Below are 144,179 nucleotides of genomic sequence, written 5' to 3'. Positions count from 1 at the left end.
TTCAAAATCTGTGCTTCATCGTCAATAAGAAGGTCCAAGGGATACCGTAAAACTGAAGTGAGGAATCGGAAACTAAAACTGGACTCACAGGAGTGGTCCAAATCATAGAAAATTAGAGTGTCAGTCCTGTTGAACTTAAGTCGGCAATGTGCCTTTTGTATTAAATTCAGATGTAACTTCTGTGTTTCATCGTCAATATGAAGGGCCAAGGAATACAGTAAACCTGAAGTGAAGCATCGGAATCTAAAACTGGCTTCACAGGAGAGGATCAAATCATAGAATTTTAGAGTGTCAGTCCCCTTGTACTTAAGTCGGCATTGTGCCTTTTGTATGAAATGCGGATGCATTTTCTGTGTTTCATCGTCAATAAGAAGGTCCAAGGAATACAGTAGGCCTGAAGTGAAGCATCGGAATCTAAAAGTGGACCCACAGGAGAGGTTCAAATCATAGAAAGTTAGAGTCACAGTCCTCTTGTACTTAAGTCGGCATTGTGCTTTTTGTATTAAATTCGGATGCAATTTCTGTGTTCCATCGTCAATAAGAAGGTCCAAAAAATAGAATATACCTGAAGTGAAGCATCGGAATCTAAGACTGGACTCACAGGAGAAGTTCAAATCATAGAATGTAGGAGTGTCAGTCCTCTTGTACATAAGTCGGCATTGTGCCTTTTGTATTAAATTCGGATGCAATTTCTGTGTTTCATCGTCAATAAGAAGGTCCAAGGGATACAGTAAACCTGAAGTGAAGCATCGGAATCTAAAACTGGACTCATAGGAGAGGTTCGAATCATTGGAAGTTAGAGTGTCAGTCCTCCTGTACAGAAGTCTGCTTTGTACCTTTTGTATTAAATTCGGATGCAATTTCTGTGTTTCATCGTCAATTAGAAGGTCCAAGGGATACAGTAAACTTGATGTGAAGCATCAGAATCTAAAACTGGACTCATAGGAGTGGTTCAAATAATAGAAAGTTAGAGGGTCAGTCCTTTTGTTTGTAAGTCGGCATTGTGTCCTTTTGTATTAAATCCGGATGCAATTTCTGTGCTTCATCATCAATTAGAAGGTCCAAGGGATGCAGTAAACCTAAGGTGAAGCATCGGAATCTAAAACTTAACTCACAGGGGAGGTTCAAATCATAGAAAGTTAGAGAGTCAGTCCTCTTGCACTCAAGTCGGCATTGTGCCTTTTGTATTTAATTCGGATGCAATCTCTGTGCTTCATCGTCAGTAAAAATGTCCAAGGGTTACAGTTAACCTGAAGATAAACATCGTAATCAAAAACTGGAATCACAGAGTAGGTCCAAATCGTAGAAAGTTAGAGTCTCAGTCCTCTTGTACTTAAGTCGGCATTGTGCATTTTGTATGAGATTTGAATGCAATTCCTGTGTTTCATCGTCAATAAGAAGGTCCAAGGTATACAGTAAACCTGCAGTTAAGCATCGGAATCCAAAACTGGACTCACAGGAGAGGTTAAATTCGTAGCAAGTTAGAGTGTCAGTCCTCTTGTACTTAAGTCGGCATTGTGCCCTTTGTATTAAATTTGGATGCAATTTCAGTGTTTCATCGTCAATAAGAAGATCCAAGGTATACAGTAAACCTGAAGTGAAGCATCGGAGTCTAAAACTGGACTCACAGGGGAGTAACAAATCATAGAAAGTTGGAGTGTCAGTCCTCTTGTACTTATGTCGGCATTGTGCCTTTTGTATTAAATTCGTAAGCAATTTCTGTGTTTCATCGTCAATAAGAAGGTTCCAGGGATACAGTAAACCTGAAGTGAAGCATCGGAATCTAAAACTGGACTCACAGGAGAGGTTCAAATCATAGAAAGTTAGAGTGTCAGTCCTCTTGTACTTAAGTCGGCATTGTGCCTTTTGTATTATATTCGGATGCAATTTCTGTGTATCACCGTCAATAAGAAGGTCCATGGTGTACAGTAAACCTGAAGTGAAGAAATCGGAATCTAAAACTGGACTCACAGGAGAAGTTCAAATCATAGAAAGTTAGAGTGTCAGTCCTCTTGTACTTAAGTCGGCATTGTGCCTTTTGTATTAAATTCGGATGCAATTTCTGTGCTTCGTCGTCAATAAGAAGGTCCAAGGTATACAGTAAACCTGAAGTGAAGCATCGGAATCTAAAACTGGACTCACAGCAGAGGTTCAAATCAATGAAAGTTAGAGTGTCAGTCCTCTTGTACTTAAGACGGCATTTTGCCTTTTGTATTAAATTCAGATGCAATTTCTGTGTTTCATCGTCAATACGAAGATCCAAGGTATACAGTAATCCTGAAGTGAAGCATCAGAATCTAAATCTGGACTCACCGGAGAGGTACATATAATAGAAAATTAGAGTGTCAGTCCTCTTGTACTTAAGTCGGCATTGTGCCTTTTGTATGAAATGCGGATGCATTTTCTGTGTTTCATCGTCAATAAGAAGGTCCAAGGAATACAGTAAACCTGAAGTGAAGCATCGGAATCTAAAACTGGACTCACAGCAGAGGTTCAAATCATAGAATGTTAGAGTGTGAAACCTCTTGTACTCAATTCGGCATTGTGCCTTTTGTATTAAATTCGGCTGCAATTTCTTTGTTTCATCGTCAATAAGAATATCCAAGGGATACAGTAAACCTGAAGTGAGGCATCGGAAACTACAACTGGACTCACAGGAGAGGTTCAAATCATAGAAAATTGGAGTGTCAGTCCTGTTGTACCTAAGTCGGCAATGTGCCTTTTGTATTAAATTCGAATGCAATTTCTGTGTTCCATCGTCAATAAGGAGGTCCAAGGGATACAGTAAACCTGAAGTGAAGCATCGGAATCTAAAACTGGAATCACAGGAGAGGTTCAAATCGTAGAGAGTTAGAGTGTCAGTCCTCTTGCACTTAAGTCGGCATTGTGCCTTTTGTATTAAATTCGGATGCAATATCTGTGTTTCACCGTCAACAAGAAGGTCCAAGGTATACAGTAAACCTGAAGTGAAGCATTGGAATGTAAAACTGGACCCACAGGAGAGGTTCAAATCATAGAAAGTTAGAGTTTCAGTCCTCTTGTACTTAAGTCGGCATTGTGCCTTTTGTATTAAATTCGGATGCAATTTCTGTGCTTCATTGTCAATAAGAAGGTCCAAGGTATACAGTAAACCTGATGTGAAGCATCGGAATCTAAAAATGGACTCACAGGAGATGTTCAATTCATAGAAAGGTAGAGTGTCAGTCCTTTTTCATTTAAGTCGGCTTTTTGCCTTTTGTATTAAATCCGGATGCAATTTCTGTGCTTCATCATCAATAAGAAGGTCCAAGGGATGCAGTAAACCTGAAGTGTAGCATCGGAATCTAAAACTCAACTCACAGGGGAGGTTCAAATCATAGAAGGTTAGAGTGTCAGTCCTCTTGTACTCAAGTCGGCATTGTGCCTTTTGTATTTAATTCGGATGCAATTTCTGTGCTTCATCGTCAGTAAAAAGGTCCAAGGGTTACAGTTAACTTGAAGTGAAGCATCGGAATCAAAAACTGGACTCACAGGAGTGGTCCAAAACATAGAAAGTTTGAGTGTCAGTCCTCTTGTACTTAAGTCGGCATTGTGCATTTTGTATGAGATTTGGATGCAATGTTTGTGCTTCATCGTCAATAAGAAGGTCCAAGGTATACAGTAAACCTGAAGTGAAGCATCGGAATCTAATACTGTACACACAGGAGAGGTTCAATTCGTAGAAAGTTTGAGTGTCAGTCCTCTTGTACTTAAGTCGACATTGTGCCTTTTGTATTAAATTCGGATGCAATTTCAGTGTTTCATCGTCAATAAGAAGATCCAAGGTATACAGTAAACCTGAAGTGAAGCATCGGAGTCTAAAACTGGACTCACAGGGGAGGAACAAATCATAGAAAGTTGGAGTGTCAGTCCTATTGCACTTATGTCGGCATTGTGCCTTTTGTATTAAATTCGGATGCAATTTCTGTGTTTCATCGTCAATAACAAGGTCCCAGGGATACAGAAAACCTTAAGTGAAGCATCGGAATCTAAAACTGGACTCACAGGAGCGGTTCAAATCATATAAAGTTAGAGTGTCAGTCCTCTTCTACTTAAGTCGGCATTGTGCCTTTTGCATAAAATTCGGATGCAATTTCTGTGTTTCATCGTCAATAAGTAGGTACTAGGGATACAGTAAACCTGAAGTGAAGCATCGGAATCTAAAACTGGACTCACAGGAGAGGTTCAATTCATAGAAGATTAGAGTATCAGTCCGCTTGTACTTAAGTCGGCATTGTGAATTTTGTATTAAATTCGGATGCAATTTCTGTGCTTCATCGTCAATAAGAAGGTCCAAAGTATACAGTAAACGTGAAGTTAAGCATCGGAATCTAAAACTGGACTCACAGGAGAGGTTCAAATCGTAGAAAGTTAGAGTGTCAGTCCTCTTGTATTTAAGTCGGCATTGTGCTTTTTGTATGAAATCCGGATGCAATTTATGTGCTTCTTCGTCAATAAGAAGGTCCATGGTATACAGTAAACCTGAAGTGAAGCATCGGAATCTAAAACTGGACTCACAGGAGAGGTTCAAACCATAGAAATTTAGAGTGTCAGTCCTCTTGTACTTAAGACGGCATTGTGCCTTTTGTATTAAATTCGGATGCAATTTCTGTGCTTCATCGTCAATAAGAAGTTCCAAGGTATACAGTAAACCTGAAGTGAAGCATCGGAATCTAAAACTGGACTCACAGCAGAGGTTCAAATCATAGGAAGTTAGAGTGTCAGTCCTCTTGTACATAAGTCGTTATTGTGCCTTTTGTATTAAATTCGGATGCAATTTCTGTGTTCCATCGTCAATAAGAAGGGCCAAGGGATACAGTAAACTTGAAGTGAAGCATCGGAATCTAAAACTGGACTCACAGCAGAGGTTCAAATCATAGAAAGTTAGAGTGTCAGTCCTCTTGTACTTAAGACGGCATTGTGCCTTTTGTATTAAATTCAGATGCAATTTCTGTGTTTCATCGTCGATACGAAGATCCAAGGTACACAGTAATCCTGAAGTGAAGCATCAGAATCTAAATCTGGACTCACTGGAGAGGTACATATAATAGAAAATTAGAGTGTCAGTCCTCTTGTCCTTAAATCGGCATTGTGCCCTTTGTATTAAATTCGGATGCAATATCTGTGTTTCATCGTCAACAAGAAGGTCCAAGGTATACAGTAAACCTGAAGTGAAGCATCAGAATCTAAAACTCTACTCACAGGAGAGGTTCAAATCATAGAAAGTTAGAGTGTGAAACCTCTTGTACTCAATTCGGCATTGTGCCTTTTGTATTGAATTCGGCTGCAATTTCTGTGTTTCATCGTCAATAAGAATATCCAAGGGATACAGTAAACCTGAAGTGAAGCATCGGAAACTACAACTGGACTTACAGGAGAGGTTCAAATCATAGAAAATTGGAGTGTCAGTCCTGTTGTACTTAAGTCGGCAATGTGCCTTTTGTATTAAATTCGGATGCAATTTCTGTGTTCCATCGTCAATAAGGAGGTCCAAGGGATGCAGAATACCTGAAGTGAAGCATCGGAATCTAAAACTCAACTCACAGTGGAAGTTCAAATCATAGAAGGTTAGAGTGTCAGTCCTCTTGTACTCAAGTCGGCATTGTGCCTTTTGTATTTAATTTGGATGCAATTTCTGTGCTTCATCGTCAGTAAAAAGGTCCAAGGGTTACAGTTAACTTGAAGTGAAGCATCGGAATCAAAAACTGGACTCACAGGAGTGGTCCAAATCATAGAAAGTTTGAGTGTCAGTCCTCTTGTACTTAAGTCGGCATTGTGCATTTTGTATGAGATTTGGAAGCAATGTCTGTGCTTCATCGTCAATAAGAAGGTCCAAGGTATACAGTAAACCTGAAGTGAAGCATCGGAATCTAATACTGTACACACAGGAGAGGTTCAGTTCGTAGAAAGTTTGAGTGTCAGTCCTCTTGTACTTAAGTCGGCATTGTGCCTTTTGTATTAAATTCGGATGCAATTTCAGTGTTTCATCGTCAATAAGAAGATCCAAGGTATACAGTAAACCTGAAGTGAAGCATCGGAGTCTAAAACTGGACTCACAGGGGAGGAACAAATCATAGAAAGTTGGAGTGTCAGTCCTCTTGTACTTATGTCGGCATTGTGCCTTTTGTATTAAATTCGGATGCAATTTCTGTGTTTCATCGTCAATAACAAGGTCCCAGGGCTACAGAAAACCTTAAGTGAAGCATCGGAATCTAAAACTGGACTCACAGGAGAGGTTCATATCATAGAAAGTTATAGTATCAGTCCTCTTGTACTTAAGTCGGTATTGTGAATTTTGTATTAAATTCGGATGCAATTTCTGTGCTTCATCGTCAATAAGAAGGTCCAAAGTATACAGTAAACCTGAAGTTAAGCATCGGAATCTAAAACTAGACTCACAGGAGAGGTTCACATCGTAGAATGTTAGAGCGTCAGTCCTCTTGTATTTCAGTCGGCATTGTGCTTTTTGTATTAAATCCGGATGCAATTTATGTGCTTCTTCGTCAATAAGAAGGTCCATGGGATACAGTAAACCAGAAATGAAGCATCGGAATCTAAAACTGGACTCACAGGAGAGGTTCAAAAAATAGAAATTTAGAGTGTCAGTCCTCTTGTTCTTAAGTCGGCATTGTGCCTTTTGTATTAAATTCGGATGCAATTTCTGTGCTTCATCGTCAATAAGAAGGTCCAATGTATACAGTAAACCTGAAGTGAAGCATCGGAATCTAAAAGTGGACTCACAGGAGAGGTTCAAATTATAGAAAGTTAGAGTGTCAGTCCTCTTGTACTTAAGACGGCTTTGTGCCTTTTGTAATAAATTCGGATGCAATTTCTGTGTTTCATCGTCAATAAGAAGATCCAAGGTATACAGTAAACCTGAAGTGATGCATCGGAATCTAAAACTCTACTCACAGGAGAGGTTCCAATCAAAGAAAGTTAGAGTGTCAAACCTCTTGTACTCAAGACGGCATTGTGCATTTTGTATTAAATTCGGATGCAATTTCTGTGTTTCATCGTCAATAAGGAGGTCCTAGGGATACAGCAAACCTGAAGTGAAGCATCGGAATCAAAAACTGGACTCACATTAGAGGTTCAAATCATAGAAAGTTAGAGTTCAGACCTCTTGTACTTAAGTCGGCATTGTGCCTTTTGTATTAATTCGGATGCAATTTCTGTGTTTAATCGTCAATAAGAAGGTCCTAGGTATACTGTAAACCTGAAGTGAAGCATCGGAATCTAAAACTGGACACACAGGAGAGGTTCAAATCATAGAATGTTAGAATGTCAGTCCTCTTGTACTTAAGTCGGCATTGTGCCTTTTGTATTAAACTCGGATGCAATTTCTGTGATTCATCGTCAATAAGAAGGTCCAAGGTATACAGTAATCCTGAAGTTAAGCATCGGAATCTAAAACTGGACTAACAGGAGAGGTTCAAATCATTGAAAGTTAGAGTGTCAGTCGTCTTGGATTTAAGTCTGCTTTGTGATTTTTGTATTAAATCCGGATGCAATTTCTGTGCTTCATCGTCAATAAGAAGGTCCAAGGGATACAGTAAACCTGAAGTGAAGCATCGGAATCTAAAACTGGACTCACAGGAGAGGTTCAAATCACAGAAAGTTAAAGTATCAGTCCTCTTTTCCTTAAGTCGGCATTGTGCCTTTCGTATTAAATTCGGATGTAAGTTCTGTGTTTCATCGTCAATACGAAGGACCAAGGTATACAGTAAACCTGAAGTGAAGCATCGGAATCTAAAACTCTAGACACAGGACAGGTTCAAATCATTGAAAGATAGAGTGTCAAACCACTTGTACTTATGTCGGCATTGTGCCTTTTGTATCAAAGTCGGCTGCAATTTCTGTGTTTCATCGTCAATAAGAATGACCAAGGGATACAGTAAACCTGAGGTGAAGCATCAGCATCTAAAACTGAACTCACAGGGGTGGTTCAAATCATAGAAAATTAGAGTGTCAGTCCCGTTGAACTTAAGTCGGCAATGAGCCTTTTGTTTTAAATTCGGATGCAATTTCTGTGTTTCATCGTCAATATGAAGGTCCAAGGAATACAGTAAACCTGAAATGAAGCATTGGAATGTAAAACCGGATTCACAGGAGAGGTTCAAATCATAGAATGTTAGAGTGTCAGTCCTCTCGTACTTAAGTCGGCATTGTGCCTTTTTTATGACATTCGGATGCATTTTCTGTGTTTCATCGTCAATAAGAAGGTCCAAGGACTACAGTAAGCCTGAAGTGAAGCATCGGAATCTAAAACTGGATCCACAGGAGAGGTTCAAATCACAGAAATTTAGAGTCACAGTCCTCTTGTACTTAAGTCGGCATTGTGCTTTTTGTATTAAATTCGGATGCAATTTCTGTGTTTCATTGTCAATAAGAGGGTCCAAGGGATAGAGTAAACCTGAAGTGAAGCATCTGAATCTAAAACTGGACTCATAGGAGAGGTTCGAATCATTGGAAGTTAGAGTGTCAGTCCTCCAGTACATAAGTCTGCTTTGTGCCTTTTGTATTAAATTCGGATGCAATTTCTGTGTTTCATCGTCAATTAGAAGGTCCAAGGGATACAGTAAACCTGAAGTGAAGCATCGGAATCTAAAACTGGACTCATTGGAGAGGTTCAAATCATAGAATGTTAGAGTGTCAGTCGTTTTGCAATAAAGTCGGCATTGTGCCTTTTGTATTAAATTCGGACGCAAATTCTGTGTTTCATCGTCAATAAGAAGGTCCCAGGGATACAGTGAACCAGAAGTCAAGCATCGGAATCTAAAACTGGACTCACAGGAGAGGTTCAAATCACAGAAAGTTAGAGTGTCAGTCCTCTTGTACTGAAGTCGGCATTGTGCCTTTTGTATTAAATTCGGATGCAATTTCTGTGTTTCATCGTAAATAAGAAGTTCCAAGGGATACAGTAAACATGATGTGAAGCATCGGAAACCAAAACTGGACTCACAGGAGAGGTTCAAATAACAGAAAGTTAGAGTGTCAGTCCTCATGTACTTAAGTCGCCATAGTGCTTTTGTATTAAATTCGGATGCAATATCTGTGTGTCATCGTCAAAGAGAAGGTCCAAGGTATACAGTAAACCTGAAGTGAAGCGTCGGAATCTAAAACTGGACTCACAGGAGAGGTTAAAATCATAGAAAATTAGAGTGTCAGTCCTCTTGTACTTAAGTCGGCATTGTGCCTTTTGTATTAAATTCGGATGCAATTTCTGTGCTTCATCGTCAATAAGATGGTCCAAGGTATACAATAAACCTGAAGTGAAGCGTCGGAATCTAAAACTGGACTCCCAGGAGAGGTTCAAATCATAGAAAGTTAGAGTGTCAGTCCTCTTGTACTTCAGTCGGCATTGTGCATTTTGTATTAGATTTGGTTGCAATTTCTGTGCTTCATCGTCAATAAGAAATTCCAAGGTATACAGTAAACCTGAAGTGAAGCATCGGTATCTAAAACTAGACTCACAGGAGAGGATCAAATCATAGAAAGTTAGAGTGTCAGTCCTCTTGTACTTAAGTCGGCATTGTGCATTTTGTATGGGATTTGGATGCTTTTTGTGAGCTTCATCGTCAATAAGAACGTCCAATGTATGCAGTAAACCTGAAGTGAAGCATCGGAATCTAAAACTGGACTCATAGGAGAGGTTCAAATCATAGAAAGTTAGAGTGTCAGTCCTCTTGTACTTAAGTCAGCATTGTGCCTTTTGTATGAAATTCGGATGCATTTTCTGTGTTTCATCGTCAATAAGAAATTCCAAGGTATACAGTAAACCTGAAGTGAAGCATCGGTATCTAAAACTGGACTCACAGGAGAGGTTCAAATCATAGAAAGTTAGAGTGTCAGTTCTCTTGCATTTAAGTCGGCATTGTGCCTTTTGTATTAAATTCGGATGCAATTTCTGTGATTCATTGTCAATAAGGAGGTCCAAGGGATAGAGTAAACCTGAAGTGAAGCATCGGAATCTAAAACTGGACTCATTGGAGAGGTTCGAATCATTGGAAGTTAGAGTGTCAGTCCTCCAGTACATAAGTCTGTTTAGTGCCTTTTGTATTTAATTCGGATGCAATTTCTGTGTTTCATCGTCAGTTAGAAGGTCCAAGGGATGCAGTAAACTTGATGTGAAGCATCGGAATCTAAAACTGGACTCATTGGAGAGGTTCAAAACATAGAAAGTTAGAGTGTCAGTCGTTTTGTACATAAGTCGGCATTGTGCCTTTTGTATTAAATTCGGATGCAATTTCTGCGTTTCGTCGTCAATTAGAAGGTCTCAGGGGTGCAGTAAACCTGAAGTGAAGCATCGGAATCTAAAACTGGACTCACAGGAGAGGTTCAAACAATAGAAAGTTAGAGGGTCAGTCCTTTTGTACTTAAGTCGGCATTGTGCCTTTTGTATTAATTTCGGTTGCAAATTCTGTGTTTGATCGCCAATAAGAAGGTCCTAGGGATACAGTAAACCTGAAGTGAAGCATCGGAATCTAAAACTGGACTCACAGGACAGGTTCAAATCACAGAAAGTTAGAGTGTCAGTCCTCTTGTACTGAAGTCTGCATTGTGCCTTTTGTAATAAATTCGGATGCAATTTCTGTGTTTCATCGTAAATAAGAAGTTCCAAGGGATACAGTAAACACGATGTGAAGCATCGGAAACCAAAACTGGACTCACAGGAGAGGTTCAAATCACAGAAAGTTAGAGTGTCAGTCCTCTTGTACTTAAGTCGGCATAGTGCTTTTGTATTAAATTCGGATGCAATTTCTGTGTGTCATCGTCAAAAAGAAGGTCCAAGGTATACAGTAAACCTGAAGTGAAGCGTCGGAATCTAAAACTGGAATCACAGGAGAGGTTAAAATCACAGAAAGTTAGAGTGTCAGTCCTCTTGTACTTAAGTCGGCATTGTGCCTTTTGTATTAAATACGGATGCAATTTCTGTGCTTCATCGCCAATAAGAAATTCCAAGGTATACAGTAAACCTGAAGTGAAGCATCGGTATCTAAAACTGGACTCACATTAGAGGTCCAAATCATAGAAAGTTAGTGTGTCAGTCCTCTTGTACTTAAGTCGGCATTGTGCCTTTTGGATTAAATTCGGATGCAATTTCTGAGCTTCATCGTCAATAAGAACGTCCAATGTATACAGTAAACCTGAAGTGAAGCATCGGAATCATAAACTGGACTCATAGGACAGGATCATATCATAGAAAGTTACAGTGTCAGTCCTCTTGTACTTAAGTCGGCATTGTGCATTTTGTATTATATTCGGATGCAATTTCTGTGCTTCATCGACAATAAGATGGTCCAAGGTATACAGAAAACCTGAAGTGAAGCATCGGAATCTAAAACTGGACTCACAGGAGAGGAACAAATCATAGAAAATAAGAGTGTCAGTCCCCTCGTACTTAAGTCGGCATTGTGCCTTTTGTATTAAATTCGGATGCAATTTCTGTGCTTCATCGTCAATAAGAAGGTCCAAGGCATACAGTAAACCTGAAGTGTAGCATCGGAATCTGAAACTGGACTCACAGGAGTGGTTCAAATCATAGAAAGTTAGAGTGTCAGTCCTCTTGTACTTATGTCGGCATTGTGCCTTTTGTATTGAATTTGGATGCAAATTCTGTGCTTCATCGTCAATACGAAGGTCCAAGGTATACAGTAAACCTGAAATGAAGCATCGGAATCTAAAACTGGACTCACAGAAGAGGTTCAAATCATAGAAAGTTAGACTGTCAGTCCTCTTGTACTTAAGTCGGCATTGTGCCTTTTGTATTAAATTCGGATGCAATTTCTGTATTTCATCGTCAATAAATTTGTCCAAGGGATACAGTAAACCTGAAGTGAAGCATCGGTATCTAAAACTGGACTCACAGGAGAAGTTCAAATCATAGAAAGTTAGAGTGTCAGTCCTGTAGTACTTAAGTCGGCATTGTGATTTTTGTATTATATTCGGATGCAATTTCTGTGTTTCATCGTCAATAAGAAGGTCTAAGGATTACAGTAAACCTGAAGCGAACATCGGAATCTAAAACTGGACTCACAGGACGGTTTCAAATCATAGAAAGTTAGAGGGTCAGTCCTTTTGTACTTAAGTCGGCATTGTGCATTTTGTATTAAATTCGGATGCAATTTCTGTGTTTCATCGTCAATAAGCAGGTCTTAGGGATACAGTAAACCTGAAGTGAAGCATCGGAATCTAAAACTGGTCTCACAGGAGAGGTTCAAATCACAGAAAGTTAGAGTGTCAGTCCTCTTGAACTTAAGTCTGCATTGTGCCTTTTGTATTAAATTCGGATGCATTTTCTGTGTTTCATCGTAAATAAGAAGGACCAAGGGATACAGTAATCATGATGTGAAGCATCGGAATCCAAAACTGGACTCACAGGAGGGGTTCAAATAATAGAAAGTTAGAGTGTCAGTCCTCTTGTACTTAAGTCGGCATAGTGCTTTTGTATTAAATTCGCATGCAATTTCTGTGTTTCATCTTCAAAAAGAAGGTCCAAGGTATACAGTAAACCTGAAGTGAAGCATCGGAATCTAAAACTGGACTCACAGGAGAAGTTCAAATCATAGAAAGTTAGAGTGTCAGTCCTGTTGTACATAAGTCGGCATTGTGCCTTTTGTATTATATTCGGATGCAATTTCTGTGTTTCATCGTCAATAAGAAGGTCCAAGGAATACAGTAAACCTGAAGTGAAGCATCGGATTCTAAAACTGGCTTCACAGGAGAGGTTCAAATCATAGAAATTTAGAGTGTCAGTCCACTTGTACTTAAGTCGGCATTGTGACTTTTGTATTAAATTCGAATGAATTTTCTGTGTTTCATTGTCAATAAGAAGGTCCAAGGGATACAGTAAACCTGAAGTGATGCATCGGAATCTAAAACTGGACTCACAGGAGAGGTTCAAATCATAGAAAGTTAGAGTCTCAGTCCTCTTGTACTTCAGTCGGCACTGTGCCTTTTGTATTAAATTCGGATGTAATTTCCGTGTTTCATCGTCAATAAGAAGGTCCAATAGATACAGAAAACCTGAAGTGAATGATCGGAATCTAAAACTGGACTCACAGGAGAGGTGCACATCATAGAAAGTAGGAGGGTCAGTCCTCTTGTACTTAAGTCAGCATAGTGCCTTTTTTATTAAATTCGGATGCAATTTCGGTGTTTCATCGTCAATAAGAAGGTCCAAGGGATACAGTAAACCTAAAGTGAAGCATCGGCATCTTAAACTGGACTCACAGGAGAGGTTCAAATCATAGAATGTAGGAGTGTCAGTCCTCTTGTACTTAAGTCGGCATTGTGCTTTTGTGTTAAATACGGATGCAATTTCTGTGTTTCATCGTCAATAAGAAGTTCAAAGGGATACAGTAAACCTGAAGTGAAGCATCGGAATCTAAAACTGGACTCACAGGAGAGGTTCATATCATAGACAGTGAGAGTGTCAGTTCACTTGTACTTAAGTCGGCATTGTGCCTTTTGTATTAAATTCCGATGCAATTTCTGTCTCATCGTCAATATGAAGGTGCAAGGTATACAGCAAACCTGAAGTGAAGCACCGGAATCTAAAACTGGACTCACAGGAGAGGTTCAAATCATAGAAAGTGAGAGTGTCAGTCCTTTTGTACTTAAGTCGGCATTATGCTTTTTGTATTAAATTCGGATGCAATTTCTGTGTTTTATCGTCAATAAGAAGGTCCAAGGGATACAGTAAACCTGAAGTGAAGCATCGGAATCTAAAACTGGACTCACAGGAGAGGTTCAAATCATAGAAAGTTAGAGTGTCAGTCCTCTTGTACTTAAGTCGGCAATGTGCCTTTCGTATTATATTCGGATGCTATTTCCGTGCTTCATCGTCAATAAGAATGTACAAGGTATACAGTAAACCTGAAGTGAAGAATCGGAATCCAAAACTGGACTCGCAGGAGAGGTTCAAATCAAGGAAAGTTAGAGTGTCAGTCCTCTTGTACTTAAGTCGGCATTGTGCCTTTTGTATTAAATTCGGATGCAATATTTGTGCTTCATCGTCAATAAGAAGGTCCAAGGAATACAGCAAACCTGAAGTGAAACATCGGAATCTAAAACTGGACTCACAGGAGAGGTTCAAATCACAGAAATCTAGAGTGTCAGTCCTCTTGTACTAAAGTCGGCATTGTGCTTTTGTATTTAATTCAGATGCAATTTCTGTGTATCATCGTCAATACGAAGGTTGAAGGTATACATTGAACCTGAAGTAAAGCATCGGAATCTAAAACTGGACTCACAGGAGAGGTTCAAATCACAGAAAGTTAGAGTGTCAGTCCTCTTGTACTTAAGTCGGCATAGTGCTTTTGTATTAAATTCGGATGCAATTTCTGTGTGTCATCGTCAAAAAGAAGGTCCAAGGTATACAGTAAACCTGAAGTGAAGCGTCGGAATCTAAAACTGGAATCACAGGAGAGGTTAAAATCACAGAAAGTTAGAGTGTCAGTCCTCTTGTACTTAAGTCGGCATTGTGCCTTTTGTATTAAATACGGATGCAATTTCTGTGCTTCATCGCCAATAAGAAATTCCAAGGTATACAGTAAACCTGAAGTGAAGCATCGGTATCTAAAACTGGACTCACATTAGAGGTCCAAATCATAGAAAGTTAGTGTGTCAGTCCTCTTGTACTTAAGTCGGCATTGTGCCTTTTGGATTAAATTCGGATGCAATTTCTGAGCTTCATCGTCAATAAGAACGTCCAATGTATACAGTAAACCTGAAGTGAAGCATCGGAATCATAAACTGGACTCATAGGACAGGATCATATCATAGAAAGTTACAGTGTCAGTCCTCTTGTACTTAAGTCGGCATTGTGCATTTTGTATTATATTCGGATGCAATTTCTGTGCTTCATCGACAATAAGATGGTCCAAGGTATACAGAAAACCTGAAGTGAAGCATCGGAATCTAAAACTGGACTCACAGGAGAGGAACAAATCATAGAAAATAAGAGTGTCAGTCCCCTCGTACTTAAGTCGGCATTGTGCCTTTTGTATTAAATTCGGATGCAATTTCTGTGCTTCATCGTCAATAAGAAGGTCCAAGGCATACAGTAAACCTGAAGTGTAGCATCGGAATCTGAAACTGGACTCACAGGAGTGGTTCAAATCATAGAAAGTTAGAGTGTCAGTCCTCTTGTACTTATGTCGGCATTGTGCCTTTTGTATTGAATTTGGATGCAAATTCTGTGCTTCATCGTCAATACGAAGGTCCAAGGTATACAGTAAACCTGAAATGAAGCATCGGAATCTAAAACTGGACTCACAGAAGAGGTTCAAATCATAGAAAGTTAGACTGTCAGTCCTCTTGTACTTAAGTCGGCATTGTGCCTTTTGTATTAAATTCGGATGCAATTTCTGTATTTCATCGTCAATAAATTTGTCCAAGGGATACAGTAAACCTGAAGTGAAGCATCGGTATCTAAAACTGGACTCACAGGAGAAGTTCAAATCATAGAAAGTTAGAGTGTCAGTCCTGTAGTACTTAAGTCGGCATTGTGATTTTTGTATTATATTCGGATGCAATTTCTGTGTTTCATCGTCAATAAGAAGGTCTAAGGATTACAGTAAACCTGAAGCGAACATCGGAATCTAAAACTGGACTCACAGGACGGTTTCAAATCATAGAAAGTTAGAGGGTCAGTCCTTTTGTACTTAAGTCGGCATTGTGCATTTTGTATTAAATTCGGATGCAATTTCTGTGTTTCATCGTCAATAAGCAGGTCTTAGGGATACAGTAAACCTGAAGTGAAGCATCGGAATCTAAAACTGGTCTCACAGGAGAGGTTCAAATCACAGAAAGTTAGAGTGTCAGTCCTCTTGAACTTAAGTCTGCATTGTGCCTTTTGTATTAAATTCGGATGCATTTTCTGTGTTTCATCGTAAATAAGAAGGACCAAGGGATACAGTAATCATGATGTGAAGCATCGGAATCCAAAACTGGACTCACAGGAGGGGTTCAAATAATAGAAAGTTAGAGTGTCAGTCCTCTTGTACTTAAGTCGGCATAGTGCTTTTGTATTAAATTCGCATGCAATTTCTGTGTTTCATCTTCAAAAAGAAGGTCCAAGGTATACAGTAAACCTGAAGTGAAGCATCGGAATCTAAAACTGGACTCACAGGAGAAGTTCAAATCATAGAAAGTTAGAGTGTCAGTCCTGTTGTACATAAGTCGGCATTGTGCCTTTTGTATTATATTCGGATGCAATTTCTGTGTTTCATCGTCAATAAGAAGGTCCAAGGAATACAGTAAACCTGAAGTGAAGCATCGGATTCTAAAACTGGCTTCACAGGAGAGGTTCAAATCATAGAAATTTAGAGTGTCAGTCCACTTGTACTTAAGTCGGCATTGTGACTTTTGTATTAAATTCGAATGAATTTTCTGTGTTTCATTGTCAATAAGAAGGTCCAAGGGATACAGTAAACCTGAAGTGATGCATCGGAATCTAAAACTGGACTCACAGGAGAGGTTCAAATCATAGAAAGTTAGAGTCTCAGTCCTCTTGTACTTCAGTCGGCACTGTGCCTTTTGTATTAAATTCGGATGTAATTTCCGTGTTTCATCGTCAATAAGAAGGTCCAATAGATACAGAAAACCTGAAGTGAATGATCGGAATCTAAAACTGGACTCACAGGAGAGGTGCACATCATAGAAAGTAGGAGGGTCAGTCCTCTTGTACTTAAGTCAGCATAGTGCCTTTTTTATTAAATTCGGATGCAATTTCGGTGTTTCATCGTCAATAAGAAGGTCCAAGGGATACAGTAAACCTAAAGTGAAGCATCGGCATCTTAAACTGGACTCACAGGAGAGGTTCAAATCATAGAATGTAGGAGTGTCAGTCCTCTTGTACTTAAGTCGGCATTGTGCTTTTGTGTTAAATACGGATGCAATTTCTGTGTTTCATCGTCAATAAGAAGTTCAAAGGGATACAGTAAACCTGAAGTGAAGCATCGGAATCTAAAACTGGACTCACAGGAGAGGTTCATATCATAGACAGTGAGAGTGTCAGTTCACTTGTACTTAAGTCGGCATTGTGCCTTTTGTATTAAATTCCGATGCAATTTCTGTCTCATCGTCAATATGAAGGTGCAAGGTATACAGCAAACCTGAAGTGAAGCACCGGAATCTAAAACTGGACTCACAGGAGAGGTTCAAATCATAGAAAGTGAGAGTGTCAGTCCTTTTGTACTTAAGTCGGCATTATGCTTTTTGTATTAAATTCGGATGCAATTTCTGTGTTTTATCGTCAATAAGAAGGTCCAAGGGATACAGTAAACCTGAAGTGAAGCATCGGAATCTAAAACTGGACTCACAGGAGAGGTTCAAATCATAGAAAGTTAGAGTGTCAGTCCTCTTGTACTTAAGTCGGCAATGTGCCTTTCGTATTATATTCGGATGCTATTTCCGTGCTTCATCGTCAATAAGAATGTACAAGGTATACAGTAAACCTGAAGTGAAGAATCGGAATCCAAAACTGGACTCGCAGGAGAGGTTCAAATCAAGGAAAGTTAGAGTGTCAGTCCTCTTGTACTTAAGTCGGCATTGTGCCTTTTGTATTAAATTCGGATGCAATATTTGTGCTTCATCGTCAATAAGAAGGTCCAAGGAATACAGCAAACCTGAAGTGAAACATCGGAATCTAAAACTGGACTCACAGGAGAGGTTCAAATCACAGAAATCTAGAGTGTCAGTCCTCTTGTACTAAAGTCGGCATTGTGCTTTTGTATTTAATTCAGATGCAATTTCTGTGTATCATCGTCAATACGAAGGTTGAAGGTATACATTGAACCTGAAGTAAAGCATCGGAATCTAAAACTGGACTCACAGGAGAGGTTCAAATCATAGAAAGTTAGAGTGTCAGTCCACTTGTACTTAACTCGGCATTGTGCCTTTTGTATTAAATTCGGATGCAATTTCTGTGTTTCATCGGCAATAAGAAGGTCCCAGGGACACAGTCAACCTGAAGTGAAGTATCGGAATCAAAAAGTGGACTCACAGGAGGGGTTCAAATCATAGAAATTTGGAGTGTCAGTAATCTTGTACTTAAGTCGTCATTGTGCCTTTTGTATTAAATTCCAATGCAAACTCTTTTTTTCATTGTCAATAAGAAGTTCCAAGGGATACAGTAAACCTGAAGTGAAGCATCGGAATCTAAAACTGGACTCACAGCAGAGGTTCAAATAATAGAAAGTGAGAGTGTCACTTCTCTTGTACTTAAGTCGGCATTGTGCCTTTTGTATTAAATTCGGATGCAATTTCTGTGTATCATCGTCAATAAGAAGGATCAAGGTATACAGTAAACCTGAAGTGAAGCATCGGAATCTAAAACTGGACTCACAGGAGAGGTTCAAATCATAGAAAGTTAGAGTGTCAGTCCTCGTGTACTTAAGTCGGCATTGTGCCTTTCGTATTAAATTCGGATGCTATTTCTGTGCTTCATCGTCAGTAATAATGTCCAAGGTATACAGTAAACCTGAAGTAAAGCATCGGAATCTAAAACTGGACTCACAGGAGAGGTTCAAATCAAAGAAAGTTAGAGTGTCAGTCCTCTTGTACTTAAGTCGGCATTGTGCCTTTTGTATTAAATTCGTATGCAATTTCTGTGCTTCATCGTCAATAAGAAGGTCCAAGGTATACAGTTAATCTGAAGTAAAGCATCGCAATCTAAAACTGGACTCACAGGAGAGGTTCAAATCATAGGAAGTTAGAGTGTCAGTCCTCTTGTACTTAAGTCGGCATTGTGCATTTTGTATTAGATTTGTATGCAATTTCTGTGCTTCATCGTCATTAAGAAGGTCCCAGGGATACAGTAAACATGAAGTGAAGCATCGGAATCAAAAACTAGACCCACCGGAAAGGTCCAAATCATAGAAAGTTAGAGTGTCATTCCTCCTGTACTTATGTCGGCATTGTGACTTTTGTATTAAATTCGGATGCAATTTCTGTGTTTCATCGTCAATAAGAAGGTCCCAGAGATACAGTAAACCTGAAGTGAAGAATCGGAATCAAAAACTCGTCTCACAGGAGTGGTTCAAATCATAGAAATATGGAGTGTCAGTCCTCTTGTACTTAAGTCGGCATTGTGCCTTTTGTATTAAATTCGATTGCAATTTCTGTGTTTCATCGTCAATAAGAAGGTCCCAGGGACACAGTCAACCTGAAGTGAAGTATCGGAATCAAAATGTGGACTCACAGGAGGGGTTCAAATCATAGAAATTTGGAGTGTCAGTAATCTTGTACTTAAGTCGTCATTGTGCCTTTTGTATTAAATTCCAATGCAAACTCTTTTTTTCATTGTCAATAAGAAGTTCCAAGGGATACAGTAAAGCTGAAGTGAAGCATCGGAATCTAAAACTGGACTCACAGGAGAAGTTTAAATAATAGAAACTGAGAGTGTCACTTCTCTTGTACTTAAGTCGGCATTGTGCCTTTTGTATTAAATTCCGATGCTATTTCTGTGTTCCATCGTCAATAGGAAGGTGCAAGGTATACAGTAAACCTGAAGTGAAGCATCGGAATCTATAACCGGACTCACAGGAGAGGTTCAAATCATAGAAATTGAGAGTGTCAGTCCTCTTGTACTTAAGTCGCCATTGTGCCTTTTGTATTAAATTCGGATGCAAACGCTATGTTTCATCGTCAATAAGAAGGTCCAAGCGATACACTAATCCTGAAGTGAAGCATCGGAGTGTAAAACTGGACTCACTGGAGAGATTCAAATCATAGAGGGATAGAGTATCAGTCCTCTTGTACTTAAGTCGGCATTGTGCCTTTTGTATTAAATTCGGATGCAATTTCCGTGTTTCATCGTCAATAAGAAGGTCCAAGGGATACAGTAAACCTGATGTGAAGCATCGGAATCTAAAACTAGACCCACCGGAAAGGTCCAAATCATAGAAATTAGAGTGTCAGTCCTCTTGTACTTATGTCGGCATTGTGCTTTTGTATTAAATTCGGATGCAATTTCTGTGTTTCATCGTCAATAAGAAGGTCCCAGAGATACAGTAAACCTGAAGTGAAACATCGGAATCAAAAACTCGACTCACAGGACAGGTTCAAATCATAGAAATTTGCAGTGTCAGTCCTCTTGTACTTCAGTCGGCATTGTGCCATTTGTATTAATTCCGGATGCAATTTCTGTGTTCCATTGTCAATAAGAAGGTCCAAGCGATACAGTAAACCTGAAGTGAAGCATCGGAATCTAAAACTGGACTCACAGAAAAGGTCCAAATCATAGAAAGTGAGTGTGTCAGTCATCTTGTACTTAAGTCGGCATTCTGCCTTTTGTATTAAATTCGGATGCAATTTCTATGTTTCATCGTAAATTAGAAGGTCCAAGGTATACAGTAAACCTGAAGTGAAGCATTGGAATCTAAAACTGGCTTCACAGGAGAGGTTCAAATCATAGAAAGCTAGAGTGTCAGTCCTCTTGTATTTAAGTCGGCATTGTGCATTTTGTATTAAATTCGGATGCAATTTCTGTGTTTCATCGTCAATAAGAAGGTCCAAGGAATACAGTTAACTTGAAGTGAAGCATCGGAATCTAAAACTGGCTTCACAGGAGAGGTTCAAAACATATAAAGTTAGAGTGTCAGTCCTCTTGTACTTAAGTCGGCATTGTGCCTTTTGTATTAATTTCGAATGCATTTTCTGTGTTTCATCGTCAATAAGAAGGTCCAAGGGATACAGTAAACCTGACATGAAGCATCGGAATCTAAAACTGGACTCACAGGAGAGGTTCAAATCATAGAAAGTTAGAGTCTCAGTCCTCTTGTACTTATGTCGGCATCGTGCCTTTTGTATTAAATTCGGATGCAATTTCCGTGTTTCATCGTCAATAAGAAGGTCCAAGGGATACAGTAAACATGAAGTGAAGCATCGGAATCTAAAACTGGCCTCACTGGAGAGGTTCAAATCATAGAAAGTAGGAGTGTCACTCCTCTTGTACTTTAGTCAGCATAGTGCCTTTTTTAATTAATTCGGTTGCAATTTCTGTGTTTCATCGTTAATAAGAAGTTCCAAGGGATACAGTCAACCTGGAGTGTAGCATCGGAATCTAAAACTGAACTCACAGGAGAGGATTAAATCTTAGAAAGTTAGAGTGTCAGTCCTCTTGTACTTAAGTCGGCATTGTGCCTTTTGTATTAAATTCGGATGCAATTTCTGTATTTCAACGTCAATAAGAACGTCCAAGGGTTACAGTAAACCTGAAGTGAAGCATTTGAATCTAGAACTGGACTCACAGGAGAGGTTCAAATCATAGAATGTAAGAGTGTCAGTCCTCTTGTACTTAAATCGGCATTGTGCCTTTTGTATTAAATTCGGCTGCAATTTCCGTGTTTCATCGTCAACAAGAAGGTCCAATAGATACAGAAAACCTGAAGTGAATGATCGGAATCTAAAACTGGACTCACAGGAGAGGTGCACATCATAGAAAGTAGGAGGGTCAGTCCTCTTGTACTTAAGTCAGCATAGTGCCTTTTTTATTAAATTCGGATGCAATTTCGGTGTTTCATCGTCAATGAGAAGGTCCAAGGGATACAGTAAACCTAAAGTGAAGCATCGGCATCTTAAACTGGACTCACAGGAGAGGTTCAAATCATAGAATGTAGGAGTGTCAGTCCTCTTGTACTTAAGTCGGCATTGTGCTTTTGTGTTAAATACGGATGCAATTTCTGTGTTTCATCGTCAATAAGAAGTTCCAAGGGATACAGTAAACCTGAAGTGAAGCATCGGAATCTAAAACTGGACTCACAGGAGAGGTTCATATCATAGACAGTGAGAGTGTCAGTTCACTTGTACTTAAGTCGGCATTGTGCCTTTTGTATTAAATTCCGATGCAATTTCTGTCTCATCGTCAATATGAAGGTGCAAGGTATACAGCAAACCTGAAGTGAAGCACCGGAATCTAAAACTGGACTCACAGGAGAGGTTCAAATCATAGAAAGTGAGAGTGTCAGTCCTCTTGTACTTAAGTCTGCATTATGCTTTTTGTATTAAATTCGGATGCAATTTCTGTGTTTTATCGTCAATAAGAAGGCCAAGGGATACAGTAAACCTGAAGTGAAGCATCGGAATCTAAAACTGGACTCACAGGAGAGGTTCAAATCATAGAAAGTTAGAGTGTCAGTCCTCTTGTACTTAAGTCGGCAATGTGCCTTTCGTATTATATTCGGATGCTATTTCCGTGCTTCATCGTCAATAAGAATGTACAAGGTATACAGTAAACCTGAAGTGAAGAATCGGAATCCAAAACTGGACTCGCAGGAGAGGTTCAAATCAAGGAAAGTTAGAGTGTCAGTCCTCTTGTACTTAAGTCGGCATTGTGCCTTTTGTATTAAATTCGGATGCAATATTTGTGCTTCATCATCAATAAGAAGGTCCAAGGAATACAGCAAACCTGAAGTGAAGCATCGGAATCTAAAACTGGACTCACAGGAGAGGTTCAAATCATAGAAATCTAGAGTGTCAGTCCTCTTGTACTACAGTCGGCATTGTGCTTTTGTATTTAATTCGGATGCAATTTCTGTGTATCATCGTCAGTACGAAGGTTGAAGGTATACATTGAACCTGAAGTAAAGCATCGGAATCTAAAACTGGACTCACAGGAGAGGTTCAAATCATAGAAAGTTAGAGTGTCAGTCCACTTGTACTTAACTCGGCATTGTGCCTTTTGTATTAAATTCGGATGCAATTTCTGTGTTTCATCGTCAATAAGAAGGTCCCAGGGACACAGTAAACCTGAAGTGAAGTATCGGAATCAAAAACTGGACTCACAGGAGGGGTTCAAATCATAGAAATTTGGAGTGTCAGTAATCTTGTACTTAAGTCGTCATTGTGCCTTTTGTATTAAATTCCAATGCAAACTCTTTTTTTCATTGTCAATAAGAAGTTCCAAGGGATACAGTAAACCTGAAGTGAAGCATCGGAATCTAAAACTGGACTCACAGGAGAGGTTCAAATAATAGAAAGTGAGAGTGTCACTTCTCTTGTACTTAAGTCGGCATTGTGCCTTTTGTATTAAATTCGGATGCAATTTCTGTGTATCATCGTCAATAAGAAGGATCAAGGTATACAGTAAACCTGAAGTGAAGCATCGGAATCTAAAACTGGACTCACAGGAGAGGTTCAAATCATAGAAAGTTAGAGTGTCAGTCCTCGTGTACTTAAGTCGGCATTGTGCCTTTCGTATTAAATTCGGATGCTATTTCTGTGCTTCATCGTCAATAAGAATGTCCAAGGTATACAGTAAACCTGAAGTAAAGCATCGGAATCTAAAACTGGACTCACAGGAGAGGTTCAAATCAAAGAAAGTTAGAGTGTCAGTCCTCTTGTACTTAAGTCGGCATTGTGCCTTTTGTATTAAATTCGTATGCAATTTCTGTGCTTCATCGTCAATAAGAAGGTCCAAGGTATACAGTAAATCTGAAGTAAAGCATCGCAATCTAAAACTGGACTCACAGGAGAGGTTCAAATCATAGGAAGTTAGAGTGTCAGTCCTCTTGTACTTAAGTCGGCATTGTGCATTTTGTATTAGATTTGTATGCAATTTCTGTGCTTCATCGTCATTAAGAAGGTCCCAGGGATACAGTAAACATGAAGTGAAGCATCGGAATCAAAAACTAGACCCACCGGAAAGGTCCAAATCATAGAAAGTTAGAGTGTCAGTCCTCCTGTACTTATGTCGGCATTGTGACTTTTGTATTAAATTCGGATGCAATTTCTGTGTTTCATCGTCAATAAGAAGGTCCCAGAGATAAAGTAAACCTGAAGTGAAGAATCGGAAACAAAAACTCGTCTCACAGGAGTGGTTCAAATCATAGAAATATGGAGTGTCAGTCCTCTTGTACTTAAGTCGGCATTGTGCCTTTTGTATTAATTTCGGATGCAATTTCTGTGTTTCATCGTCAACAAGATGGTCCAAGCGATACAGTAAACCTGAAGTGAAGCATCGGAATCTAAAACTGGACTCACAGAAGAGGTCCAAATCATAGAAAGTTAGTGTGCCAGTCCTCTTGTACTTAAGTCGGCATTCTGCCTTTTGTATTAAATTCGGATGCAATTTCAGTGCTTCATCGTCAATAAGAAGGTCCAAGGTATACAGCAAACCTGAAGTGAAGCGATGGAATCTAAAACTGGACTCACTGGAGAGGTACATATCATAGAAATTTAGAGCGTCCGTCCTCTTGTACTTAAGTCGGTATTGTGCCTCTTGTATTACATTCGGATGCAATTTCTGTGTTTCATCGTCAATAAGAAGGTCCAAGGTATACAGTAAACCTGAAGTGAAGCATCGGAAACTAAAACTGGACTCACAGGAGAGGTTCAAATCATAGAAAGTTAGAGTGTCAAACCTCTTGTACTTAAGTCGGCATTGTGCCTTTTGTATTAAATTCGGACGCAATTTCTGTGCTTCATCGGCAATAAGAATGTCCAAGGGGTACAGTGAACCTGAAGTGAAGCATCGGAATCTAAAACTGGACTCACAGGAGAGGTTCAAATCGCAGAAAGTTAGAGTGTCAGTCCTGTTGTACTTAAGTCGGCATTGTGCTTTTGTATTAAATTCGGATGCAATTTCTGTGTTTCATCGTCAGTAAGAAGTTCCAAGGGATACAGTAAACCTGAAGTGAAACGTCGGATACTAAAACCGTAGTCACAGGAGAGGTTCAAATCATAGAAAGTGAAAGTGTCAGTCCTCTTGTACTTAAGTCGGCATTGTGCCTTTTGTATTAAATTCCAATGCAAACTCTTTTTTTCATTGTCAATAAGAAGTTCCAAGGATACAGTAAAGCTGAAGTAAAGCATCGGAATCTAAAACTGGACTCACAGGAGAAGTTTAAATAATAGAAACTGAGAGTGTCACTTCTCTTGTACTTAAGTCGGCATTGTGCCTTTTGTATTAAATTCCGATGCTATTTCTGTGTTTCATCGTCAATAGGAAGGTGCAAGGTATACAGTAAACCTGAAGTGAAGCATCGGAATCTATAACCGGACTCACAGGAGAGGTTCAAATCATAGAAATTGAGAGTGTCAGTCCTCTTGTACTTAAGTCGCCATTGTGCCTTTTGTATTAAATTCGGATGCAAACGCTATGTTTCATCGTCAATAAGAAGTTCCAAGGGATACAGTCAACCTGGAGTGAAGCATCGGAATCTAAAACTGAACTCACAGGAGAGGATTAAATCATAGAAAGTTAGAGTGTCAGTCCTCTTGTACTTAAGTCGGCATTGTGCCTTTTGTATTAAATTCGGATGCAATTTCTGTATTTCATCGTCAATAAGAACGTCCAAGGGTTACAGTAAACCTGAAGTGAAGCATTTGAATCTAGAACTGGACTCACAGGAGAGGTTCAAATCATAGAATGTAAGAGTGTCAGTCCTCTTGTACTTAAATCGGCATTGTGCCTTTTGTATTAAATTCGGCTGCAATTTCTGTGTTTCATCGTCAATAAGAAGTTCCAAGGGATACAGTAAACCTGAAGTGAAACGTCGGAATCTAAAACCGGAGTCACAGGAGAAGTTCAAATCATAGAAAGTGAGTTTGTCAGTCCTCTTGTACTTACGTCGGCATTGTGCCTTTTGCATTATATTCCAATGCAAACTCTTTGTTTCATCGTCAGTAAGAAATTCCAAGGGATACAGTAATCCTGAAGTGAAGCATCGAAATCTAAAACTGGACTCACACTAGAGGTTCAAATCTTTGAAAGTGAGAGTGACAGTTCTCTTGTACTTAAGTCGGCATTGTGCCTTTTGTATTAAATACCGATGCAATTTCTGTGTTTCATCGTCAATAAGAAGGTGCAAGGTATACAGTAAACCTGAAGTGAAGCATCGGAATCTAAAACTGGACTCACAGGAGAGGTTTAAATCATAGAAAGTGAGAGTGTCAGTCCCCTTGTACTTAAGTCGGCATTGTGCTTTTTGTATTAAATTCGGATGCAATTCTGTGTTTCATCGTCAATAAGAAGGTCCAAGGGATACAGTGAACCTGAAGTGAAGCATCGGAATCTAAAACTGGACTCACTGGAGAGGTTCAAATCATAGAATGTAGGAGTGTCAGTCCTCTTGTACTTAAGTCGGCATTGTGCCTTTTGTATTAAATTCGGATGCAATTTCTGTGTTTCATCGTCAATAAGAAGTTCCAAGGGATACAGTAAACCTGAAGTGAAACGTCGGAATCTAAAACCGGAGTCCCATGAGAGGTTTAAATCATAGAAAGTTTGTGTGTCAGTCCTCTTGTACTTAAGTCGGCATTGTGGCTTTTGTATTAAATTCCAATGCAAACACTTTGCTTCATCGTCAATAAGAATTTCCAAGGGATACAGTAAACCTGAAGTCAAGCATCGGAATCTAAAACTGGACTCACAGGAGAGGTTCAAATCATAGAAAGTGAGAGTGTCAGTTCTCTTGTACTTAAGTCGGCATTGTGTCTTCTGTATTAAATTCCGATGCAATTTCCGTGTTTCATCGTCAATAAGAAAGTTCAAGGGATACAGTAAACCTGAAGTGAAGCATCGGAATCTAAAACCAGACCAACCGGCAACGTCCAAATCTTGTAAAGTTAGAGTGTCAGTCCTCTTGTACTTATGTCGCCATTGTGCCTTTTGTATTAAATTCGGATGCAATTTCTGTGTATCATCGTCAATAAGAAGGTTCAAGGTATACAGTAAACCTGTAGTGAAGCATCGGAATCTAAAACTGGACTCACAGGAGAGGTTCAAAGCATAGGAAGTTAGAGTGTCAGTCCTCTTGTACTTAAGTTGGCATTGTGCTTTTTTTATTAAATTCGGATGCAATTTCTGTGTATCATCGTCAATAAGAAGGTCCAAGGAATACAGTTAACCTGAAGTGAAGCATCGGAATCTAAAACTGGCTTCACAGGAGAGGTTCAAATCATAGAAAGTTAGAGTGTCAGTCCTCTTGTACTTAAGTCGGCATTGTGCATTTTGTATTAGATTTGTATGCAATTTCTGTGCTTCATCGTCATTAAGAAGGTCCCAGGGATACAGTAAACATGAAGTGAAGCATCGGAATCAAAAACTAGACCCACCGGAAAGGTCCAAATCATAGAAAGTTAGAGTGTCAGTCCTCCTGTACTTATGTCGGCATTGTGACTTTTGTATTAAATTCGGATGCAATTTCTGTGTTTCATCGTCAATAAGAAGGTCCCAGAGATACAGTAAACCTGAAGTGAAGAGTCGGAATCAAAAACTCGACTCACAGGAGTGGTTCAAATCATAGAAATATGGAGTGTCAGTCCTCTTGTACTTAAGTCGGCATTGTGCCTTTTGTATTAATTTCGGATGCAATTTCTGTGTTTCATCGTCAACAAGATGGTCCAAGCGATACAGTAAACCTGAAGTGAAGCATCGGAATCTAAAACTGGACTCACAGAAGAGGTCCAAATCATAGAAAGTTAGTGTGCCAGTCCTCTTGTACTTAAGTCGGCATTCTGCCTTTTGTATTAAATTCGGATGCAATTTCAGTGCTTCATCGTCAATAAGAAGGTCCAAGGTATACAGCAAACCTGAAGTGAAGCAATGGAATCTAAAACTGGACTCACTGGAGAGGTACATATCATAGAAATTTAGAGCGTCCGTCCTCTTGTCCTTAAGTCGGCATTGTGCCTTTTGTATTACATTCGGATGCAATTTCTGTGTTTCATCGTCAATAAGAAGGTCCAAGGTATACAGTAAACCTGAAGTGAAGCATCGAAAACTAAAACTGGACTCACAGGAGTGGTTGAAATCATAGAAAGTTAGAGTGTCAAACCTCTTGTACTTAAGTCGGCATTGTGCCTTTTGTATTAAATTCGGATGCAATTTCTGTGTTTCATCGTCAATAAGAATGTCCAAGGGGTACAGTGAACCTGAAGTGAAGCATCGGAATCTAAAACTGGACTCACAGGAGAGGTTCAAATCGCAGAAAGTTAGAGTGTCAGTCCTGTTGTACTTAACTCGGCATTGTGCTTTTGTATTAAATTCGGATGCAATTTCTGTGTTTCATCGTCAATAAGAAGTTCCAAGGGATACAGTACACCTGAAGTGAAACGTCGGAATCTAAAACCGTAGTCACAGGAGAGGTTCAAATCATAGAAAGTGAAAGTGTCAGTCCTCTTGTACTTAACTCGGCATTGTGCCTTTTGTATTAAATTCCAATGCAAACTCTTTTTTTCATTGTCAATAAGAAGTTCCAAGGGATACAGTAAAGCTGAAGTGAAGCATCGGAATCTAAAACTGGACTCACAGGAGAAGTTTAAATAATAGAAACTGAGAGTGTCACTTCTCTTGTACTTAAGTCGGCATTGTGCCTTTTGTATTAAATTCCGATGCTATTTCTGTGTTTCATCGTCAATAGGAAGGTGCAAGGTATACAGTAAACCTGAAGTGAAGCATCGGAATCTAAAACCGGACTCACAGGAGAGGTTCAAATCATAGAAATTGAGAGTGTCAGTCCTCTTGTACTTAAGTCGCCATTGTGCCTTTTGTATTAAATTCGGATGCAAACGCTATGTTTCATCGTCAATAAGAAGGTCCAAGGGATACACTAATCCTGAAGTGAAGCATCGGAGTCTAAAACTGGACTCACTGGAGAGATTCAAATCATAGAAAGTTAGAGTATCAGTCCTCTTGTACTTAAGTCGGCATTGTGCCTTTTGTATTAAATTCGGATGCAATTTCCGTGTTTCATCGTCAATAAGAAGGTCCAAGGGATACAGTAAACCTGATGTGAAGCATCGGAATCTAAAACTAGACCCACCGGAAAGGTCCAAATCATAGAAATTAGAGTGTCAGTCCTCTTGTACTTATGTCGGCATTGTGCCTTTTGTATTAAATTCGGATGCAATTTCTGTGTTTCATCGTCAATAAGAAGGTCCCAGAGATACAGTTAACCTGAAGTGAAACATCGGAATCAAAAACTCGACTCACAGGAGAGGTTCAAATCATAGAAATTTGGAGTGTCAGTCCTCTTGTACTTCAGTCATCATTGTGCCATTTGTATTAATTCCGGATGCAATTTCTGTGTTTCATCGTCAATAAGAAGGTCCAAGCGATACAGTAAACCTGAAGTGAAGCATCGGAATCTAAAACTGGACTCACAGAAAAGGTCCAAATCATAGAAAGTGAGTGTGTCAGTCATCTTGTACTTAAGTCGGCATTCTGCCTTTTGTATTAAATTCGGATGCAATTTCTATGTTTCATCGTAAATTAGAAGGTCCAAGGTATACAGTAAACCTGAAGTGAAGCATCGGAATCTAAAACTGGCTTCACAGGAGAGGTTCAAATCAGAGAAAGCTAAAGTGTCAGTCCTCTTGTACTTAAGTCGGCATTGTGCATTTTGTATTAAATTCGGATGCAATTTCTGTGTTTCATCGTCAATAAGAAGGTCCAAGGAATACAGTTAACCTGAAGTGAAGCATCGGAATCTAAAACTGGCTTCACAGGAGAGGTTCAAAACATAGAAAGTTAGAGTGTCAGTCCTCTTGTACTTAAGTCGGCATTGTGTCTTTTGTATTAATTTCGAATGCATTTTCTGTGTTTCATCGTCAATAAGAAGGTCCAAGGGATACAGTAAACCTGACATGAAGCATCGGAATCTAAAACTGGACTCACAGGAGAGGTTCAAATCATAGAAAGTTAGAGTCTCAGTCCTCTTGTACTTAAGTCGGCATCGTGCCTTTTGTATTAATTTCGGATGCAATTTCCGTGTTTCATCGTCAATAAGAAGGTCCAAGGGATACAGTAAACATGAAGTGAAGCATCGGAATCTAAAACTGGCCTCACTGGAGAGGTTCAAATCATAGAAAGTAGGAGTGTCACTCCTCTTGTACTTTAGTCGGCATAGTGCCTTTTTTAATTAATTCGGTTGCAATTTCTGTGTTTCATCGTTAATAAGAAGTTCCAAGGGATACAGTCAACCTGGAGTGAAGCATCTTAATCTAAAACTGAACTCACAGGAGAGGATTAAATCATAGAAAGTTAGAGTGTCAGTCCTCTTGTACTTAAGTCGGCATTGTGCCTTTTGTATTAAATTCGGATGCAATTTCTGTATTTCATCGTCAATAAGAACGTCCAAGGGTTACAGTAAACCTGAAGTGAAGCATGGGAATCTAGAACTGGACTCACAGGAGAGGTTCAAATCATAGAATGTAAGAGTGTCAGTCCTCTTGTACTTAAATCGGCATTGTGCCTTTTGTATTAAATTCGGCTGCAATTTCTGTGTTTCATCGTCAATAAGAAGTTCCAAGGGATGCAGTAAACCTGAAGTGAAACGTCGGAATCTAAAACCGGAGCCACAGGAGAAGTTCAAATCATAGAAAGTGAGGGTGTCAGTCCTCTTGTACTTACGTCGGCATTGTGCCTTTTGCATTATATTCCAATGCAAACCCTTTGTTTCATCGTCAGTAAGAAGTTCCAAGGGATACAGTAATCCTGAAGTGAAGCATCGAAATCTAAAACTGGACTCACACTAGAGGTTCAAATCTTAGAAAGTGAGAGTGACAGTTCTCTTGTACTTAAGTCGGCATTGTGCTGTTTGTATTAAATTCGGATGCAATTCTGTGTTTCATCGTCAATAAGAAGGTCCAATGGATACAGTGAACCTGAAGTGAAGCATCGGAATCGAAAACTGGACTCACTGGAGAGGTTCAAATCATAGAATGTAGGAGTGTCAGTCCTCTTGTACTTAAGTCGGCATTGTGCCTTTTGTATTAAATTCGGATGCTATTTCTGTGTTTCATCGTCAATAAGAAGTTCCAAGGGATACAGTAAACCTGAAGTGAAGCATCGGATCTAAAACTGGACTCACAGAAGAGGTTCAAATCATAGAAAGTTAGAGTGTCAGTCCTCTTGTACTTATGTCGCCATTGTGCCTTTTGTATTAAATTCGGATGCAATTTCTGTGTATCATCGTCAATAAGAAGGTTCAAGGTATACAGTAAACCTGTAGTGAAGCATCGGAATCTAAAACTGGACTCACAGGAGAGGTTCAACGCATAGGAAGTTAGAGTGTGAGTCCTCTTGTACTTAAGTTGGCATTGTGCTTTTTTTATTAAATTCGGATGCAATTTCTGTGTATCATCGTCAATAAGAAGGTCCAAGGAATACAGTTAACCTGAAGTGAAGCATCGGAATCTAAAACTGGCTTCACAGGAGAGGTTCAAATCATAGAAAGTTAGAGTGTCAGTCCCCTTGTACTTAAGTCGGCATTGTGCCTTTTGTATTGAATTCGGATGCATTTTCTATGTTTCATCGTCAATAAGAAGGTCCAAGGGATACAGTAAACCTGACGTGAAGCATCGGAATCTAAAAGTGGACTCACAGGAGAGGTTCAAATCATAGAAAGTTAGAGTCTCAGTCCTCTTGTACTTAAGTCGGCATTGTGCCTTTTGTATAAAATTCGGATGGAATTTCCGTGTTTCATCGTCAATAAGAAGGTCCAAGGGATACAGTAAACATGAAGTGAAGCATCGGAATCTAAAAGTGGCCTCACTGGAGAGGTTCAAATCATAGAAAGTAGGAGTATCAGTCCTCTTGTACTTAAGTCAGCATAGTGCCTTTTTCATTAATTTCGGATGCAATTTCTGTGTTTCATCGTCAATAAGAAAATCCAAGGGATACAGTACACCTGGAGTGAAGCATCGGAATCTAAAACTGAACTCACAGGAGAGAATTAAATCATAGAAAGTTAGAGTGTCAGTCCTCTTGTACTTAAGTCGGCATTGTGCCTTTTGTATTAAATTCGGATGCAAATTCTGTATTTCATCGTCAATAAGAACGTCCACGGGATTCAGTAAACCTGAAGTGAAGCATGGGAATCTAAAACTGGACTCACAGGAGAGGTTCAAATCAAAGAATGCAAGAGTGTCAGTTCTCTTGCACTTAAGTCTGCATTGTGCCTTCTGTAATAAATTCCGATGCAGTTTCCGTGTTTCATCGTCAATAAGAAGGTTCAAGGGATACAGTAAACCTAATGTGAAGCATCGGAATCTAAAACTAGACCCACCGGAAGGGTCCAAATCATAGAAAGTTAGAGTGTCAGTCCTCTTGTACTTATGTCTGCATTGTGCCTTTTGTATTAAATTCGGATGCAATTTCTGTGTTTCATCGTCAATAAGAAGGTCCCAGGGATACAGTAAACGTGAAGTGAAGCATCGGAATCAAAAAACTGGACACACAGGAGAGGTTCAAATCATAGAAATTTGGAGTGTCAGTCCTCTTGTACTTAAGTCGGCATTGTGCCTTTTGTGTTAATTTCGGATGCATTTTCTGTGTTTCATCGTCAATACGAAGGGCCAAGGTATACAGTAAACCTGAAGTGAAGCATCGAAATCTAAAACTGGACTCACAGGAGGGGTTCAAATCATAGAAAGTTATAGTGTCAGTCCCTTGTACTTAAGTCGGCATTGTGCCTTTTGTATTAAATTCGGATGCAATTTCTGTGTATCATCCTCAATAAGAAGGTTCCAGGTATACAGTAAACCTGAAGTGAAGCATCGGAATCTAAAACTGGACTCACAGCAGAGGTTCAATACATAGGAAGTTAGAGTGTCAGTCCTCTTGTACTTAAGTCGGCATTGTGCTTTTTTTATTAAATTCGGATGCAATTTCTGTGTTTCATCGTCAATAAGAATGTCCAAGGAATACAGTTAACCTGAAGTGAAGTATCGGAATCTAAAACTAGCTTCACAGGAGAGGTTCAAATCATAGAAAGTTATAGTGTCAGTCCTCTTGTACTTAAGTCGGCATTGTGCCTTTTGTATTGAATTCGGATGCATTTTCTGTGTTTCATCGTCAATAAGAAGGTCCAAGGGATACAGTAAACCTGACGTGAAGCATCGGAATCTAAAACTGGACTCACAGGAGAGGTTCAAATCATAGAAAGAGTCTCAGTCCTCTTGTACTTTAGTCGGCATTGAGCCTTTTGTATTAAATTCGGATGGAATTTCCGTGTTTCATCGTCAATAAGAAGGTCCAAGGGATACAGAAAACATGAAGTGAAGCATCGGAATCTAAAACTGGCCTCACTGCAGAGGTTCAAATCATAGAAAGTAGGAGTGTCAGTCCTCTTGTACTTAAGTCAGCATAGTGCCTTTTTCATTAAATTCGGATGCAATTTCTGTGTTTCATCGTCAATAAGAAAATCCAAGGGATACAGTAAACCTGGAGTGAAGCATCGGAATCTAAAACTGAACTCACAGGAGAGGATTAAATCATAGAAAGTTAGAGTGTCAGTCCTCTTGTACTTAAGTCGGCATTGTGCCTTTTGTATTAAATTCCAATGCAAACTCTTTGTTTCGTCGTCAGTAAGAAGTTCCAAGCGATACAGTAATCCTGAAGTGAAGCATCGGAATCTGAAACTGGACTCACTGGAGAGGTTCAAATCATAGAATGTAGGAGTGTCAGACCTCTTGTACTTAAGTCGGCATTGTGCCTTTTGTATTAAATTCGGATGCAATTTCTGTACTTCATCGTCAATAAGAAGTTCCAAGGGATACAGTAAACCTGAAGTGAAACGTCGGAATCTAAAACCGGAGTCACAGGAGAGTTTCAAATCATAAAAAGTGGGAGTGTCAGTCCTCTTGTACTTAAGTCGGCATTGTGCCTTTTCTATTAAATTCCAATGCAAACTCTTTGCTTCATCGTCAATAAGAAGTTCTGAGGGATACAGTAAACCTGAAGTGAAGCATCGGAATCGAAAACTGGACTCACAGGAGAGGTTCAAATCATAGGAAGTTGGAGTGTCAGTCCTCTTGTACGTAAGTCGGCATTGTGCCTTCTGTATTAAATTCCGACGCAATTTCCGTGTTTCATCGTCAATAAGAAGGTCCCAGGGATACAGTAAACGTGAAGTGAAGCATCGGAATCAAAAAAGGACCCACAGGAGAGGTTCAAATCATAGAAATTTGGAGTGTCAGTCCTCTTGTACTTAAGTTGGCATTGTGCCTTTTGTATTAATTTCGGATGCAATTTCTGTGTTTCATCGTCAATACGAAGGTCCAAGCGATACAGTAAACCTGAAGTGAAGCATCGGAATCTAAAACTGGACTCACAGAAGAGGTTCAAATCATAGAAAGTTAGAGTGTCAGTCCTCTAGTACTTAAGTCGGCATTCTGCCTCTTGTATTAAATTTGGATGCAATATCTGTGTTTCATCGTCAATTAGAAGGTCCAAGGTATACAGTAAACCTGAAGTGAAGCATCGGAATCTAATACTGGACTCACATTAGGGGTTCAAATCATAGAAAGTTAGAGTGTCAGCCCCCTTGTACTTAAGTCGGCACTGTGCCTTTTGTATTAAATTCGGATGCAATTTCTGGGTATCATCGTCAATAAGAAGGTTCAAGGTATACAGTAAACCTGAAGTGAAGCATCGGAAACTAAAACTGGACTCAAAGGACAGGTTCAAATTATAGAAAGCTAGAGTGTCAGTCCACTTGTACTTAAGTCGGCATTGTGCTTTTGTATTAAATTCGGATGAAATTTCTGTGTATCAGCGTTCAAGGTATACAGTAAACCTGAAGTGAAGCATCGGAATCTAAAACTGGACTCACAGGAGAGGTTCAAATCATAAAAAGTTAGAGTGTCAGTCCACTTGTACTTACCTCGGCATTGTGCCTTTTGTATTAAATTCGGATGCATTTTCTGTGCTTCATCGTCAATAAGAAGGTCCAAGGTATACAGTAAACCTGAAGTGAAGCATCGGAATCTACAACTGGACTTACGGGAGAGGTTCAAATCATAGACAGTTAGAGTGTCAGTCCTCTTGTACTTAAGTCGTCATTGTGCCTTTCGTATGAATTCGGATGCATGTTCTGCGCTTCATCGTCAATAAGAAGGTCCAAGGTATACAGTAATACTGAAGTGAAGCATCGGAATCTAAAACTGGACTCACTGGAGAGATTCAAAACATAGAAAGTTAGAGTGTGAGACCTCTTGTACTTAAGTCGGCATTGTGCCTTTTGTATTAAATTCGAATGCAATTTCAGTGTTTCATCGTCAATAAGAAGGTCCAAGGTAAACAGTAAACCTGAAGTGAAGCATCGGAATCTAAAACTGGACTTATGGGAGAGGTTCAAATCATAGACAGTTAGAGTGTCAGTCCTCTTGTCCTTACGTCGGCATTGTGCCTATTGTATTAAATTCGGATGCAATTTCTGTGTTTCATCGTCTGTACGTATGCCCAAGGGATAAGGTAAACCTGAAGTGAAGCATCGGAATCTAAAACTGGACTCACAGTAGAAGTTCAAATCATAGAAAGTATGAGTGTCAGTCAACTTGTACTTAAGTCGGCATTGTGCTTTTTGTATTAAATTCGGATGCAATTTCTGTGTTTCATCGTCAATAAGAAGTTCCAGGGGATACAGTAAACCTGAAGTGAAGCATCGGAATCTAAAACTGGACTCACAGGACAGGTACAAATCATAGAACGTTAGAGTGTCAGTCCTCTTGTACTTAAGTCGGCATTGAGAATTTTGTATTAAATTCGGATGCAATTTCTGTGTTTCATCGTCAATAAGAATGTCCAAGGTATACAGTAAACCTGAAGTGAAGCCTCGGAATCTAAAACTGGACTCACAGGAGAGGTTCAAATCATAGAAAGTTAGAGTGTCAGACCTGTTGTACTTAAGTCGGCATTGTGCCATTTGTATTAAATTCAGTGCAATTTCTGTGTTTCATCGTCAATACGAAAGTCCAAGGAATACAGTAAATCTGAAGTGAAGCATCGGAATCTAAAACTGGCTTCACAGGAGAGGTTCAAATCATAGAAATTTAGAGTGTCAGTCCTCTTGTACTTAAATCGGCATTGTGCCTTTTGTATTAAATTCGGATGCAATTTCCGTGTTTCATCGTCAATAAGAATGTCCAAGGGATACAGTAAACCTGAAGTGAAGCATCGGAATCTAAAACTGGACTCACTGGAGAGGTTTAAATCATAGAAAGTAGGAGTGTCAGACCTCTTGTACTTATGTCAGCATAGTGCCTTTTTTATTAAATTCGGATGCAATTTCTGTGTTTCATCGTCATTAAGAAGGTCCAAGGGATACAGTAAGCCTGAAGTGAAGCATCGGATCTAAAACTGGACTCACAAGAGAGGTTCAAATCATAGAAAGTGAGAGTGTCAGTTCTCTTGTACTCAAGTCGTCATTGTGCCTTTTGTATTAAATTCGGATGCATTTTCTGTGCTTCATCGTAAGTAAGAAGGTCCAAGGTATACAGTAAACCTGATGTGAAGCATCGGAATCTAAAACTGGACTCACAGGAAAGGTTCAAATCATAAAAAGTTAGAGTGTCAGTCCTCTTGTACTTAAGTCGGCATTGTGCCTGTCGTATTAAATTCGGATGCAATTTCTGTGCTTCATCGTCAATAAGAATGTCCATGGTATACAGTAAACCTGAAGTGAAGCATCGGAATCTAAAACTGGACTCAAAGGAGAGGTTCAAATCAAAGAAAGTTAGAGTGTCAGTCCTCTTGTACTTATGTCGGCATTGTGCCTTTTGTATTTAATTCGGATGCAATTTCCTGTGCTTATAGTCAATAAGAAGGTCCAAGGTGTACAGTATATCAGAAGTGAAGCATCTGAATCTAAAACTGGACTCACAGGAGAGGTTCAAATCAAAGAAAGTTAGAGTGTCAGTCCTCTTGTACTTAAGTCGGTATTGTGCCTTTTGTATTAAATTCGGACGCAATTTCTGTGTTTCATCGTCAATAAGAAGGTCCAAGGTATACAGTAAACCTGAAGTGAAGCATCGGAATCTAAAACTGGACTCACAGGAGAGGTTCAAATGTTAGAAAGTTAGAGTGTTAGTCCTCTTGTACTTAAGTCGGTATTGTGCCTTTTGTATTGAATTCGGATGCAAGTACTGTGCCTCATCGTCAATAAGAAGGTCCAAGGTATACAATAAACCTGAAGTGAAGCATCGGAATCTAATACTGGACTCACAGTAGAGGTTCAAATCATAGAAAGTATGAGTGTCAGTCCTCTTGTACTTAAGTCGGCATTGTGCTTTTTGTATTAAATTCGGATGCAATTTCCGTGTTTCATCGTCAATAAGAAGTTCCAGGGGATACAGTTAACCTGAAGTGAAGCATCGGAATCTAAAACTGGTCTCACAGGACAGGTACAAATCATAGAACCTTAGAGTGTCAGTTTTCTTGTACTTAAGTCGGCATTGTGCCTTTTGTATTAAATTCGGATGCAACTTCTGTGTTTCATCGTCAATAAGAATGTCCAAGGGATACAGTAAACCTGAAGTGAAGCCTCGGAATCTAAAACTGGACTCACAGGAGAGGTTCAAATCATAGAAAGTTAGAGTGTCAGACCTGTTGTACTTAAGTCGGCATTGTGCCATTTGTATTAAATTCGGATGCAATTTCTGTGTTTCATCGTCAATAAGAAGGTCCAAGGAATACAGTAAATCTGAAGTGAAGCATCGGAATCTAAAACTGGCTTCACAGGAGAGGTTCAAATCATAGAAATTTAGAGTGTCAGTCCTCTTGTACTTAAATCGGCATTGTGCCTTTTGTATTAAATTCGGATGCTATGTCCTTGTTTCATCGTCAATAAGATGGTCCAAGGGATACAGTAAACCTTAAGTGAAGCATCGGAATCTAAAACTGGACTCACTGGAGAGGTTCAAATCATAGAAAGTAAGAGTGTTAGTCCTCTTGTACTTAAGTCAGCATAGTGCTTTTTTATTAAATTCGGATGCAATTTCTGTGTTTCTTCGTCAATAAGAAGGTGCAAGGTATACAGTAAACCTGAAGTGAAGCATCGGAATCTAAAACTGGACTCACAGGAGAGGTTCAAATCATAGAAAGTTAGAATGTCAGTCCTCTTGTACTTAAGTCGGCATTGTGCCTTTTGTATTAAATTCGGATGCAATTTCTGTGTTTCATCGTCTATAAGTAGGCCCAAGGGATACAGTAAACCTGAAGTGAAGCATCGGAATCCAAAACTGGACTCACAGTAGAAGTTCAAATCATAGAAAGTTAGAGTGTCAGTCCTCTTGTCCTTAAGTCGGCATTGTGCTTTTTGTATTAAATTCGGATGCAATATCTGTGTTTCATCATCAATAAGAAGTTCCAGGGGAAACAGTTATCCTGAAGTGTAGCACCGGAATCTAAAACTGGACTCACAGGCCAAGAACAAATCATAGAACGTTAGAGAGTCAGTCCTCTTGTACTTAAGTCGGCATTGTGCCTTTTGTATTAAATTCGGATGCAATTTCTGTATTTCATCGTCAATAAGAATTTCCAAGGGATACAGTAAACCTGAAGTGAAGCATCGGTATCTATAACTGGACTCACAGGAGAGGTTCAAATCATAGAAAGTTAGAGTGTGAGACCTGTTGTACATAAGTCGGCATTGTGCTTTTTCTATTAAATTCGGATGCAATATCTGTGTTTCATCGTCAATAAGAAGTTCCAGGGGATACAGTTATCCTGAAGTGAAGCACCGGAATCTAAAACTGGACTCACAGGACAAGTACAAATCATAGAACGTTAGAATGTCAGTCCTCTTGTACTTAAGTCGGCATTGTGCCTTTTGTATTAAATTCGGATGCAATTTCTGTGTTTCATCGTCAATAAGAAGGTCCAAGGAATACAGTAAATCTGAAGTGAAGCATCGGAATCTAAAACTGGCTTCACAGGAGAGGTTCAAATCATAGAAAGTTAGAGTGTCAGACTTGTTGTACTTAAGTCGGCATTGTGCCATTTGTATTAAATTCGGATGCAATTTCTGTGTTTCATCGTCAATAAGAAGGTCCAAGGAATACAGTAAATCTGAAGTGAAGCATCGGAATCTAAAACTGGCTTCACAGGAGAGGTTCAAATCATAGAAAGTTAGAGTGTCAGACCTGTTGTACTTAAGTCGGCATTGCGCCATTTGTATTAAATTCGGATGCAATTTCTGTGTTTCATCGTCAATAAGAAAGTCCAAGGAATACAGTAAATCTGAAGTGAAGCATCGGAATCTAAAACTGGCTTCACAGGAGAGGTTCAAATCATAGAAATTTAGAGTGTCAGTCCTCTTGTACTTAAATCGGCATTGTGCCTTTTGTATTAGATTCGGATGCAATTTCCGTGTTTCATCGTCAATAAGAATGTCCAAGGGATACAGTAAACCTGAAGTGAAGCATCGGAATCTAAAACTGGACTCACTGGAGAGGTTTAAATCATAGAAAGTAGGAGTGTCAGACCTCTTGTACTTATGTCAGCATAGTGCCTTTTTTATTAAGTTCGGATGCAATTTCTGTGTTTCATCGTCATTAAGAAGGTCCAAGGGATACAGTTAACCTGAAGTTAAGCATGGGACTCTAAAACTGGACTCACAGGAGAGGTTCAAATCATAGAATGTCGGAGTGTCAGTCCTCTTGTACTTAAGTCAGCATTGTGCCTTTTGTATTAAATTCCAATGCAAACTCTTTGTTTCATCGTCAATAAGAAGTTCCAAGGGATACAGTAAGCCTGAAGTGAAGCATCGGATCTAAAACTGGACTCACAAGAGAGGTTCAAATCATAGAAAGTGAGAGTGTCAGTTCTCTTGTACTCAAGTCGTCATTGTGCCTTTTGTATTAAATTCGGATGCATTTTCTGTGCTTCATCGTAAGTAAGAAGGTCCAAGGTATACAGTAAACCTGATGTGAAGCATCGGAATCTAAAACTGGACTCACAGGAAAGGTTCAAATCATAAAAAGTTAGAGTGTCAGTCCTCTTGTACTTAAGTCGGCATTGTGCCTGTCGTATTAAATTCGGATGCAATTTCTGTGCTTCATCGTCAATAAGAATGTCCATGGTATACAGTAAACCTGAAGTGAAGCATCGGAATCTAAAACTGGACTCAAAGGAGAGGTTCAAATCAAAGAAAGTTAGAGTGTCAGTCCTCTTGTACTTATGTCGGCATTGTGCCTTTTGTATTTAATTCGGATGCAATTTCCTGTGCTTATAGTCAATAAGAAGGTCCAAGGTGTACAGTATATCAGAAGTGAAGCATCTGAATCTAAAACTGGACTCACAGGAGAGGTTCAAATCAAAGAAAGTTAGAGTGTCAGTCCTCTTGTACTTAAGTCGGTATTGTGCCTTTTGTATTAAATTCGGACGCAATTTCTGTGTTTCATCGTCAATAAGAAGGTCCAAGGTATACAGTAAACCAGAAGTGAAGCATCGGAATCTAAAACTGGACTCACAGGAGAGGTTCAAATGATAGAAAGTTAGAGTGTTAGTCCTCTTGTACTTAAGTCGGTATTGTGCCTTTTGTATTGAATTCGGATGCAAGTACTGTGCCTCATCGTCAATAAGAAGGTCCAAGGTATACAATAAACCTGAAGTGAAGCATCGGAATCTAAAACTGGACTCACAGTAGAGGTTCAAATCGTAGAAAGTATGAGTGTCAGTCCTCTTGTACCTAAGTCGGCATTGTGCTTTTTGTATTAAATTCGGATGCAATTTCCGTGTTTCATCGTCAATAAGAAGTTCCAGGGGATACAGTTAACCTGAAGTGAAGCATCGGAATCTAAAACTGGTCTCACAGGACAGGTACAAATCATAGAACATTAGAGTGTCAGTTTTCTTGTACTTAAGTCGGCATTGTGCCTTTTGTATTAAATTCGGATGCAACTTCTGTGTTTCATCGTCAATAAGAATGTCCAAGGGATACAGTAAACCTGAAGTGAAGCCTCGGAATCTAAAACTGGACTCACAGGAGAGGTTCAAATCATAGAAAGTTAGAGTGTCAGACCTGTTGTACTTAAGTCGGCATTGTGCCATTTGTATTAAATTCGGATGCAATTTCTGTGTTTCATCGTCAATAAGAAGGTCCAAGGAATACAGTAAATCTGAAGTGAAGCATCGGAATCTAAAACTGGCTTCACAGGAGAGGTTCAAATCATAGAAATTTAGAGTGTCAGTCCTCTTGTACTTAAATCGGCATTGTGCCTTTTGTATTAAATTCGGATGCAATGTCCTTGTTTCATCGTCAATAAGATGGTCCAAGGGATACAGTAAACCTTAAGTGAAGCATCGGAATCTAAAACTGGACTCACTGGAGAGGTTCAAATCATAGAAAGTAAGAGTGTCAGTCCTCTTGTACTTAAGTCAGCATAGTGCTTTTTTATTAAATTCGGATGCAATTTCTGTGTTTCTTCGTCAATAAGAAGGTGCAAGGTATACAGTAAACCTGAAGTGAAGCATCGGAATCTAAAACTGGACTCACAGGAGAGGTTCAAATCATAGAAAGTTAGAATGTCAGTCCTCTTGTACTTAAGTCGGCATTGTGCCTTTTGTATTAAATTCGGATGCAATTTCTGTGTTTCATCGTCTATAAGTAGGCCCAAGGGATACAGTAAACCTGAAGTGAAGCATCGGAATCCAAAACTGGACTCACAGTAGAAGTTCAAATCATAGAAAGTTAGAGTGTCAGTCTTCTTGTCCTTAAGTCGGCATTGTGCTTTTTGTATTAAATTCGGATGCAATATCTGTGTTTCATCATCAATAAGAAGTTCCAGGGGAAACAGTTATCCTGAAGTGTAGCACCGGAATCTAAAACTGGACTCACAGGCCAAGTACAAATCATAGAACGTTAGAGAGTCAGTCCTCTTGTACTTAAGTCGGCATTGTGCCTTTTGTATTAAATTCGGATGCAATTTCTGTATTTCATCGTCAATAAGAATTTCCAAGGGATACAGTAAACCTGAAGTGAAGCATCGGAATCTATAACTGGACTCACAGGAGAGGTTCAAATCATAGAAAGTTAGAGTGTGAGACCTGTTGTACTTAAGTCGGCATTGTGCTTTTTCTATTAAATTCGGATGCAATTTCTGTGTTTCATCGTCAATAAGAAGTTCCAGGGGATACAGTTATCCTGAAGTGAAGCACCGGAATCTAAAACTGGACTCACAGGACAAGTACAAATCATAGAACGTTAGAATGTCAGTCCTCTTGTACTTAAGTCGGCATTGTGCCTTTTGTATTAAATTCGGATGCAATTTCTGTATTTCATCGTCAATAAGAATGTCCAAGGTATACAGTAAACCTGAAGTGAAGCCTCGGAATCTAAAACTGGACTCACAGGAGAGGTTCAAATCATAGAAAGTTAGAGTGTCAGACTTGTTGTACTTAAGTCGGCATTGTGCCATTTGTATTAAATTCGGATGCAATTTCTGTGTTTCATCGTCAATAAGAAGGTCCAAGGAATACAGTAAATCTGAAGTGAAGCATCGGAATCTAAAACTGGCTTCACAGGAGAGGTTCAAATCATAGAAATTTAGAGTGTCAGTCCTCTTGTACTTAAATCGGCATTGTGCCTTTTGTATTAAATTCGGATGCAATTTCCGTGTTTCATCGTCAATAAGAATGTCCAAGGGATACAGTAAACCTGAAGTGAAGCATCGGAATCTAAAACTGGACTCACTGGAGAGGTTTAAATCATAGAAAGTAGGAGTGTCAGACCTCTTGTACTTATGTCAGCATAGTGCCTTTTTTATTAAATTCGGATGCAATTTCTGTGTTTCATCGTCATTAAGAAGGTCCAAGGGATACAGTAAACCTGAAGTTAAGCATGGGACTCTAAAACTGGACTCACAGGAGAGGTTCAAATCATAGAATGTCGGAGTGTCAGTCCTCTTGTACTTAAGTCAGCATTGTGCCTTTTGTATTAAATTCCAATGCAAACTCTTTGTTTCATCGTCAATAAGAAGTTCCAAGGGATACAGTAAGCCTGAAGTGAAGCATCGGATCTAAAACTGGACTCACAAGAGAGGTTCAAATCATAGAAAGTGAGAGTGTCAGTTCTCTTGTACTCAAGTCGTCATTGTGCCTTTTGTATTAAATTCGGATGCATTTTCTGTTCTTCATCGTAAGTAAGAAGGTCCAAGGTATACAGTAAACCTGATGTGAAGCATCGGAATCTAAAACTGGACTCACAGGAAAGGTTCAAATCATAAAAAGTTAGAGTGTCAGTCCTCTTGTACTTAAGTCGGCATTGTGCCTGTCGTATTAAATTCGGATGCAATTTCTGTGCTTCATCGTCAATAAGAATGTCCATGGTATACAGTAAACCTGAAGTGAAGCATCGGAATCTAAAACTGGACTCACAGGAGAGGTTCAAATCAAAGAAAGTTAGAGTGTCAGTCCTCTTGTACTTATGTCGGCATTGTGCCTTTTGTATTTAATTCGGATGCAATTTCCTGTGCTTATAGTCAATAAGAAGGTCCAAGGTGTACAGTATATCAGAAGTGAAGCATCTGAATCTAAAACTGGACTCACAGGAGAGGTTCAAATCAAAGAAAGTTAGAGTGTCAGTCCTCTTGTACTTAAGTCGGTATTGTGCCTTTTGTATTAAATTCGGACGCAATTTCTGTGTTTCATCGTCAATAAGAAGGTCCAAGGTATACAATAAACCTGAAGTGAAGCCTCGGAATCTAAAACTGGACTCACAGTAGAGGTTCAAATCATAGAAAGTATGAGTGTCAGTCCTCTTGTACTTAAGTCGGCATTGTGCTTTTTGTATTAAATTCGGATGCAATTTCCGTGTTTCATCGTCAATAAGAAGTTCCAGGGGATACAGTTAACCTGAAGTGAAGCATCGGAATCTAAAACTGGTCTCACAGGACAGGTACAAATCATAGAACCTTAGAGTGTCAGTTTGCTTGTACTTAAGTCGGCATTGTGCCTTTTGTATTAAATTCGGATGCAACTTCTGTGTTTCATCGTCAATAAGAATGTCCAAGGGATACAGTAAACCTGAAGTGAAGCATTGGAAACCAAAACTTTACTAACAGGAGAGGTTGAAATCATAGAAAGTTAGAGTGTCAGACCTGTTGTACTTAAGTCGGCATTCTGCCATTTGTATTTAATTCGGGTGCAATTTCTGTGTTTCATCGCCAATAAGAAGTTCCAAGGAATACAGTAAACCTGAAGTGAAGCATCGCAATCTAAAACTGGCTTCACAGGAGAGGTTCAAATCATAGAAAGTTAGAGTGTCAGTCCTCTTGTACTTAAGTCGGCATTGTGCCTTTTGTATTAAATTCGGATGCAATGTCCGTGATTCATCGTCAATAAGATGGTCCAAGGGATACAGTAAACATTAAGTGAAGCATCGGAATCTAAAACTGGACTCACTGGAGAGGTTCAAAACATAGAAAGTAAGAGTGTCAGTCCTCTTGTACTTAAGTCAGCATAGTGCTTTTTTATTAAATTCGGATGCAATTTCTGTGTTTCTTCGTCAATAAGAAGGTGCAAGGTATACAGTAAACCTGAAGTGAAGCATCGGAATCTAAAACTGGACTCACAGGAGAGGTTCAAATCATAGAAAGTTAGAATGTCAGTCCTCTTGTACTTAAGTTGGCATTGTGCCTTTTGTATTAAATTCGGATGCAATTTCTGTGTTTCATCGTCTATAAGTAGGCCCAAGGGATACAGTTAACCTGAAGTGAAGCATCGGAATCCAAAACTGGACTCACAGTAGAAGTTCAAATCATAGAAAGTTAGAGTGTCAGTCCTCTTGTCCTTAAGTCGGCATTGTGCCTTTTGTATTAAATTCGGATGCAATTTCTGTATTTCATCGTCAATAAGAATTTCCAAGGGATACAGTAAACTTGAAGTGAAGCATCGGAATCTATAACTGGACTCACAGGAGAGGTTCAAATCATAGAAAGTTAGAGTGTGAGACCTGTTGTACTTAAGTCGGCATTGTGCTTTTTGTATTAAATTCGGATGCAATATCTGTGTTTCAGCGTCAATAAGAAGTTCCAGGGGATACAGTTATCCTGAAGTGAAGCACCGGAATCTAAAACTGGACTCACAGGACAAGTACAAATCATAGAACATTAGAATGTCAGTCCTCTTGTACTTAAGTCGGCATTGTGCCTTTTGTATTAAATTCGGATGCAATTTCTGTTTTTCATCGTCAATAAGAATTTCCAAGGGATACAGTAAACCTGAAGTGAAGCATCGGAATCTATAACTGGACTCACAGGAGTGGTTCAAATCATAGAAAGTTAGAGTGTCAGACCTGTTGTACTTAAGTCGGCATTGTGCCATTTGTATTAAATTCGGATGCAATTTCTGTGTTTAATCGTCAATAAGAAGGTCCAAGGAATACAGTAAACCAGAAGTGAAGCATCGGAATCTAAAACTGGCTTCACAGGAGAGGTTCAAATCAAAGAAAGTTAGAGTGTCAGTCCTCTTGTACTTAAGTCGGCATTGTGCCTTTTGTATTTAATTCGAATGCAATTTCCTGTCTTCATAGTCAATAAGAAGGTCCAAGGTGTACAGTATATCTGAAATGAAGCATCGGAATCTAAAACTGGACTCACTGGAGAGGTTCAAATCATAGGAAGTTAAAATGTCAGTCGTCTTGTACTTAAGTCGGCATTGTGCATTTTGTATTAGATTTGGATGCAATTTCTGTGCTTCATCGTGATTAAGAAGGTCCAAGGAATACAGTAAACCTGAAGTGAAGCATCGGAATCTAAAACTGGACTCACAGGAGAAGTTCAAAGCATAGAAAGTTAGAGTTTCAGTCCTCTTGTACTTAAGCCGGCATTGTGCCTTTTATATTAAATTCGGATGCAATTTCTGTGTTTCATCGTCAATAAGAAGGTCCAAGGTATACAGTAAACCTGAAGTGAAGCATCGGAATCTAAAACTGGACTCACAGGAGAGGTTCAAATCATAGAAAGTTAGAGTGTTAGTCCTCTTGTACTTAAGTCGGTATTGTGCCTTTTGTATTAAATTCGGATGCAATTACTGTGCTTCATCGTCAATAAGAAGGTCCAAGGTATACAGCAAACCTGAAGTGAAGCATCGGAATCTAAAACTGGTCTCACAGGAGAGGTTCAAATCATAGAAAGTTAGAGTGTCTGTCCTCTTGTGCTTAAGTCGGCATTGGACATTTGTATTAAATTCGGATGCAATTTCTGTGTTTCATCGTCTGTAAGTAGGCCCAAGGGATACAGTAAACCTGAAGTGAAGCATCGGAATCTAAAACTGGACGCACTGGAGAGGTTCAAATCATAGAAAGTAAGAGTGTCAGTCCTCTTGTACTTAAAACATCATAGTGCTTTTTTATTAAATTGGGATGCAATTTCTGTGCTTCATCGTCAATAAGAAGATCCAAGGTATACAGTAAACCTGTAGTGAAGCATCGGAATCTAAAACTGGTCTCACAGGAGAGGTTCAAATCATAGAAAGTTAGAGTGTCTGTCCTCTTGTACTTAAGTCGGCATTGGACATTTGTATTAAATTCGGATGCAATTTCTGTGTTTCATCGTCTGTAAGTAGGCCCAAGGGATACAGTAAACCTGAAGTGAAGCATCGGAATCTAAAACTGGACGCACTGGAGAGGTTCAAATCATAGAAAGTAAGAGTGTCAGTCCTCTTGTACTTAAAACATCATAGTGCTTTTTTATTAAATTCGGATGCAATTTCTGTGTTTCTTCGTCAATAAGAAGGTGCAAGGTATACAGTAAACCTGAAGTGAAGCATCGGAATCTAAAACTGGACTCACAGGAGAGGTTCAAATCATAGAAAGTTAGAATGTCAGTCCTCTTGTACTTAAGTCGGCATTGTGCCTTTTGTATTAAATTCGGATGCAATTTCTGTGCTTCATCGTCTATAAGTAGGCCCAAGGGATACAGTAATCCTAAAGTGAAGCATCGGAATCCAAAACTGGACTCACAGTAGAAGTTCAAATCATAGAAAGTTAGAGTGCCAGTCCTCTTGTACTTAAGTCAGCATTGTGCTTTTTGTATTAAATTCGGATGCAATATCTGTGTTTCATCGTCAATATGAAGTTCCAGGGGATACAGTTATCTTGAAGTGAAGCGCCGGAATCTAAAACTGGACTTACAGGAGAAGTACAAATCATAGAACGTTAGAGTGTCAGTCCTCCTGTACTTAAGTCGGCATTGTGCCTTTTGTATTAAATTCGGATGTAATTTCTGTGTTTCATCGTCAATAAGAAATTCAAGGGATACTGTAAACCTGAAGTGAAGCATCGGATTCTAAAACTGGGCTCACAGGATAGCTTCAAATCATTGAAAGTTGGAGTGTCAGTCCACTTGTACTTACGTCGGCATTGTGCCTTTTGTATTAAATTCGGATGCAGTTTCTGTGTATTATCGTCAATAAGAAGGTCGAAGGTATACAGTAAACCTGAAGTGAAGCATCGGAATCTAAAACTAGACTCACAGGAGAGTTTCAAATCATAGAAAGTTAAAGTGTCAGTCCTCTTGTACTTAAGTCGGCATTGTGCGTTTTGAATTTAATTCCGATGCAATTTCTGTGTTTCATCGTCAATAAGAAGGTCCAAGGGATACAGTAAACCTTAAGTGAGGCTTCGGAATCTAAAACTGGACTCACAGGAGAGGTTCAAATCATAGAAAGTTAGTGTCAGTCCTCATGTACTTAAGTCGGCATTGTGCCTTTTGAATTTAATTCCGTTGCAATTTCTGTGTTTCGTCGTCAATAAGAAGTTCCAAGGTGTACAGTAAATCTGAAGTGAAACATCGGAATCTAAAACTGGACTCACAGGAGAGGTTCAAATCATAGAAAGTGAGAGTGTCAGTCCTCTTGTACTTAAGTCGACATTGTGCCTTTTGTATTAAATTGGGATGCAATTTCTGTGTTTCATCGTCAATAAGAAGGTCCAAGGGATACAGTAAACCTGAAGTGAAGCATCGGAATCTAAAACTGGACTCACAGGACAGGTCCATATCATACAAAAGTTAGAGTGTCAGTCCTCTTGTACTTAAGTCGGCATTGTGCCTTTTGTATTAAATTCGGATGCAATTTCTGTGTATTATCGTCAATAAGAAGGTCGAAGGTATACAGTAAACCTGAAGTGAAGCATCGGAATCTAAAACGGGACTCACAGGAGAGTTTCAAATCATAGAAAGTTAAAGTGTCAGTCCTCTTGTACTTAAGTCGGCATTGTGCGTTTTGAATTTAATTCCGATGCAATTCCTGTGTCTCATCGTCAATAAGAAGTTCCAAGGCATACAGTCTACCTGAAGTGAAGCATCGGAATCTAAAACTGGACTCACAGGAGTGGTTCAAATCATAGAAAGTTAGAGTGTCAGACCTGTTGTACTTAAGCCGGCATTGTGCCATTTGTATTAAATTCGGATGCAATTTCTGTGTTTAATCGTCAATAAGAAGGTCCAAGGAATACAGTAAACCAGAAGTGAAGCATCGGAATCTAAAACTGGCTTCACAGGAGAGGTTCAAATCAAAGAAAGTTAGAGTGTCAGTCCTCTTGTACTTAAGTCGGCATTGTGCCTTTTGTATTTAATTCGAATGCAATTTCCTGTCTTCATAGTCAATAAGAAGGTCCAAGGTGTACAGTATATCTGAAATGAAGCATCGGAATCTAAAACTGGACTCACTGGAGAGGTTCAAATCATAGGAAGTTAAAATGTCAGTCGTCTTGTACTTAAGTCGGCATTGTGCATTTTGTATTAGATTTGGATGCAATTTCTGTGCTTCATCGTGATTAAGAAGGTCCAAGGAATACAGTAAACCTGAAGTGAAGCATCGGAATCTAAAACTGGACTCACAGGAGAAGTTCAAAGCATAGAAAGTTAGAGTTTCAGTCCTCTTGTACTTAAGCCGGCATTGTGCCTTTTATATTAAATTCGGATGCAATTTCTGTGTTTCATCGTCAATAAGAAGGTCCAAGGTATACAGTAAACCTGAAGTGAAGCATCGGAATCTAAAACTGGACTCACAGGAGAGGTTCAAATCATAGAAAGTTAGAGTGTTAGTCCTCTTGTACTTAAGTCGGTATTGTGCCTTTTGTATTAAATTCGGATGCAATTACTGTGCTTCATCGTCAATAAGAAGGTCCAAGGTATACAGCAAACCTGAAGTGAAGCATCGGAATCTAAAACTGGTCTCACAGGAGAGGTTCAAATCATAGAAAGTTAGAGTGTCTGTCCTCTTGTGCTTAAGTCGGCATTGGACATTTGTATTAAATTCGGATGCAATTTATTTGGTTCATCGTCTGTAAGTAGGCCCAAGGGATACAGTAAACCTGAAGTGAAGCATCGGAATCTAAAACTGGACGCACTGGAGAGGTTCAAATCATAGAAAGTAAGAGTGTCAGTCCTCTTGTACTTAAAACATCATAGTGCTTTTTTATTAAATTCGGATGCAATTTCTGTGTTTCTTCGTCAATAAGAAGGTGTAAGGTATACAGTAAACCTGAAGTGAAGCATCGGAATCTAAAACTGGACTCACAGGAGAGGTTCAAATCATAGAAAGTTAGAATGTCAGTCCTCTTGTACTTAAGTCGGCATTGTGCCTTTTGTATTAAATTCGGATGCAATTTCTGTGCTTCATCGTCTATAAGTAGGCCCAAGGGATACAGTAATCCTAAAGTGAAGCATCGGAATCCAAAACTGGACTCACAGTAGAAGTTCAAATCATAGAAAGTTAGAGTGCCAGTCCTCTTGTACTTAAGTCAGCATTGTGCTTTTTGTATTAAATTCGGATGCAATATCTGTGTTTCATCGTCAATATGAAGTTCCAGGGGATACAGTTATCTTGAAGTGAAGCGCCGGAATCTAAAACTGGACTTACAGGAGAAGTACAAATCATAGAACGTTAGAGTGTCAGTCCTCCTGTACTTAAGTCGGCATTGTGCCTTTTGTATTAAATTCGGATGTAATTTCTGTGTTTCATCGTCAATAAGAAATTCAAGGGATACAGTAAACCTGAAGTGAAGCATCGGATTCTAAAACTGGGCTCACAGGATAGCTTCAAATCATTGAAAGTTGGAGTGTCAGTCCACTTGTACTTACGTCGGCATTGTGCCTTTTGTATTAAATTCGGATGCAGTTTCTGTGTATTATCGTCAATAAGAAGGTCGAAGGTATACAGTAAACCTGAAGTGAAGCATCGGAATCTAAAACTAGACTCACAGGAGAGTTTCAAATCATAGAAAGTTAAAGTGTCAGTCCTCTTGTACTTAAGTCGGCATTGTGCGTTTTGAATTTAATTCCGATGCAATTTCTGTGTTTCATCGTCAATAAGAAGGTCCAAGGGATACAGTAAACCTTAAGTGAGGCTTCGGAATCTAAAACTGGACTCACAGGAGAGGTTCAAATCATAGAAAGTTAGTGTCAGTCCTCATGTACTTAAGTCGGCATTGTGCCTTTTGAATTTAATTCCGTTGCAATTTCTGTGTTTCGTCGTCAATAAGAAGTTCCAAGGTGTACAGTAAATCTGAAGTGAAACATCGGAATCTAAAACTGGACTCACAGGAGAGGTTCAAATCATAGAAAGTGAGAGTGTCAGTCCTCTTGTACTTAAGTCGACATTGTGCCTTTTGTATTAAATTGGGATGCAATTTCTGTGTTTCATCGTCAATAAGAAGGTCCAAGGGATACAGTAAACCTGAAGTGAAGCATCGGAATCTAAAACTGGACTCACAGGACAGGTCCATATCATACAAAAGTTAGAGTGTCAGTCCTCTTGTACTTAAGTCGGCATTGTGCCTTTTGTATTAAATTCGGATGCAATTTCTGTGTATTATCGTCAATAAGAAGGTCGAAGGTATACAGTAAACCTGAAGTGAAGCATCGGAATCTAAAACGGGACTCACAGGAGAGTTTCAAATCATAGAAAGTTAAAGTGTCAGTCCTCTTGTACTTAAGTCGGCATTGTGCGTTTTGAATTTAATTCCGATGCAATTCCTGTGTCTCATCGTCAATAAGAAGTTCCAAGGCATACAGTCTACCTGAAGTGAAGCATCGGAATCTAAAACTGGACTCACAGGAGTGGTTCAAATCATAGAAAGTTAGAGTGTCAGACCTGTTGTACTTAAGTCGGCATTGTGCCATTTGTATTAAATTCGGATGCAATTTCTGTGTTTAATCGTCAATAAGAAGGTCCAAGGAATACAGTAAACCAGAAGTGAAGCATCGGAATCTAAAACTGGCTTCACAGGAGAGGTTCAAATCAAAGAAAGTTAGAGTGTCAGTCCTCTTGTACTTAAGTCGGCATTGTGCCTTTTGTATTAAATTCGAATGCAATTTCCTGTCTTCATAGTCAATAAGAAGGTCCAAGGTGTACAGTATATCTGAAATGAAGCATCGGAATCTGAAACTGGACTCACTGGAGAGGTTCAAATCATAGGAAGTTAAAATGTCAGTCGTCTTGTACTTAAGTCGGCATTGTGCATTTTGTATTAGATTTGGATGCAATTTCTGTGCTTCATCGTGATTAAGAAGGTCCAAGGAATACAGTAAACCTGAAGTGAAGCATCGGAATCTAAAACTGGACTCACAGGAGAAGTTCAAAGCATAGAAAGTTAGAGTTTCAGTCCTCTTGTACTTAAGCCGGCATTGTGCCTTTTATATTAAATTCGGATGCAATTTCTGTGTTTCATCGTCAATAAGAAGGTCCAAGGTATACAGTAAACCTGAAGTGAAGCATCGGAATCTAAAACTGGACTCACAGGAGAGGTTCAAATCATAGAAAGTTAGAGTGTTAGTCCTCTTGTACTTAAGTCGGTATTGTGCCTTTTGTATTAAATTCGGATGCAATTACTGTGCTTCATCGTCAATAAGAAGGTCCAAGGTATACAGCAAACCTGAAGTGAAGCATCGGAATCTAAAACTGGTCTCACAGGAGAGGTTCAAATCATAGAAAGTTAGAGTGTCTGTCCTCTTGTGCTTAAGTCGGCAATGGACATTTGTATTAAATTCGGATGCAATTTATTTGGTTCATCGTCTGTAAGTAGGCCCAAGGGATACAGTAAACCTGAAGTGAAGCATCGGAATCTAAAACTGGACGCACTGGAGAGGTTCAAATCATAGAAAGTAAGAGTGTCAGTCCTCTTGTACTTAAAACATCATAGTGCTTTTTATTAAATTCGGATGCAATTTCTGTGTTTCTTCGTCAATAAGAAGGTGCAAGGTATACAGTAAACCTGAAGTGAAGCATCGGAATCTAAAACTGGACTCACAGGAGAGGTTCAAATCATAGAAAGTTAGAATGTCAGTCCTCTTGTACTTAAGTCGGCATTGTGCCTTTTGTATTAAATTCGGATGCAATTTCTGTGCTTCATCGTCTATAAGTAGGCCCAAGGGATACAGTAATCCTAAAGTGAAGCATCGGAATCCAAAACTAGACTCACAGTAGAAGTTCAAATCATAGAAGGTTAGAGTGCCAGTCCTCTTGTACTTAAGTCAGCATTGTGCTTTTTGTATTAAATTCGGATGCAATATCTGTGTTTCATCGTCAATATGAAGTTCCAGGGGATACAGTTATCTTGAAGTGAAGCGCCGGAATCTAAAACTGGACTTACAGGAGAAGTACAAATCATAGAACGTTAGAGTGTCAGTCCTCCTGTACTTAAGTCGGCATTGTGCCTTTTGTATTAAATTCGGATGTAATTTCTGTGTTTCATCGTCAATAAGAAATTCAAGGGATACAGTAAACCTGAAGTGAAGCATCGGATTCTAAAACTGGGCTCACAGGATAGTTTCAAATCATTGAAAGTTGGAGTGTCAGTCCACTTGTACTTACGTCGGCATTGTGCCTTTTGTATTAAATTCGGATGCAGTTTCTGTGTATTATCGTCAATAAGAAGGTCGAAGGTATACAGTAAACCTGAAGTGAAGCATCGGAATCTAAAACTAGACTCACAGGAGAGTTTCAAATCATAGAAAGTTAAAGTGTCAGTCCTCTTGTACTTAAGTCGGCATTGTGCGTTTTGAATTTAATTCCGATGCAATTTCTGTGTTTCATCGTCAATAAGAAGGTCCAAGGGATACAGTAAACCTTAAGTGAGGCTTCGGAATCTAAAACTGGACTCACAGGAGAGGTTCAAATCATAGAAAGTTAGTGTCAGTCCTCATGTACTTAAGTCGGCATTGTGCCTTTTGAATTTAATTCCGTTGCAATTTCTGTGTTTCGTCGTCAATAAGAAGTTCCAAGGTGTACAGTAAATCTGAAGTGAAACATCGGAATCTAAAACTGGACTCACAGGAGAGGTTCAAATCATAGAAAGTGAGAGTGTCAGTCCTCTTGTACTTAAGTCGACATTGTGCCTTTTGTATTAAATTGGGATGCAATTTCTGTGTTTCATCGTCAATAAGAAGGTCCAAGGGATACAGTAAACCTGAAGTGAAGCATCGGAATCTAAAACTGGACTCACAGGACAGGTCCATATCATACAAAAGTTAGAGTGTCAGTCCTCTTGTACTTAAATCGGCATTGTGCCTTTTGTAATAAATTCGGATGCAATTTCTGTGTTTCATCGTCAATAAGAAGGTCGAAGGGATACAGTAAACCTGAAGTGAGGCATCCGAATCTAAAACTGAACTCACAGGAGAGTTTCAAATCATAGAAAGTTAGAGTGTCAGTCCTCTTGTACTTAAGACGGCATTGTGCCTTTTGTACTCAATTCGGATGCAATTTCTGTGTTTCATCGTCAATAAGAAGGTCCAAGGGATGCAGTAAACCTGAAGTGAAGCATCGGAATCTAAAACTGGACCCACAGGAGAGTTTCAAGTCATAGAAAGTTAGAGTTTTAGTCCTCTTGTACTTAAGTTGGCATTGTGCCATTTGTATTAAATTCGGATGCAATTTCTGTGTATTATCGTCAATGAGAAGGTCGAAGGTATACAGTAAACCTGAAGTGAAGCATCGGAATACAAAACGGGACTCACAGGAGAGTTTCAAATCATAGAAAGTTAAAGTGACAGTCTTCTTGTACTTCAGTCGGCATTGTGGGTTTTGAATTTAATTCCGATGCAATTCCTGTGTTTCATCGTCAATAAGAAGTTCCAAGGCATACAGTCTACCTGAAGTGAAGCATCGGAATCTAAAACTGGTCTCACAGGACAGGTTCAAATCATAGAATGTTAGAGTGTCAGTCCTCTTGAACTAAAATCGGCATTGTGACTTTTGTATTAAATTCGGATGCAATTTCTGTGTTTCATCGTCAATAAGAAGGTCCAAGGGATACAGTAAACCTGACGTGAAGCGTCGGAATCTAAAACTGGACTCACCGGAGAGGTTCAAATCATAGAAATTGAGAGTGTCAGTCCTCTTGTATTTAAGTCGACATTGTGCCTTTTGTATTAAATTCGGATGCATTTTCTGTGTATTATCGTCAATAAGAAGGTCGAAGGTATACAGTAAACCTGAAGTGAAGCATCGGAATCGAAAACGGGACTCACAGGAGAGTTTCAAATCATAGAAAGTTTGAGTGTCAGTCCTCTTGTACTTAAGACGGCAATGTGCCTTTTGTATTAAATTCGGATGCAATTTCTGTGATTCATCGTCAATAAGAAGGTCCAAGGGATACAGTAAACCTGAAGTGAAGCATCGGATTCTAAAACTGGGCTCACAGGATAGTTTCAAATCATTGAAAGTTAGAGTGTCAGTCCACTTGTACTTAAGTCGGCATTGTGCCTTTTGTATTAAATTCGAATGCAGTTTCTGTGTATTATCGTCAATAAGAAGGTCGAAGGTATACAGTAAACCTGAAGTGAAGCATCGGAATCTAAAACTGGACTCACAGGAGAGTTTCAAATCATAGAAAGTTAAAGTGTCAGTCCTCTTGTACTTAAGTCGGCATTGTGCGTTTTGAATTTAATTCCGATGCAATTCCTGTGTCTCATCGTCAATAAGAAGTTCCAAGGCATACAGTCTACCTGAAGTGAAGCATCGGAATCTAAAACTGGTCTCACAGGACAGGTTCAAATCATAGGAAGTTAGAGTGTCAGTCCTCTTGAACTAAAATCGGCATTGTGCCTTTTGTATTAAATTCGGATGCAATTTCTGTGTTTCATCGTCAATAAGAAGGTCCAAGGGGTACAGTAAACCTGAAGTGAAGCATCGGAATCTAAAACTGAACTCACAGGAGAGTTTCAAATAATAGAAAGTAAGAGTGTCAGTTCTCTTGTACTTAAGATGACATTGTGCCTTTTGTACTAAATTCGGATGCAATTTCTGTGTTTCATCGTCAATAAGAAGGTCCTAGGGATACAGTAAACCTGAAGTGAAGCATCGGAATCTAAAACTGGACTCACAGGAGAGTTTCAAATCATAGAAAGTTAGAGTTTCAGTCCTCTTGTACTTATGTCGGCATTGCGCTTTTTGTATTAAATTCGGATGCAATTTCTGTGTATCATCGTCAATAAGAAGGTCGAAGGTATACAGTAAACCTGAAGTGAAGCATCGGAATCTAAAACGGGACTCACCGGAGAGTTTCAAATCATAGAAAGTTAAAGTGTCCGTCCACTTGTACTTCAGTCGGCATTGTGTGTTTTGAATTTAATTCCGATGCAATTTCTGTGTTTCATCGTCAATAAGAAGGTGCAAGGGATACAGTGTACCTGACGTGTAGCATTGGAATCTAAAACTGGACACACAGGAGAGGTTCAAATCATAGAAATTTAGAGTGTCAGTCCTCTTGTACTTAACCCGGCATTAGCGCCTTTTGAATTTAATTCCGATGCAATTTCTGTGTTCCATCGTCATTAAGAAGTTCCAAGGTATACAGTAAACCTGAAGTGAAGTATCGGAATCTAAAACTGGACTACATGAGAGGTTCAAATCATTGAAAGTTAGATAGTCAGTCCTCTTGTAGTTAAGTCGACATTGAGCCTTTTGTATTAAATTCGGATGAATTTTCTGTGTATTATCGTCAATAAGAAGGTCGAAGGTATACAGTAAACCTGAAGTGAAGCATCGGAATCGAAAACGGGACTCACAGGAGAGTTTCAAATCATAGAAAGTTAGAGTGTCAGTCCTCTTGTACTTAAGACGGCATTGTGCCTTTTGTATTAAATTCGGATGCAATTTCTGTGATTCATCGTCAATAAGAAGGTCCAAGGAATACAGTAAACCTGAAGTGAAGCATCGGATTCTAAAACTGGGCTCACAGGATAGTTTCAAATCATTGAAAGTTAGAGTGTCAGTCCACTTGTACTTAAGTCGGCATTGTGCCTTTTGTATTAAATTCGGATGCAGTTTCTGTGTATTATCGTCAATAAGAAGGTCGAAGGTATACAGTAAACCTGAAGTGAAGCATCGGAATCTAAAACTCGACTCACAGGAGAGTTTCAAATCATATAAAGTTAAAGTGTCAGTCCTCTTGTACTTAAGTCGGCATTGTGCGTTTTGAATTTAATTGCGATGCAATTTCTGTGTTTCATCGTCAATAGGAAGGTCCAAGGGATACAATAAACCTTAAGTGAGGCTTCGGACTCTAAAACTGGACTCACAGGAGGGGTTCAAATCATAGAAAGTGAGAGTGTCAGTCCTCTTGTACTTAAGTCGACATTGTGCCTTTTGTATTAAATTGGGATGCAATTTCTGTGTTTCATCGTCAATAAGAAGGTCCAAGGGATACAGTAAACCTGAAGTGAAGCATCGGAATCTAAAACTGGACTCACAGGACAGGTCCATATCATACAAAAGTTAGAGTGTCAGTCCTCTTGTACTTAAGTCGGCATTGTGCCTTTTGTATTAAATTCGGAAGCAATTTCTGTGTATTATCGTCAATACGAAGGTCGAAAGTATACAGTAAACCTGAAGTGAAGCATCGGAATCTAAAACGGGACTCACAGGAGAGTTTCAAATCATAGAAAGTTAAAGTGTCGGTCCTCTTGTACTTAAGTCGGCATTGTGCGTTTTGAATTTAATTCCGATGCAATTCCTGTGTCTCATCGTCAATAAGAAGTTCCAAGGCATACAGTCTACCTGAAGTGAAGCATCGGAATCTAAAACTGGTCTCACAGGACAGGTTCAAATCATAGTAAGTTAGAGTGTCTGTCCTCTTGAACTAAAATCGGCATTGTGCCTTTTGTATTAAATTCGGATGCAATTTCTGTGTTTCATCGTCAATAAGAAGGTCCAAGGGATACAGTAAACCTGAAGTGAAGCATCGGAATCTAAAACTGAACTCACAGGAGAGTTTCAAATAATAGAAAGTAAGAGTGTCAGTTCTCTTGTACTTAAGATGACATTGTGCCTTTTGTACTAAATTCGGATGCAATTTCTGTGTTTCATCGTCAATAAGAAGGTCCTAGGGATACAGTAAACCTGAAGTGAAGCATCGGAATCTAAAACTGGACTCACAGGAGAGTTTCAATAGAAAGTTAGAGTTTCAGTCCTCTTGTACTTATGTCGGCATTGCGCTTTTTGTATTAAATTCGGATGCAATTTCTGTGTATCATCGTCAATAAGAAGGTCGACGGTATACAGTAAACCTGAAGTGAAGCATCGGAATCTAAAACGGGACTCACCGGAGAGTTTCAAATCATAGAAAGTTAAAGTGTCCGTCCACTTGTACTTAAGTCGGCATTGTGCGTTTTGAATTTAATTCCGCTGCAATTTCTGTGTTTCATCGTCAATAAGAAGGTGCAAGGAATACAGTGTACCTGACGTGTAGCATTGGAATCTAAAACTGGACTCACAGGAGAGGTTCAAATCATAGAAATTTAGAGTGTCAGTCCTCTTGTACTTAACCCGGCATTGCGCCTTTTGAATTTAATTCCGATGCAATTTCAGTGTTCCATCGTCATTAAGAAGTTCCAAGGTATACAGTAAACCTGAAGTGAAGTATCGGAATCTAAAACTGGACTACATGAGAGGTTCAAATCATTGAAAGTTAGATAGTCAGTCCTCTTGTACTTAAGTCGGCATTGTGCCTTTTGTATTAAATTCGGATGCAATTTCTGTGTTTCATCGTCAATAAGAAGGTCCAAGGGATACAGTAAACCTGATGTGAAGCATCGGAATCTAAAACTGGACTCACCGGAGAGGTTCAAATCATAGAAATTGAGAGTGTCAGTCCTCTTGTATTTAAGTCGGCATTTTGCCTTTTGTATTAAATTCGGATGCAATTTCTATGTTTCATCGTCAATAAGAAGGTCCATGGGAGACAGTAAACCTAAAGTGAAGCATCGGAATCTAAAACTGGTCTCACAGGACAGGTTCATATCATACAAAAGTTAGAGTGTCAGTCCTCTTGTACTTAAATCGGCATTGTGCCTTTTGTAATAAATTCCGATGCAATTTCTGTGTTTCATCGTCAATAAGAAGGTCCAAGGGATACAGTAAACCTGAAGTGAAGCATCGGAATCTAAAACTGGACTCACAGGAGGGTTTCAAATCATAGAAAGTTAAAGTGTCAGTCCTCTTGTACTTAAGTCGGCATTGTGCGTTTTGAATTTAATTCCGATGCAATTTCTGTGTTTCATCGTCAATAAGAAGGTCCAAGGGATACAGTAAACCTTAAGTGAGGCATCGGAATCTAAAACTGGACTCACAGGAGAGGTTCAAATCATAAAAAGTTAGTGTCAGTCCTCATGTACTTATGTCGGCATTGTGCCTTTTGAATTTAATTCCGTTGCAATTTCTGTGTTTCATCGTCAATAAGAAGTTCCAAGGTGTACAGTAAATCTCAAGTGAAGCATCGGAATCTAAAACTGGACTCACAGGAGAGGTTCAAATCATAGAAAGTGAGAGTGTCAGTCCTCTTGTACTTAAGTCGACATTGTGCCTTTTGTATTAAATTCGGATGCAATTTCTGTGTTTCATCGTCAATAAGAAGGTCCAAGGGACACAGTAAACCTGAAGTGAAGCATCGGAATCTAAAACTGGACTCACAGGACAGGTCCATATCATACAAAAGTTAGAGTGTCAGTCCTCTTGTACTTAAATCGGCATTGTGCCTTTTGTAATAAATTCGGATGCAATTTCTGTGTTTCATCGTCAATAAGAAGGCCGAAGGGATACAGTAACCTGAAGTGAGGCATCGGAATCGAAAACTGAACTCACAGGAGAGTTTCAAATCATAGAAAGTTAGAGTGTCAGTCCTCTTGTACTTAAGACGGCATTGTGCCTTTTGTTTTAATTCGGATGCAATTTCTGTGTTTCATCGTCAATAAGAAGGTCCAAGGGATACAGTAAACCTGAAGTGAAGCATCGGAATCTAAAACTGGTCCCACAGGAGAGTTTCAAATCATAGAAAGTTAGAGTGTCAGTCCTCTTGAACTAAAATCGGCATTGTGCCTTTTGTATTAAATTCGGATGCAATTTCGGTGTTTCATCGTCAATAAGAAGGTCCAAGGGATATAATAAACCTGAAGTGAAGCATCGGAATCTAAAACTGAACTCACAGGAGAGTTTCAAATCATAGAAAGTAAGAGTGTCAGTCCTCTTGTACTTAAGATGGCATTGTGCCTGTTGTATTAAATTCGGATGCAATTTCTGTGTTTCATCGTCAATAAGAAGGTCCTTGGTATACAGTAAACCTGAAGTGATGCATCGAAATCTAAAACTGGACTCACAGGGGAGTTTCAAATCATAGAAAGTTAGAGTTTCAGTCCTCTTGTACTTAAGTCAGCATTGCGCTTTTTGTATTAAATTCGGATGCAGTTTCTGTGTATCATTGTCAATAAGAAGGTCGACGGTATACAGTAAACCTGAAGTGAAGCATCGGAATCTAAAACGGGACTCACAGGAGAGTTTCAAATCATAGAAAGTTAAAGTGTCAGTCCTCTTGTACTTAAGTCGGCATTGTGCGTTTTGAATTTAATTCCGATGCAATTTCTGTGTTTCATCGTCAATAAGAAGGTGCAAGGAATACAGTGTACCTGACGTGTAGCATTGGAATCTAAAACTGGACTCACAGGAGAGGTTCAAATCATAGAAATTTAGAGTGTCAGTCCTCTTGAACTAAAATCGGCATTGTGCCTTTTGTATTAAATTCGGATGCAATTTCGGTGTTTCATATCAATAAGAAGGTCCAAGGGATACAGTAAACCTGAAGTGAAGCATCGGAATCTAAAACTGAACTCACAGGAGAGTTTCAAATCATACAAAAGTTTGAGTGTCAGTCCTCTTGTACTTAAATCGGCATTGTGCCTTTTGTAATAAATTATGATGCAATTTCTGTGTTTCATCGTCAATAAGAAGGTCCAAGGGATACAGTAAACCTGAAGTGAAGCATCGGAATCTAAAACGGGACTCACAGGAGAGTTTCAAATCATAGAAAGTTAAAGTGTCAGTCCTCTTGTACTTAAGTCGGCATTGTGCGTTTTGAATTATTTTCCGATGCAATTTCTGTGTTTCATCGTCAATAAGAAGGTCCAAGGGATACAGTAAACCTTAAGTGAGGCATCGGAATCTAAAACTGGACTCACAGGAGAGGTTCAAATCATAAAAAGTTAGTGTCAGTCCTCATGTACTTAAGTCGGCATTGTGCCTTTTGAATTTAATTCCGTTGCAATTTCTGTGTTTCATCGTCAATAAGAAGTTCCAAGGTGTACAGTAAATCTCAAGTGAAGCATCGGAATCTAAAACTGGACTCACAGGAGAGGTTCAAATCATAGAAAGTGAGAGTGTCAGTCCTCTTGTACTTAAGTCGACATTGTGCCTTTTGTATTAAATTCGGATGCAATTTCTGTGTTTCATCGTCAATAAGAAGGTCCAAGGGATACAGTAAACCTGAAGTGAAGCATCGGAATCTAAAACTGGACTCACAGGACAGGTCCATATCATACAAAAGTTAGAGTGTCAGTCCTCTTGTACTTAAATCGGCATTGTGCCTTTTGTAATAAATTCGGATGCAATTTCTGTGTTTCATCGTCAATAAGAAGGCCGAAGGGATACAGTAACCTGAAGTGAGGCATCGGAATCGAAAACTGAACTCACAGGAGAGTTTCAAATCATAGAAAGTTAGAGTGTCAGTCCTCTTGTACTTAAGACGGCATTGTGCCTTTTGTTTTAATTCGGATGCAATTTCTGTGTTTCATCGTCAATAAGAAGGTCCAAGGGATACAGTAAACCTGAAGTGAAGTATCGGAATCTAAAACTGGTCCCACAGGAGAGTTTCAAATCATAGAAAGTTAGAGTGTCAGTCCTCTTGTACTTAAGTCGGCATTGTGCGTTTTGTATTAAATTCGGATGCAATTTCTGTGTATTATCGTCAATAAGAAGGTCGAAGGTATACATTAAACCTGAAGTGAAGCATCGGAATCTAAAACGGGACTCACAGGAGAGTTTCAAATCATAGAAAGTTAAAGTGTCAGTCCTCTTGTACTTAAGTCGCCATTGTGCGTTTTGAATTTAATTCCGATGCAATTCCTGTGTTTCATCGTCAGTAAGAAGTTCCATGGCATACAGTCTACCTGAAGTGAAGCATCGGAATCTAAAACTGGTCTCACAGGACAGGTTCAAATCATAGATAGTTAGAGTGTCAGTCCTCTTGAACTAATATCGGCATTGTGCCTTTTGTATTAAATTCGGATGCAATTTCGGTGTTTCATCGTCAGTAAGAAGGTCCAAGGGATACAATAAACCTGAAGTGAAGCATCGGAATCTAAAACTGAACTCACAGGAGAGTTTCAAAACATAGAAAGTAAGAGTGTCAGTCCTCTTGTACTTAAGATGGCATTGTGCCTGTTGTATTAAATTCGGATGCAATTTCTGTGTTTCATCGTCAATAAGAAGGTCCTAGGGATACAGTAATCCTGAAGTGATGCATCGAAATCTAAAACTGGACTCACAGGGGAGTTTCAAATCATAGAAAGTTAGAGTTTCAGTCCCCTTGTACTTAAGTCGGCATTGCGCTTTTTGTATTAAATTCGGATGCAATTTCTGTGTATCATTGTCAATAAGAAGGTCGACGGTATACAGTAAACCTGAAGTGAAGCATCGGAATCTAAAACGGGACTCACAGGAGAGTTTCAAATCATAGAAAGTTAAAGTGTCAGTCCTCTTGTACTTAAGTCGGCATTGTGCGTTTTGAATTTAATTCCGAAGCAATTTCTGTGTTTCATCGTCAATAAGAAGGTGCAAGGAATACAGTGTACCTGACGTGTAGCATTGGAATCTAAAACTGGACTCACAGGGGAGGTTCAAATCATAGAAGTTTAGAGAGTGAGTCCTCTTGAACTAAAATCGGCATTGTGCCTTTTGTAATAAATTCGGATGCAATTTCGGTGTTTCATCGTCAATAAGAAGGTCCAAGGGATACAGTAAACCTGAAGTGAAGCATCGGAATCTAAAACTGGACTCACAGGAGAGGTTCAAATCATAGAAGTTTAGAGTGTGAGTCCTCTTGAACTAAAATCGGCATTGTGCCTTTTGTATTAAATTCGGATGCAATTTCTGTGTTCCATCGTCATTAAGAAGTTCCAAGGTATACAGTAAACCTGAAGTGAAGCATCGGAATCTAAAACTGGACTCACAGGAGAGGTTCAAATCATTGAATGTTAGATAGTCAGTCCTCTTGTACTTAAGTCGGCATTGTGCCTTTTGTATTAAATTCGGATGCAATTTCTGTGTTTCATCGTCAATAAGAAGGTCCAAGGGATACAGTAAACCTGAAGTGAAGCATCGGAATCTAAAACTGGACTCACCGGAGATGTTCAAATCATAGAAATTGAGAGTGTCAGTCCTCTTGTATTTAAGTCGGCATTTTGCCTTTTGTATTAAATTCGGATGCAATTTCTATGTTCCATCGTCAATAAGAAGGTCCATGGGAGGCAGTAAACCTAAAGTGAAGCAACAGAATCTAAAACTGGACTCACAGGACAGGTTCATATCATACAAATGTTAGAGTGTCAGTCCTCTTGTACTTAAATCGGCATTGTGCCTTTTGTAATAAATTCCGATTCAATTTCTGTGTTTCATCGTCAATAAGAAGGTCCAAGGGATACAGTAAACTTGAAGTGAAGCATCGGAATCTAAAACTGAACTCACAGAAGAGTTTCAAATCATAGAAAGTTAGAGTGTCAGTCCTCTTGTACTTAAGACGTCATTGTGCCTTTTGTATTAAAATCGGATACAATTTCTGTGTTTCATCGTCAATAAGAAGGTCCAAGGGATACAGTAAACCTGAGGTGAAGCATCGGAATCTAAAACTGGACTCACAGGAGAGTTTCAAATCATAGAAAGTTAGAGTGTCAGTCCTCTTGTATTTAAGTCGGCATTGTGCCTTTTGTATTAAATTCGGAAGGAATTTCTGTGTATAATCGTCAATAAGAAGGTCGAAGGTATACAGTAAACCTGAAGTGAAGCATCGGAATCTAAAACGGGGCTCACAGGAGAGATTCAAATCGTAGAGAATTAAAGTGTCAGTCCTCGTGTAATTATGTCGGAATTGTGCGTTCTGAATTTAATTCCGATGCAATTTCTGTGTTTCATCGTCAATAAGAAGGACCAAGGGATACAGTATACCTGAAGTGAAGCATTGGAATCTAAAACTGGACTCACAGGAGAGGTTCAAATCATAGAAATTTAGAGTGTCAGTCCTCTTGTACTTAACCCGGCATTGCGGCTTTTGAATTTGATTCCGATGCAATTTCTGTGTTCCATCGTTATTTAGAAGTTCCACGGTATACAGTAAACCTGAAGTGAAGCATCGGAATCTAAAACTGGACTCACAGTAGAGGTTCAAATCATAGAAAGTTAGAGTGTCAGTCCTCTTGTACTTAAGTCGGCATTGTGCCTTTTGTATTAAATTCGGATGCAATTTCTGTGTTTCAACGTCAATATGAATGTCCAAGGGATACAGTAAACCTGAAGTGAAGCATCGTAATCTAAAACTGGACTCACCGGAGAGGTTCAAATCATAGAAAGTGAGAGTGGCAGTCCTCTTGTATTTAAGTCGGCATTGTGCCTTTTGTATTATATTCGGATGCAATTTCTATGTTTCATCGTCAATAAGAAGGTCCATGGGAGACAGTAAACATGAAGTGAAGCATCGGAATCTAAAACTGGACTCACTGGAGAGGTTCAAATCATAGAAAGTGAGAGTGTCAGTCCTCTTGTACTTAAGTCGACTTTGTGCCTTTTGTATTAAATTCGGATGATATTTCTGTGTTTTCGTCTATAAGAAGGTCCAAGGGATACAGTAAACCTGAACTGAAGCATCGGAATGTAAAACTGGACTCACAGGAGAAGATAAAACCATAGAAAGTGAGAGTGTCAGTCCTCTTGTACTTAAGTCGGCATTGTGACGTTTGTATTAAATTCGGATGCAATTTCTGTGTTTCATCGTCAATAAGAATGTCCAAGGGATACAGTAAACATGAAGTGAAGCATTGGAATCTAAAACTGGACTCACCGGAGATGTTCAAATCATAGAAAGTGAGAGTGTCGGTCCTCTTGTATTTTAGTCGGCATTGTGCCTTTTGTATTAAATTCGGATGCAATTTCTAAGTATCATCGTCAATAACAAGGTCCATGGGAGACAGTAAACATGAAGTAAATCATCGAAATCTAAAACTGGACTCACAGGAGAGATTCAAATCATAGAAAGTTAGAGTGTCAGTCCTCTTGTTCTTAAGTCGGCATTTTGCCTTTTGTATTAAATTCGGATGCAATTTCTGTGTTTCATCGTCAATAATAAGGTCCAAGGGATACGGTAAACCTGAAGTGAAGCATCGGAATCTAAAACTGGACTCACAGGAGAGTTTCAAATCATGGAATGTTAGAGTGTCAGTCCTCTTGTACTTAAGACGGCATTGTGTCTTTTGAATTCAATTCCGGTGCAAATTCTGTGTTTCATCGTCAATAAGAAGTTACAAGGTATACAGTAAACCTGAAGTGAAGCATCGGAATCTAAAACTTGACTCACAGTACAGGCTCAAATCATAGAAAGTTAGAGTGTCAGTAGTCTTGTACTTAAATCGGCATTGTGCCTTTTGTAATACATTCGGATGCAATTTCTGTGTTTTCGTCTATAAGAAGGTCCAAGGGATACAGTAAACCTGAAGTGAAGCATCGGAATCTAAAAGTGGACTCACTGGAGGAGTTCAAACCATAGAAAGTGAGAGTGTCAGTCCTCTTGTACTTAATTCGTCATTGTGCCTTGTGTATTAAATTCGGAGGAAATTTCTGTGTTTCATCGTCAATAAGAAGGTCCAAGGGGTACAGTAGACCTGAAGTAAAGCATCGGAATCTAAAACTGGACTCACAGGACAGGTTCAAATCATAGAAAGTTTGAGAGTCTGTCCTCTTGAACTAAAATCGGCATTGTGCCTTTTGTATCAAATTCGGATGCAATATCTGTGTTTCACCGTCAATAAGTAGGTCCAAGGAATACAGTAAACCTGAAGTGAAGCATCGGAATCTAAAACTGAACTCCCAGGAGAGTTTCAAATCATAGAGAGTTAGAGTGACAGTCCTCTTGTACTTAAGACGGCATTGTGCCTTTTGTATTAAATTCGGATGGAAATTCTGTGTTTCATCGTCAATAAGAAGGTCCGAGGGATACAGTAAACATGAAGTGAAGCATCGGAATCAAAACTGGACTCACAGGAGAGGTTCAAATCATATAAAGTGAGAGTGTCAGTCCCCTTGTACTTAAGTCGGCATTGTGCCTTTTGTATTAAATTCGGATGCAATTTCTGAGTTTCTTCGTCAATAAGAAGGTCCAAGGTATACAGGAAACCTGAAGTGAAGCATCGGAATCTAAAACTGGACTCATAGGAGAGGTTCAAATCATAGAAAGTTAGAGTGTCCGTCCACTTGTACTTAAGTCGGCGTTGTGCTCTTTGTATTAAATTCGGAAGCCATTTATGTTTTTCATCGTCAATAAGAAGGTACAAGGAGTACAGTAAACCTGAAGTGAAGCATCGGAATCTAAAACTGGACTCACAGGAGAGGTTCAAAGCAAAGAAAGTTAGTGTGTCAGTCCTCTTGTACTTAAGTCTGCATTGTGCCTTTTGTATTAAATTCGGATGCAATTTCTGTGTTTCATCGTCAATAAGAAGTTCCAAGGTGTACAGTAAACCTGAAGTGAAGCATCGGAATCTAAAACTGGACTCACAGGAGAGGTTCAAATCATATAAATTGAGAGTGTCAGTCCTCTTGTTTTTAAATCGGCATTGTGCCTTTTGTAATAAATTCGGATGCAATTTCTGTGTTTTCGTCTATATGAAGATCCAAGGGATACAGTAAACCTGAAGTGAAGCATCGGAATCTAAAACTGGACTCACAGGAGAAGTTCAAACCATAGAAAGTGTGAGTGTCAGTCCTCTTGTACTTAATTCGTCATTGTGCCTTTTGTATTAAATTCGGAGGAAATTTCTGTGTTTCATCGTCAATAAGAAGGTCCAAGGGTTACAGTAGACCTGAAGTGAAGCATCGGAATCTAAAACTGGACTCACAGGAGAGTTTCAAATCATAGAAAGTTAGAGTGTCAGTTCTCTTGTACTTAAGTCGGCATTGTGCGTTTTGAATTTAATTCCTACGCAATTCCTGTGTTTCATCGTCAATAACAAGTTCCAAGGCATACTGTCTACCTGAAGTGAAGCATCGGAATCTAAAACTGGACTCACAGGACAGGTTCAAATCATATAAAGTTTGAGTGTCCGTCCTCTTGAACTAAAATCGGCATTGTGCCTTTTGTATTAAATTCGGATGCAATTTCTGTGTTTCATCGTCAATAAGAAGGTCCAAGGGATACAGTAAACCTGAAGTGATGCATCGGAATCTAAAACTGAACTCACAGGAGAGTTTCAAATCATAGAGAGATAGAGTGTCAGTCCTCTTGTACTTAAGACGGCATTGTGCCTTTTGTATTAAAATTCGGATGCAATTTCTGTGTTTCATCGTCAATAAGAAAGTCCAAGGGATACAGTGAACATGAAGTGAAACATTTGAATCTAAAACTGGACTCACAGGAGAGGTTAAAATCATAGAAATTCAGTGTGTCAGTCCTCTTGTACTTAAGTCGACTTTGTGCCTTTTGTATTAAATTCGGTTGCAATTTCTGTGTTTCATCGTCAATAAGAAGGTCCAAGGGATACAGAAAACCTTAAGTGAAGCATCGGAATCTAAAACTGGACTCACCAGAGAGGTTCAAATCATAGAAAGTTAGTGTCAGTCCTCATGTACTTAAGACGGCATTGTGCCCTTTGAATTTAATACCGTTGCAATTTCTGTGTTTCATCGTCAATAAGAAGTTCCAAGGTGTACAGTAAACCTGAAGTGAAGCATCGGAATCTAAAACTGGACTCACAGGAGAGGTCCAAATCATATAAAGTGAGAGTGTCATTTCTCTTGTACTTAAATCGGCATTGTGTCTTTTGTATTAAATTCGGATGCAATTTCTGTGTTTCATCGTCAATAAGAAGTTCCAAGGTACACAGTAAACCTGAAGTGAAGCATCGGAATCTAAAACTGAACTCACAGGAGAGGTTCAAATCGTTGAAAGTTAGAGTGTCAGTCCGCTTGTGCTTATGTTGGCATTGTGCCTTTTGAATTAGATTCGGATGCAATTTCTGTGTTTCATCGTCAAAAAGAAGGTCCAAGGGATACAGTAAACCTGAAGTGAAGCATCGGAATCTAAAACTGGGCTCACAGGAGAGTTTCAAATCATAGAAAGTTAGAGTGTCAGTCCTCTTGTACTTAAGTCGGCATTGTGCCTTTTGTATTAAATTCGGATGCTATTTCTGAGTTTCTTCGTCAATAAGAATGTCCAAGGGATACAGTAAACCTGAAGTGAAGCATCGGAATCTAAAACTGGACTCACCGGAGAGGTTCAAATCATAGAAAGTGAGAGTGTCTGTCCTCTTGTATTTAAGTCGGCATTGTGCCTTTTGTATTAAATTTGGATGCAATTTTTATGTTTCATCGTCAATAACAAGGTCCATGGTAGACAGTAAACATGACGTAAAGCATCGGAATCTAAAACTGGACTCACAGGAGAGGTTCAAATCATAGAAAGTTAGAGTGTCAGTTCTCTTGTACTTAAGTCGGCATTGTGCGTTTTGAATTTAATTCCTACGCAATTCCTGTGTTTCATCGTCAATAAGAAGTTCCAAGGCATACAGTCTACCTGAAGTGAAGCATCGGAATCTAAAACTGGACTCACAGGAGAGTTTCAAATCATGGAAAGTTAGAGTGTCAGTTCTCATGTACTTAAGTCCGCATTGTGCGTTTTGAATTTAATTCCTACGCAATTCCTGTGTTTCATGTCAATAAGAAGTTCCAAGGCATACAGTCTACCTGAAGTGAAGCATCGGAATCTAAAACTGGACTCACAGGACAGGTTCAAATCATAGAAAGTTTGAGTGTCAGTCCTCTTGAACTAAAATCGGCAATGTGCCTTTTGTATTAAATTCGGATGCAATTTCTGTGTTTCATCGTCTATAAGAAGGTCCACGGGATACAGTAAACCTGAAGTGAAGCATCGGAATCTAAAACTGATCTCACAGGAGAGTTTCAAATCATTGAGAGTTAGAGTGTCAGTCCTCTTGTACTTAAGACGGTATTGTGCCTTTTGTATTAAATTCGGATGCAATTTCCGTGTTTCATCGTCAATAAGAAGGTCCAAGGGGTACAGTAGACCTGAAGTGAAGCATCGGAATCTAAAACTGGACTCACAGGAGAGTTTCAAATCATAGAAAGTTAGAGTGTCAGTTCTCTTGTACTTAAGTCGGCATTGTGCCTTTTGTATTAAATTCGGTTGCAATTTCTGTGTATCATCGTCAATAAGAAGGTCCAAGGGATACAGTAAACCTGAAGTGAAGCATCGGAATCTAAAACTGGGCTCACAGGAGAGTTTCAAATCATAGAAAGTTAGAGTGTCAGTCCTCTTGTACTTAAGTCGACTTTGTGCTTTTTGTATTAAATTCGGTTGCAATTTCTGTGTTTCATCGTCAATAAGAAGGTCCAAGGGATACAGAAAACCTTATGTGAAGCATCGGAATCTAAAACTGGACTCACCAGAGAGGTTCAAATCATAGAAAGTTAGTGTCAGTCCTCATGTACTTAAGACGGCATTGTGCCCTTTGAATTTAATACCGTTGCAATTTCTGTGTTTCATCGTCAATAAGAAGTTCCAAGGTGTACAGTAAACCTGAAGTGAAGCATCGGAATCTAAAACTGGACTCACAGGAGAGGTCCAAATCATATAAAGTGAGAGTGTCATTTCTCTTGTACTTAAATCGGCATTGTGTCTTTTGTATTAAATTCGGATGCAATTTCTGTGTTTCATCGTCAATAAGAAGTTCCAAGGTACACAGTAAACCTGAAGTGAAGCATCGGAATCTAAAACTGAACTCACAGGAGAGGTTCAAATCATTGAAAGTTAGAGTGTCAGTCCGCTTGTGCTTATGTTGGCATTGTGCCTTTTGAATTAGATTCGGATGCAATTTCTGTGTTTCATCGTCAAAAAGAAGGTCCAAGGGATACAGTAAACCTGAAGTGAAGCATCGGAATCTAAAACTGGGCTCACAGGAGAGTTTCAAATCATAGAAAGTTAGAGTGTCAGTCCTCTTGTACTTAAGTCGGCATTGTGCCTTTTGTATTAAATTCGGATGCTATTTCTGAGTTTCTTCGTCAATAAGAATGTCCAAGGGATACAGTAAACCTGAAGTGAAGCATCGGAATCTAAAACTGGACTCACCGGAGAGGTTCAAATCATAGAAAGTGAGATTGTCTGTCCTCTTGTATTTAAGTCGGCATTGTGCCTTTTGTATTAAATTTGGATGCAATTTTTATGTTTCATCGTCAATAACAAGGTCCATGGTAGACAGTAAACATGACGTAAAGCATCGGAATCTAAAACTGGACTCACAGGAGAGGTTCAAATCATAGAAAGTTAGAGTGTCAGTTCTCTTGTACTTAAGTCGGCATTGTGCGTTTTGAATTTAATTCCTACGCAATTCCTGTGTTTCATCGTCAATAAGAAGTTCCAAGGCATACAGTCTACCTGAAGTGAAGCATCGGAATCTAAAACTGGACTCACAGGAGAGTTTCAAATCATGGAAAGTTAGAGTGTCAGTTCTCATGTACTTAAGTCCGCATTGTGCGTTTTGAATTTAATTCCTACGCAATTCCTGTGTTTCATGTCAATAAGAAGTTCCAAGGCATACAGTCTACCTGAAGTGAAGCATCGGAATCTAAAACTGGACTCACAGGACAGGTTCAAATCATAGAAAGTTTGAGTGTCAGTCCTCTTGAACTAAAATCGGCAATGTGCCTTTTGTATTAAATTCGGATGCAATTTCTGTGTTTCATCGTCTATAAGAAGGTCCACGGGATACAGTAAACCTGAAGTGAAGCATCGGAATCTAAAACTGATCTCACAGGAGAGTTTCAAATCATTGAGAGTTAGAGTGTCAGTCCTCTTGTACTTAAGACGGTATTGTGCCTTTTGTATTAAATTCGGATCCAATTTCCGTGTTTCATCGTCAATAAGATGGTCCAAGGGGTACAGTAGACCTGAAGTGAAGCATCGGAATCTAAAACTGGACTCACAGGAGAGTTTCGAATCATAGAAAGTTAGAGTGTCAGTTCTCTTGTACTTAAGTCGGCATTGTGCCTTTTGTATTAAATTCGGTTGCAATTTCTGTGTATCATCGTCAATAAGAAGGTCCACGGGATACAGTAAACCTTAAGTGAAGCATCGGAATCTAAAACTGGACTCACAGGAGAGGTTCAAATCATAGAAAGTTAGTGTCAGTCCTCATGTACTTAAGTCGGCATTGTGCCTTTTCAATTTAATTCCGTAGGAATTTCTGTGTTTCATCGTCAATAAGACGTTCCAAGGTGTACAGTAAACCTGAAGTGAAGCATCGGAATCTAAAACTGGACTCACAGGAAAGGTTCAAATCATATAGAGTGAGAGTGTCAGTCCTCTTGTACTTAAATCGGCATTGTGCCTTTTGTATTAAATTCTGATGCAATTTCTGAGTTTCTTCGTCAATAAGAAGGTCCAAGGTATACAGGAAACCTGAAGTGAAGCATCGGAATCTAAAACTGGACTCATAGGAGAGGTTCAAATCATAGAAAGTTAGAGTGTCCGTCCTCTTGTACTTAAGTCGGCGTTGTGCCCTTTGTATTAAATTCGGAAGCCATTTATGTTTTTCATCGTCAATAAGAAGGTACAAGGGATACAGTAAACCTGAAGTGCAGCATCGGAATCTAAAACTGGACTCACAGGAGAGTTTCAAATCATAGAAAGTGAGTGTGTCAGTCCTCTTGTACTTAAGTCGGCATTGTGCCTTTTGCATTAAATTCGGATGCAATTTCTGTGTTTCATCGTCAATAAGAATGTCCAAGGGATACAGTAAACCTGAAGTGTAGCATCGGAATCTAAAACTGGACTCACCGGAGAGGTTCAAATCATAGAAAGTGAGAGTGTCAGTCCACTTGTATTTAAGTCGGCATTGTGCCTTTTGTATTAAATTTGGATGCAATTTCTATGTTTCATCGTCAATAACAAGGTCCATGGGAGACAGTAAACATGAAGTAAAGCATCGGAATCTAAAACTGGACTCACAGGAGAGGTTCAAATCATAGAAAGTTAGAGTGTCGGTCCTCTTGTACGTAAGTCGGCATTGTGCCTTTTGTATTAAATTCGGATGCAATTTCTGTGTTTCATCGTAAATAAGAATGTCCAAGGGATACAGTAAACCTGAAGTGAAGCATCGGAATCAAAAACTGGACTCACCGGAGAGGTTCAAATCATAGAAAGTGAGAGTGTCAGTCCACTTGTATTTAAGTCGGCGTTGTGCCTTTTGTATTAAATTTGGATGCAATTTCTATGTTGCATCGTCAATAACAAAGTCCATGGGAGACAGTAAACATGAAGTAAAGCATCGGAAACTAAAACTGGACTCACAGGAGAGTTTCAAATCATGGAAAGTTAGAGTTTTAGTCCTCTTGTACTTAAGACGACATTGTGTCTTTTGAATTCAATTCCGATGCAAATTCTGTGTTTCATCGTCAATAAGAAGTTACAAGGTATCAAGTAACCTGAAGTGAAGCATCGGAATCTAAAACTGGACTCACAGGACAGGTTCAAATCATAGAAAGTTAGAGTGTCAGTCCTCTTCTACTTAAATCGGCATTGTGCCTTTTGTAATTAATTCGAATGCAATTTCTGTGTTTTCGTCTATAAGAAGAACCACGGGATACAGTAAACACGAAGTGAAGTATCGGAATCTAAAACTGGACTCACAGGAGAAGTTCAAACCATAGAAAGTGAGATCGTCAGTCCTCTTGTACTTAATTCGTCATTGTGCCTTTTGTATTAAATTCGGAGGAAATTTCTGTGTTTCATCGTCAATAAGAAGGTCCAAGGGGTACAGTAGACCTGAAGTGAAGCATCGGAATCTAAAACTGGACTCACAGGAGAGTTTCAAATCATAGAAAGTTAGTGTCAGTCCTCATGTACTTAAGTCGGCATTGTGCCCTTTGAATTTAATACCGTTGCAATTTCTGTGTTTCATCGTCAATAAGAAGTTCCAAGGTGTACAGTAAACCTGAAGTGAAGCATCGGAATCTAAAACTGGACTCACAGGAGAGGTCCAAATCATATAAAGTGAGAGTGTCATTTCTCTTGTACTTAAATCGGCATTGTGTCTTTTGTATTAAATTCGGATGCAATTTCTGTGTTTCATCGTCAATAAGAAGTTCCAAGGTACACAGTAAACCTGAAGTGAAGCATCGGAATCTAAAACTGAACTCACAGGAGAGGTTCAAATCATTGAAAGTTAGAGTGTCAGTCCGCTTGTGCTTATGTTGGCATTGTGCCTTTTGAATTAGATTCGGATGCAATTTCTGTGTTTCATCGTCAAAAAGAAGGTCCAAGGGATACAGTAAACCTGAAGTGAAGCATCGGAATCTAAAACTGGGCTCACAGGAGAGTTTCAAATCATAGAAAGTTAGAGTGTCAGTCCTCTTGTACTTAAGTCGGCATTGTGCCTTTTGTATTAAATTCGGATGCAATTTCTGAGTTTCTTCGTCAATAAGAATGTCCAAGGGATACAGTAAACCTGAAGTGAAGCATCGGAATCTAAAACTGGACTCACCGGAGAGGTTCAAATCATAGAAAGTGAGAGTGTCTGTCCTCTTGTATTTAAGTCGGCATTGTGCCTTTTGTATTAAATTTGGATGCAATTTTTATGCTTCATCGTCAATAACAAGGTCCATGGTAGACAGTAAACATGACGTAAAGCATCGGAATCTAAAACTGGACTCACAGGAGAGGTTCAAATCATAGAAAGTTAGAGTGTCAGTTCTCTTGTACTTAAGTCGGCATTGTGCGTTTCTATTTAATTCCTACGCAATTCCTGTGTTTCATCGTCAATAAGAAGTTCCAAGGCATACAGTGTACCTGAAGTGAAGCATCGGAATCTAAAACTGGACTCACAGGAGAGTTTCAAATCATGGAAAGTTAGAGTGTCAGTTCTCTTGTACTTAAGTCCGCATTGTGCGTTTTGAATTTAATTCCTACGCAATTCCTGTGTTTCATGTCAATAAGAAGTTCCAAGGCATACAGTCTACCTGAAGTGAAGCATCGGAATCTAAAACTGGACTCACAGGACAGGTTCAAATCATAGAAAGTTAGAGTGTCAGTCCTCTTCTACTTAAATCGGCATTGTGCCTTTTGTAATTAATTCGAATGCAATTTCTGTGTTTTCGTCTATAAGAAGAACCACGGGATACAGTAAACCTGAAGTGAAGTATCGGAATCTAAAACTGGACTCACAGGAGAAGTTCAAACCATAGAAAGTGAGATCGTCAGTCCTCTTGTACTTAATTCGTCATTGTGCCTTTTGTATTAAATTCGGAGGAAATTTCTGTGTTTCATCGTCAATAAGAAGGTCCAAGGGGTACAGTAGACCTGAAGTGAAGCATCGGAATCTAAAACTGGACTCACAGGAGAGTTTCAAATCATAGAAAGTTAGAGTGTCAGTTCTCTTGTACTTAAGTCGGCATTGTGCGTTTTGAATTTAATTCCTACGCAATTCCAGAGTTTCATCGTCAATAAGAAGTTCCAAGGCATACAGTCTACCTGAAGTGAAGCATCGGAATCTAAAACTGGACTCACAGGACAGGTTCAAATCATAGAAAGTTTGAGTGACAGTCCTCTTGAACTAAAATCGGCATTGTGCGTTTTGTATTAAATTCGGATGCAATTTCTGTGTTTCATCGCCAATAAGAAGGTCCAAGGGATACAGTAAACCTGAAGTGAAGCATCGGAATCTAAAAATGAACTCACAGGAGAGTTTCAAAACATAGAGAGTTAGAGTGTCAGTCCTCTTGTACTTAAGACGGCATTGTGCCTTTTGTATTAAATTCGGATGCAATTTCTGTGTTTCATCGTCAATAAGAAAGTCCATGGGAGACAGTAAACATGAAGTAAAGCATCGGAATCTAAAACTGGACTCACAGGAGAGGTTCAAATCATAGAAAGTTAGTGTCAGTCCTCTTGTACTTAAGTCGGCATTGTGCCTTTTGTATTAAATTCGGATGCAATTTCTGAGTTTCTTCGTCAATAAGAATGTCCAAGGTATACAGGAAACCTGAAGTGAAGCATCGGAATCTAAAACTGGACTCACCGGAGAGGTTCAAATCATAGAAAGTGAGAGTGTCAGTCCACTTGTATTTAAGTCGGCATTGTGCCATTTGTATTAAATTTGGATGCAATTTCTATGTTTCATCGTCAATAACAAGGTCCATGGGAGACAGTAAACATGAAGTAAAGCATCGGAATCTAAAACTGGACTCACAGGAGAGGTTCAAATCATAGAAAGTTAGAGTGTCAGTCCTCTTGTTCTTAAGTCGGCATTGTGCATTTTGTATTAAATTCGGATACAATTTCTGTGTTTCATCGGTAATACGAAGGTCCAAAGGACACGGTAAACCTGAAGTGAAGCATCGGAATCTAAAACTGGACTCACAGGAGAGTTTCTAATCATGGAAAGTTAGAGTGTCAGTCCTCTTGTACTTAAGACGGCATTGTGTATTTTGAATTCAATTCCGATGCAAATTCTGTGTTTCATCGTCAATAAGAAGTTACAAGGTATACAGTAAACCTGAAGTGAAGCATCGGAATCTAAAACTAGACTCACAGGACAGGTTCAAATCATAGAAAGTTAGAGTGTCAGTCCTCTTGTACTTAAATCGGCATTGTGCCTTTTGTAATAAATTGGGATGCAATTTCTGTGTTTTCGTCTATAAGAAGGACCACGGGATACAGTAATCCTGAAGTGAAGCATCGGAATCTAAAACTGGACTCACAGGAGAAGTTCAAACCATAGAAGTGAGAGTGTCAGTCCCCTTGTACTTAATTCGTCATTGTGCCATTTGTATTAAATTCGGAGGATATTTCTGTGTTTCATCGTCAATAAGAAGGTCCAAGGGGTACAGTAGACCTCAAGTGAAGCATCGGAATCTAAAACTGGACTCACAGGAGAGTTTCAAATCATAGATAGTTAGAGTGTCAGTTCTCTTGTACTTAAGTCGGCATTGTGCGTTTTGAATTTGATTCCTACGCAATTCCTGTGTTTCATCGTGAATAAGAAGTTCCAAGGCATACAGTCTACCTGAAGTGAAGCATCGGAATCTAAAACTGGACCCACAGGACAGGTTCAAATCATAGAAAGTTAGAGTGTCAGTCCTCTTGTACTTAAGTCGGCTTTGTGCCTTTTGAATTTAATTCCGATGCCATTTCTGTGTTTCATCGTCAATAAGAAGGTCGAAGGGATACAGTAAACCTGAAGTGAAGCATCGGAATATAAAACTGGACTCACAGGCGAGTTTCAAATCATAGAAAGTTAGAGTGTCAGTCCTCTTGTACTGGTCGGCATTGTGCCTTTTGAATTAAATTCCGATGCAATTTCTGTGTTTCATCGTCAATAAGAAGTTCCAAGGTACACAGTAAACCTGAAGTGAAGCATCGGAATCTAAAACTGGACTCACAGGAGAGGTTCAAATCATATAAAGTGAGAGTGTCAGTCCTCTTGTACTTAAATCGGCATTGTGCCTTTTCTATTAAATTCAGATGCAATTTCTGTGTTTCATCGTCAATAAAAAGTTCCAAGTTACACAGTGAACCTGCAGTGAAGCATCGGAATCTAAAACTGGACTCACAGGAGAGGTTCAAATCATAGAAAGTGAGAGTGTCAGTCCTCTTGTACATAAGTCGGCATTGTGCCTTTTGAATGTAATTCCGATGCAATTTCTGTGTTTCATCGTCAATAAGGAGGTCCAAGGGATACAGTAAACCTTAAGTGAAGCATCGGAATCTAAAACTGGACTCACAGGTGAGGTTCGATTCATTGAAAGTTAGAGTGTCAGTCCGCTTGTGCTTATGTCGGCATTGTGCCTTTTGTATTAGATTCGGATGCAATTTCTGTGTTTCATCGTCAAAAAGAAGGTCCTAGGGATACAGTAAACCTGAAGTGAAGCATCGGAATCTAAAACTGGGCTCACAGGAGAGTTTCAAATCATAGAAAGTTAGAGTGTCAGTCTTCTTGTACTTAAGTCGGCATTGTGCCTATTGTATTAAATTCGGATTCAATTACTGAGTTTCTTCGTCAATAAGAAGGTCCAAGGTATACAGGAAACCTGAAGTGAATTATCGGAATCTTAAACTGGACTCATAGGAGAGGTTCAAATCATAGAAAGGTAGAGTGTCCATCCTCTTGTACTTAAGTCGGCGTTGTGCCCTTTGTATTAAATTCGGAATCCACTTATGTTTTTCATCGTCAATAAGACGTTCCAAGGTGCACAGTAAACCTGAAGTGAAGCATCGGAATCTAAAACTGTACTCACAGGAGAGGTTCAAATCATAGAAAGTGAGTGTGTCAGTCCACTTGTACTTAAGTCTGCATTGTGCCTTTTGTATTAAATTCGGATGCAATTTCTGTGTTTCATCGTCAATAAGAAGGTCCAAGGGATACAGTAAACCTTAAGTGAAGCATCTGAATCTAAAACTGGACTCACCAGTGAGGTTCAAATCATAGAAAGTTATTGACAATCCTCATGTACTTAAGTCGGCATTGTGCCCTTTGAATTTAATACCGTTGCAATTTCTGTGTTTCATAGTCAATAAGATGTTCCAAGGTGTACAGTAAACCTGAAGTGAAGCATCGGAATCTAAAACTGGACTCACAAGAGAGGTTCAAATCATAGAAAGTGATTGTGTCAGTCCTCTTGTACTTAAATCGGCATTGTGCCTTTTCTATTAAATTCAGATGCAATTTCTGTGTTTCATCGCCAATAAAAAGTTCCAAGGTACACAGTAAACCAGCAGTGAAGCATCGGAATCTAAAACTGGATTCACAGGAGAGTTTCAAATCATAGAAAGTTAGAGTGTCAGTCCTCTTGTACTTTAGTTGGCATTTTGCCTCTTGTATTAAATTCTGATGCAATTTATGTGTTTCATCGTCAATAAGAAGGTCCAAGGGATACAGTAAACCTGAAGTGAAGCATCGGAATCTAAAACTGGACTCACAGGAGAGTTTCAAATAATAGAAAGTTAGAGTGTCAGTCCTCTTGTACTTAAGTCGGCAATGTGCCTTTTGAATGTAATTCCGATGCAATTTCTGTGTTTCATCGTCAATAAGAAGGTCCAAGGGATCCAGTAAACCTGACGTGAAGCATCGGAATCTAAAACTGGACTCACAGGAGAGGTTCAAATCATAGAAAGTGAGTGTGTCAGTCCTCTTGTACTTAAGTCTGCATTGTGCCTTTTGTATTAAATTCGGATGCAATTTCTGTGTTTCATCGTCAATAAGAAGGTCCAAGGGAAACAGTAAACCTTAAGTTAAGCATCGGAATCTAAAACTGGACTCACATTAGAGGTTCAAATCATAGAAAGTTAGATTGTCTGTCCTCTTGTACGTAAGTCGGCATTGTGCCTTTTTAATTTAATTCCGAAGCAATTACTATGTTCCATCGTCAATAAGAAGTTCCAAGGTATATAGTAAACCTGAAGTGAAGCATCGGAATGTAGAGTTGGACTCACAGGAGAGGTTCAAATCATAGAAATTTAGAGTGTCAGTCCACTTGTACTTTAGTTGGCATTGTGCCTCTTGTATTAAATTCTGATGCAATTTTTGTGTATCATCGTTAATAAGAAGGTCCAAGGGAAACAGTAAACCTGAAGTGAAGCATCGGAATCTAAAACTGGACTCACAGGAGAGTTTCAAATCATAGAAAGTTAGAGTGTCAGTCCTCTTGTACTTAAGTCAGCATTGTGCCTTTTGGATTTAATTCCGATGCAATTTCTGTGTTTCATCGTCAATAAGAAGTTCCAAGGTACACAGTAAACCTGAAGTGAAGCATCGGAATCTAAAACTGGACTCACAGGAGAGGTTCAAATCATATAAAGTTAGTGTCAGTCCTCATGTACTTAAGTCGGCATTGTGCCTTTTGAATTTAATTCCGTTGCAATTTCTGTGTTTCATCGTCAATAAGAAGTTTCAAGGAGTACAGTAAACCCGAAGTGAAGCATCGGAATCTAAAACTGGACTCACAGGAGGGGTTCAAATCATATAAAGTGAGAGCGTCAGTCCTCTTGTACTTAAATCGGCATTGTGCCTTTTGTATTAAATTCCGATGCAATGTTTGTGTTTCATCGTCAATAAGAAGTTCCAAGGTACACAGTAAACCTGAAGTGAAGCATCGGAATCTAAAACTGGACTCACTGGAGAGGTTCAAATCATTGAAAGTTTGAGTGTCATTCCTCTTGAACTAAATTCGGCATTGTGACTTTTGTAATAAATTCGGATGCAATTTCTGTGTTTCATCGTCAATAAGAAGGTCCAAGAGATACAGTAAACCTGAAGTGAAGCATCGGAATCTAAAACTGAACTCACAGGAGAGTTTCAAATCATAGAAAGTTAGAGTGTCAGTCCTCTTGTACTTAAGTCGGCATTGTGCTTTTTCAATTTACTTCCGTTGCAATTTCTGTGTTTCATCGTCAATAAGAAGTTCCAAGGTGTACAGTAAACCGAAAGTGAAGCATCGGAATCTAAAACTGGACTCACAGGAGAGGTTCAAATCATTGAAAGTTAGAGTGTCAGTCCGCTTGTACTTATGTCGGCATTGTGCCTTTTGTATTAGATTCGGATGCAATTTCTGTGTTTCATCGTCAAAAAGGAAGGTCCAAGGGATACAGTAAACCTGAAGTGAAGCATCGGAATCTAAAACTGGGCTCACAGGAGAGTTTCAAATCATAGAAAGTTAGAGTGTCAGTCCTCTTGTACTTAAGTATGCATTGTGCCTTTTGTATTAAATTCTGATTCAATTTCTGAGTTTCTTCGTCAATAAGAAGGTCCAAGATATACAGGAGACCTGAAGTGAAGCATCGGAATCTAAAACTGAACTCATAGGAGAGGTTCAAATCATAGAAAGTTAGAGTGTCCGTCCTCTTGTACTTAAGTCGGCGTTGTGCCCTTTGTATTAAATTCGGAAGCCATTTATGTTTTTCATCGTCAATAAGAAGGTACAAGGAGTACAGTAAACCTGAACTGAAGCATCGGAATCTAAAACTGGACTGACAGGAGAGGTTCAAATCATAGAAAGTGAGTGTGTCAGTCCTATTGTACTTAAGTCTGCATTGTTCCTTTTGTATTAAATTCGGATGCAATTTCTGTGTATCATCGTCAATAAGAAGGTCCAAGGGATACAGTAAATTTTAAGTGAAGCATCTGAATCTAAAACTGGACTCACCAGAGAGGTTCAAATCATAGAAAGTTATTATCAGTCCACATGTACTTAAGTCGGCATTGTGCCCTTTGTATTTAATACCGTTGCAATATCTGTGTTTCATCGTCAATAAGAAGTTCCAAGGTGTACAGTAAATCTGAAGTGAAGCATCGGAATCAAAAACTGGACTCACAAGAGAGGTTCCAATCATAGAAAGTGAGAGTGTCAGTCCTCTTGTACTTAAGTCGACATTGTGCCTTTTGTATTATATTCGGATGCAATTTCTGTGTTTCATCGTCAATAAGAAGGTCCAAGGGATACAGTAAACCTGAAGTGAAGCATCGGAATCAGAAACTGCACTCCCAGGAGAGGTTCAAATCTTAGAAAGTTAGATTGTCTGTCCTCTTGTACTTAAGTCGTCATTGTGCCTTTTGAATTTAATTCCGATGCAATTTCTATGTTTCATCGTCAATAAGAAATTCCAAGGTATACAGTAAACCTGAAGTGAAGCTACGGAATCTAGAGCTGGACTCACACGAGAGGTTCAAATCATAGAAATTTAGAGTGGCAGTCCTCTTGTACTGGTCGGCATTGTGCCTTTTGAGTTAAATTCCGATGCAATTTCTGTGTTTCACCGTCAATAAGAAGTTCCAAGGTACACAGTAAACCTGAAGTGAAGCATCGGAATCTAAAACTGGACTCACAGGAGAGGTTCAAATCATATAAAGTGAGAGTGTCAGTCCTCTTGTACTTAAATCAGCATTGTGCTTTTGTATTAAATTCAGATGCAATTTCTGTGTTTCATCGTCAAAAAAAAGTTCCAAGGTACACAGTAAACCTGAAGTGAAGCATCGGAATCAAAAACTGGACTCACAGAAGAGGTTCAAATCATAGAAAGTTAGAGTGTCAGTCCTCTTGTACATAAGTCGGCATTGTGCCTTTGAATGTAATTCCGATGCAATTTCTGTGTTTCATCGTCAATAAGAAGGTCCAAGGGATACAGTAAACCTTAAGTGAAACATCGGAATCTAAAACTGGACCCACCGGAGAGGTTCAAATCATAGAAAGTGAGTGTGTCAGTCCTCTTGTACTTAAGTCTGCATTGTGCCATTTGTATTACATTCGGATGCAATTTCTGTGTTTCATCGTCAATAAGGAGGTCCAAGGGATACAGTAAACCTTAAGTGAAGCATCGGAATCTAAAACTGGACTCGCAGGAGAGGTTCAAATCATAGAAAGTTAGATTGTCTGTCCTCTTGTACTTAAGTCGGCATTGTGCGTTTTGAATTTAATTCCGAAGCAATTTCTATGTTTCATCGTCAATAAGAAGTTTCGAGGTATATAGTAAACCTGAAATGAAGCATCGGAATCTAGAGCTGGACTCACAGGAGAGGTTCAAATCATAGATATTTAGAGTGTCAGTCCACTTGTACTTTAGTCGACATTGTGCCTCTTGTATTAAATTCGGATGCAATTTTTGTGTTTCATCGTAAATAAGAAGGTCCAAGGGAAACAGTAAACCTGAAGTGAAGCATCGGAATGTAAAACTGGACTCACAGGACAGTTTCAAATCATAGAAAGTTTGAGTGTCATTCCTCTTGAACTAAATTCGGCATTGCGCCTTTTGTATTAAATTCGGATGCAATTTCTGTGTTTCATCGTCAATAAGAAGGTCCAAGTGATACAGTAAACCTGAAGTGAAGCATCGGAATCATAAACTGAACTCACAGGAGAGTTTCAAATCATAGAGGGTTAGAGTGTCAGTCCTCTTGTACTTAAGACGGCATTGTGCCTTTTGTATTAAATTCGGATGCAATTTCTGTGTTTCATCGTCAATAAGAAGGTCCAAGGGAAACAGTAAACCTGAAGTGAAGCATCGGAATCTAAAACTGGACTCACAGGAGAGTTTCAAATCATAGAAAGTTAGAGTGTCAGTCCTCTTGTACTTAAGTCAGCATTGTGCCTTTTGGATTTAATTCCGATGCAATTTCTGTGTTTCATCGTCAATAAGAAGTTCCAAGGTACACAGTAAACCTGAAGTGAAGCATCGGAATCTAAAACTGGACTCACAGGAGAGGTTCAAATCATAGAAAGTTAGTGTCAGTCCTCATGTACTTAAGTCGGCATTGTGCCTTTTGAATTTAATTCCGTTGCAATTTCTGTGTTTCATCGTCAATAAGAAGTTTCAAGGTGTACAGTAAACCTGAAGTGAAGCATCGGAATCTAAAACTGGACTCACAGGAGGGGTTCAAATCATATAAAGTGAGAGTGTCAGTCCTCTTGTACTTAAATCGGCATTGTGCCTTTTGTATTAAATTCCGATGCAATTTTTGTGTTTCATCGTCAATAAGAAGTTCCAAGGTACACAGTAAACCTGAAGTGAAGCATCGGAATCTAAAACTGGACTCACTGGAGAGGTTCAAATCATTGAAAGTTAGAGTGTTAGTCCTCTTGTACTTAAGTCGGCATTGTGCCTTTTGAATTTAATTCCGATGCAATTTCTGTGTTTCATCGTCAATAAGAAGGTCCAAGGGATACAGTAAACCTGAAGTGAAGCATCGGAATCTAAAACTGGACTCACAGGAGAGTTTCAAATCATAGAAAGTTAGAGTGTCAGTCCTCTTGTACTTAAGTCGTCATTGTGCCTTTTGTGTTAAATTCGGATGCAATTTCTGTGTTTCATCGTCAATAAGAATGTCCAAGGGATACAGTAAACCTGAAGTGAAGCATCGGAATCTAAAACTCGACTCACCGGAGAGGTTCAAATCATTGAAAGTGAGAGTGTCAGTCCTCTTGTATTTAAGTCGGCATTGTGCCTTTTGTACTAAATTCGCATGCAATTTCTATGTTTCATCGTCAATAAGAAGGTCCATGGGAGACAGTAAACATGAAGTGAAGCATCGGAATCTAAAACTGGACTCACTGGAGAGTTTCAAATCATAGAAAGTTACAGTGTCAGTCCTCTTGTACTTAAATCGGCATTGTGCCTTTTGTATTATATTCGGATGCAATTTCTGAGTTTCTTCGTCAATAAGAAGGTCCAAGTTATACAGGAAACCTGAAGTGAATCATCGGAATCTAAAACTGGACTCATAGGAGAGGTTCAAATCATAGAAAGTTAGAGTGTCCGTCCTCTTGTACTTAAGTCGGCGTTGTGCCTTTTGTATTAAATTCGGAGGAAATTTCTGTGTTTCAACGTCAATAAGAAGGTCCAAGGGGTACAGTAGACCTGAAGTGAAGCATCGGAATCTTAAACTGGACTCACAGGAGAGTTTCAAATCATAGAAAGTTAGAGTGTCAGTTCTCATGTACTTAAGTCGACATTGTTCGTTTTGAATTTAATTCCTACGCAATTCCTGTGTTTCATCGTCAATAAGAAGTTCCAAGGCATACAGTCTACCTGAAGATAAGCATCGGAATGTAAAACTGGACTCACAGGACACGTTCAAATCATAGAAAGTTTGAGTGTCATTCCTCTTGAACTAAATTCGGCATTGTGCCTTTTGTAATAAATTCGGATGCAATTTCTGTGTTTCATCGTCAGTAAGAAGGTCCAAGGGATACAGTAAACCTGAAGTGAAGCATCGGAATCTAAAACTGAACTCACAGGAGAGTTTCATATCATAGAGAGTTAGAGTGTCAGTCCACTTGTACTTAAGACGGCATTGTGCCTTTTGTATTAAATTCGGATGCAATTTCTGTGTTTCATCGTCAATAAGAAGGTCCAAGGGATACAGTAAACCTTAAGTGAAGCATCGGAATCTAAAACTGGACTCACAGGAGAGGTTCAAATAATAGAAAGTTAGTGTCAGTCCTCATGTACTTAAGTCGGCATTGTGCCTTTTCAATTTAATTCCGTTGCAATTTCTGTGTTTCATCGTCAACAAGAAGTTCCAAGGTGTACAGTAAACCTGAAGTGAAGCATCGGAATCTAAAACTGGACTCTCAGGAGAGGTTCAAATCATATAAAGTGAGAGTGTCAGTCCTCTTGTACTTAAATCGGCATTGTGCCTTTTGTATTAAATTCGGATGCAATTTCTGTGTTTCATCGTCAATAAGAAGTTCCAAGGTACACAGTAAACCTGAAGTGAAGCATCGGAATCTAAAACTGGACTCACAGGAGAGGTTCAAATCATTGAAAGTTAGAGTGTCAGTCCACTTGTGCTTATGTCGGCATTGTGCCTTTTGTATTAGATTCGGATGCAATTTCTGTGTTTCATCGTCAAAAAGGAAGGTCCAAGGGATACAGTAAACCTGAAGTGAAGCATCGGAATCTAAAACTGGGCTCACAGGAGAGTTTCAAACCATAGAAAATTAGAGTGTCAGTCCTCTTGTACTTAAGTATGCATTGTGCCTTTTGTATTAAATTCAGATTCAATTTCTGAGTTTCTTCGTCAATAGGAAGGTCCAAGGTATACAGGAAACCTGAAGTGAAGCATCGGAATCTAGAGCTGGACTCACAGGAGAGGTTCAAATCATAGAAATTTAAAGTGTCAGTCCTCTTGTACTGGTCGGCATTGAGCCTTTTGAGTTAAATTCCGATGCAATTTCTGTGTTTCATCGTCAATAAGAAGTTCCAAGGTACACAGTAAACCTGAAGTGAAGCATCGGAATCTAAAACTGGACTCACAGGAGAGGTTCAAATCATATAAAGTGAGAGTGTCAGTCCTCTTGTACTTAAATCGGCATTGTGCTTTTGTATTAAATTCAGATGCAATTTCTGTGTTTCATCGTCAAAAAAAAGTTCCAAGGTACACAGTAAACCTGAAGTGAAGCATCGGAATCAAAAACTGGACTCACAGAAGAGGTTCAAATCATAGAAAGTTAGAGTGTCAGTCCTCTTGTACATAAGTCGGCATTGTGCCTTTGAATGTAATTCCGATGCAATTTCTGTGTTTCATCGTCAATAAGAAGGTCCAAGGGATACAGTAAACCTTAAGTGAAACATTTGAATCTGAAACTGGACTCACAGGAGAGGTTCAAATCATAGAAAGTGAGTGTGTCAGTCCTCTTGTACTTAAGTCTGCATTGTGCCATTTGTATTAAATTCGGATGCAATTTCTGTGTTTCATCGTCAATAAGGAGGTCCAAGGGATACAGTAAACCTTAAGTGAAGCATCGGAATCTAAAACTGGACTCACAGGAGAGGTTCAAATCATAGAAAGTTAGATTGTCTGTCCTCTTGTACTTAAGTCGTCATTGTGCGTTTTGAATTTAATTCCGAAGCAATTTCTATGTTTCATCGTCAATAAGAAGTTTCAAGGTATATAGTAAACCTGAAATGAAGCATCGGAATCTAGAGCTGGACTCACAGGAGAGGTTCAAATCATAGATATTTAGAGTGTCAGTCCACTTGTACTTTAGTCGACATTGTGCCTCTTGTATTAAATTCGGATGCAATTTTTGTGTTTCATCGTCAATAAGAAGGTCCAAGTGAAACAGTAAACCTGAAGTGAAGCATCGGAATGTAAAACTGGACTCACAGGACAGTTTCAAATCATAGAAAGTTTGAGTGTCATTCCTCTTGAACTAAATTCGGCATTGTGCTTTTTGTATTACATTCGGATGCAATTTCTGTGTTTCATCGTCAATAAGAAGGTCCAAGTGATACAGTAAACCTGAATTGAAGCATCGGAATCTAAAACTGAACTCACAGGAGAGTTTCAAATCATAGAGGGTTAGAGTGTCAGTCCTCTTGTACTTAAGACGGCATTGTGCCTTTTGTATTAAATTCGGATGCAATTTCTGTGTTTCATCGTCAATAAGAAGGTCCAAGGGATACAGTAAACATGAAGTGAAGCATCTGAATCTAAAACTGGACTCACAGGGGAGGTTCAAATCATAGATAGTGAGTGTGTCAGTCCTCTTGTACTTAAGTCGGCATTGTGCCTTTTGTATTACATTCGGTTGCAATTTCTGTGTTTCATCGTCAATAAGAAGTTCCAAGGTACACAGTAAACCTGAAGTGAGGCAACGGAATCTAAAACTGGACTTACAGGAGAGGTTCAAATCATTGAAAGTTAGAGTGTTAGTCCGCTTGTGCTTATGTCGGCATTGTGCCTTTTGTATTAGATTCGGATGCAATTTCTGTGTTTCATAGTCAAAAAGAAGGTCCAAGGGATACAGTAAACCTGAAGTGAAGCATCGGAACCTAAAACTGGGCTCACAGGAGAGTTTCAAATCATAGAAAGTTAGAGTGTCAGTCCTCTTGTACTTAAGTCGGCATTGTGCCTTTTGTATTAAATTCGGATTCAATTTCTGAGATTATTCGTCAATAAGAAGGTCAAAGGTATACAGGAAACCTGAAGTGAAGCATCGGAATCTAAAACTGGATTCATAGGAGAGGTTCAAATCATAGAAAGTTAGAGTGTCCGTCCTCTTGTACTTAAGTCGGCGTTGTGCCCTTTGTATTAAATTCGGAAGCCATTTATGTTTTTCATCGTCAATAAGAAGGTACAAGGGATACAGTAAACCTGAACTGAAGCATCGGAATCTAAAACTGGACTGACAGGAGAGGTTCAAATCATAGAAAGTGAGTGTGTCAGTCCTATTGTACTTAAGTCTGCATTGTGCCTTTTGTATTAAATTCGGATGCAATTTCTGTGTATCAACCTCAATAAGAAGATCCAAGGGATACAGTAAACTTTAAGTGAAGCATCTGAATCTAAAACTGGACTCACCAGAGAGGTTCAAATCATAGAAAGTTATTGTCAGTCCACATGTACTTAAGTCGGCATTGTGCCCTTTGAATTTAATACCGTTGCAATTTCTGTGTTTCATCGACAATAAGAAGTTCCAAGGTGTACAGTAAACCTGAAGTGATACATCGGAATCAAAAACTGGACTCACAAGAGAGGTTCAAATCATAGAAAGTGAGAGTGTCAGTCCTCTTGTACTTAAGTCGACATTGTGCCTTTTGTATTATATTCGGATGCAATTTCTGTGTTTCATCGTCAATAAGAAGGTCCAAGGGATACAGTAAACCTGAAGTGAAGCATCGGAATCAGAAACTGCACTCCCAGGAGAGGTTCAAATCTTAGAAAGTTAGATTGTCTGTCCTCTTGTACTTAAGACGGCATTGTGCCTTTTGAATTTAATTCCGATGCAATTTCTATGTTTCATCGTCAATAAGAAGTTCCAAGGAATACAGTAAACCTGAAGTGAAGCATCGGAATCTAGAGCTGGACTCACAGGAGAGGTTCAAATCATATAAAGTGAGAGTGTCAGTCCTTTTGTACTTAAATCGGCATTGTGCCTTTTGTATTAAATTCCGATGCAATTTTTGTGTTTCATCGTCAATAAGAAGTTCCAAGGTACACAGTAAACCTGAAGTGAAGCATCGGAATCTAAAACTGGACTCACTATAGAGGTTCAAATCATTGAAAGTTAGAGTGTTAGTCCTCTTGTACTTAAGTCGGCATTGTGCCTTTTGAATTTAATTCCGATGCAATTTCTGTGTTTCATCGTCAATAAGAAGTTCCAAGGTGTACAGTAAACCTGAAGTGAAGCATCGGAATCTAAGACTGGACTCACAGGAGAGGTTCAAATCATATAAAGTGAGAGTGTCAGTCCTCTTGTACTTAAATCGGCATTGCGCCTTTTGTATTAAATTCGGATGCAATTTCTGTGTTTCATCGTCAATAAGAAGGTCCAAGGTATACAGTAAACCTGAAGTGAAGCATCGGAATCTAAAACTGGACTCACAGTAGAGGTTCAAATCATAGAAAGTTAGAGTGTCAGTCCTCTTGTACTTAAGTCGTCATTGTGCCTTTTGTGTTAAATTCGGATGCAATTTCTGTGTTTCATCGTCAATAAGAATGTCCAAGGGATACAGTAAACCTGAAGTGAAGCATCGGAATCTAAAACTCGACTCACCGGAGAGGTTCAAATCATTGAAAGTGAGAGTGTCAGTCCTCTTGTATTTAAGTCGGCATTGTGCCTTTTGTACTAAATTCGCATGCAATTTCTATGTTTCATCGTCAATAAGAAGGTCCATGGGAGACAGTAAACATGAAGTGAAGCATCGGAATCTAAAACTGGACTCACTGGAGAGTTTCAAATCATAGAAAGTTACAGTGTCAGTCCTCTTGTACTTAAATCGGCATTGTGCCTTTTGTATTATATTCGGATGCAATTTCTGAGTTTCTTCGTCAATAAGAAGGTCCAAGTTATGCAGGACACCTGAAGTGAATCATCGGAATCTAAACCTGGACTCATAGGAGAGGTTCAAATCATAGAAAGTTAGAGTGTCCGTCCTCTTGTACTTAAGTCGGCGTTGTGCCTTTTGTATTAAATTCGGAGGAAATTTCTGTGTTTCAACGTCAATAAGAAGGTCCAAGGGGTACGGTAGACCTGAAGTGAAGCATCGGAATCTTAAACTGGACTCACAGGAGAGTTTCAAATCACAGAAAGTTAGAGTGTCAGTTCTCATGTACTTAAGTCGACATTGTTCGTTTTGAATTTAATTCCTACGCAATTCCTGTGTTTCATCGTCAATAAGAAGTTCCAAGGCATACAGTCTACCTGAAGATAAGCATCGGAATGTAAAACTGGACTCACAGGACAGGTTCAAATCATAGAAAGTTTGAGTGTCATTCCTCTTGAACTAAATTCGGCATTGTGCCTTTTGTAATAAATTCGGATGCAATTTCTGTGTTTCATCGTCAATAAGAAGGTCCAAGGGATACAGTAAACCTGAAGTGAAGCATCGGAATCTAAAACTGAACTTACAGGAGAGTTTCATATCATAGAGAGTTAGAGTGTCAGTCCACTTGTACGTAAGACGGCATTGTGCCTTTTGTATTAAATTCGGATGCAATTTCTGCGTTTCATCGTCAATAAGAAGGTCCAAGGGATACAGTAAACATGAAGTGAAGCATCTGAATCTAAAACTGGACTCACAGGGGAGGTTCAAATCATAGATAGTGAGTGTGTCAGTCCTCTTGTACTTAAGTCGGCATTGTGCCTTTTGTATTAAATTCGGTTGCAATTTCTGTGTTTTATCGTCAATAAGAAGGTCCAAGGGATACAGTAAACCTTAAGTGAAGCATCGGAATCTGAAACTGGACTCACAGGAGAGGTTCAAATAATAGAAAGTTAGTGTCAGTCCTCATGTACTTAAGTCGGCATTGTGCGTTTTGAATTTAATTCCGAAGCAATTTCTATGTTTCATCGTCAATAAGAAGTTTCAAGGTATATAGTAAACCTGAAATGAAGCATCGGAATCTAGAGCTGGACTCACAGGAGAGGTTCAAATCATAGATATTTAGAGTGTCAGTCCACTTGTACTTTAGTCGACATTGTGCCTCTTGTATTAAGTTCGGATGCAATTTTTGTGTTTCATCGTCAATAAGAAGGTCCAAGTGAAACAGTAAACCTGAAGTGAAGCATCGGAATGTAAAACTGGACTCACAGGACAGTTTCAAATCATAGAAAGTTTGAGTGTCATTCCTCTTGAACTAAATTCGGCATTGTGCTTTTTGTATTGCATTCGGATGCAATTTCTGTGTTTCATCGTCAATAAGAAGGTCCAAGTGATACAGTAAACCTGAATTGAAGCATCGGAATCTAAAACTGAACTCACAGGAGAGTTTCAAATCATAGAGGGTTAGAGTGTCAGTCCTCTTGTACTTAAGACGGCATTGTGCCTTTTGTATTAAATTCGGATGCAATTTCTGTGTTTCATCGTCAATAAGAAGGTCCAAGGGATACAGTAAACATGAAGTGAAGCATCTGAATCTAAAACTGGACTCACAGGGGAGGTTCAAATCATAGATAGTGAGTGTGTCAGTCCTCTTGTACTTAAGTCGGCATTGTGCCTTTTGTATTACATTCGGTTGCAATTTCTGTGTTTCATCGTCAATAAGAACTTCCAAGGTACACAGTAAACCTGAAGTGAGGCAACGGAATCTAAAACTGGACTTACAGGAGAGGTTCAAATCATTGAAAGTTAGAGTGTTAGTCCGCTTGTGCTTATGTCGGCATTGTGCCTTTTGTATTAGATTCGGATGCAATTTCTTTGTTTCATAGTCAAAAAGAAGGTCCAAGGGATACAGTAAACCTGAAGTGAAGCATCGGAACCTAAAACTGGGCTCACAGGAGAGTTTCAAATCATAGAAAGTTAGAGTGTCAGTCCTCTTGTACTTAAGTCGGCATTGTGCCTTTTGTATTAAATTCGGATTCAATTTTTGAGATAATTCGTCAATAAGAAGGTCAAAGGTATACAGGAAACCTGAAGTGAAGCATCGGAAGCTAAAACTGGATTCATAGGAGAGGTTCAAATTATAGAAAGTTAGAGTGTCCGTCCTCTTGTACTTAAGTCGGCGTTGTGCCCTTTGTATTAAATTCGGAAGCCATTTATGTTTTTCATCGTCAATAAGAAGGTACAAGGGATACAGTAAACCTGAACTGAAGCATCGGAATCTAAAACTGGACTGACAGGAGAGGTTCAAATCATAGAAAGTGAGTGTGTCAGTCCTATTGTACTTAAGTCTGCATTGTGCCTTTTGTATTAAATTCGGATGCAATTTCTGTGTATCAACCTCAATAAGAAGATCCAAGGGATACAGTAAACTTTAAGTGAAGCATCTGAATCTAAAACTGGACTCACCAGAGAGGTTCAAATCATAGAAAGTTAGTGTCAGTCCTCATGTACTAAAGTCGGCATTGTGCCTTTTGAATTTAATTCCGATGCAATTTGTGTGTTTCATCGTCAATAAGAAGTTCCAAGGTGTACAGTAAAACTGAAGTGAAGCATCGGATTCTAAAACTGGACTCACAGGAGGGGTTCAAATCATATAAAGTGAGAGTGTCAGTCCTCTTGTACCTAAATCGGCATTGTGCCTTTTGAATTTAAGTCCGATGCAATTTCTGTGTTTCATCGTCAATAAGAAGTTCCAAGGTGTACAGTAAACCTGAAGTGAAGCATCGGAATCTAAGACTGGACTCACAGGAGAGGTTCAAATCATATAAAGTGAGAGTGTCAGTCCTCTTGTACTTAAATCGGCATTGTGCATTTTGTATTAAATTCGGATGCAATTTCTGTGTTTCATCGTCAATAAGAAGGTCCAAGGGATACAGTAAACCTGAAGTGAAGCATCGGAATCAGAAACTGCACTCCCAGGAGAGGTTCAAATCTTAGAAAGTTAGATTGTCTGTCCTCTTGTACAAAAGACGGCATTGTGCCTTTTGAATTTAATTCCGATGCAATTTCTATGTTTCATCGTCAATAAGAAGTTCCAAGGTATACAGTAAACCTGAAGTAAAGCATCGGAATCTAGAGCTGGACTCACAGGAGAGGTTCAAATCATAGAAATTTAGAGTGTCAGTCCTCTTGTACTGGTCGGCATTGTGCCTTTTGAGTTAAATTCCGATGCAATTTCTGTGTTTCTTCGTCAATAAGAAGTTCCAAGGTACACAGTAAACCTGAAGTGAAGCATCGGAATCTAAAACTGGACTCACAGGAGAGGTTCAAATCATATAAAGTGAGAGTGTCTGTCCTCTTGTACTTAAATCCTCATTGTGCTTTTGTATTAAATTCAGATGCAATTTCTGTGTTTCATCGTCAAAAAAAAGTTCCAAGGTACACAGTAAACCTGAAGTGAAGCATCGGAATCAAAAACTGGACTCACAGAAGAAGTTCAAATCATAGAAAGTAAGAGTGTTAGTCCTCTTGTACATAAGTCGGCATTGTGGCTTTTGAATGTAATTCCGATGCAATTTCTGTGTTTCATCGTCAATAAGAAGTTCCAAGGGATACAGTAAACCTTAAGTGAAGCATCGGAATCTAAAACTGGACTCACAGGAGAGGTTCAAATCATAGAAAGTGAGTGTGTCAGTCCTCTTGTACTTAAGTCTGCATTGTGCCATTTGTATTAAATTCGGATGCAATTTCTGTGTTTCATCGTCAATAAGGAGGTCCAAGGGATACAGTAAACCTTAAGTGAAGCATCGGAATCTAAAACTGGACTCACAGGAGAGGTTCAAATCACAGAAAGTTAGATTGTCTGTCCTCTTGTACTTAAGTCGGCATTGTGCGTTTTGAATTTAATTCCGAAGCAATTTCTATGTTTCATCGTCAATAAGAAGTTCCAAGGTATATAGTAAACCTGAAATGAAGCATCGGAATCTAGAGCTGGACTCACAGGAGAAGTTCAAATCATAGATATTTAGAGTGTCAGTCCACTTGTACTTTAGTCGGCATTGTGCCTCTTGTTTTAAATTCGGATGCAATTTTTGTGTTTCATCGTCAATAAGAAGGTCCAAGGGAAACAGTAAACCTGAAGTGAAGCATCGGAATCTAAAACTGGACTCACAGGAGAGGTTCAAATCATAGAAAGTTAGAGTGTCAGTCCGCTTGTACTTAAGTCGGCATTGTGCCTTTTGAATTTAATTCCGATGCAATTTATGTGTTTCATCGTCAATGAGAAGGTCCATGGGATACAGTAAACCTGAAGTGAAGCATCGGAATCTAAAACTGGACTCACAGGAGAGTTTCAAATCATAGAAAGTTAGAGTGTCAGTCCTCTTGTACCTAAATCGGCATTGTGCCTTTTGTATTAAATTCGGATGCAATTTTTGTGTTTTATCGTCAATAAGATGTTCCAAGGTACACAGTAAACCTGAAGTGAAGCATCGGAACTAAAACTGGACTCACAGGAGACGTTCAAATCTTTGAAAGTTAGAGTGTTAGTCCTCTTGTACTTAAGTCAGCATTGTGCGTTTTGAATTTAATTCCTACGCAGTTCCTGTGTTTCATCGTCAATAAGAAGTTCCAAGGCATACAGTCTACCTGAAGTGAAGCATCGGAATCTAAAACTGGGCTCACAGGACACGTTCAAATCATAGAAAGTTTGAGTGTCATTCCTCTTAAACTAAAATCGGCATTGTGCCTTTTGTATTAAATTCGGATGCAATTTCTGTGTTTCATCGTCAATAAGAAGGTCCAAGGGATACAGTAAACCGGAAGTGAAGCACCTGAATCTAAAACTGAAGTCACGGGACAGTTTCAAATCATAGAGAGTTATAGTGTCAGTCCTCTTGTACATAAGACGGCATTGTGCCTTTTGTATTAAATTCGGATGCAATTTCTGTGTTTCATCGTCAATAAGAAGGTCCAAGGGATACAGTAAACATGAAGTGAAGTATCTGAATCTAAAACTGGTCTCACAGGAGAGGTTCAAATCATAGAAAGTTAGTGTCAGTCCTCATGTACTTAAGTCGGCATTGTGCCTTTTCAATTTAATTCCGTTGCAATTTCTGTGTTTCATCGTCAATAAGAAGTTCCAAGGTGTACAGTAAACCTGAAGTGAAGCATCTGAATCTGAAACTGGACTCACAAGAGAGGTTCAAATCATATAAAGTGAGAGTGACAGTCCTCTTGTACTTAAATCGGCATTGTGCCTTTTGTATAAAATTCGGATGCAATTTCTGTGTGTCATCGTCAATAAGAAGTTCCAAGGTACACAGTAAACCTGAAGTGAAGCATCGGAATCAAAAACTGGACTCACTGGAGAGGTTCAAATCATTGAAAGTTAGAGTGTCAGTCCGCTTGTGCTTATGTCGGCATTGTGCCTTTTGTATTAGATTCGGATGCAATTTCTGTGTTTCATCGTCAGAAAGAAGGTCCAAGGGATACAGTAAACCTGAAATGAAGCATCGGAATCTAAAACTGGGCTCACAGGAGAGGTTCAAAACATAGAAAGTTAGTGTCAGTCCTCATGTACTTAAGTCGGCATTGTGCCTTTTCAATTTAATTCCGATGCCATTTCTGTGTTTAATCGTTAATAAGAAGTTCCAAGGTACACAGTAAACCTAAAGTGAAGCATCGGAATCTAAAACTGGACTCACAGGAGAGGTTCAAATCATAGAAAGTTACTGTCAGTCCTCATGTACTTAAGTCGGCATTGTGCCTTTTGAATTTAATTCCGTTGCAATTTCTGTGTTTCATCGTCAATAAGAAGTTCCAAGGTGTACAGTAAACCTGAAGTGAAGCATCTGAATCTGAAACTGGACTCACAGGAGAGGTTCAAATCATATAAAGTGAGAGTGTCAGTCCTCTTGTACATAAATCGGCATTGTGCCTTTTGTATAAAATTCGGATGCAATTTCTGTGTTTCATCGTCAATAAGAAGTTCCAAGGTACACAGTAAACCTGAAGTGAAGCATCGGAATCAAAAACTGGACTCACTGGAGAGGTTCAAATCATTGAAAGTTAGAGTGTCAGTCCGCTTGTGCTTATGTCGGCATTGTGCCTTTTGTATTACATTCGGATGCAATTTCTATGTTTCATCGTCAGAAAGAAGGTCCAAGGGATACAGTAAACCTGAAGTGAAGCATCGGAATCTAAAACTGGGCTCACAGGAGAGTTTCAAATCATAGAAAGTTAGAGTGTCAGTCCTCTAGTACTTAAGTCGGCATTGTGCCTTTTGTATTAAATTCGGATTCAATTTCTGAGTTTCTTCGTCAATAAGAAGGTCCAAAGTATACAGGAAACCTAAAGTGAAGCATCGGAATCTAAAACTGGACTCATAGGAGAGGTTCAAATCATAGAAAGTCAGAGTGTCCGTCCTCTTGTACTTATGTCGGCGTTGTGCCCTTTGTATTAAATTCGGAAGCCATTTATGTTTTTCATCGTCAATAAGAAGGTACAAGGGATACAGTAAACCTGAAGTGAAGCATCGGAATCTAAAACTGGACTCACAGGAGAGTTTCAAATCATAGAATGTTAGATTGTCAGTCCTCTTGTACTTAAGTCGACATTGTGCCTTTTATATTAAATTCGGATGCAATTTCTGTGTTTCGTCGTCAATAAGAAGGTCCAAGGTATACAGTAAACCTGAAGTGAAGCATCGGAATCAAAAACTGGACTCCCAGGAGACGTTCAAATCTTAGAAAATTAGATTGTCTGTCCTCTTGTACATATGTCGGCACTATGCCTTTTGAATGTAATTCCGATGCAATTTCTGTGTTTCATCGTCAATAAGAAGGTCCAAGGGATACAGTAAACCTGAAGTGATGCATCGGAATCTAAAACTGGACTCACAGGAGAGGTTCAAATCACAGAAAGTGAGTATGTCAGTCCTCTTGTACTTAAGTCTGCATTGTGCCTTTTGTATTAAATTCGGATGCAATTTCTGTGTTTCATCGTCAATATGAAGGTCCAAGGGATACAGTAAACCTTAAGTGAAGCATCGGAATCTAAAACTGGACTCACAGGAGAGGTTCAAATCATAGAAAGTCAGATTGTCTGTCCTCTTGTACTTAAGTCGGCATTGTGCCTTTTGAATTTAATTCCGATGCAATTTCTATGTTTCATCGTCAATAAGAAGTTCCAAGGTATATAGTAAACCTGAAGTGAAGCATCGGAATCTAGAGCTGGACTCACAGGAGAGGTTCAAATCATAGAAATTTAGAGTGTCAGTCCACTTGTACTTTATCGGCATTGTGCCTCTAGTATTAAATTCGGATGCAATTTTTGTGTTTCATCGTCAATAAGAAGGTCCAAGGGAAACAGTAAACCTGAAGTGAAGCATCGGAATCTAAAACTGGACTCACAGGAGAGGTTCAAATCATAGAAAGTTAGAGTGTCAGTGCTCTTGTACTTAAGTCGGCATTGTGCCTTTTGCATTTAATTCCGATGCAATTTCTGTGTTTCATTGTTAATGAGAAGGTCCAAGGGATACAGTAAACCTGAATTGAATCATCGGAATCTAAAACTGGACTCACAGGAGAGTTTCAAATCATAGAAAGTTAGAGTGTCAGTCCTCTTGTACTTAAGTCGGCATTGTGCCTTTTGAATTTAATTCCGATGCAATTTCTGTGTTTCATCGTCAATAAGAAGTTCCAAGGTACACAATAAACCTGAAGTGAAGCATCGGAATCTAAAACTGGACTCACAGGAGAGGTTCAAATCATAGAAAGTTAGTGTCAGTCCTCATGTACTTAAGTCGGCATTGTGCCTTTTGAATTTAATTCCGTTGCAATATCTGTGTTTCATCGTCAATAAGAAGGTCCAATGTGTACAGTAAACCTGAAGTGAAGCATCGGAATCTAAGAGGTTCAATTCATATAAAGTGAGAGTGTCAGTCCTCTTGTACTTAAATCGGCATTGTGCCTTTTGTATTAAATTCGGAAGCCATTTATGTTTTTCATCGTCAATAAGAAGGTACAAGGGATACAGTAAACCTGAAGTGAAGCATCGGAATCTAAAACTGGACTCACAGGAGAGGTTCAAATCATAGAAAGTGAGTGTGTCAGTCCTCTTGTACTTAAGTCTGCATTGTGCCTTTGTATTAAATTCGGATGCAATATCTGTGTTTCATCGTCAATAAGAAGGTCCAAGGTGTACAGTAAACCTGAAGTGAAGCATCGGAATCAAAAACTGGACTCACAAGAGAGGTTCAAATCATAGAAAGTGAGAGTGTCAGTCCTCTTGTACTTAAGTTGGCATTGTGCCTTTTGAATTTAATTCCGTTGCAATATCTGTGTTTCATCGTCAATAAGAAGGTCCAATGTGTACAGTAAACCTGAAGTGAAGCATCGGAATCTATGACTGGACTCACAGGAGAGGTTCAAATCATATAAAGTGAGAGTGTCAGTCCTCTTGTACTTAAATCGGCATTGTGCCTTTGTATTAAATTCGGATGCAATATCTGTGTTTCATCGTCAATAAGAAGGTCCAAGGTGTACAGTAAACCTGAAGTGAAGCATCGGAATCTAAAACTGGACTCACAGGAGAGGTTCAAATCATAGAAAGTGAGTGTGTCAGTCCTCTTGTACTTAAGTCTGCATTGTGCCTTTGTATTAAATTCGGAAGCCATTTATGTTTTTCATCGTCAATAAGAAGGTACAAGGGATACAGTAAACCTGAAGTGAAGCATCGGAATCTAAAATTGGACTCACAGGAGAGGTTCAAATCATAGAAAGTGAGTGTGTCAGTCCTCTTGTACTTAAGTCTGCATTGTGCCATTGTATTAAATTCGGATGCAATATCTGTGTTTCATCGTCAATAAGGAGGTCCAAGGTGTACAGTAAACCTGAAGTGAAGCATCGGAATCAAAAACTGGACTCACAAGAGAGGTTCAAATCATAGAAAGTTAGTGTCAGTCCTCATGTACTTAAGTCGGCATTGTGCCTTTTGAATTTAATTCCGTTGCAATATCTGTGTTTCATCGTCAATAAGAAGGTCCAATGTGTACAGTAAACCTGAAGTGAAGCATCGGAATCTAAGACTGGACTCACAGGAGAGGTTCAAATCATATAAAGTGAGAGTGTCAGTCCTCTTGTACTTAAATCGGCATTGTGCCTTTTGTATTAAATTCGGATGCAATTTCTGTGTTTCATCGTCAATAAGAAGGTCCAAGGGATACAGTAAACCTGAAGTGAAGCACCGGAATCTAAAACTGAAGTCACGGGACAGTTTCAAATCATAGAGAGTTATAGTGTCAGTCCTCTTGTACATAAGACGGCATTGTGCCTTTTGTATTAAATTCGGATGCAATTTCTGTGTTTCATCGTCAATAAGAAGGTCCAAGGGATACAGTAAACATGAAGTGAAGCATCTGAATCTAAAACTGGACTCACAGGAGAGGTTCAAATCATAGAAAGTTAGAGTGTCAGTCCTCTTGTACTTAAGTCGGCATTGTGCCTTTTGCATTTAATTCCGATGCAATTTCTGTGTTTCATTGTTAATGAGAAGGTCCAAGGGATACAGTAAACCTGAATTGAATCATCGGAATCTAAAACTGGACTCACAGGAGAGTTTCAAATCATAGAAAGTTAGAGTGTCAGTCCTCTTGTACTTAAATCGGCATTGTGCCTTTTGTATTAAATTCGGATGCAATTTCTGTGTTTCATCGTCAGACAGAAGGTCCAAGGGATACAGTAAACCAGAAGTGAAGCATCGGAATCTAAAACTGGGCTCACAGGAGAGTTTCAAATCATAGAAAGTTAGAGTGTCAGTCCTCTTGTACTTAAGTCGGCATTGTGCCTTTTGTATTAAATTCGGATTCAATTTCTGAGTTTCTTCCTCAATAAGAGGGTCCGAAGTATACAGGAAACCTGAAGTGAAGCATCGGAATCTAAAACTGGACTCATAGAAGAGGTTCAAATCATAGAAAGTCAGAGTGTCCGTCCTCTTGTACTTATGTCGGCGTTGTGCCCTTTGTATTAAATTCGGAAGCCATTTATGTTTTTCATCGTCAATAAGAAGGTACAAGGGATACAGTAAACCTGAAGTGAAGCATCGGAATCTAAAACTGGACTCACAGGAGAGGTTCAAATCATAGAAAGTGAGTGTGTCAGTCCTCTTGTACTTAAGTCTGCATTGTGCCTTTGTATTAAATTCGGATGCAATATCTGTGTTTCATCGTCAATAAGAAGGTCCAAGGTGTACAGTAAACCTGAAGTGAAGCATCGGAATCAAAAACTGGACTCACAAGAGAGGTTCAAATCATAGAAAGTGAGAGTGTCAGTCCTCTTGTACTTAAGTCGGCATTGTGCCTTTTGAATTTAATTCCGTTGCAATATCTGTGTTTCATCGTCAATAAGAAGGTCCAATGTGTACAGTAAACCTGAAGTGAAGCATCGGAATCTAAGACTGGACTCACAGGAGAGGTTCAAATCATAGAAAGTGAGTGTGTCGGTCCTCTTGTACTTAAGTCTGCATTGTGCCTTTGTATTAAATTCGGAAGCCATTTATGTTTTTCATCGTCAATAAGAAGGTACAAGGGATACAGTAAACCTGAAGTGAAGCATCGGAATCTAAAATTGGACTCACAGGAGAGGTTCAAATCATAGAAAGTGAGTGTGTCAGTCCTCTTGTACTTAAGTCTGCATTGTGCCATTGTATTAAATTCGGATGCAATATCTGTGTTTCATCGTCAATAAGGAGGTCCAAGGTGTACAGTAAACCTGAAGTGAAGCATCGGAATCAAAAACTGGACTCACAAGAGAGGTTCAAATCATAGAAAGTTAGTGTCAGTCCTCATGTACTTAAGTCGGCATTGTGCCTTTTGAATTTAATTCCGTTGCAATATCTGTGTTTCATCGTCAATAAGAAGGTCCAATGTGTACAGTAAACCTGAAGTGAAGCATCGGAATCTAAGACTGGACTCACAGGAGAGGTTCAAATCATATAAAGTGAGAGTGTCAGTCCTCTTGTACTTAAATCGGCATTGTGCCTTTTGTATTAAATTCGGATGCAATTTCTGTGTTTCATCGTCAATAAGAAGGTCCAAGGGATACAGTAAACCTGAAGTGAAGCACTGGAATCTAAAACTGAAGTCACGGGACAGTTTCAAATCATAGAGAGTTATAGTGTCAGTCCTCTTGTACATAAGACGGCATTGTGCCTTTTGTATTAAATTCGGATGCAAATTCTGTGTTTCATCGTCAATAAGAAGGTCCAAGGGATACAGTAAACATGAAGTGAAGCATCTGAATCTAAAACTGGACTCACAGGAGAGGTTCAAATCATAGAAAGTTAGAGTGTCAGTCCTCTTGTACTTAAGTCGGCATTGTGCCTTTTGCATTTAATTCCGATGCAATTTCTGTGTTTCATTGTTAATGAGAAGGTCCAAGGGATACAGTAAACCTGAATTGAATCATCGGAATCTAAAACTGGACTCACAGGAGAGTTTCAAATCATAGAAAGTTAGAGTGTCAGTCCTCTTGTACTTAAGTCGGCATTGTGCCTTTTGAATTTAATTCCGATGCAATTTCTGTGTTTCATCGTCAATAAGAAGTTCCAAGGTACACAATAAACCTGAAGTGAAGCATCGGAATCTAAAACTGGACTCACAGGAGAGGTTCAAATCATAGAAAGTTAGTGTCAGTCCTCATGTACTTAAGTCGGCATTGTGCCTTTTGAATTTAATTCCGTTGCAATATCTGTGTTTCATCGTCAATAAGAAGGTCCAAGGTGTACAGTAAACCTGAAGTGAAGCATCGGAATGTAAGACTGGACTCACAGGAGAGGTTCAAATCATATAAAGTGAGAGTGTCAGTCCTCTTGTACTTAAATCGGCATTGTGCCTTTTGTATTAAATTCGGATGCAATTTTTGTGTTTCATCGTCAATAAGAAGGTCCAAGGTATACAGTAAACCTGAAGTGAAGCATCGGAATCTAAAACTGGACTCACAGTAGAGGTTCAAATCATAGAAATTTAGAGTGTCAGTCCTCTTGTACTTAAGTCGGCATTGTGCCTTTTGTATTAAATTCGGATGCATTTTCTGTGTTTCATCGTCAATAAGAATGTCCAAGGGATACAGTTAACCTGAAGTGAAGCATCGGAATCCAAAACTGGACTCACCGGAGAGGTTCAAATCATTGAAAGTGAGAGTGTCAGTCCTCTTGTATTTAAGTCGGCATTGTGCCTTTTGTATTAAATTCGCATGCAATCTCTATGTTTCATCGTCAATAAGAAGGTCCGTGGGAGACAGTAAACATGAAGTGAAGCATCGGAATCTAAAACTGGACTCACAGGAGAGTTTCAAATCGTAGAAAGTTAGAGTGTCAGTCCTCTTGTACTTAAGTCGGCATTGTGCCTTTTGTATTAAATTCGGATGCAATTTCTGAGTTTCTTCGTCAATAAGAAGGTCCAAGGTATACAGGAAACCTGAAGTGAGCAGCGGAATCTAAAACTGGACTCATAAGAGAGGTTTAAATCATAGAAAGTTAGAGTGTCCGTCCTCTTGTACTTAAGTCGGCGTTGTGCCCTTTGTATTAAATTCGGAAGCCATTTATGTTTTTCATCGTCAATAAGAAGGTACAAGGGATACAGTAAACCTGAAGTGAAGCATCGGAATCTAAAACTGGACTCACAGGAGAGGTTCAAATCATAGAAAGTGAGTGTGTCAGTCCTCTTGTACTTAAGTCTGCATTGTGCCTTTCGTATTTAATTCGGATGCAACTTCTGTGTTTAATCGTCAATAAGAAGGTCCAAGGGATACAGTAAACCTTAAGTGAAGCATCGGAATCTAAAACTGGACTCACAGGTGAGGTTCAAATCATAGATATTTAGATTATCTGTCCTCTTGTACTTAAGTCGGCATTGTGCCTTTTGAATTTAATTCCGATGCAATTTCTATGTTTCATCGTCAATAAGATGTTCCAAGGTATATAGTAAACCTGAAGTGAAGCATCGGAATATAGAGCTGGACTTACAGGGGAGGTTCAAATCATAGAAATTTAGAGTGTCAGTTCACTTGTACTTTAGTCGGCACTGTGCCTTTTGATTTTAATTCCGTTGCAATTTCTGTGTTTCATCGTCAATAAGAAGTTTCAAGGTGTACAGTAAACCTGAAGTGCAGCATCGGAATCTAAAACTGGACTCACTGAAGAGGTTCAAATCATTGAAAGTTAGAGTGTTAGTCCTCTTGTACTTAAGTCGGCATTGTGCCTTTTGAATTTAATTCCGATGCAATTTCTGTGTTTCATCGTCAATAAGAAGGTCCAAGGGATACAGTTAGCCTGAAGTGAAGCATCGGAATCTAAAACTGGACTCACAGGAGAGTTTCAAATCATGGAAGTTAGAGTGTCAGTCCTCTTGTACTTAAGTCGGCATTGTGCCTTTTGAATTTAATTCCGATGCAATTTCTGTGTTTCATCGTCAATAAGAAGTTCCAAGGTACACAGTAATCCTGAAGTGAAGCATCGGAATCTAAAACTGGACTCACAGGAGAGGTTGAAATCATAGAAAGTTAGTGTAAGTCGTCATGTACTTAAGTCGGCATTGTGCCTTTTGTATTAAATTCGGATGCAATTTCTGTGTTTTCGTCTATAAGAAGGTCCAAGGGATACAGTAAACCTGAAGTGGTGCATCGGAATCTAAAACTGGACTCACAGGAGAAGTTCAAACCATAGAAAGTGAGAGTGTCAGTCCTCTTGTACTTAAGTCGGCATTGTGCCTTTTGTATTAAATTCGGAGGAATTTTCTGTGTTTCATCGTCAATAAGAAGGTCCAAGGGATACAGAAAACATGAAGTGAAGCATCGGAATCTAAAACTGGACTCACAGAAGAGTTTCAAATCATAGAAAGTTAGAGTGTCAGTCGTCTTGTACTTACGTCGGCATTGTGCGTTTTGAATTTAATTCCTATGCAATTCCTCTGTTTCATCGTCAATAAGAAGTTCCAAGGCATACAGTCTACCTGAAGTGAAGCATCGGAATATAAAACTGGACTCACAGGACAGGTTCAAATCATAGAAAGTTAGAGTGTCAGTCCTCTTGAACTGAAATCGGCATTGTGCCTTTTGTATTATGTTCGGATGCAATTTCTGTTTTTCATCGTCAATAAGAAGGTCCAAGGGATACAGAAAACCTGAAGTGAAGCATCGGAATCTAAAACTGAACTCACAGGAGAGGCTCAAATCATAGAAAGTGAGTGTGTCAATCCTCTTGTACTTAAGTCGGCATTGTGCCTTTTGTATTAGGTTTGGATGCAATTTCTGTGTTTCATCGTCAATAAGAAGGTCCAAGGGATACAGTAAACCTTAAGTGAAGCATCGGAATATAAAACTGGGCTCACAAGAGAGGTTCAAATCATTGAAAGTTAGAGTGTCAGTCCGCCTGTGCTTATGTCGGCATTGTGCCTTTTGTATTAGATTCGGATGCAATATCTGTGTTTCATCGACAATAAGAAGGTCCAAGGGATACAGTAAACCTGAAGTGAAGCATCGGAATATAAAACTGGACTCACAGTAGAAGTTCAAATCATAGAAAGTTAGAGTGTGAGTCCTCTTGTACTTAAGTCGGCATTGTGCCCTTTGTATTAAATTCGGATGCAATTTCTGTGTTTCATCGTCAATAAGAATGTCCAACGGATACAGTAAACCTGAAGTGAAGCATCGGAATCTAAAACTGAACTCACAGGAGAGTTTCAAATCATAGAGAGTTAGAGTGTCAGTCCTCTTGTACTTAAGACGGCATTGGGCCTTTTGTATTAAATTCGGATCCAATTTCTGTGTTTCATCGTCAATATGAAGGTCCAAGGGATACAGTAAACCTGAAGTGAAGCATCGTAATCTAAAACTGGACTTACAGGAGAGGATCAAATCATAGAAAGTGAGTGTGTCAGTCCTCTTGTACTTAAGTCGGCATTGTGCCTTTTGTATTAAATTCGGATGCAATTTCTGTGCTTCATCGTCAATAAGAAGGTCCAAGAGATACAGTAAACCTTAAGTGAAGCATCGGAATCTAAAACTGGACTCACAGGAGAGGTTCAAATCATAGAAAGTGAGTGTGTCAGTCCTCTTGTACTTAAGTCGGCATTGTGCCATTTGTATTAAGTTTGGATGCAATTTCTGTGTTTCATCGTCAATAAGAAGGTCCAAGGGATACAGTAAACCTTAAGTGAAGCATCGGAATCTAAAACTGGACTCACAGGAGAAGTTCAAACCATAGAAAGTGAGAGTGTCAGTCCTCTTGTACTTAAGTCGGCATTGTGCCTTTTGTATTAAATTCGGATGCAATTTCTGTGTTTCATCGTCAATTAGAAAGTCTAAGGGGTACAGTAGACCTGAAGTGAAGCATCGGAATCTAAAACTGGACTCACAGAAGAGTTTCAAATCATAGAGAGTTAGAGTGTCCGTCCTCTTGTACTTAAGTCGGCGTTGTGCCCTTTGTATTAAATTCGGATGCAATTTCTGTGTTTCATCGTCAATAAGAAGGTCCAAGCGATACAGTACACCTTAAGTGAAGCATCGGAATCTATAACTGGACTCACAGGAGAGGTTCAAATCATAGAAAGTGAGTGTGTCAGTCCTCTTGTACTTAAGTCTGCATTGTGCCTTTTGTATTAAATTCGGATGCAATTTCTGTGTTTCATCGTCAATAAGAAGGTCCAAGCGATACAGTACACCTTAAGTGAAGCATCGGAATCTATAACTGGACTCACAGGAGAGGTTCAAATCATAGAAAGTGAGTGTGTCAGTCCTCTTGTACTTAAGTCTGCATTGTGCCTTTTGTATTAAATTCGGATGCAATTTCTGTGTTTCATCGTCAATAAGAAGGTCCAAGGGATACTGTAAACCTTAAGTGAAGCATCGGAATCTAAAACTGGACTCACAGGAGAAGTTCAAACCATAGAAAGTGAGTGTGTCAGTCCTCTTGTACTTAAGTCGTCATTGTACCTTTTGTATTAATTTCGGTTGCAACTTCTTTGTTTCATCGTCATTAAGAAGGTCCAAGGGAAACAGTAAACCTTAAGTGAAGCATCGGAATCTAAAACTGGACTCACAGGAGAGGTTCAAATCATAGAAAGTTAGTGTCAGTCCTCATGTACTTAAGTCGGTATTGTGCTTTTTCAATTTAATTCCGTTGCAATTTCTGTGTTTCATCGTCAATAAGAAGTTCCAAGGTGTACAGTAAACCTGAAGTGAAGCATCGGAATCTAAAACTAGACTCACAGGAGAGGTTCAAATCATAAAAAGTGAGAGTGTCAGTCCTCTTGTACTTAAATCGGCATTGTGCCTTTTGTATTAAATTCGAATGCAATTTCTGTTTTTCATCGTCAATAAGAATTTCCAAGGTACACAGTAAACCTGAAGTGAAGCATCGGAATCTAAAACTGGACTCACTGGAGAGGTTCAAACCATTGAAAGTTGGAGTGTCCGTCCGCTTGTGCTTATGTCGGCATTGCGCCTTTTGGATTAGATTCGGATGCAATTTCTGTGTTTCATCGTCAAAATGAAGGTCCAAGTGATACAGTAAACATGAAGTGAAGCATCGGAATCTAAAACTGGGCTGACAGGTGAGTTTAAAATCATAGAAAGTTAGAGTGTCAGTCCTCTTGTACTGAAGTCGGCATTGTGCCCTTTGTATTAAATTCGGATGCAATTTCTTAGTTTCTTCGTCAATAACAAGGTCCAAGGTATAAAATAAACCTGAAGTGAAGCATCGGAATCTAAAACTGGACTCATAGGAGAGGTTCAAATCATAGAAATTTAGAGTGTCCGTCCTCTTGTACTTAAGTCGGCGTTGTACCCATTGTATTAAATTCGGATGCCATTTATGTTTTTCATCGTCAATAAGAAGGTACAAGGGATACAGTAAAACTGAAGTGAATCATCGGAATCTAAAACTGGACTCACAGGAGGGGTTCAAATCATAGAAAGTGAGTGTGTCAGTCCTCTTGTACTTAAGTCTGCATTGTGCCTTTTGTATTAAATTCGGATGCAATTTCAGTGTTTCATCGTCAATACGAAGGTCCAAGGGATACAGTAAACCTTAAGTGAAGCATCGGAATCTAAAATTGGACTCACCAGAGACGTTCAAATCGTAGAAAGTTTGTGTCAGTCCTCATGTACTTAAATCGGCATTGTGCCCTTTGAATTTAATACCGTTGCAATTTCTGTGTTTCATCGTCAATAAGAAGTTCCAAGGTGTACAGTAAACCTGAAGTGAAGCATCGGAATCTAAAACTTTACCCACAGGAGAGGTTCAAATCATAGAAAGTGAGAGTTCAGTCCTCTTGTACTTAAGTCGACATTGTGCCTTTTGTATTACATTCGCATGCAATTTCTGTGTTTCATCGTCAATAAGAAGGTCCAAGGGATACAGTAAACCTGAAGTGAAGCATCGGAATCTAGAACTGGACTCACAGGAGAGTTTTAAATCATAGAAAGTTAGAGTGTCAGTCCTCTTGTACTTAAGACAGCACTGTGCCTTTTGTATTAAATTCGGATGCAATTTCTGTGTTTCATCGTCAATAAGAAGGTCCAAGGGATACAGTAAACCTGAAGTGAAGCATCGGAATCTAAAACTGGACTCACAAGAGAGGTTCAAATCATAGAAAGTTAGTGTCAGTCCTCATGTACTTAAGTCGGCATTGTGCCTTTTGAATTTAATTCCGTTGCAATATCTGTGTTTCATCGTCAATAAGAAGGTCCAATGTGTACAGTAAACCTGAAGTGAAGCATCGGAATCTAAGACTGGACTCACAGGAGAGGTTCAAATCATATAAAGTGAGAGTGTCAGTCCTCTTGTACTTAAATCGGCATTGTGCCTTTTGTATTAAATTCGGATGCAATTTCTGTGTTTCATCGTCAATAAGAAGGTCCAAGGGATACAGTAAACCTGAAGTGAAGCACCGGAATCTAAAACTGAAGTCACGGGACAGTTTCAAATCATAGAGAGTTATAGTGTCAGTCCTCTTGTACATAAGACGGCATTGTGCCTTTTGTATTAAATTCGGATGCAATATCTGTGTTTCATCGTCAATAAGAAGGTCCAAGGGATACAGTAAACATGAAGTGAAGCATCTGAATCTAAAACTGGACTCACAGGAGAGGTTCAAATCATAGAAAGTTAGAGTGTCAGTCCTCTTGTACTTAAGTCGGCATTGTGCCTTTTGCATTTAATTCCGATGCAATTTCTGTGTTTCATTGTTAATGAGAAGGTCCAAGGGATACAGTAAACCTGAATTGAATCATCGGAATCTAAAACTGGACTCACAGGAGAGTTTCAAATCATAGAAAGTTAGAGTGTCAGTCCTCTTGTACTTAAGTCGGCATTGTGCCTTTTGAATTTAATTCCGATGCAATTTCTGTGTTTCATCGTCAATAAGAAGTTCCAAGGTACACAATAAACCTGAAGTGAAGCATCGGAATCTAAAACTGGACTCACAGGAGAGGTTCAAATCATAGAAAGTTAGTGTCAGTCCTCATGTACTTAAGTCGGCATTGTGCCTTTTGAATTTAATTCCGTTGCAATATCTGTGTTTCATCGTCAATAAGAAGGTCCAAGGTGTACAGTAAACCTGAAGTGAAGCATCGGAATGTAAGACTGGACTCACAGGAGAGGTTCAAATCATATAAAGTGAGAGTGTCAGTCCTCTTGTACTTAAATCGGCATTGTGCCTTTTGTATTAAATTCGGATGCAATTTCTGTGTTTCATCGTCAATAAGAAGGTCCAAGGTATACAGTAAACCTGAAGTGAAGCATCGGAATCTAAAACTGGACTGACAGTAGAGGTTCAAATCATAGAAATTTAGAGTGTCAGTCCTCTTGTACTTAAGTCGGCATTGTGCCTTTTGTATTAAATTCGGATGCATTTTCTGTGTTTCATCGTCAATAAGAATGTCCAAGGGATACAGTTAACCTGAAGTGAAGCATCGGAATCCAAAACTGGACTCACCGGAGAGGTTCAAATCATTGAAAGTGAGAGTGTCAGTCCTCTTGTATTTAAGTCGGCATTGTGCCTTTTGTATTAAATTCGCATGCAATCTCTATGTTTCATCGTCAATAAGAAGGTCCGTGGGAGACAGTAAACATGAAGTGAAGCATCGGAATCTAAAACTGGACTCACAGGAGGGTTTCAAATCGTAGAAAGTTAGAGTGTCAGTCCTCTTGTACTTAAGTCGGCATTGTGCCTTTTGTATTAAATTCGGATGCAATTTCTGAGTTTCTTCGTCAATAAGAAGGTCCAAGGTATACAGGAAACCTGAAGTGAGCAGCGGAATCTAAAACTGGACTCATAAGAGAGGTTTAAATCATAGAAAGTTAGAGTGTCCGTCCTCTTGTACTTAAGTCGGCGTTGTGCCCTTTGTATTAAATTCGGAAGCCATTTATGTTTTTCATCGTCAATAAGAAGGTACAAGGGACACAGTAAACCTGAAGTGAAGCATCGGAATCTAAAACTGGACTCGCAGGAGAGGTTCAAATCATAGAAAGTGAGTGTGTCAGTCCTCTTGTACTTAAGTCTGCATTGTGCCTTTTGTATTTAATTCGGATGCAACTTCTGTGTTTAATCGTCAATAAGAAGGTCCAAGGGATACAGTAAACCTTAAGTGAAGAATCGGAATCTAAAACTGGACTCACAGGAGAGGTTCAAATCATAGATATTTAGATTATCTGTCCTCTTGTACTTAAGTCGGCATTGTGCCTTTTGAATTTAATTCCGATGCAATTTCTATGTTTCATCATCAATAAGATGTTCCAAGGTATATAGTAAACCTGAAGTGAAGCATCGGAATATAGAGCTGGACTTACAGGGGAGGTTCAAATCATAGAAATTTAGAGTGTCAGTCCACTTGTACTTTAGTCGGCACTGTGCCTTTTGATTTTAATTCCGTTGCAATTTCTGTGTTTCATCGTCAATAAGAAGTTTCAAGGTGTACAGTAAACCTGAAGTGCAGCATCGGAATCTAAAACTGGACTCACAGGAGGGGTTCAAATCATATAAAGTGAGAGTGTCAGTCCTCTTGTACTTAAATCGGCATTGTGCCTTTTGTATGAAATTCGGATGCAATTTCTGTGTTTCATCGTCAATTAGAAGTTCCAAGGTACACAGTAAACCTGAAGTGAAGCATCGGAATCTAAAACTGGACTCACTGGAGAGGTTCAAATCATTGAAAGTTAGAGTGTTAGTCCTCTTGTACTTAAGTCGGCATTGTGCCTTTTGAATTTAATTCCGATGCAATTTCTGTGTTTCATCGTCAATAAGAAGGTCCAAGGGATACAGTTAGCCTGAAGTGAAGCATCGGAATCTGAAACTGGACTCACAGGAGAGTTTCAAATCATGGAAGTTAGAGTGTCAGTCCTCTTGTACTTAAGTCGGCATTGTGCCTTTTGAATTTAATTCCGATGCAATTTCTGTGTTTCATCGTCAATAAGAAGTTCCAAGGTACACAGTAATCCTGAAGTGAAGCATCGGAATCTAAAACTGGACTCACAGGAGAGGTTGAAATCATAGAAAGTTAGTGTAAGTCGTCATGTACTTAAGTCGGCATTGTGCCTTTTGTATTAAATTCGGATGCAATTTCTGTGTTTTCGTCTATAAGAAGGTCCAAGGGATACAGTAAACCTGAAGTGGTGCATCGGAATCTAAAACTGGACTCACAGGAGAAGTTCAAACCATAGAAAGTGAGAGTGTCAGTCCTCTTGTACTTAAGTCGGCATTGTGCCTTTTGTATTAAATTCGGAGGAATTTTCTGTGTTTCATCGTCAATAAGAAGGTCCAAGGGATACAGAAAACATGAAGTGAAGCATCGGAATCTAAAACTGGACTCACAGAAGAGTTTCAAATCATAGAAAGTTAGAGTGACAGTCGTCTTGTACTTACGTCGGCATTGTGCGTTTTGAATTTAATTCCTATGCAATACCTCTGTTTCATCGTCAATAAGAAGTTCCAAGGCATACAGTCTACCTGAAGTGAAGCATCGGAATATAAAACTGGACTCACAGGACAGGTTCAAATCATAGAAAGTTAGAGTGTCAGTCCTCTTGAACTGAAATCGGCATTGTGCCTTTTGTATTATGTTCGGATGCAATTTCTGTTTTTCATCGTCAATAAGAAGGTCCAAGGGATACAGTAAACCTGAAGTGAAGCATCGGAATCTAAAACTGAACTCACAGGAGAGGCTCAAATCATAGAAAGTGAGTGTGTCAATCCTCTTGTACTTAAGTCGGCATTGTGCCTTTTGTATTAGGTTTGGATGCAATTTCTGTGTTTCATCGTCAATAAGAAGGTCCAAGGGATACAGTAAACCTTAAGTGAAGCATCGGAATATAAAACTGGACTCACAAGAGAGGTTCAAATCATTGAAAGTTAGAGTGTCAGTCCGCTTGTGCTTATGTCCTCATTGTGCCTTTTGTATTAGATTCGGATGCAATATCTGTGTTTCATCGACAATAAGAAGGTCCAAGGGATACAGTAAACCTGAAGTGAAGCATCGGAATATAAAACTGGACTCACAGTAGAAGTTCAAATCATAGAAAGTTAGAGTGTGAGTCCTCTTGTACTTAAGTCGGCATTGTGCCCTTTGTATTAAATTCGGATGCAATTTCTGTGTTTCATCGTCAATAAGAATGTCCAACGGATACAGTAAACCTGAAGTGAAGCATCGGAATCTAAAACTGAACTCACAGGAGAGTTTCAAATCATAGAGAGTTAGAGTGTCAGTCCTCTTGTACTTAAGACGGCATTGGGCCTTTTGTATTAAATTCGGATCCAATTTCTGTGTTTCATCGTCAATATGAAGGTCCAAGGGATACAGTAAACCTGAAGTGAAGCATCGTAATCTAAAACTGGACTTACAGGAGAGGTTCAAATCATAGAAAGTGAGTGTGTCAGTCCTCTTGTACTTAAGTCGGCATTGTGCCTTTTGTATTAAATTCGGATGCAATTTCTGTGCTTCATCGTCAATAAGAAGGTCCAAGAGATACAGTAAACCTTAAGTGAAGCATCGGAATCTAAAACTGGACTCACAGGAGAGGTTCAAATCATAGAAAGTGAGTGTGTCAGTCCTCTTGTACTTAAGTCGGCATTGTGCCATTTGTATTAAGTTTGGATGCAATTTCTGTGTTTCATCGTCAATAAGAAGGTCAAGGGATACAGTAAACCTTAAGTGAAGCATCGGAATCTAAAACTGGACTCACAGGAGAAGTTCAAACCATAGAAAGTGAGAGTGTCAGTCCTCTTGTACTTAAGTCGGCATTGTGCCTTTTGTATTAAATTCGGATGCAATTTCTGTGTTTCATCGTCAATTAGAAAGTCTAAGGGGTACAGTAGACCTGAAGTGAAGCATCGGAATCTAAAACTGGACTCACAGAAGAGTTTCAAATCATAGAGAGTTAGAGTGTCCGTCCTCTTGTACTTAAGTCGGCGTTGTGCCCTTTGTATTAAATTCGGAAGCCACTTATGTTTTTCATCGTCAATAAGAAGGTACAAGGGATACAGTAAACCTGAAGTGAAGCATCGGAATCTAAAACTGGACTCACAGGAGAGGTTCAAATCATAGAAAGTGAGTGTGTCAGTCCTCTTGTACTTAAGTCTGCATTGTGCCTTTTGTATTAAATTCGGATGCAATTTCTGTGTTTCATCGTCAATAAGAAGGTCCAAGCGATACAGTACACCTTAAGTGAAGCATCGGAATCTATAACTGGACTCACCAGAGATCTTCATATCATAGAAAGTTAGTGTCAGTCCTCATGTACTTACGTCGGCATTGTGCCCTTTGAATTAACACCGTTGCAATTTCTGTGTTTCATCGTCAATAAGAAGTTCCAAGGTGTACAGTAAACCTGAAGTGAAGCGTTGGAATCTAAAACTGGACCCACAGTAGAGGTTCAAATCATAGAAAGTGAGAGTGTCAGTCCTCTTGTACTTAAGTCGACATTGTGCCTTTTGTATTAAATTCGGATGCAATTTCTGTGTTTCATCGTCAATAAGAAGGTCCAAGGGATACATTAAACCTGAAGTGAAGCATCGGAATCTAGAACTGGACTCACAGGAGAGTTTCAAATCATAGAGAGTCAGAGTGTCAGTCCTCTTGTACTTAAGACGGCACTGTGCCTTTTGTATTAAATTCGGATGCAATTTCTGTGTTTCATCGTCAATAAGAAGGTCCAAGGAATACAGTAAACCTGAAGTGAAGCAACGGAATCAAAAACTGGACTCCCAGGAGAGGTTCAAATCATAGAAAGTGAGTGTGTCAGTCCTCTTGTACTTAAGTCGTCATTGTACCTTTTGTATTAATTTCGGTTGCAACTTCTTTGTTTCATCGTCATTAAGAAGGTCCAAGGGAAACAGTAAACCTTAAGTGAAGCATCGGAATCTAAAACTGGACTCACAGGAGAGGTTCAATTCATAGAAAGTTAGTGTCAGTCCTCATGTACTTAAGTCGGTATTGTGCTTTTTCAATTTAATTCCGTTGCAATTTCTGTGTTTCATCGTCAATAAGAAGTTCCAAGGTGTACAGTAAACCTGAAGTGAAGCATCGGAATCTAAAACTGGACTCACAGGAGAGGTTAAAATCATAAAAAGTGAGAGTGTCAGTCCTCTTGTACTTAAATCGGCATTGTGCCTTTTGTATTAAATTCGAATGCAATTTCTGTTTTTCATCGTCAATAAGAATTTCCAAGGTACACAGTAAACCTGAAGTGAAGCATCGGAATCTAAAACTGGACTCACTGGAGAGGTTCAAACCATTGAAAGTTGGAGTGTCCGTCCGCTTGTGCTTATGTCGGCATTGTGCCTTTTGGATTAGATTCGGATGCAATTTCTGTGTTTCATCGTCAAAATGAAGGTCCAAGTGATACAGTAAACATGAAGTGAAGCATCGGAATCTAAAACTGGGCTGACAGGTGAGTTTAAAATCATAGAAAGTTAGAGTGTCAGTCCTCTTGTACTGAAGTCGGCATTGTGCCCTTTGTATTAAATTCGGATGCAATTTCTTAGTTTCTTCGTCAATAACAAGGTCCAAGGTATAAAATAAACCTGAAGTGAAGCATCGGAATCTAAAACTGGACTCATAGGAGAGGTTCAAATCATAGAAATTTAGAGTGTCCGTCCTCTTGTACTTAAGTCGGCGTTGTACCCAATGTATTAAATTCGGATGCCATTTATGTTTTTCATCGTCAATAAGAAGGTACAAGGGATACAGTAAAACTGAAGTGAATCATCGGAATCTAAAACTGGACTCACAGGAGGGGTTCAAATCATAGAAAGTGAGTGTGTCAGTCCTCTTGTACTTAAGTCTGCATTGTGCCTTTTGTATTAAATTCGGATGCAATTTCAGTGTTTCATCGTCAATACGAAGGTCCAAGGGATACAGTAAACCTTAAATGAAGCATCGGAATCTAAAACTGGACTCACCAGAGACGTTCAAATCGTAGAAAGTTTGTGTCAGTCCTCATGTACTTAAGTCGGCATTGTGCCCTTTGAATTTAATACCGTTGCAATTTCTGTGTTTCATCGTCAATAAGAAGTTCCAAGGTGTACAGTAAACCTGAAGTGAAGCATCGGAATCTAAAACTTTACCCACAGGAGAGGTTCAAATCATAGAAAGTGAGAGTTCAGTCCTCTTGTACTTAAGTCGACATTGTGCCTTTTGTATTACATTCGCATGCAATTTCTGTGTTTCATCGTCAATAAGAAGGTCCAAGGGATACAGTAAACCTGAAGTGAAGCATCGGAATCTAGAACTGGACTCACAGGAGAGTTTTAAATCATAGAAAGTTAGAGTGTCAGTCCTCTTGTACTTAAGACAGCACTGTGCCTTTTGTATTAAATTCGGATGCAATTTCTGTGTTTCATCGTCAATAAGAAGGTCCAAGGGATACAGTAAACCTGAAGTGAAGCATCGGAATCTAAAACTGGACTCACAGGAGGAGTTCAAATCATATAAAGTGAGAGTGTCGTCCTCTTGTACTTAAATCGGCATTGTGCCTTTTGTATTAAATTCGGATGCTATTTCTGTGTTTCATCGTCAATAAGTAGTTCCAAGGTACACAGTAAACCTGAAGTGAAGCATCGGAATCTAAAACTGGACTCACAGGAGAGGTTCAAATCATTGAAAGTTAGAGTGTTAGTCCTCTTGTACTTAAGTCGGCATTGTGCCTTTTGAATTTAATTCCGATGCAATTTCTGTGTTTCATCGTCAATAAGAAGGTCCAAGGGATACAGTAAACCTGAAGTGAAGCATCGGAATCTAAAACTGGACTCACAGGAGAGTTTCAAATCATAGAAAGTTAGAGTGTCAGTACTCTTGTACTTAAGTCGGCATTGTGCCTTTTGAATTTGATTCCGATGCTATTTCTGTGTTTCATCGTCAATAAGAAGTCCCAGGGTACACAGTAAACCTGAAGTGAAGCATCGGAATCTAAAACTGGACTCACAGGAGAGGATGAAATCATAGAAAGTTAGTGTCCGTCCTCATGTACTTAAGTCGGCATTGTGCCTTTTGAATTTAATTCCGTTGCAATTTCTGTGTTTCATCGTCAATAAGAAGTTTCAAGGTGTACAGTAAACCTGAAGTGCTGCATCGAAATCTAAAACTGGACTCACAGGAGGGATTCAAATCATATAAAGTGAGAGTGTCAGTCCTCTTGTACTTAAATCGGCATTGTGCCTTTTGTATTAAATTCGGATGCAATTTCTGTGTTTCATCGTCAATAAGAAGTTCCAAGGTACACAGTAAACCTGAAGTGAAGCATCGGAATCTAAAACTGGACTCACAGGAGAGGTTCAAATCATTGAAAGTTAGAGTGTCTGTCCTCTTGTACTTAAGTCGGCATTGTGCCTTTTGAATTTAATTCCGATGCAATTTCTGTGTTTCATCGTCAATAACAAGTTCCAAGGTACACAGTAAACCTGAAGTGAAGCATCGGAATCTAAAACTGGACTCACAGGAGAGGTTCAAATCATTGAAAGTTAGAGTGTTAGTCCTCTTGTACTTAAGTCGGCATTGTGCCTTTTGAATTTAATTCCGTTGCAATTTCTGTGTTACATCGTCAATAAGATGTTCCAAGGTGTACAGTAAACCTGAAGTGAAGCATCGGAATCTAAGACTGGACTCACAGGAGAGGTTCAGATCATATAAAGTGAGAGTGTCAGTCCTCTTGTACTTAAATCGGCATTGTGCCTTTTGTATTAAATTCGGATGCAATTTCTGTGTTTCATCGTCAATAAGAAGGTCCGAGGTATACAGTAAACCTGAAGTGAAGCATCGGAATCTAAAACTGGACTCACAGTAGAGGTTCAAACCATAGAAAGTTAGAGTGTCAGTCCTCTTGTACTTAAGTCGGCATTGTGCCTTTTGTATTAAATTCGGATGCAATTTCTGTGTTTCATCGTCAATAAGAATGTCCAAGGGATACAGTAAACCTGAAGTGAAGCATCGGAATCTAAAACTGGACTCACCGGAGTGGTTCAAATCATTGAAAGTGAGAGTGTCAGTCCTCTTGTATTTAAGTTGGCATTGTGCCTTTTGTATTAAATTCGCATGCAATTTCTATGTTTCATCGTCAATAAGAAGGTCCATGGGAGACAGTAAACATGAAGTGAAGCATCGGTATCTAAAACTGGACTCACAGGAGAGGTTCAAATTATAGAAAGTTAGAGTGTCAGTCCTCTTGTTCTTAAGTCGGCATTGTGCCTTTTGTATTAAATTCGGATGCAATTTCTGTGTTTCATCGTCAATAAGAAGGTCCAAGGGATACGGTAAACCTGAAGTGAAGCATCGGAATCTAAAACTGGACTCACAGGAGAGTTTCAAATCATGGTAAGACAGAGTGTCAGTCCTCTTGTACTTAAGACGGCATTGTGTCTTTTGAATTCAATTCCGATGCAATTTCTGTGATTCATCGTCAATAAGAAGTTACAAGGTATACAGTAAACCTGAAGTGAAGCATCGGAATCTAAAACTGGACTCACAGGACAGGTTCAAATCATAGAAAGTTAGAGTGTCAGTCCTCTTGTACTTAAATCGGCATTGTGCCTTTTGTAATAAATTAGGATGCAATTTCTGTGTTTCATCGTCTATAAGAAGGTCCAAGGGATACAGTAAACCTGAAGTGAAGCATCGGAATCTAAAACTGGACTCACAGGAGAAGTTCAAACCATAGAAAGTGAGAGTGTCAGTCCTCTTGTACTTAAGTCGGCATTGTGCCTTTTGTTTTAAATTCGGAGGAAATTTCTGTGTTTCATCGTCAATAAGAAGGTCCAAGGGATACAGAAAACATGAAGTGAAGCATGGGAATCTAAAACTGGACTCACAGGAGAGTTTCAAATCATAGAAAGTTAGAGTGCCAATCCTCTTGTACCTAAGTCGTCATCTTGCGTTTTGAATTCAATTCCTAAGCAATTCCTCTGTTTCATCGTCAATAAGAAGTTCCAAGGCATACAGTCTACCTGAAGTGAAGCATCGGAATCTAAAACTGGACTCACAGGACAGGTTCAAATCATAGAAAGTTAGAGTGTCAGTCCTCTTGAACTGAAATCGGCATTGTGCCTTTTGTATCAAGTTCGGATGCAATTTCTGTGTTTCATCGTCAATACGAAGGTCCAAGGGATACAGTAAACCTGAAGTGAAGCATCGGAATCTAAAACTGAACTCACAGGAGAGTTTCAGATCTTAGAGAGTTAGAGTGTCAGTCCTCTTGTACTTAAGACATCATTGTGCCTTTTGTATTAAATTCGGATGCAATTTCTGTGTTTCATCGTCAATAAGAAGGTCCAAGGGATACAGTAAACCTGAAGTGAAGCATCGGAATCTAAAACTGGACATACAGGAGAGGTTCAAATCATAGAATGTGAGTGTGTCAGTCCTCTTGTACTTAAGTCGGCATTGTGCCTTTTGTATTAAATTCGGATGCAATTTCTGTGCTTCATCGTCAATAAGAAGGTGCAAGGGATTCAGTAAACCTTAAGTGAAGCATGGGAATCTAAAACTGGACTCACAGGAGAGGTTCAAATCATAGAAAGTGAGTGTGTCAGTCCTCTTGTACTTAAGTCGGCATTGTGCCTTTTGAATTCAATTCCGATGCAATTTCTGTGATTCATCGTCAACAAGAAGTTACAAAGTATACAGAAAACATGAAGTGAAGCATCGGAATCTAAAACTGGACTCACAGAAGAGTTTCAAATCATAGAGAGTTAGAGTGTCAGTCCTCTTGTACTTACGTCGGCATTGTGCGTTTTTAATTTAATTCCTATGCAATTCCCCTGTTTCATCGTCAATAAGAAGTTCCAAGGCATACAGTCTACCTGAAGTGAAGCATCGGAATCTAAAACTGGACTCACAGGACAGGTTCAAATCATAGAAAGTTAGAGTGTCAGTCCTCTTGAACTAAAATCGGCATTGTGCCTTTTGTATTAAGTTCGGATGCAATTTCTGTGTTTCATCGTCAATAAGAAGGTCCAAGGGATGCAGTAAACCTGAAGTGAAGCATCGGAATCTAAAACTGGACCTACAGGAGAGGTTCAAATCATAGAAAGTGAGTGTGTCAGTTCTCTTGTACTTAAGTCGGCATTGTGCCTTTTGTATTAAATTCGGATGCAATTTCTGTGCTTCATCGTCAATAAGAAGGTCCAAGGGATACAGTAAACCTTAAGTGAAGCATCGGAATCTAAAACTGGACTCACAGGAGAGGTGCAAATCATAGAAAGTGAGTGTGTCAGTCCTCTTGTACTTAAAGCGTAATTGTGCCATTTGTATTAAGTTTGGATGCAATTTCTGTGTTTCATCGTCAATAAGAAGGTCCAAGGGATACAGTAAACCTTAAGTGAAGCATCGGATTATGAAACTGGACTCACAGGAGAGGTTCAAGTCATTGAAAGTTAGAGTGTCAGTCCGATTGTGCTTATGTCGGCATTGTGCCCTTTGTATTAGATTCGGATGGAATTTCTGTGTTTCATCGTCAATAAGAAGGTCAGAGGGATACAGTAAACCTGAAGTTAAGCATCGGAATCTAAAACTGGACTCACAGTAGAGGTTCAAATCATAGAAAGTTAGAGTGTCAGTCCTCTTGAACTAAAATCGGCATTGTGCCTTTTGTATTAAATTCGGATACAATTTCTGTGTTTCATCGTCAATTAGATGTACTAAGGGGTACAGTAGACCTGAAGTGAAGCTTCGGAATCTAAAACTGGACTCACAGGAGAGTTTCAAATCATAGAAAGTTAGAGTGTCAGTTCTCTTGTACTTAAGTCGGCATTGTGCGTTTTGAATGTAATTCTTATATAATTCCTGTGTTTCATCGTCAATAAGAAGTTCCAAGGCATACAGTCTACCTGAAGTGAAGCATCAGAATCTAAAACTGGACTCACAGGACAGGTTCAAATCATAGAAAGTTTGAGTGTCAGTCCTCTTGAACTAAAATCGGCATTGTGCCTTTTGTATTAAATTCGGATGCAAATATCTGTGTTTCATCGTCAATAAGAAGGTCCAAGGGATACAGTAAACCTGAAGTGAAGCATCGGAATCTAAAACTGAACTCACAGGAGAGTTTCAAATCATAGAGAGTTAGAGTGTCAGTCCTCTTGTACTTAAGACGGCATTGTGCCTTTTATTTTAAATTCGGATGCAATTTCTGTGTTTCATCATCAATAGGAAGGTCCAAGGGATATAGTAAACATATAGTGAAGCATCGGAATCTAAAACTGGACTCACAGGAGAGGTTCAAATCAATGAAATTGAGTGTGTCAGTCCCCTTGTACTTAAGTCGGCATTGTGCCTTTTGTATTAATTTCGGTTGCAATTTCTGTGTTTCATCGTCAATAAGAAGGTCCAAGGGACACAGTAAACCTTAAGTGAAGCATCGGAATCTAAAACTGGACTCACAGGAGAGGTTCAAATCATAGAAAGTTAGTGTCAGTCCTCATGTGCTTAAGTCGGCATTGTGTCTTTTCAATTTAATTCCGTTGCAATTTCTGTGTTTCATCGTCAATAAGAAGTTCCAAGGTGTACAGTAAACCTGAAGTGAAGCATCGGAATCTAAAACTGGACTCACAGGAGAGGTTCAAATAATAGAAAGTGAGAGTGTCAGTCCTCTTGTACTTAAATCGGCATTGTGCCTTATGTATTAAATTCGGATGCAATTTCTGTGTTTCATCGTCAATAAGAAGTTCCAAGGTACACAGTAAACCTGAAGTGAAGCATCGGAATCTAACACTGGACTCACAGGAGAGGTTCAAATCATTGAAAGTTAGAGTGTCAGTCCGCTTGTGCTTATGTCGGCATTGTGCCTTTTGTATTAGATTCGGATGCAATTTCCGTGTTTCATCGTCAATACGAAAGTCCAAGGGATACAGTAAACCTGAAGTGAAGCATCGGAATCTAAAACCGAACTCACAGGAGAGTTTCAAATCTTAGAGAGTTAGAATGTCAGTCCTCTTGTACTTAAGACATCATTGTGCCTTTTGTATTAAATTCGGATGCAATTTCTGTGTTTCATCGTCAATAAGAAGTTCCAAGGGATACAGTAAACCTGAAGTGAAGCATCGGAATCTAAAACTGGACATACAGGAGAGGTTCAAATCATAGAATGTGAGTGTAAGTCGTCATGTACTTAAGTCGGCATTGTGCCTTTTGAATTTAATTCCGTTGCAATTTCTGTGTTACATCGTCAATAAGATGTTCCAAGTTGTACAGTAAACCTGAAGTGAAGCATCGGAATCTAAAACTGGACTAACAGGAGATGTTCAAATCATAGAAAGTGAGAGTGTCAGTCCTCTTGTACTTAAGTCGGCATTGTGCCATTTGTATTAAATTCGGATGCAATTTCTGTGTTTTCGTCTATAAGAAGGTCCAAGTGATACAGTAATCCTGAAGTGAACCATCGGAATCTAAAACTGGACTCACAGGAGAAGTTCAAACCATAGAAAGTGAGAGTGTCAGTCCTCTTGTACTTAAGTCGGCATTGTGCCTTTTGTTTTAAATTCGGAGGAAATTTCTGTGTTTCATCGTCAATAAGAAGGTCCAAGGGATACAGAAAACATGAAGTGAAGCATGGGAATCTAAAACTGGACTCACAGGAGAGTTTCAAATCATAGAAAGTTAGAGTGCCAATCCTCTTGTACCTAAGTCGTCATTGTGCGTTTTGAATTCAATTCCTAAGCAATTCCTCTGTTTCATCGTCAATAAGAAGTTCCAAGGCATACAGTCTACCTGAAGTGATGCATCGGAATCTAAAACTGGACTCACAGGACAGGTTCAAATCATAGAAAGTTAGAGTGTCAGTCCTCTTGAACTGAAATCGGCATTGTGCCTTTTGTATCAAGTTCGGATGCAATTTCTGTGTTTCATCGTCAATACGAAGGTCCAAGGGATACAGTAAACCTGAAGTGAAGCATCGGAATCTAAAACTGAACTCACAGGAGAGTTTCAGATCTTAGAGAGTTAGAGTGTCAGTCCTCTTGTACTTAAGACATCATTGTGCCTTTTGTATTAAATTCGGATGCAATTTCTGTGTTTCATCGTCAATAAGAAGGTCCAAGGGATACAGTAAACCTGAAGTGAAGCATCGGAATCTAAAACTGGACATACAGGAGAGGTTCAAATCATAGAATGTGAGTGTGTCAGTCCTCTTGTACTTAAGTCGGCATTGTGCCTTTTGTATTAAATTCGGATGCAATTTCTGTGCTTCATCGTCAATAAGAAGGTGCAAGGGATTCAGTAAACCTTAAGTGAAGCATGGGAATCTAAAACTGGACTCACAGGAGAGGTTCAAATCATAGAAAGTGAGTGTGTCAGTCCTCTTGTACTTAAGTCGGCATTGTGCCTTTTGAATTAAATTCCGATGCAATTTCTGTGATTCATCGTCAACAAGAAGTTACAAAGTATACAGAAAACATGAAGTGAAGCATCGGAATCTAAAACTGGACTCACAGAAGAGTTTCAAATCATAGAGAGTTAGAGTGTCAGTCCTCTTGTACTTACGTCGGCATTGTGCGTTTTTAATTTAATTCCTATGCAATTCCTCTGTTTCATCGTCAATAAGAAGTTCCAAGGCATACAGTCTACCTGAAGTGAAGCATCGGAATCTAAAACTTTACACACAGGACAGGTTCAAATCATAGAAAGTTAGAGTGTCAGTCCTCTTGAACTAAAATCGGCATTGTGCCTTTTGTATTAAGTTCGGATGCAATTTCTGTGTTTCATCGTCAATAAGAAGGTCCAAAGGATGCAGTAAACCTGAAGTGAAGCATCGGAATCTAAAACTGGACCTACAGGAGAGGTTCAAATCATAGAAAGTGAGTGTGTCAGTTCTCTTGTACTTAAGTCGGCATTGTGCCTTTTGTATTAAATTCGGATGCAATTTCTGTGCTTCATCGTCAATAAGAAGGTCCAAGGGATACAGTAAACCTTAAGTGAAGCATCGGAATCTAAAACTGGACTCACAGGAGAGGTGCAAATCATAGAAAGTGAGTGTGTCAGTCCTCTTGTACTTAAAGCGTAATTGTGCCATTTGTATTAAGTTTGGATGCAATTTCTGTGTTTCATCGTCAATAAGAAGGTCCAAGGGATACAGTAAACCTTAAGTGAAGCATCGGAATATGAAACTGGACTCACAGGAGAGGTTCAAATCATTGAAAGTTAGAGTGTCAGTCCGATTGTGCTTATGTCGGCATTGTGCCCTTTGTATTAGATTCGGATGGAATTTCTGTGTTTCATCGTCAATAAGAAGGTCAGAGGGATACAGTAAACCTGAAGTTAAGCATCGGAATCTAAAACTGGACTCACAGTAGAGGTTCAAATCATAGAAAGTTAGAGTGTCAGTCCTCTTGAACTAAAATCGGCATTGTGCCTTTTGTATTAAATTCGGATACAATTTCTGTGTTTCATCGTCAATTAGATGTACTAAGGGGTACAGTAGACCTGAAGTGAAGCATCGGAATCTAAAACTGGACTCACAGGAGAGTTTCAAATCATAGAAAGTTAGAGAGTCAGTTCTCTTGTACTTAAGTCGGCATTGTGCGTTTTGAATGTAATTCTTATATAATTCCTGTGTTTCATCGTCAATAAGAAGTTCCAAGGCATACAGTCTACCTGAAGTGAAGCATCAGAATCTAAAACTGGACTCACAGGGCAGGTTCAAATCATAGAAAGTTTGAGTGTCAGTCCTCTTGAACTAAAATCGGCATTGTGCCTTTTGTATTAAATTCGGATGCAAATATCTGTGTTTCATCGTCAATAAGAAGGTCCAAGGGATACAGTAAACCTGAAGTGAAGCATCGGAATCTAAAACTGAACTCACAGGAGAGTTTCAAATCATAGAGAGTTAGAGTGTCAGTCCTCTTGTACTTAAGACGGCATTGTGCCTTTTATTTTAAATTCGGATGCAATTTCTGTGTTTCATCATCAATAAGAAGGTCCAAGGGATATAGTAAACATATAGTGAAGCATCGGAATCTAAAACTGGACTCACAGGAGAGGTTCAAATCAATGAAATTGAGTGTGTCAGTCCCCTTGTACTTAAGTCGGCATTGTGCCTTTTGTATTAATTTCGGTTGCAATTTCTGTGTTTCATCGTCAATAAGAAGGTCCAAGGGACACAGTAAACCTTAAGTGAAGCATCGGAATCTAAAACTGGACTCACAGGAGAGGTTCAAATCATAGAAAGTTAGTGTCAGTCCTCATGTGCTTAAGTCGGCATTGTGTCTTTTCAATTTAATTCCGTTGCAATTTCTGTGTTTCATCGTCAATAAGAAGTTCCAAGGTGTACAGTAAACCTGAAGTGAAGCATCGGAATCTAAAACTGGACTCACATGAGAGGTTCAAATAATAGAAAGTGAGAGTGTCAGTCCTCTTGTACTTAAATCGGCATTGTGCCTTATGTATTAAATTCGGATGCAATTTCTGTGTTTCATCGTCAATAAGAAGTTCCAAGGTACACAGTAAACCTGAAGTGAAGCATCGGAATCTAACACTGGACTCACAGGAGAGGTTCAAATCATTGAAAGTTAGAGTGTCAGTCCGCTTGTGCTTATGTTGGCAAGGTGCCTTTTGTATTAGATTCGGATGCAATTTCCGTGTTTCATCGTCAAAATGAAGGTCCAAGGGATACAGTAAACCTGAAGTGAAGCATCGGAATCTAAAACTGGGCTGACAGGAGAGTTTCAAATCATAGAAAGTTAGAGTGTCAGTCCTCTTGTACTTAAGTCGTCATTGTGCGTTTTGAATTTAATTCCTAAGCAATTCCTCTGTTTCATCGTCAATAAGAAGTTCCAAGGCATACAGTCTACCTGAAAAGAAGCATCGGAATCTAAAACTGGACTCACAGGACAGGTTCAAATCATAGAAAGTTAGAGTGTCAGTCCTCTTGAACTGAAATCGGCATTGTGCCTTTTGTATCAAGTTCGGATGCAATTTCTGTGTTCCATCGTCAATACGAAAGTCCAAGGGATTCAGTAAACCTGAAGTGAAGCATCGGAATCTAAAACCGAACTCACAGGAGAGTTTCAAATCTTAGAGAGTTAGAGTGTCAGTCCTCTTGTACTTAAGACATCATTGTGCCTTTTGTATTAAATTCGGATGCAATTTCTGTGTTTCATCGTCAATAAGAAGGTCCAAGGGATACAGTAAACCTGAAGTTAAGCATCGGAATCTAAAACTGGACATACAGGAGAGGTTCAAATCATAGAATGTGAGTGTAAGTCGTCATGTACTTAAGTCGGCATTGTGCATTTTGAATTTAATTCCGTTGCAATTTCTGTGTTACATCGTCAATAAGATGTTCCAAGTTGTACAGTAAACCTGAAGTGAAGCATCGGAATCTAAAACTGAACTCACAGGAGATGTTCAAATCATAGAAAGTGAGAGTGTCAGTCCTCTTGTACTTAAGTCGGCATTGTGCCTTTTGTATTAAATTCGGATGCAATTTCTGTGTTTTGGTCTATAAGAAGGTCCAAGTGATACAGTAATCCTGAAGTGAACCATCGGAATCTAAAACTGGACTCACAGGAGAAGTTCAAACCATAGAAAGTGAGAGTGTCAGTCCTCTTGTACTTAAGTCGGCATTGTGCATTTTGTTTTAAATTCGGAGGAAATTTCTGTGTTTCATCGTCAATAACAAGGTCCAAGGGATACAGAAAACATGAAGTGAAGCATCGGAATCTAAAACTGGACTCACAGGAGAGTTTCAAATCATAGAAAGTTAGAGTGCCAATCCTCTTGTACTTAAGTCGTCATTGTGCGTTTTGAATTCAATTCCTAAGCTATTCCTCTGTTTCATCGTCAATAAGAAGTTCCAAGGCATACAGTCTACCTGAAGTGAAGCATCGGAATCTAAAACTGGACTCACAGGACAGGTTCAAATCATAGAAAGTTTGAGTGTCAGTCCTCTTGAACTAAAATCGGCATTGTGCCTTTTGTATTAAATTCGGATGCAAAAATCTGTGTTTCATCGTCAATAAGAAGGTCCAAGGGATACAGTAAACCTGAAGTGAAGCATCGGAATCTAAAACTGAACTCACAGGAGAGTTTCAAATCATAGAGAGTTAGAGTGTCAGTCCTCTTGTACTTAAGACGGCATTGTGCCTTTTATTTTAAATTCGGATGCAATTTCTGTGTTTCATCATCAATAAGAAGGTCCAAGGGATATAGTAAACATATAGTGAAGCATCGGAATCTAAAACTGGACTCACAGGAGAGGTTCAAATCAATGAAATTGAGTGTGTCAGTCCCCTTGTACTTAAGTCGGCATTGTGCCTTTTGTATTAATTTCGGTTGCAATTTCTGTGTTTCATCGTCAATAAGAAGGTCCAAGGGACACAGTAAACCTTAAGTGAAGCATCGGAATCTAAAACTGGACTCACAGGAGAGGTTCAAATCATAGAAAGTTAGTGTCAGTCCTCATGTGCTTAAGTCGGCATTGTGTCATTTCAATTTAATTCCGTTGCAATTTCTGTGTTTCATCGTCAATAAGAAGTTCCAAGTTACACAGTAAACCTGAAGTGAAGCATCGGAATCTAAAACTGGACTCACAGGACAGGTTCAAATCATAGAAAGTTAGAGTGTCAGTCCTCTTGTACTTAAATCGGCATTGTGCCTTTTGTAATAATTAGGATGCAATTTCTGTGTTTCATCGTCTATAAGAAGGTCCAAGGGATACAGTAAACCTGAAGTGAAGCATCGGAATCTAAAACTGGACTCACAGGAGAGGTTCAAATCATAGAAAGTGAGAGTGTCAGTCCTCTTGTACTTAAGTCGGCATTGTGCCTTTTGTATTAAATTCGGATGTAATTTCTGTGTTTTCGTCTATAAGAAGGTCCAAGGGATACAGTAAACCTGAAGTGAAGCATCGGAATCTAAAACCGAACTCACAGGAGAGTTTCAAATCTTAGAGAGTTAGAGTGTCAGTCCTCTTGTACTTAAGACATCATTGTGCCTTTTGTATTAAATTCGGATGCAATTTCTGTGTTTCATCGTCAATAAGAAGGTCCAAGGGATACAGTAAACCTGAAGTGAAGCATCGGAATCTAAAACTGGACATACAGGAGAGGTTCAAATCATAGAATGTGAGTGTAAGTCGTCACGTACTTAAGTCGGCATTGTGCCTTTTGAATTTAATTCCGTTGCAATTTCTATGTTACATCGTCAATAAGATGTTCCAAGTTGTACAGTAGACCTGAAGTGAAGCATCGGAATCTAAAACTGGACTCACAGGAGATGTTCAAATCATAGAAAGTGAGAGTGTCAGTCCTCTTGTACTTAAGTCGGCATTGTGCCTTTTGTATTAAATTCGGATGCAATTTCTGTGTTTTCGTCTATAAGAAGGTCCAAGTGATACAGTAATCCTGAAGTGAACCATCGGAATCTAAAACTGGACTCACAGGAGAAGTTCAAACCATAGAAAGTGAGCGTGTCAGTCCCCTTGTACTTAAGTCGGCATTGTGCCTTTTGTTTTAAATTCGGAGGAAATTTCTGTGTTTCATCGTCAATAAGAAGGTCCAAGGGATACAGAAAACATGAAGTGAAGCATCGGAATCTAAAACTGGACTCACAGGAGAGTTTCAAATCATAGAAAGTTAGAGTGCCAATCCTCTTGTACTTAAGTCGTCATTGTGCGTTTTGAATTCAATTCCTAAGCAATTCCTCTGTTTCATCGTCAATAAGAAGTTCCAAGGCATACAGTCTACCTGAAGTGAAGCATCGGAATCTAAAACTGGACTGACAGGACAGGTTCAAATCATAGAAAGTTAGAGTGTCAGTCCTCTTGAACTGAAATCGGCATTGTGCCTTTGGTATCAAGTTCGGATGCAATTTCTGTGTTTCATCGTCAATACGAAGGTCCAAGGGATACAGTAAACCTGAAGTGAAGCATCGGAATCTAAAACTGAACTCACAGGAGAGTTTCAGATCTTAGAGAGTTAGAGTGTCAGTCCTCTTGTACTTAAGACATCATTGTGCTTTTTGTATTAAATTCGGATGCAATTTCTGTGTTTCATCGTCAATAAGAAGGTCCAAGGGATACAGTAAACCTGAAGTGAAGCATCGGAATCTAAAACTGGACATACAGGAGAGGTTCAAATCATAGAAAGTGAGAGTGTCAGTCCTCTTGTACTTAAGTCGGCAATGTGCCTTTTGAATTCAATTCCGATGCAATTTCTGTGATTCATCGTCAACAAGAAGTTACAAAGTATACAGTAAACCTGAAGTGAAGCATCGGAATCTAAAACTGGACTCACAGGACAGGTTCAAATCATAAAAAGTTAGAGTGTCACTCCTCTTGTACTTAAATCGGCATTGTGCCTTTTGTAATAAATTCGGATGCAATTTAGGTGTTTCATCGTCAATAAGATGGTCCAAGGGATACAGTAAACCTGAAGTGAAGCATCGGAATCTAAAACTGGACTCACAGGAGAGGTTCAAATCATAGAAAGTGAGAGTGTCAGTCCTCTTGTACTTAAGTCGGCATTGTGCCTTTAGTATTAAATTCGGATGCAATTTCTGTGTTTTCGACTATAAGAAGGTCCAAGGGATACAGTAAACCTGAAGTGAAGCATCGGAATCTAAAACTGGACTGACAGGAGAAGTTCAAACCATAGAAAGTGAGAGTGTCAGTCCTCTTGTACTTAAGTCGGCATTGTGCCTTTTGTATTAAATTCGGAGGAAATTTCTGTGTTTCATCGTCAATAAGAAGGTTCAAGGGATACAGAAAACATGAAGTGAAGCATCGGAATCTAAAACTGGACTCACAGAAGAGTTTCAAATCATAGAGAGTTAGAGTGTCAGTCCTCTTGTACTTACGTCGGCATTGTGCGTTTTTAATTTAATTCCTATGCAATTCCTCTGTTTCTTCGTCAATAAGAAGTTCCAAGGCATACAGTCTACCTGAAGTGAAGCATCGGAATCTAAAACTGGACTCACAGGACAGGTTCAAATCATAGAAAGTTAGAGTGTCAGTCCTCTTGAACTAAAATCGGCATTGTGCCTTTTGTATTAAGTTCGGATGCAATTTCTGTGTTTCATCGTCAATAAGAAGGTCCAAGGGATGCAGTAAACCTGAAGTGAAGCATCGGAATCTAAAACTGGACCTACAGGAGAGGTTCAAATCATAGAAAGTGAGTGTGTCAGTTCTCTTGTACTTAAGTCGGCATTGTGCCTTTTGTATTAAATTCGGATGCAATTTCTGTGCTTCATCGTCAATAAGAAGGTCCAAGGGATACAGTAAACCTTAAGTGAATCATCGGAATCTAAAACTGGACTCACAGGAGAGGTGCAAATCATAGAAAGTGAGTGTGTCAGTCCTCTTGTACTTAAAGCGTAATTGTGCCATTTGTATTAAGTTTGGATGCAATTTCTGTGTTTCATCGTCAATAAGAAGGTCCAAGGGATACAGTAAACCTTAAGTGAAGCATCGGAATATGAAACTGGACTCACAGGAGAGGTTAAAATCATTGAAAGTTAGAGTGTCAGTCCGATTGTGCTTATGTCGGCATTGTGCCCTTTGTATTAGATTCGGATGGAATTTCTGTGTTTCATCGTCAATAAGAAGGTCAGAGGGATACAGTAAACCTGAAGTTAAGCATCGGAATCTAAAACCGGACTCACAGTAGAGGTTCAAATCATAGAAAGTTAGAGTGTCAGTCCTCTTGAACTAAAATCGGCATTGTGCCTTTTGTATTAAATTCGGATACAATTTCTGTGTTTCATCGTCAATTAGATGGTCTAAGGGGTACAGTAGACCTGAAGTGAAGCATCGGAATCTAAAACTGGACTCACAGGAGAGTTTCAAATCATAGAAAGTTAGAGTGTCAGTTCTCTTGTACTTAAGTCGGCATTGTGCGTTTTGAATCTAATTCTTATATAATTCCTGTGTTTCATCGTCAATAAGAAGTTCCAAGGCATACAGTCTACCTGAAGTGAAGCATCGGAATCTAAAACTGGACTCACAGGACAGGTTCCAATCATAGAAAGTTTGAGTGTCAGTCCTCTTGAACTAAAATCGGCATTGTGCCTTTTGTATTAAATTCGGATGCAAATATCTGTGTTTCATCGTCAATAAGAAAGTCCAAGGGATACAGTAAACCTGAAGTGAAGCATCGGAATCTAAAACTGAACTCACAGGAGAGTTTCAAATCATAGAGAGTTAGAGTGTCAGTCCTCTTGTACTTAAGACGGCATTGTGCCTTTTATTTTAAATTCGGATGCAATTTCTGTGTTTCATCATCAATAAGAAGGTCCAAGGGATATAGTAAACATATAGTGAAGCATCGGAATCTAAAACTGGACTCACAGGAAAGGTTCAAATCAATGAAATTGAGTGTGTCAGTCCCCTTGTACTTAAGTCGGCATTGTGCCTTTTGTATTAATTTCGGTTGTAATTTCTGTGTTTCATCGTCAATAAGAAGGTCCAAGGGACACAGTAAACCTTAAGTGAAGCATCGGAATCTAAAACTGGACTCACAGGAGAGGTTCAAATCATAGAAAGTTAGTGTCAGTCCTCATGTGCTTAAGTCGGCATTGTGTCTTTTCAATTTAATTCCGTTGCAATTTCTGTGTTTCATCGTCAATAAGAAGTTCCAAGGTGTACAGTAAACCTGAAGTGAAACATCGGAATCTAAAACTGGACTCACAGGAGAGGTTCAAATAATAGAAAGTGAGAGTGTCAGTCCTCTTGTACTTAAATCGGCATTGTGCCTTATGTATTAAATTCGGATGCAATTTCTGTGTTTCATCGTCAATAAGAAGTTCCAAGGTACACAGTAAACCTGAAGTGAAGCATCGGAATCTAACACTGGACTCACAGGAGAGGTTCAAATCATTGAAAGTTAGAGTGTCAGTCCGCTTGTGCTTATGTCGGCATTGTGCCTTTTGTATTAGATTCGGATGCAATTTCCGTGTTTCATCGTCAAAATGAAGGTCCAAGGGATACAGTAAACCTGAAGTGAAGCATCGGAATCTAAAACTGGGCTGACAGGAGAGTTTCAAATCATAGAAAGTTAGAGTGTCAGTCCTCTTGTACTTAAGTCGGCATTGTGCCTTTTGTATTAAATTCGGATGCAATTTCTGAGTTTCTTCGTCAATAAGAAGGTCGAAGGTATACAGGAAACCTGAAGTGAAGCATCGGAATCTAAAACTGGACTAATAGGAGAGGTTCAAATCATAGAAAGTTAGAGTGTTAGTCCTCTTGTATTTAAGTCGGCATTGTGCATTTTGTTTAAAATTCGGATGCAATTTCTGTGTTTCATCGTCAATTAGAAGGTCTAAGGGGTACAGTAGACCTGAAGTGAAGCATCGGAATCTATAACTGGACTCACAGGAGAGTTTCAAATCATAGAAAGTTAGAGTGTCAGTTCTCTTGTACTTAAGTCGGCATTGTGCGTTTTGAATTTAATTCCTATGCAATACCTGTGTTTCATCGTCAATAAGAAGTTCCAAGGCATACAGTCTACCTGAAGTGAAGCATCGGAATCTAAAACTGGACTCACAGGAAAGGTTCAAATCATAGAAAGTTTGAGTGTCAGTCCTCTTGAACTAAAATCAGCATTGTGCCTTTTGTATTAAAGTCGGACGCAATTTCTGTGTTTCATCGTCAATAAGAAGGTCCAAGGGATACAGTAAACTTGAAGTGAAGCATCGGAATCTAAAACTGAACTCACAGGAGAGTTTCAAATCATAGAGAGTTAGAGTGTCAGTCCTCTTGTACTTAGGACGGCATTGTGTCTTTTATATTAAATTAGGATGCAATTGCTGTGTTTCATCGTCAATAAGAAGGTCCAAGGGATACAGTAAACATGAAGTGAAGCATCGGAATCTAAAACTGGACTCACAGGAGAGGTTCAAATCATAGAAAGTGAGGTTGTCAGTCCTCTTGTACTTAAGTCGGCATTGTGCCTTTTGTATTAATTTCGGTTGCAATTTGTGTGTTTCATCGTCAATAAGAAGGTCCAAGGGATACAGTAAACCTTAAGTGAAGCATCAGAATCTAAAACTGTACTCACAGGAGAGGTTCAAATCATAGAAAGTTAGTCTCAGTCCTCATGTACTTAAGTCGGCATTGTGCCTTTTCAATTTAATTCCGTTGCAATTTCTGTGTTTCATCGTCAATAAGAAGTTCCAAGGTGTACAGTAAACCTGAAGTGAAGCATCGGAATCCAAAACTAGACTCACAGGAGAGGTTCAAATCATAGAAAGTGAGAGTGTCAGTCCTCTTGTACTTAAATCGGCATTGTGCCTTTTGTATTAAATTCGGATGCAAATTCTGTTATTTCATCGTCAATAAGAAGTTCCAAGGTTTACAGTAAACCTGAAGTGAAGCATCGGAATCTAACACTGGACTCACTGGAGAGGTTCAAATCATTGAAAGTTAGAGTGTCAGTCCGCTTGTGCTTATGTCGGCATTGTGCCTTTTGTATTAGATTCGGATGCAATTTCTTTGTTTCATCGTCTAAATGAAGGTCCAAGGGATACAGTAAACCTGAAGTGAAGCATCGGAATCTAAAACTGGGCTCACAGGAGAGTTCCAAATCATAGAAAGTTAGAGTGTAAGTCCTCTTGTACTTAAGTCGGCATTGTGCCGTTTGTATTAAATTCGGATGCAATTTCTGAGTTTCTTCGTCAATAAGATGGTCCAAGGTATACAGGAAACCTGAAGTGAAGCATCGCAATCTAAAACTGGACTCATAGGAGAGGTTCAAATCATAGAAAGTTAGAGTGTCCGTCCTCTTGTACTTAAGTCGGCGTTGTGCCCTTTGTATAAAATGCGGAAGCCATTTATGTTTTTCATCGTCAATAAGAAGGTACAAGGGATACAGTAAACCTGAAGTGAAGCATCGGAGTCTAAAACTGGACTCACAGGAAAGGTTCAAATCATAGAAAGTGAGTGTGTCAGTCCTCTTGTACTTAAGTCTGCGTTGTGCCTTTTGTATTAAATTCGGATGCAATTTCTGTGTTTCATCGTCAATAAGAAGGTCCAAGGGATACAGTAAACCTTAAGTGAAGCATCGGAATCTATAACTGGACTCACCAGAGAGGTTCAAATCATAGAAAGTTAGTGTCAGTCCTTATGTACTTAAGTCGGCATTGTGTCCTTTGAATTAACACCGTTGCAATTTCTGTGTTTCATCGTCAATAAGATGTTCCAAGGTGTACAGTAAACCTGAAGTGAAGCATCGGAATCTAAAACTGGACCCACAGGAGAGGTTCAATTCATAGAAAGTGAGAGTGTCAGTCCCCTTGTACTTAAGTCGACATTGTGCCTTTTATATTAAATTCGGATGCAATTTCTGTGTTTCATCGTCAATAACAAGGTCCAAGGGATACAGTAAACCTGAAGTGAAGCATCGGAATCTAGAACTGGACTCACAGGAGAGTTTCAAATCATAGAGAGTTAGTGTGTCAGTCCTCCTGTACTTAAGACGGCACTGTGCCTTTTGTATTAAATTCGGATGCAATTTCTGTGTTTCATCGTCAATAAGAAGGTCCAAGGGATACAGTAAACCTGAAGTGAAGCATCGGAATCTAAAACTGGACTCCCAGGAGAGGTTCAAATCATAGAAGGTGAGTGTGTCCGTCCTCTTGTACTTAAGTGGCATTGTAACTTTTGTATTAATTTCGGTTGCAATTTCTGTGTTTCATCGTCGTTAAGAAGGTCCAAGGGATACAGTAAACCTTAAGTGAAGCATCGGAATCTAAAACTGGACTCACAGGAGAGTTTCAAATCATAGAAAGTTAGAGTGTCAGTCCTCTTGTACTTAAGTCGGCATTGTGCCTTTTGAATTTAATTCCGATGCAATTTCTGTGTTTCATCGTCAATAAGAAGGTCGAAGGGATACAGCAAACCTGAAGTGAAGCATCGGAATCTAGAACTGGACTCACAGGAGAGTTTCAAATCATAGAAAGTTAGAGTGTCAGTCTTCTTGTACTTAACTCGGCATTGTGACTTTTGAATTTAATTCCGATGCAATTTCTGTGTTTCATCGTCAATAAGAAGTTCCAAGGTACACAGTAAACCTGAAGTGAAACATCGGAATCTAAAACTGGACTCACAGGAGAGGTTCAAATAATCGAAAGTTAGAGTGTCAGTCCGCTTGTGCTTATGTCGGCATTGTGCCTTTTGTATTAGATTCGGATGCAATTTCTGTGTTTCATCGTCAATAAGAAGGTCCAAGGGATACAGTAAACCGGAAGTGAAGCATCGGAATCTAATACTGGACTCACAGGAGAGTTTCAAATCATAGAAAGTTAGAGTGTCAGTCCTCTTGTACTTAACTCGGCATTGTGCCTGTTGAATTTAATTCCGATGCAATTTCTGTGTTTCATCGTCAATAAGAAGTTCCGAGGTACACAGTAAACCTGAAGTGAAGCATAGGAATCTAAAACTGGACTCACAGGACAGGTTCAAATCATAGAAAGTTAGTGTCAGTCCTCATGTACTTAAGTCGGCATTGTGCCTTTTGAATTTAATTCCGTTGCGATTTCTGTGTTTCATCGTCAATAAGAAGTTCCATGGTGTACAGTAAACCTGAAGTGAAGCATCGGAATCTAAAACTGGACTCACAGGTCAGGTTCAAATCATATAAAGTGACAGTGTCAGTCCTCTTGTACTTAAATCGGCATTGTGCCTTTTGTATTAAATTCGGATGCAATTTCTGTGTTTCATCGTCAATAAGAAGTTCCAAGGTACACAGTAAACCTGAAGTGAAGCATCGGAATCTAAAACTGGACTCACAGGACAGGTTCAAATCATTGAAAGTTAGAGTGTCGGTCCTCTTGTACTTAAGTCGGCATTGTGTACTTTGAATTTAATTCGGATGCAATTTCTGTGTTTCATTGTCAATAAGAAGGTCCAAGTAATACAGTAAACCTGAAGTGAAGCATCGGAATCTAAAACTGGACTCACAGGAGAGTTTCAAATCATAGAAAGTTAGAGTGTCAGTCCTCTTATTCGTAAGTCGGCATTGTGCCTTTTGAATTTAATTCCGATGCAATTTCTGTGTTTCATCGTCAATAAGAAGTTCCAAGGTACACAGTAAACCTGAAGTGAAGCATCGGAATCTAAAACTGGACTCACAGGATAGGTTCAAATCATAGAAAGTTAGTGTCAGTCCTCATGTACTTAAGTCGGGATTGTGCCTTTTGAATTTAATTCCATTGCAATTTCTGTGCTTCATCTTCAATAAGAAGTTCCAAGGTGTACAGTACACCTCAAGTGAAGCATCGGAATCTTAAACTGGACTCACAGGAGAGGTTCAAATCATATAAAGTGACAGTGTCAGTCCTCTTGTACTTAAATCAGGATTGTGCCTTTTGCATTAAATTCGGTTGCAATTTCTGTGTTTCATCGTCAATAAGATGTTCCAAGGTACACAGTAAACCTGAAGTGAGCATCGGAATCTAAAACTGGACCCACAGGAGACTTTCAAACCATAGAAAGTTAGAGTGTGCGTCCTCTTGTACTTAAGTCGGCATTGTGCCTTTTGAATTTAATTCCGATGCAATTTCTGTGTTTTAATCGTCAATAAGAAGGTCCAAGGGATACAGTTAACCTGAAGTGAAGCATCGGAATCTAAAACTGGACTCACAGGAGAGTTTCAAATCATAGAAAGTTAGAGTGTCAGTCCTCTTGTACTTAAGTCGGCATTGTGCCTTTTGAATTTAATACCGATGCAATTTCTGTGTTTCATCGTCAATAAGAAGTTCCAAGGTACACATTAAACCTGAAGTGGAGCATCGGAATCTAAAACTGGACCCACAGGAGAGGTTGAAATCATAGAAAGTTAGTGTCAGTCCCCATGTACTTAGTTTGGCATTGTGCCTTTTGAATTTAATTCCGTTGCAATATCTGTGTTTCATCGTCAATAAGAAGTTCCAAGGTGTACAGTAAACCTGAAGTGAAGCATCGGAAACTAAAACTGGACTCACAGGAGAGGTTCAAATCATATAAAGTCAGTGTGTCAGTCCTCTTGTCCTTAAATCCGCAATGTGACTTTTCTATTAAATTCGGATGCAATTTCTGTGTTTCATCGTCAATAAGAAGTTCCAAGGTACACAGTAACCCTGAAGTGAAGCATCGGAATCTAAAACTGGACTCACAGGAGAGGTTCAAATCATTGAAAGTTAGAGTGTCAGTCCGCTTGTGCTTATGTCGGCATTTTGCCATTTGTATTAGATTCGGATGCAATTTCTGTGTTTCATCGTCAAAAAGAAGGTCCAAGGGATACAGTAAACCTGAAGTGAAGCATCGGAATCTAAAACTGGACTCACAGGAGAGTTTCAAATCATAGAAAGTTAGAGTGTCAGTCCTCTTGTACCTAAGTCGGCATTGTGCCTTTTGTATTAAATTCGGATGCAATTTCTGGGTTTCTTCGTCAATGAGAAGGTCCAAGGTATACAGGAAACCTGAAGTGAAGTATCGGAATCTAAAACAGGACGCATAGGAGAGGTTCAAATCACAGAAAGTTAGAGTGTCCGTCCTCTTGTACTTAAGTCGGCGTTGTGCCCTTTGTATTAAATTCGGAAGCCATTTATGTTTTTCATCGTCAATAAGAAGGTACAAGGGATACAGTAAACCTGAAGTGAAGCATCGGAATCTAAAACTGGACTCACAGGAGAGGTTCAAATCATAGAAAGTGAGTGTGTCAATTATCTTGTACTTAAGTTTGCTTTGTGCCTTTTGTATTAGATTCGGATGCAATTTCTGTGTTTCATCGTCAATAAGATGGTCCAAGGGATACAGTAAACCTTAAGTGAAGCATCGGAATCTAAAACAGGACTCACCAGAGAGGTTCAAATCATAGAAAGTTAGAGTGTCAGTCCTCTTGTACCTAAGTCGGCATTGTGCCCTTTGAATTTAATTCCGTTGCAATTTCTGTGTTTCATCGTCAATAAGAAGTTCCAAGGTGTACAGTAAACCTGAAGTGAAGCATCGAAATCTAAAACTGGACTCACAGGAGAGGTTCAAATCATAGAAAGTGAGAGTGTCAGTCCTCTTGTACTGAAGTCGGTATTGTGCGCTTTGAATTTAATTCCGATACAATTCCGTGTTTCATCGTCAATAAAAAGTTCCAAGGCATACAGTCTACCTGAAGTGAAGCATCGGAATCTAAAACTGGACTCACAGGCCAGGTTCAAATCATAGAAAGTTAGAGTGTCAGTCCTCATGAACTGAAATCGGCATTGTGCCTTTTGTAATAAATTCGGATGCAATTTCTGTGTTTCATCGTCAATAAGAAGGTCCAAGGTATACAGTAAATCTGAAGTGAAGCATCGGAATCTAAAACTGAATTCGCCGGAGAGTTTCAAATCATAGAAAGTTAGAGTGTCAGTCCTCTTTTACTTAAGATGGCACTGTGCCTTTTGTATTAAATTCGGATGCAATTTCTGTGTTTCATCGTCAATAAGAAGGTCCAAGGGATACAGTAAACCTGAAGTGAAGCATCGGAATCAAAAACTGGACACCCAGGAGAGGTTTAAATCATAGTAAGTTAGATTGTCTGTCCTCTTGTACTTAAGTCGGCATTGTGCCTTTTGAATTTAACTCCGATGCAATTTCTATGTTTCATCGTCAATAAGAAGTTCCAAGGTATACAGTTATCCTGTAGTGAAGCATCGGAATCTAGAGTTGGACTCACAGGAGAGGTTGAAATCATAGAAATTTAGAGGGTCAGTCCACTTGTACTTAAGTCGGCTTTGTGCCTTTTGAATTTAATTCCGCTGCAATTTCTGTGTTTCATCGTCAATAAGAAGGTCCAAGGGATACAGTAAACCTGAAGTGAAGCATCGGAATCTAAAACTGGACTCACAGGAGAGTTTCAAATCATAGAAAATTAGAGTGTCAGTCCTCTTGTACTTAAGTCGGCATTGTGCATTTTGAATTTAATTCCGATGCAATTTCTGTGTTTCATCGTCAATAAGAAGTTCTAAGGTACACAGTAAACCTGAAGTGAAGCATCGGAATCTGAAACTGGACTCACAGGAGACGTTCAAATCATAGAAAGTTAGAGTGTCAGTCCTCTTGTACTTAAGTCGGTATCGTGCCTTTTGAATTTAATTCCGATGCAATTTGTGTGTTTCATCATCAATAAGAAGGTCCAAGGGATACAGTAAACCTGAAGTGAAGCATCGGAATCTAAAACTGGACTCACAGGAGAGTTTCAAATCATAGAAAGTTAGAGTGTCAGTCCTCTTGTACTTAAGTCGGCATTGTGCCTTTTGAATTTAATTCCGATGCAATTTCTGTGTTTCATCGTCAATAAGAAGGTCCAAGGGATACAGTAAATCGGAAGTGAAGCATCGGAATCTAAAGCTGGACTCACAGGAAAGGTTCAAATCATAGAAAGTTAGAGTGTCAGTGCTCTTGTACTTAAGTCGGCATTGTGCCTTTTGTATTAAATTCGTATGCAATTTCTGAGTTTCTTCGTGAATAAGAAGGTCCAAGGTATACAGGAAACCTGAAGCGAAGCATCGGAATCTAAAACTGGACTCATAGGAGAGGTTCAAATCATAGAAAGTTAGAGTGTCCGTCCTCTTGTACTTAAGTCGGCGTTGTGCCCTTTGCATTAAATTCGGAAGCCATTTATGTTTTTCATCGTCAATAAGAAGGTACAAGGGATACAGTAAACCTGAAGTGAAGCATCGGAATCTAAAACTGGACTCCCAGGAGAGGTTCAAATCATAGAAAGTGAGTGTGTCAGTCCTCTTGTACTTAAGTCTGCATTGTGCCTTTTGTATTAAATTCGGATGCAATTTCTGTGTTTCATCGTCAATAAGAAGGTCCAACGGATACAGTAAACCTTAAGTGAAGCATCGGAATGTAAAACTGGACTCACCAGAGAGGTTCAAATCTTAGAATGTTAGTGTCAGTCCTCATGTACTTAAGTCGGCATTGTGCCCTTTGAATTTAATTCCGTTGCAATTTCTGTGTTTCATCGTCAATAAGAAGTTCCAAGGTGTACAGTAAACCTGAAGTGAAGCATCGAAATCTAAAACTGGACCCACAGGAGAGGTTCAAATCATAGAAAGTGAGAGTGTCAGTCCTCTTGTACTTAAGTCGACATTGTGCCTTTTGTATTAAATTCGGATGCAATTTCTGTGTTTCATCGTCAATAAGAAGGTCCAAGGGATTCAGTAAACCTGAAGTGAAGCATCGGATTCTGGAACTGGACTCACAGGAGAGTTTCAAATCATAGAAAGTTAGAGTGTCAGTCCTCTTGTACTGAAGTCGGTATTGTGCGCTTTGAATTTAATTCCTATACAATTCCGTGTTTCATCGTCAATAAAAAGTTCCAAGGCATACAGTCTACCTGAAGTGAAGCATCGGAATCTATAACTGGACTCACAGGCCAGGTTCAAATCATAGAAAGTTAGAGTGTCAGTCCTCATGAACTGAAATCGGCATTGTGCCTTTTGTAATAAATTCGGATGCAATATCTGTGTTTCATCGTCAATAAGAAGGTCCAAGGTATACAGTAAACCTGAAGTGAAGCATCGGAATCTAAAACTGAATTCGCCGGAGAGTTTCAAATCATAGAAAGTTAGAGTGTCAGTCCTCTTGTACTTAAGACGGCACTGTGCCTTTTGTATTAAATTCGGATGCAATTTCTGTGTTCCATCGTCAATAAGAAGGTCCAAGGGATACAGTAAACCTGAAGTGAAGCATCGGAATCAAAAACTGGACTCCTAGGAGAGGTTTAAATCATAGTAAGTTAGATTGTCTGTCCTCTTGTACGTAAGTCGGCATTGTGCCTTTTGAATTTAACTCCGATGCAATTTCTATGTTTCATCGTCAATAAGAAGTTCCAAGGTATACAGTTATCCTGTAGTGAAGCATCGGAATCTAGAGTTGGACTCACAGGAGAGGTTCAAATCATAGAAATTTAGGGGGTCAGTCCACTTGTACTTAAGTCGGCATTGTGCCTTTTGAATTTAATTCCGCTGCAATTTCTGTGTTTCATCGTCAATAAGAAGGTCCAAGGGATACAGTAAACCTGAAGTGAAGCATCGGAATCTAAAACTGGACTCACAGGAGAGTTTCAAATCATAGAAAATTAGAGTGTCAGTCCTCTTGTACTTAAGTCGGCATTGTGCATTTTGAATTTAATTCCGATGCAATTTCTGTGTTTCATCGTCAATAAGAAGTTCTAAGGTACACAGTAAACCTGAAGTGAAGCATCGGAATCTGAAACTGGACTCACAGGAGAGGTTCAAATCATAGAAAGTTAGAGTGTCAGTCCTCTTGTACTTAAGTCGGTATCGTGCCTTTTGAATTTAATTCCGATGCAATTTCTGTGTTTCATCGTCAATAAGAAGGTCCAAGGGATACAGTAAACCTGAAGTGAAGCATCGGAATCTAAAACTGGACTCACAGGAGAGTTTCAAATCATAGAAAGTTAGAGTGTCAGTCCTCATGTACTTAAGTCGGCATTGTGCCTTTTGAATTTAATTCCGATGCAATTTCTGTGTTTCATCGTCAATAAGAAGGTCCAAGGGATACAGTAAATCGGAAGTGAAGCATCGGAATCTAAAACTGGACTCACAGGCGAGTTTCAAATCATAGAAAGTTAGAGTGTCAGTCCTCTTGTACTTAAGTCGGCATTGTGCCTTTTGAATTTAATTCCGATGCAATTTCTGTGTTTCATCGTCAATAAGGAGTTCCAAGGTACACAGTAAACCTGATGTGAAGCATCGGAATCTAAAGCTGGACTCACAGGAAAGGTTCAAATAATAGAATGTTAGAGTGTCAGTCCTCTTGTACTTAAATCAGCATTGTGCCTTTTGTATTAAATTCGGATGCAATTTCTGTGTTTCATCGTCAATAAGAAGTTCCAAGGTACACAGTAAACCTGAAGTGAAGCATCGGAATCTAAAACTGGACTCACAGGAGAGGTTCAAAACATTGAAAGTTAGAGTGTCAGTCCGGTTGTGCTTATGTCAGCATTGTGCCTTTTGTATTATATTCGGATGCAATTTCTGTGTTTCATCGTCAATAAGAAGGTCCAAGGGATACAATAAATCTGAAAAGAAGAATCGGTATCTAAAACTGGACTCACAGGAGAGGTTGAAATCATTGAAAGTTAGAGTGTCAGTGCTCTTGTACTTAAGTCGGCATTGTGCCTTTTGTATTAAATTCGGATGCAATTTCTGAGTTTCTTCGTGAATAAGAAGGTCCAAGGTATACAGGAAACCTGAAACGAAGCATCGGAATCTAAAACTGGACTCATAGGAGAGATTCAAATCATAGAAAGTTGGAGTTTCCGTCCTCTTGTACTTAAGTCGGCGTTGTGCCCTTTGTATTAAATTCGGAAGCCATTTATGTTTTTCATCGTCAATAAGAAGGTACAAGGGATACAGTAAACCTGAAGTGAAGCATCGGAATCTAAAACTGGACTCCCAGGAGAGGTTCAAATCATAGAAAGTGAGTGTGTCAGTCCTCTTGTACTTAAGTCTGCATTGTGCCTTTTGTATTAAATTCGGATGCAATTTCTGTGTTTCATCGTCAATAAGAAGGTCCAACGGATACAGTAAACTTTAAGTGAAGCATTGGAATGTAAAACTGGACTCACCAGAGAGGTTCAAATCACAGAATGCTAGTGTCAGTCCTCATGTACTTAAGTCGGCATTGTGCCCTTTGAATTTAATTCCGTTGCAATTTCTGTGTTCCATCGTCATTAAGACGGTCCAAGGGATACAGTAAACCTGAAGTAAAGCATCGGAATCTAGAACTGGACTCACAGGAGAGATTCAAATCCTAGAAAGTTAGAGTGTCAGTCCTCTTGTACTCAAGTCGGCATTGTGCGTTTTGAATTTAATTCCTATGCAATTCCTGTGTTTCATCGTCAATTAGAAGTTCCAGGGCATACAGTCTACCTGAAGTGAAGCATCGGAATCTAAAACTGGACTCACAGGCCAGGTTCAAATCATAGAAAGTTAGAGTGTCAGTCCTCTTGAACTGAAATCGGCATTGTGCCTTTTGTATTAAATTCGGATGCAATTTCTGTGTTTCAACGTCAATAAGAAGGTCCAAGGGATACAGTAAACCTGAAGTGAAGCATCGGAATCTAAAACTGAACTCGCAGGAGAGTTTCAAATCATAGAAAGTTAGAGTGTCAGTCCTCTTGTACTTAAGACGGCACTGTGCCTTTTGTATTAAATTCGGATGCAATTTCTGTGTTTCATCGTCAATAAGAAGGTCCAAGGGATTCAGTAAACCTGAAGTGAAGCATCGGATTCTGGAACTGGACTCACAGGAGAGTTTCAAATCATAGAAAGTTAGAGTGTCAGTCCTCTTGTACTGAAGTCGGTATTGTGCGCTTTGAATTTAATTCCTATACAATTCCGTGTTTCATCGTCAATAAAAAGTTCCAAGGCATACAGTCTACCTGAAGTGAAGCATCGGAATCTATAACTGGACTCACAGGCCAGGTTCAAATCATAGAAAGTTAGAGTGTCAGTCCTCATGAACTGAAATCGGCATTGTGCCTTTTGTAATAAATTCGGATGCAATATCTGTGTTTCATCGTCAATAAGAAGGTCCAAGGTATACAGTAAACCTGAAGTGAAGCATCGGAATCTAAAACTGAATTCGCCGGAGAGTTTCAAATCATAGAAAGTTAGAGTGTCAGTCCTCTTGTACTTAAGACGGCACTGTGCCTTTTGTATTAAATTCGGATGCAATTTCTGTGTTCCATCGTCAATAAGAAGGTCCAAGGGATACAGTAAACCTGAAGTGAAGCATCGGAATCAAAAACTGGACTCCTAGGAGAGGTTTAAATCATAGTAAGTTAGATTGTCTGTCCTCTTGTACGTAAGTCGGCATTGTGCCTTTTGAATTTAACTCCGATGCAATTTCTATGTTTCATCGTCAATAAGAAGTTCCAAGGTATACAGTTATCCTGTAGTGAAGCATCGGAATCTAGAGTTGGACTCACAGGAGAGGTTCAAATCATAGAAATTTAGGGGGTCAGTCCACTTGTACTTAAGTCGGCATTGTGCCTTTTGAATTTAATTCCGCTGCAATTTCTGTGTTTCATCGTCAATAAGAAGGTCCAAGGGATACAGTAAACCTGAAGTGAAGCATCGGAATCTAAAACTGGACTCACAGGAGAGTTTCAAATCATAGAAAATTAGAGTGTCAGTCCTCTTGTACTTAAGTCGGCATTGTGCATTTTGAATTTAATTCCGATGCAATTTCTGTGTTTCATCGTCAATAAGAAGTTCTAAGGTACACAGTAAACCTGAAGTGAAGCATCGGAATCTGAAACTGGACTCACAGGAGAGGTTCAAATCATAGAAAGTTAGAGTGTCAGTCCTCTTGTACTTAAGTCGGTATCGTGCCTTTTGAATTTAATTCCGATGCAATTTCTGTGTTTCATCGTCAATAAGAAGGTCCAAGGGATACAGTAAACCTGAAGTGAAGCATCGGAATCTAAAACTGGACTCACAGGAGAGTTTCAAATCATAGAAAGTTAGAGTGTCAGTCCTCATGTACTTAAGTCGGCATTGTGCCTTTTGAATTTAATTCCGATGCAATTTCTGTGTTTCATCGTCAATAAGAAGGTCCAAGGGATACAGTAAATCGGAAGTGAAGCATCGGAATCTAAAACTGGACTCACAGGCGAGTTTCAAATCATAGAAAGTTAGAGTGTCAGTCCTCTTGTACTTAAGTCGGCATTGTGCCTTTTGAATTTAATTCCGATGCAATTTCTGTGTTTCATCGTCAATAAGGAGTTCCAAGGTACACAGTAAACCTGATGTGAAGCATCGGAATCTAAAGCTGGACTCACAGGAAAGGTTCAAATAATAGAATGTTAGAGTGTCAGTCCTCTTGTACTTAAATCAGCATTGTGCCTTTTGTATTAAATTCGGATGCAATTTCTGTGTTTCATCGTCAATAAGAAGTTCCAAGGTACACAGTAAACCTGAAGTGAAGCATCGGAATCTAAAACTGGACTCACAGGAGAGGTTCAAAACATTGAAAGTTAGAGTGTCAGTCCGGTTGTGCTTATGTCAGCATTGTGCCTTTTGTATTATATTCGGATGCAATTTCTGTGTTTCATCGTCAATAAGAAGGTCCAAGGGATACAATAAATCTGAAAAGAAGAATCGGTATCTAAAACTGGACTCACAGGAGAGGTTGAAATCATTGAAAGTTAGAGTGTCAGTGCTCTTGTACTTAAGTCGGCATTGTGCCTTTTGTATTAAATTCGGATGCAATTTCTGAGTTTCTTCGTGAATAAGAAGGTCCAAGGTATACAGGAAACCTGAAACGAAGCATCGGAATCTAAAACTGGACTCATAGGAGAGATTCAAATCATAGAAAGTTGGAGTTTCCGTCCTCTTGTACTTAAGTCGGCGTTGTGCCCTTTGTATTAAATTCGGAAGCCATTTATGTTTTTCATCGTCAATAAGAAGGTACAAGGGATACAGTAAACCTGAAGTGAAGCATCGGAATCTAAAACTGGACTCCCAGGAGAGGTTCAAATCATAGAAAGTGAGTGTGTCAGTCCTCTTGTACTTAAGTCTGCATTGTGCCTTTTGTATTAAATTCGGATGCAATTTCTGTGTTTCATCGTCAATAAGAAGGTCCAACGGATACAGTAAACTTTAAGTGAAGCATTGGAATGTAAAACTGGACTCACCAGAGAGGTTCAAATCACAGAATGCTAGTGTCAGTCCTCATGTACTTAAGTCGGCATTGTGCCCTTTGAATTTAATTCCGTTGCAATTTCTGTGTTCCATCGTCATTAAGACGGTCCAAGGGATACAGTAAACCTGAAGTAAAGCATCGGAATCTAGAACTGGACTCACAGGAGAGATTCAAATCCTAGAAAGTTAGAGTGTCAGTCCTCTTGTACTCAAGTCGGCATTGTGCGTTTTGAATTTAATTCCTATGCAATTCCTGTGTTTCATCGTCAATTAGAAGTTCCAGGGCATACAGTCTACCTGAAGTGAAGCATCGGAATCTAAAACTGGACTCACAGGCCAGGTTCAAATCATAGAAAGTTAGAGTGTCAGTCCTCTTGAACTGAAATCGGCATTGTGCCTTTTGTATTAAATTCGGATGCAATTTCTGTGTTTCAACGTCAATAAGAAGGTCCAAGGGATACAGTAAACCTGAAGTGAAGCATCGGAATCTAAAACTGAACTCGCAGGAGAGTTTCAAATCATAGAAAGTTAGAGTGTCAGTCCTCTTGTACTTAAGACGGCACTGTGCCTTTTGTATTAAATTCGGATGCAATTTCTGTGTTTCATCGTCAATAAGAAGGTCCAAGGGATACAGTAAACCTGAAGTGAAGCATCGGAATCAAAAACTGGACTCCCAGGAGAGGTTCAATTCATAGAAAGTTAGATTGTCTGTCCTCTTGTACTTAAATCAGCATTGTGCCTTTTGTATTAAATTCGGATGCAATTTCTGTGTTTCATCGTCAATAAGAAGTTCCAAGGTACACAGTAAACCTGAAGTGAAGCATCGGAATCTAAAACTGGACTCACAGGAGAGGTTCAAAACATTGAAAGTTAGAGTGTCAGTCCGGTTGTGCTTATGTCAGCATTGTGCCTTTTGTATTATATTCGGATGCAATTTCTGTGTTTCATCGTCAATAAGAAGGTCCAAGGGATACAATAAATCTGAAGTGAAGAATCGGTATCTAACACTGGACTCACAGGAGAGGTTGAAATCATTGAAAGTTAGAGTGTCAGTGCTCTTGTACTTAAGTCGTCATTGTGCCTTTTGTATTAAATTCGGATGCAATTTCTGAGTTTCTTCGTCAATAAGAAGGTCCACGGTATACAGGAAACCTGAAGCGAAGCATCGGAATCTAAAACTGGACTCATAGGAGAGGTTCAAATCATAGAAAGTTAGAGTGTCCGTCCTCTTGTACTTAAGTCGGCGTTGTGCCATTTGTATTAAATTCGGAAGCCATTTATGTTTTTCATCGTCAATAAGAAGGTACAAGGGATACAGTAAACCTGAAGTGAAGCATCGGAATCTAAAACTGGACTCCCAGGAGAGGTTCAAATCATAGAAAGTTAGAGTGTCAGTCCTCTTGTACCTAAGTCGGCATTGTGCCTTTTTATTAAATTCGGATGCAATTTCTGGGTTTCTTCGTCAATGAGAAGGTCCAAGGTATACAGGAAACCTGAAGTGAAGTATCGGAATCTAAAACAGGACGCTTAGGAGAGGTTCAAATCACAGAAAGTTAGAGTGTCCGTCCTCTTGTACTTAAGTCGGCGTTGTGCCCTTTGTATTAAATTCGGAAGTCATTTATGTTTTTCATCGTCAATAAGAAGGTACAAGGGATACAGTAAACCTGAAGTGAAGTATCGGAATCTAAAACTGGACTCACAGGAGGGGTTCAAATCATAGAAAGTGAGTGTGTCAATTATCTTGTACTTAAGTTTGCTTTGTGCCTTTTGTATTAGATTCGGATGCAATTTCTGTGTTTCATCGTCAATAAGAAGGTCCAAGGGATACAGTAAACCTTAAGTGAAGCATCGGAATCTAAAACAGGACTCACCAGAGAGGTTCAAATCATAGAAAGTTAGAGTGTCAGTCCTCTTGTACCTAAGTCGGCATTGTGCCCTTTGAATTTAATTCCGTTGCAATTTCTGTGTTTCATCGTCAATAAGAAGTTCCAAGGTGTACAGTAAACCTGAAGTGAAGCATCGAAATCTAAAACTGGACTCACAGGAGAGGTTCAAATCATAGAAAGTGAGAGTGTCAGTCCTCTTGTACTGAAGTCGGTATTGTGCGCTTTGAATTTAATTCCGATACAATTCCGTGTTTCATCGTCAATAAAAAATTCCAAGGCATACAGTCTACCTGAAGTGAAGCATCGGAATCTAAAACTGGACTCACAGGCCAGGTTCAAATCATAGAAAGTTAGAGTGTCAGTCCTCATGATTTGAAATCGGCATTGTGCCTTTTGTAATAAATTCGGATGCAATTTCTGTGTTTCATCGTCAATAAGAAGGTCCAAGGTATACAGTAAATCTGAAGTGAAGCATCGGAATCTAAAACTGAATTCGCCGGAGAGTTTCAAAT

Source organism: Schistocerca americana, chromosome 3, assembly GCF_021461395.2.
Source record: "Schistocerca americana isolate TAMUIC-IGC-003095 chromosome 3, iqSchAmer2.1, whole genome shotgun sequence".
Lineage (NCBI taxonomy): Eukaryota > Metazoa > Arthropoda > Insecta > Orthoptera > Acrididae > Schistocerca > Schistocerca americana.
Note: the sequence above shows the minus strand (reverse complement) of the source record.